The 144,179-nt window shown below is 42.2% G+C and overlaps 2 protein-coding genes across 11 annotated transcripts in view; both read left to right on the plus strand.

Moving 5' to 3' along the window:
* Positions 1-3,630, plus strand: part of HFM1 (helicase for meiosis 1) — a 52,932-nt gene extending 49,302 nt beyond the window's left edge. The window contains exons 35-38 of the mRNA XM_060277458.1: positions 169-259; positions 2,097-2,208; positions 2,633-2,772; positions 3,025-3,630. Coding sequence (XP_060133441.1) covers positions 169-259; positions 2,097-2,208; positions 2,633-2,772; positions 3,025-3,088 — 407 coding nt within the window. The 3' untranslated portion in view covers positions 3,089-3,630. The remainder of the gene's footprint in view (positions 1-168; positions 260-2,096; positions 2,209-2,632; positions 2,773-3,024) is intronic.
* Positions 3,631-46,507: 42,877 nt separating this feature from the next.
* Positions 46,508-110,966, plus strand: ZNF644 (zinc finger protein 644). Of its 10 annotated transcripts, none has more exons than XM_035121527.2 (9): positions 46,509-46,602; positions 47,733-47,788; positions 60,635-60,691; positions 74,865-75,010; positions 87,601-90,610; positions 90,810-91,412; positions 94,511-94,633; positions 105,132-105,234; positions 106,021-110,966. In XM_035121527.2, exons 5-9 carry the CDS (start codon positions 87,637-87,639, stop codon positions 106,211-106,213), a joined length of 3,996 nt encoding a protein of 1,331 aa, XP_034977418.2. In that variant the 5' UTR covers positions 46,509-46,602; positions 47,733-47,788; positions 60,635-60,691; positions 74,865-75,010; positions 87,601-87,636; the 3' UTR covers positions 106,214-110,966. The 10 variants fall into 10 exon arrangements, with proteins under 10 accessions (XP_034977414.2, XP_034977418.2, XP_034977416.2 ...); XM_035121524.2 differs by lacking the exon at positions 46,509-46,602 and adding an exon at positions 46,710-46,801 and having other exon boundaries at positions 47,733-47,792; XM_035121529.2 differs by lacking the exons at positions 46,509-46,602; positions 74,865-75,010 and adding an exon at positions 46,711-46,801 and having other exon boundaries at positions 47,733-47,792; positions 87,601-89,637; positions 90,064-90,610.
* The last annotated feature ends 33,213 nt before the right edge of the window (positions 110,967-144,179 follow it).

Genomic DNA, 144,179 nt, shown 5'->3' on the forward strand with positions numbered 1-144,179 from the left:
AAAATCCATGGGAAATTGGTCCCATTTTGTTTGCAAAATATAACTGGAGAAGCACCTTTGTATATCTGATTAATTTGCTTTTGTTTGGAGTAGTAAAACCTTAAGATCGTGCTTCAGTTATGTTTGCTTTCCACTTGAAAGTTGTTTTGGGATGTTTTTATGTTTTAGAATCTTCTCATCTGGGATCTATAAATACATGCTTCCAGAACACCCAGAACCAAACTGCACAAAGCAAATCTCCTGGTGCACTTTTAAAAAGGTATGTGTAACTTGGTGCCAATCGTGCATACACACAATCTAGTAGCAGCTGGTAGGGCAAAGTGGCATTGCTTACCTGGCTAAGGGAGGCAGGTTGGCGCCATGCAGGTGCAGTGGTGGAGCCAATCCTAATATATTTATCATTGCCTGCAAACTGTTACAAGAATTTTAGATTAAGGGCACTAAAATGGAAAATCCTGAATAATGAGGAAACACATTTTTATTGATGCTGTGCAATAGTTTCTTACGTAATGTAGATGGCTCTGTATAGTATGTTTCTTCTGTTTCTTCAAATACATAGGACTGCTCTATACGTTTGTTCTCCTTCTTGCTCCTAGTAAAAAGTCCTAACAGGGTAAAGCCTTTTAAGATTTGGAAAAGCCCAGATCCTAACAGGTGGGAGGTCTGCCTTGTTTAAACTCACCTGATTCTGGAGAGAAGGAAATGGACTCTGCAATCTGTGGAGTTCAATGATGGGAATGCTTTTAAATGGCAGTATATTATGCTGTTGAACCTAAGTATCTTCAATGAAAAGAACACCAGCAGTCTTCAAGTCCACTCCAAACACAGCCCAAAGGGGAACAATTTGCTGACCTCCCTGAGGACAAAGACATGTTTCTGGGCACTTGATCCTTAGATTGCAATTAAAATCAGCGATTCAGAGAGGAATCGGAATCGGAATCCTGTTCTGCATTGGTGTGCCAGCTGCTCAAGGCTTCTCGTTCACTTGCACGCCTTCATTTGAAATGGACACTACTGGAGGACACTTAACAGTGTGAGGCTTGCCCATAGTGGAACAATGATGTGCTGGGTAGGACTGGTCCTGGCTTTGGATGCTCTGCTTCTGTCTCTATTTGCACCCTTCTGTTCAGTTGCCTAACCAAAGATACCCCTCAGGCCAATCTTTTGCCAACTACACCTGATGTTCTGGACTGATCTTTCTTCAAGGCCTGGCTCAGGAAACTTGATTGCTCCCATCTGGGAGGGCTTTCTGTTCAAGCCCTTCGCCAGCAGCCTGGCATGTGAGTGAGAGCATTTAAAACACCTCAAGTAGGCCCAGTGAGCGCCAGTTCCCACAGTCACTTAAGGGGACTGGCGGTCATTGAGATTTGTTACCTAAGCCCGGAATTTAAATTCATATCTCTGTATGAATATGTGAGGAAAGCGCCTTTCAGAATCAAACATTCCCTAGAGCACGGACACCATTCTATATCAGGGGTGGTTAACCTGTGGCCTTCCAGATATTGCTGGGCTACAGCTCCCACCATCCCTGACCATTGGTCATGGTGGCTGGGCCTCTAGCAGCACCTGAAGGGGTGGCCACAGGTAAGCCACCCCTGTTGTAGAGGATAATTGCTATGGAAAAGGGTGTGTGGGTGTGGAACATTTCTGTACAGCTAGTTCGGTGCTTTAGAGAAAGATTCGGCATGCAAGTGTCTAGAGAGACATGAGAGGTACTTTTACAGGGCAACACATAGAACCTACCATGTAGGTTGCCCAGTCAACAGTGGTCTTACATTTATCTCTTTCGGCTGAGCTGAGGACCAGCACATGCTGTTGTAGTCTATGATAGCTGTATCTTCTCGGTGATCTGGGGCTCTTGTAAATAAGCTCTTTGCAGAAATGTCCTAAATATGGGTAAATATAAAAATAATGTCTATGTTTTCTACATCTGCCCAGAATATGCATATTTTCTATGCTCAAAATAAAAGTGCCCTAAAAGGATGGCATGACTCATTTTACCATTGTCTTGCCACACTTTAAAACTATATAAACTCTCGTTTTCTGGTTTCATTTCCAAACATTTAATTTTGCTTTGGGTTCTTTTTCTTTTTTAGTTTTTCAATATTTAAAGAGAAACCTGATATCTGCCTGCCAGAATCTACTTCTCCATCATTAACTCCACCATCAAGTGTGAAACCACTTGCTCAATATGGCAATAAAAAAATTGTAAGTGAAAGCATATATCTGATCATCTTGCTTTCTGATTATGTACTCATTGTATGTTGATATGCATATTTTGTGTGTGTCTGCTTAAAATGTTTTTCCTAGAGTAGCAAAACATCTCAGACCACCGTGGCTTTGACCCACATCTGTACAGAGCAATATTCCAGATCAGCTTATCATTCTTCCAACAGACTAATGATTGTTGCTTGGAATCACTTGTTTGCTAGCACAAACACATTGTGTTTTAAACCTAATCTTATATAGTCTTAAAAATTGTGCTTGTAAATTCTTTAACCTGGCATTCTGAATAATACCCACAATAGGACAATAAAATGTAGGTGATATTCCGTGTGTAAATTACACTTTCGGAATGATAGGGCCACTTGCTTTGAAATCCAGATTTCTTCTTGTGATTTTTGCATTACAGTTTTGCTTTCGAGAAGAATATAATCTCCCACAAAAACCAAAACCTGTACAGTTGACTACAACCTCAGGTTCTTGCCAAGTTACTGGAAAGGAGGGCTTTCTTATTAGTAAGAAGAAAATGACAGAAGAGGCTGACCACAGGTAATGAAAATGATTTGTGAAGGTACTGCCTGAGCTTGGTATGCAGCCTGCATAATTGTATCTAGATAGATATTTCAGAAAGGTCATAAGATTGCAAGTAACTTTCTTGAGCTTTTCTATGCAAATAATTGTATTCTAACAGAACAGTTTGGTTTAATAGCACTATATATTGTGCTGCAGATAAAATAATATGATCTTACAAAGTTTGGTATAGTAAACCGAAATGTTTCTTGGGTGCTTTCTTTTTCCTAGGCAACAGCTTTCTGATGATGATGCAATTAAGCTTTACCTTGGGATATTTGATGGCATTTTCTAAGACCAGTAAACCAAACGTACATGAAGCATAAGCACTCATTTTGAGGATGAGATCTTCAAATACCGAGTCTGGATTTTCTACTTTTGATGTATAGTATAGCAGTTCATTAATAGTCAGTTTTGCTACATACATTAATGACCAGAATACTATATGGTTTGCTTGCAGTATTTAATGTACAATGCATTTTAATAGTTATTTAAATAACTTTGTTTACATGAGGTTTCTGTTCAAAATATTGTAGAAGATAAAGCCCTTTGCAAGCCTTTTATTAAAGGGATTGTTTTTGAGCCAAGGTATTTGTTTTGTTTCAAATTATACCTAGTCTTATTCTTGGAAAAAAGATTATCCGTGTAATATGCATTTCCTAGGTAAATACATTTGTGAACAATGCCTGTGTTATCCCTGGAAAAAATATCTTCTTGGTAGGATTTCTTTTTATTGAGCAGTTATTCGCATTAAACTTTTTTTTTATAATGACTATACATTATGTGAAACAATGAGTTTTTAAAATAAAATGGAATAAAGTTAGTTTGCAACCTCTGTTTTCTTTTAAGTACTATAATCAGAATCTGTCCGTTCAGTGGATAGAAGGCATTTCAGTTCACAGAAAAAGTCTTCTAAGAACAAAAGGGATCTTTCAGTGAGCAAAGCTCTCCTTCTGCATGTGGAACAGAGCCTTTGGAGTCAACCAAATGTGTTTGCCTTCTGGGAGCTCTGCAGAAATTGGGTCCAGGTTTCCAAAAGAAATTTCACCACATACAACTGGGTTCAGTAAACTGACATAGCTAAGTATAGAATCATAGGATTGTTGAGTTGGAAGAGATCCTGATGCTCATCTAGTCCAATCCCCTGCAATGCAGGAATATCAACTCAAGCATCCATGGCAGATAGCCACCCAACATCTGCTTTGAAACCTCCAATGAATGAGACCCCACCACCTTTCAAGAGAGTCCATTCCACTATCCAACAGCTCTTACTGTCAGAAAGTTCATCCTGATGTTGAGTTGGAATCCCCTTTCTTGTAACTTCAGCCCATTGATTTGGGTCCTACACTTTGGAGCAGGAGAAAACAGACTTAGATGTAGACAGATCTTATGGGTGCACCTGGAGGTTTTTTCTGCTCCTCCTTCTGGTAGCATTTCCATGCATTCCCAAGATTGAGAGCTGCCTTGAGCAGCCCTCTGTGACAGCAAAAAGTTGGTATTGAGGGGCGAATCTGCTATAAACATAACAACACTTTTGGGTGCACATATGAGCCTCTCTAGACTCCAGCCATTAGATAGAAGCATCTCCTTATGTCACCATTGTTTATTTATAAAATTGGTACAATGCAGCATTACAGGAAACTACAGAAACTATTCTGTGGTAGTTTTATAAGTGGACCAAAGAAAAGTGGCTGAAGTCTTACATTATGTCACTGCTACCGGTACGATTGTGTTAATAAATATGTGATGGCCATTCCTTGAAACTTACAAATGTATTGCTGTAACATGTTCAGACATGTTTATATTTTCCAAGGTCGTAAAAAGTCCACTGTACATACCAAAGTGCCAAGGCAAATGATATATCCAAAGAAACAAGATAGACATTTTCACTTGGGACTGTCAATATATATAAATTTACCTTAAATTGCAAGTTAGACTTAAATGCATGTTTTTTCTCCCCAATTGTCCTAGGTAGGAATTGTAGCATATGGATTGTTTTCCTTTCCTTCTTTTGTGGAAACCATTGGCCCTGGTCCCAGGCTTATAAAATGGCTTGCAACATATCAGGTTTTGTCCCACCATTGCGGAAACTATTGGCCAATTCAAAATACATTTGAGCAGCCAAGTGACCCACTGGTCTGATTATTTGTATATTCCGAATTTTGTAACAACCATCACTGTCTGTCTGGGCCCAAGATAAAATTAAAGGACTACAGTATCCATATTCTACAAGAGTTTGAATTGGTTTCTTTTTATTATTACTGTATTTCTGATAACATCTTGGAGGGGGGAAAGTTATTATCCAAGTTACTTTCTCTTTCCTCTTAAATTAAATCTTGCCCAAGGAGAGGATTAGTAGTTATTAATTTTTTTATTTCACTCTTAAAAGTGATTAATTTTCAAAAGATAAATTCAAAGTTTCTTCTTATAACATTCTCTCCTTGTCTAATATTCCCTTCATTTTTCATATGCCGCTCATCAATAATCTGTCCTGCATACTTTGGGGAATAGCTTCAGTTCTTTTTACAATATATTTCCACTGTTCTTCTGATTTTAAGAGACTTTAATTTCCATTTTTAACCACAGACTAAGGGCACAATCCACCAGGAAGTTTATGCTCCCAGCTGGCGTCTGAATAGAAGAAATTTCTGATGAATTGTGTCCAAAGATGCCCAACACTTCAAAGAATCATTTTGAATTATTTTTGCCTTGCTCATAAGTTGCTCACAAATCCGCATCATATACCGTACTTATTTATTGTTGATATTTTCACACTTTCAAAAGATGAGTTTCATCAGGCAGAAGTTCTTTTAGTAGCACAGAATCTCTAGGACACCCCCCCCCACACACACAGTAAAAAGATAGGTTTTCCCTCCATTAGCTTACCTGATTTGTCATTTTTGTTTTGCATAATTTATTCATGGCAGTTTTATGTTTCTTTTAAAGTCTAATTTCCCTTTCATAAAATTGGTTTGAAAATTTTAATAGAAGCAAAAATATTCTGAAGTCTTTTTTCAAAGGAAGTTTTTATATTTACATCCACTGTGTCCTCCCCCCCCCCCAATTGCTTGCCTTTCTGGTTTTGAAGTAATTGTGATACCTGATCAAGATCAAAGGTGATAAAATACCCCATTAGCATGGCTTCCCTCAAAGTATTTAGTTTATACTGACATGCAGTGCATTCCACAGAAACTGCTCCCATAAAATACCCTTTGAAATTCATAAGGCCATTTCTGCACACTCAGTTTCCACAAGTCTGGCACTCGAAGACAACATTGCGGAAGAGATGTTATTTTTCAATAAAGCCATGTGGCACAGGTAGACCACCTCCTGGGACCAGGCAGACACTGAGACTGCTGTTGGTTTGTGTGTGCATGCCCTAACACAGAGTAGTACATAGATTGGTTCACACTGTAGTGCATGTCATAGCTGCAAATACTTGCTCTCTCATTGTGACCATGTGGGGAGCTGAAGTGTGCAGACAATCTTCTGTTGTACTGGCGCAAGGAGTGCACCTTTTTCTGTTCCAGGGGTCTGTTCTGTTATTCTCCAACCAAGTATATTCGGGTCAAGTGTGCATAAAAACATGCTTCTATTACTGAAAGCAATATTCCAAATTGCCTTATACCGTATTGGCCCAAATATAAGCCACACCCAAATATAAGCTGCACCTTTAAAATTGGAGGGGGGGATATCTGAATATAAGCCGCTCCCTTCCTCGCTGCTCCTGGGGGGGGGGGAGCTGCACTGTGTTGCTGGTAGCCTTTCCCCTTCCTTGCTCTCTCCCTTCCTAGCCTTGGAGGATAGGACTACGGGTAGGGTGGGCGCCGCTTTGCCGTGCTCCTGGCGCTGTTTGCCACACGTTCCTGGCTGCATACTGTAAGTTCGCAAATATAAGCCGCACTTTAACTTTTCACAGTTGGAATTTGGGGGAAAAGTGAAGCTTATATTCAGGCCAATGCGGTATTAAGCGAAAAAGTACTTTGCAATAAAGTGCATTTTACACAAAATTGCATACAAGAATATGGTCTGTTAGGAGAGATTCGCATGGAAATTTTGATGTATTTTCATGAGGATTTTTTTTTTTAAAAAAAACTGATATGGAAATGTAGAGACCAAACTTAAGATGGGAAAAATGAGAAGCTGAAATTGAAGACTCGCCTATCTTTATACAGTGGTACCTCGACATCCGAATGCCTCGACTTACGAAGGTTTCGACTTACGAAGTCAGGAAACCCGGAAGTCTTTTCGCCGCGTGTGTATTCTGCGCCTGCGCAGAAGCGGCACGCGTGGTTGCCGCATGCGCAGAAGTGCAAAATCACGCTTCACGCATGCGCAAAATGGATGCTTCGACAACCGAAGGATTCAACTTACGAAGAGCGGCGCGGAACGGATCGCCTTTGTAAGTCGAGGTACCACTGTATCCATGTATACGAAGTTGCATAAGTTCCCTTGGCTTTATAGGAAGTGCTATCCCTGAAATACAAAAGCTGCTCAGTTGCTTCTCTCAATTAGCAGACATCTTTCTTCTTCTTGTACTCACTATGTTACCAGCAGAACTTTTTTATGTGCCTTCATTGTTCTGATAACATTGGGCAACACCAATAACTTGCTCGCAGATGGCTCTAGAAATTGCAATGTGTGCATATCTTAAACTTACATTGTGATCAACCTATGCAGTGCTTTTTTCTGGGGGTACACAGGGGTACATTTTGTGAATCTAAGTTTGGCCTCATTGAGGGGCAGTATTTCAATATGAGTAGGAAAATGAGAGTACCCCTAAACATTTTTAAGGGGAAAAAAGCACTGAAGTCATGTTAAAACTGGCGTTTTAATTGTGTCCACCACATTGCAGAAAGCCAGTGTAGACTATGGCAACATCATGCCTCTCCCCAGTCAGGAGACAGACTATTGGATGTGATGTGCCACCAAAGCATGCGCCCCACAGCATCTCAGCTCCAACCATCCTGATCCGAAGCGAGTATGACTGAGCTTTTGAGGGTGTGTGTGGATAATGCAAGGTCTAAGGATATACATTCCCAGCTCATTTTAAAAAAGAGTTGGGGCTGGAAGGAGAGCGAAGGCAAACAAGAGGGAAATAGAGGCAGTTGTAGTCTTTTCAAGGAGGGTGTAATAGGACAAGTGGCAAGACATTCTCTCCTTGTCTGTTCATCAGAGGAAGTGTAGGTGACATAAGTGGTAGGAGATCCTGGCCTGAAGGAAATGGTTGATGGCTGGTCTGACTGCATGAGGGAGATACGTACAAATTAAGGGGACATCATTTAATACTGTTTGTCAGATGGACCTTCTCTGTCGCTTAGGGAACAGAGAAGCAACTGCTACCACGTGTGTGTTGCAGTTGTGGAGCCAAAGAGTCTTCACAGACAGTCCTACATAAAAAACATTGTTAGTCAACCCTTGAGATGATAAAGGTATAAATTATGGCTTGTAAGTATGAAATCAGGCCCTCACTGGGCCTTAAAAAGACCTAGGACTCAGCTATACGGCTGCAAATAAAACATTTCAAATGTGTTGTAAAGTGATATACAAATCTGACACTAGATGGCGACAGTGAGCTATGCCAAATTCAGTGTATTTTTCAAAACTCTTTTAAAAAGCATTTTCACAGTGGTTTTTTTTATGTGTGTAGATTCCACCCTAATTACATTCAGCAAACAGTTTTACTCTAATTCAATGACACACACACAAAAGACAAGGATCTGGCTCCAATGGAAATTACTACAAGGGAAGGTACTTAAATCATTGATATCATTTACTTCTTGAATTGAAATGTAACACTATGCGAGTGTTTTGTTTAGAAAGAAAGGGAATAGGGCAACCAATTCTCAGGTGATATAGTAGAATGCTACAGTCATTATTCAGCAGAAGATTCTATATAATTTGCATTATATCTATGCTTTCTCTCATAATGGAGTAGAGAAAGCAAAATTCAATATAGCAGGAGTCATATTTACCATCTTACTGGTCTGAGTCTCTATAATAAACTGCATGCTGATACCTGCTTTTAATTTTATTTCAGCTGCCTTACATGTTTCTTTGTCCTATCAGATATATTGATTTCAAACAAGAAAGTGAGGTTGATGAGATCTGCACCTGAACATGGGATTGCAGAGGCAGGCGCGGGGATATTTATTCTGCTCTTGAAAATCAAGATCCGAAAAGGCCTGCCATAAAAAAATATATGTTTGCTTTCAGTGCTTAGACATGCTTCCAGCAACACACTGGAGCATACAATATCACACATTGGATAAGCTCATGAATGCAGTGGAACACACAATTTTAACCAAACGACACAATTTTATTTTATTCTTATCTTCTGTAATGGTATTTCAAAAGCTTACAATATGAAGTTCAAAGTGGTAATCAAAGGAAATTAAGGAGCAAACTTAGTATTTCCAGTTACAGGTATTCTAAAGCAAATTAAAAAAAAACCAAAGGTAACTATATTTGCTGCAGGATATTCCTTTGCACTTTTGCAATTCCGCCCTGTGGATGTCTACTCAGAATTTCTTAGAATGAAAAGCTGGGAAACACGAACCAAGTTACTCGGTCATCCTCACACCAATGGAGAATGCTCTCTGCCTTGGGTTGATCTGTACTAGTCAAATATGGTCTTAGGGTGGGCCTGTCCCAAACTGAATCTGGTGCTGCAGGCTTTTGTCGCAATTAAAACATCATGGCCCTCGGTGTGGCAATATGTTATCCAGCATACATACAGACAGTGGCGGTTGGTTCATTAGGGCAAGTGGGGCACTGCCCCACCAAGCTCAGTCTGGCTTCAGCCACCCCACATGTACCAACCTCCAAGTCATAGCACAGGCATCCCCAAACTTCGGCCCTCCAGATGTTTTGGACTACAATTCCCATCTTCCCCAACCACTGGTCCTGTTAGCTAAGGGTCATGGGAGTTGTAGGCCAAAACATCTGGAGGGCCGCAGTTTGGGGATACCTGTCATAGCACAATAGACCTTTCCATTCTTTACTGTGGTTCAGCACATGGACTCTGCATGGTATCAGAGCCACTTGCCTGCTGTTTCAGAGTTGTCTCTGACCTTGCAGATGCCACTTTCAACTTTGCTAATAGAGCACCCTTCAAAGAAAAACACTTTAGAAGGTGTGCCTATTAAAAAACGATACGCCAAAAAAACTGTGCTTTTGATTGACTTGCCTAAGGTCCAGGACAAAGCGCCGCCTTTCAGAAATCCCCTCCCCACACCCCGGACCTTTGAAATCCCAGTAATGTCCGGGAAAATCCAGACATATGGCAGCCCCAGGCTATAACAGAAGGAAAAGAGCGCAAAGGCAGTGAGGACCAGAACAGGAAATTGCCAATGGAGAGATAATGGTAATTTTGTTCAACATATTAGCATTTGATGCATCTGAGAGTGTTTGAGGGGTAATGGCAAGGCAGAAAGAGAGAAACAGGAAGCCAGCAAGAGACAAGAAAGCGAACACAAAAGCTGGTACAATGATATAGAGGGTGTTTTGACAGGATGGTTGCAATACCACCCAGTGAATGATGTGTTGTTGAATGATAAGAAAATAGGTTTTGAAGATAAAATAAATAAATCTAAATTTCAAATTGAATTGTTGGAAAGCAGAAGTAAATTGTTATCTAAAATGTACAATTTTCTATTGGAGTGGTTTACAAAAGATGAATTGACGAAAGAAGTGATGATAAAATAGGCAATGGATTTTGGGTATAATATTGAATATGACGTGTGGCTGAAATCATGGAATGAAACATTGAAATTTACAGCATGTGTCACCTTGAAACAAAATGTAATGAAAATGATGTACAGATGGTACCTAACACCGGTGAAGGTAGCTAAAACAGTGTTTCTCAACCAGTGTGCCGCCAGATGTTTGGGGACTACAACTCCCATCATTCCTGACCACTGGTCTTGCTAGCTAGGGATGATGGGAGTTGTAGTCCCAAAACATCTGGAGGCACACTGGTTGGGAAACACTGAGCTAAAATGTATATGATGAGTAATAGATTATGTTGGAAGTACAGTATAAAGAAAAAGATGGTGAGTTTTTTCATAAGTGGTGGACATGCGAGAAGGTTAAATCGTTTTGGGAAATTATCTATAATGAACTGAAAAAGATGTTTAAATATACCTTTCCCAAAAAGCCAAAAGCAATTTTGCTAGGCTTGATGGGAGAGGAAATTTCGAAGGTAGATCAGAGACTATTTATGTATGCAACGACTGCGGCGAGGACTTTACTAGCCCCAAAGTGGAAATTACAAGAGATACCGATGATTGAGGAGTGGCAATCGAAGACAGTGGACTATACTGAACAGGCAAAGCTGACCAGCGGGATCTGAAATCAGGGGGAGACAAAGTTCCAGAGAGAATGGAGTAAATTTATTGACTATTTTAATAATAACTGTAGAAGTTTGAAGACACTTGCAGGATTGAAATAAATCCTACGGTGTGAACTTGATTTATAAGAGGGAACTGTGAGACTCAGATTGAGAAACAAAGCCAAATGGCGGGAGGGAGGGAAGTCACAAGCTTGGCAGAGCACATGGTAATGAGAAGGGTGAATATATGTTGGAATTTAATTTGTTTTGTTTGTTTGGAAAATATAATAAAAATTATTATTATTATTTTTAAAAAAGCTGATACAGGGAAATTTTGCCTTGTTTTTGAAAACAGAAGTAAAGAGCCACAAACTGGGGTTCCTGCAGTTCTATTTTGGCTGCTCCAGGCTTGCTAGTGTTCCTGCAAAGTGAAGTGCCTGGAACTGGTGTTGTAGGTAGAAGGTAGACAATGGCCAGAATCTTACATCGGAGGATTCTTTTTCACTCAGTGTGTAACAAACACAAACCAAAACTAAAACAATGGAGGCAAAACTGTTTCTGATCACAGTGGTTGAATGCAATGTATATAAAGAGGCAAAGAGAATGTAACTTAAGAACCTACAGCTTACGTGAGTGCTGTTTTCTTCTGCCTTTGAATGTACATTGCATTGTACCATGTGTTCAGAAGTGGGTTTTTCCTTACTGTTTATCCCCCCCTCTATCCCCCCCCCTTTTGATTTGTGATTTCCATCAGGGCTGGAGGAACTTAGGCCTGGGGGCAGGAATACTGTACATACCTTGCAACATTTCTCCGATGAAATAGGGACGTCCTATTTCATAATGATAATGATGGTGTTGTTATTTATACCCCACCCATCTGACTAGGTTGCCCCAGCCACTCTGGGTGGCTTCCAACATATATAAAAACATAATAAACATAATAAAGCATTAAACATTTTTTTAAAAATCCCTATATGGGGCTGCCTTCAGATGTCTTCTAAAGGTTGTACAGTATAGTTACCTATCTCCTTGGCTAGGGAGTTGCATGATGCCATTCCCTCCAACAGGGCCATTTTAACCATATCTGGCACCCGGGTGCCAAGATCCCTCTGGCACCCCCCGTGAGTGAGGCGGGCAGGAGGGGTGCGCGGGAAGCTGAGAGGCGTGGAGGAGGAGGCCCCAGGCTCCCGCTCCCTGCGTGAACCTCCGGAGGCACGTGGGGAGTGCGAGCCTAGGGCCGCTGCGCTGCGCCTCTCTACTGTTCAGGCAGCCCCAGGCCAGCGCTCGCTGCGCGCCTCTGGAGAGCGGCCTGAAGCCGCTCAACAGCTGAGACAGAGGCATGGCAGAGGCGGCCCCAGGCTCGCGCTCCCCGCACGCCTCCGGAGAGCTGTCTGAAGCCGCTCAACAGCAGAGGCGCATGGAGGCAGACATCAGCGTTCGGCGCCCCTTCCGCACCCCTGATGGCCAGGCGCCCTGGTGTCTTGCGCCACCCAGCCCGGGCCTAGGGATGGCCCTGCCCTCCAACATTTCTCCAATAAAAATAGGGGTGTCCTAAGGAAAATAGGGACATTCTGGGATCAAATCAGAAACCAGGACAGCTTCTGTAAATCCAGGACTGTCCCTGGAAAATAGGGTCTGCAGTACAGTATCTTCCACTGCACTTGGGGGCTAGCATAGCAGGCAGGCCACATGACACTCACAGCTCTGTCCCCTTCCCACCCAGGGGTCAAGTCAAACAGCTGTGTTAGCAGCACCAAAGCCTGGGCAGTGTGATTGGAGGTCCTGGGCTGCCCAGACAACAAGAAAGCAGAGCAATACATTTGGCACCATCTTGGCTGCAAGAGTTGCCAGAAGGAGGCATACAAGGTGTCATCCAACCATCTTAGGGACTCCACTCTGGATTTATGTAGGATTAACCTTTTCTTCTCCCCACAAGGCAGCGGAAGTTTAGGTTCTGAGTTTCCTTTCTCCCAGATGGGCTACATTCCCAGGTTGTCAAGCCCCATCTGCTCCTATTGGAAAGCTATTATGTGGTTGAATTGGGGAATAACCGCAGAACAACTAAGAAAGCAGAATAAATCCACCACTAATGCACTATTATGGAGTTAAGAACATGTGGCAGAACACATCTGCAAGAAACTTCCCATTCTGAAGCTCTGCAACAAGCAGTAAGTACAGGAAAAATCCACTCAGGTGGCTTATGCCTTGCCCTACAAAAAGAAGTTAAAAAGCCCTGAAGGTTACCTACCATCTATGCAGATTGGGAGAAATCCTTTTTGTGTCCCACAACAGGCCAGTTCTTCTTTGAAAAATGTGCAAAACATTACAACATTTATTCTTGTGTTTTTAGAAGAAGTCTCGCCACAGACGACGGCGAAAGGAACGGACGGAAGTATGCTTTTGTTTGGATAAATGAAATTGTGTTTCCCTTGTAACTGTGAAACTTTCTATTAAAAGATGCATATAAGTTTCAAAATACGAAAGAAGCTTGGAACGGCAAATAGATATGATAGATTTGCTACTCCCCCACCTGTTTAAAGGCAAAAGCTATTTATGAGGCTTTATTAAGTGCAAATAATTCCCAGAGCTTCAGCAGAGAAGAAACAGCTGCGGAATGTGGACTCATTTGCATATAAATGACATGATTTCAGCTCAGAGAGGAATATTGAAAAATATACATTTCTACAGTGAAAACCTGGAGAGTCAAACATATTAAGGTCAGATTGTGTGATTTCTCTCTCTCTCCCCCCCCCCAATCCGGCTCCTTCATGTCAGTGGTAGCGACTGATCACGCTTCCAAATGTGTGTAGGGGGTGTCAATTTTACCCTCTCAGATAATATGTATTTTAAAATGTGCACTAATTAAACTACCACTTTTAAGTGTGCGTGTACACACATCCCCACCCCCAAATAATAAATTAGGTCACCCATCTAAGCCATTTTTAAAATATAAAAAAATTAATGGTAGGAACAGACATGAAGGGTGTGCCCGACGGTGAATATTCCTTATCTCTAGTTCTGAGAGGTTGTGAAACATTATGATTTAGATGAGGCAAAAAGAAAGAAAGAGAAAGAAATTAACTAGCCTCTTCAATCTCCAGAATATACCTCTCGACACTCATATGTAAAACACAAAGGGATATTTATTTTAATGGCTCAAGAAAGGCGGTCATTATGTACCTGCACAGCACTGGATTTAGGGTGGTAAAGGTGGTTCTCCCCCCCCGGGGGGGGGGCACAAAGTGAAATATAATAATAACATTACCTATATTTATGCAGGTACATACTGACAAGATCCATTAAAAAAGCAACTGTACCAAAAGGAATTATTGTGAAAATAAGAAATATTTAACGTGTGGGGAGCGCCAAATTTTGTCTGGGAAAGGTGCAGGTAGAGGGAAGGAAGCCCGGTGTCGTGATGACCCGGTGGCGGAGCTTCATGCTCCACCACCGGGGGTGGAGAGCAGGCATGCTGCCCTCAGGGACGTGGCACGCGTTCTGGGGGCGGGGCGCGTGGCACGTTTTGGGGCGGGTGTGCCGTGCACAGGGGCGGGATGCGTGTTTTGGGGGGGCGATGGCGCCCCTGGGATCTTGCTGCTCGGGGCGGCCCGCCCCCACCGCCCCTATCTTCCTACGCCCCTGTGATGACCCCATTGTCTGACTCCCCTTCTTCCGGAGACGAGGCTGGGAGTTCAGAACCGGAGAGGCAATTGCCTTCAGGGTTGACCCCAGAAGCCCCTTCGCCTACTGGAAGCACTTCTGCAAGAAGAGCTGGTGGGGACCATGCTTGGAGGTGTCATGGTGCCTTCCTTGGATTCAGAGGACTATGTCAGGTGTCTCCCCTGTTCTGTTGAAGTAGACATCCGCTGGGGAACTCTGGGGCCCCCAGGAAAGGCAGAGCAAGCCACTGAGCCCCTCTTTTGGTGAGAGATGCTGAAGCAACATCTAAGCCCTGCTCTCATGAAGTCTTCAGCTCGGCATGGAACTGCCATCTCTCCGCTGGAACATCTGTTTCCTTTTGCGCTTCTCTCACCCTTTGGGAGCTCAGTGACGGAGACAAGATCCATGTCCCGAATCTTATATGCTCAAAAATGGAAACAAGACGAGGTTCCAACGAAGGAAGATGGGCTTATTCAAATGATGGCGCATGCTAACAGCAAAGATTAGCGACCGGAATTGCGAAACATTCTTTGAGGATTGGAAAGCTTTGGTGGAATATCTAAAGAACTATTATAACTGCATGAAAACGCGAGCGGGATTTGAAATATGAGCAACTGTGGAAAGACATTGAGGCTAATAATTTAGGGTGTATATATTGAGTGTTAAAAGGTAAAATACGCAGCGTTAAAGAATAAACATAGAACATCATGGAGAGGGGGAGGGGAAAGTCAATGGATAAATTAAATGTGTTGTTGAGGGTAAAGTATGCAAACTTTTGAAAACTAAATAAACATTTTCTAAAATAAAAAAATCCCATGTTCAAGGCCTGGCATCTGCAGTGAAAAGGATCAGATAACGGGATGGTGCAGATTTCTGATTTAGATGCTGGGCAGCCACAGTCCTTGGCTGGATGGACAAATATTGTATATTCCTGCATATAAGACTACTTTTTAACCCAGGAAAATCTTCTCAAAAGTCGGGGGTCGTCTTATACACCGGGTCGTATTTCTTATACGGCAAGTATATCCCAAACTCTATATTTTAACTGGAAAAGTTGGGGGTCATCTTATATGCCTAGTCGTCTTATACGCCGGAATATACAGTAATCAGAGGTGATCTAAGGCAGATTCCTATGTTCCCTCTGCAGCAGCATCTCTGTTCCTTTTGCAAACAACGGTGCTGTAGGAAGACTAGGTGGCAACAGAAGCAGACGTGATGGAAAAGAGTGAGCCATGAAACCGACATCCTTCAAACTTTGCCAGCCCGAAATGATGCATTCTTGAGTCAGGAGAGTTGGCGAGAGGCTGAAGCCATATAAAAGAAAGACAAGGCACCGGCGTACGAACGCTGCCTGCTCTCTCTGGGGCACAATTGTCTCCGACAACCCTGTCAAGAGAGGCTTGGACACATTCTCACTTCCTGGAACAGCTTTCCCGAAATGCCAGCATACATCGGGGTGGATGGTAATAAAATGGACATTGTGTCCTGCAAGAAGATAAAGTTGGCAGTTTAGATGGTTGAAAAACAGTTTGCGATAAGCTTGTGGTTCCATAGAAATTAATCCCAGCCCCTATATTTTATATCAGCCAATCAGAGTGTTCTTAAAGTTCAGGCAGTTAATAATATCTCACATCTTTGTAGCTTAAGGGATACAGTTTTCAAAATTATTGTAGTGGGGGAACAATAAATTCCTGCACCAGGAAGGCTGCATGCCATATAATTTATTTTAGATTTCCATCTAGGGTACATTATGACACTCTGCATGAAAGTCAAATTGTCCATGTAAAATGCTTTCCAGGTGATAAGTTTACCCCGAGGGTTCCTGTAAAATAATAGAGTCAGAGTTATATCTGACTCTCACAATCTATAAAGACTAGTTATCAGCTTTTTGAAGGATCTGATAAGCAGGAGCAAAAAAAAAAAGTAGCACTTGGAAGCTGACATTTTTCTCATTAATGGGAGTGATGTTAGAGCCACTTGCTCCTCCTGGATTCGACTGCAAACACTCCACTGATGTACATTTTGGGATGCTGCAGCTCAGAGTGAGGCAAAGTGCATTTGTCTAACCTTGTTCAGAAAAGTACTAGACTTCTGGCACTTGTAATATTTCTGACTTGTACAGCTTGCCCGAGCAGCTTTTTAAAGCACGGTCGCTCGCTGTATCTTTACCCGTTGCCGAATTCCAAACCATCACAAAGTTAATGATTAGATTTGATCTATACCATGTAGCATATGGATTTTATAAGAAGAGGATTGTTTGCCTATTATGCTTGGAAGGGGCGAGGGAAGGCCTCTAATAGGCAACGCCACACCGCTTTGTGTTCTTTTCTTAACATGCAGAGTCAAAACTAGTTCAACACAGTGGCGTAGCGTGGTTTGCTGGTGCCTGGGGCAGACGTGCACGAGTGCACTCCACCCACCCACCCACTGCAGCCAAGCGGGGCTGTGCCGCACTGCTTGTTCACATCACAAAGCGGGGAGCTTGGCTGGCCGACAAGGCCCTTGGGCGAATCCTTGCCAGCCTGTATGCCTACCTGCAAACTGCCCGTTGTGCAGGACGCTGCAGCCATGGAAAGCGAGACTGAGGCTAGGATCGAAGGGTGTGTGGCTTTTGTGTCCTTTTCCCACCGTGCTGCCAGCCCTGTGCTGCTTTGTGAGGCTGGGATTTGATCTGAATGATTCGCCGGGCGAATCACCCTGTCGAACTCTTACCCCGCTTGCTACTAAATGTAAGGAAGAACAAACTCTGCTATAACTTTCAGGAGTTAGAAGCCGGGTAGCCCCAAAGGTGTGGTGGAAACCCATCTCCTTCCTGCATTAAATTCTATTGCACTGACCTCTCAGGCTATGCAGCTGGGTGTCCACCGACCAAACGCCATGCTGTGGCTTTGGGGAAGCAACATGATCTGTTTTGGAGCCGCTCTGTGATCCTTCCAAAACAACTTGTTTTCCTGAATCGGAAATCTGTTTTTTACACCGTTAACAATATACACATGGTTATATAACCCTCCTGTTTCACAGACCTGGCTGACATTTGCAGGCCTTCGGCTTTCAGAGTGGGTTAAGCCAGGCAAATTCTTGTATTCTTTTAGAGCGTGGGTTCCTGGGGTGCTTCAGCTGCTATTTTTGGGAGGCAGGTAGGCGGGATAAGAAGAGGATTGTTTGCCTATTATGCGAGGGAAGGAGACCTCCAATACGCAACGCCACACCCTTCGTCTTCTTTTCTTAACATGCAGAGTCAAAACTAGTTCAACAAAGCAGCGTAGCATGGTTTGCTGGTGCCTGGGGCAGACCTGCGCAAGTGCACTCCCCCCACCCACCCACTGCAGCCAAGCGGGACAGTTGCTCCTGTCTGAAACTTGCCTTGCATGCCTGTATGCTTACCTGCAAACGGCCTGGTAAACAAACTGATATCGTGAAAGCTCCACAAACCCCAACAGTTGCTCTCTTCCAAAGAATAGTAACTCTGTAAAGCTGGCCTGACACTTCACATGTCTGGGAGAGGCAGGGAGGGTAAAACCATAAATTTCTCCTTACATCTGACATTATTTCTCACTTATGAAAAAATTGCACGCATTGTAAACCTTCTGATCAGCATTCTGCAAACAAAAACAAATGCACATTTGGGTCTAGTTATCCTGCAAGGTGCTGTGTTCCTAGCGCATTCAGAACGTTTATTAGGCAAATGCAGCAAAAGGGGGGGCAGACTTCTTAGGCCTCCTCTCATCTCCTCTTCCCTGCCCCTTCCCTCCTTTTTCCCCCAGCATCATCTTTATTTTCCCCTCCTCCGCCCAAAGGTTTTGAAAACAGATCATCGCTGCATTCATATTCCCAGTTGCGACACAAGTGGAATGAGAAATGAATCTTTGCCAGGAAACGGCATTGGTAATATTGTTTCATGTCCTGGCTAACATCTGTAAACATCTGGGCTTGCATACAGATTTCAGCAGGAGATTTCAGAACATATTTATTTAAAAGGTCAAGGAGGAATACAAACCCCATGATGCACTGCACACTAAGTGCTTTAATATGGCTTTCATACAGGTCTCATATTGGACATTTTCCCTTTCTAATTATGCTAACAACCTCCAGCCTGAGGCACGCTGAAAAATCCTCCATCTGCTTTAGGAAAAAAAACACATGCAGGAAACCCTCCCTCCCCCCTTTAAAGCAATCATTCCTTGTTTCTATTCCTAATACGAGCACTTAAAGAGGCACAGCCTGGTGTTTTTTTTTAATTAAAAAAAATGGGTTGTGTTCAGCGCTCCTCACTCTCTTTTGAAAGCAGAACATAGGGAGCTTCCTTCTGGAAGATGAGACTACCCCATCTAGTTTAGTATTTTTCACAAGCAACTCTGGAGGGGATATTCCCAGCTCAACCTAGAGATTCTGGGGACTGAATATGACACTTTCTGCTTGCAAAGCAGATCAGATACTGTACCTCTCAGCTGTGGCCTGTCCCCCAGAACACTCTGTGAATTTACAGTATAGCTGTGTGGTCCAGATGGCTGCAATCCTAACTATGCTTGTGGGCGTGTAAATACAGTACCTTTGAACCCAGAGGGAGTTATACCATACGCTCCAACTTTCCCCAGATGAAAATAGGGACATTTCTCACTCCCCCCTCAACTGGCCCTTCTTGACCCCGCCCCCCATTTTTGTCCTCTGCCCTTGCAGAGTATTTCCTATCAGAAGAAGGCTGAGTGCCGACATCAGTAAACTGATGGGACATGGCACACACACACCCCGTTGTCACGAGAAAAACTCTTAATCCTGATTTTATTTAATTCTTTGGTAGATTTACAAACACACACACACACACACACAGAGAGAGAGAGAGAGAGAGAGAGAGAGAGAGAGAGAGAGAGAGAGAGAGAGAGAGAGAGAGAGAGAGACCCAATAAATAAATTTTGGGAAAGGGGAAAAGGTTAGATGTGGATGCACAAAGCACTGGGTTGCCATACAGTGGTACCTCAGTTCCCGAACTTCTTACTTGTTGAACAAATCGGCTCCCAAACGCTGCAAACCCGGAATTGAGTGTTCTGGTTTGTGAACGTTTTGTGGAAGCCGAACGTCCAACACAGCTTCCGCGGCTTCTGACTGAGTGCAGGTAGCTCCTGCAGCCAATCAGAAGCCACGTCTTGGTTTTTGAAAGGTTTCGAGAGTCAAACAGACTCCCGGAACGGATTAAGTCCGAGAACCAAAGTACCACTGTATTTAAAAAAGTAAACACCAGGACTCCCCAAAAGGCTTTTTAAAGGAAACCACCGGGAAAGTCCAAACATATGGCAAGACTCCTTCCACTTCGCTCTCCTTTCTTCCCACCCTTTCATTTGCCTGCCCCTCAGAGCCAGCACACAGGGGCGTCGCAACAGGGGGGGGCGATGGGGGCGGTCCGCCCCTGGTTCCACTTGGGGGGGTGCCACTTGGGGCCCCCACCCCCACGACTCCCAAGCAGAGCCTCCAGCCTCCTGGTAAAAAGTTCGCTCGCCACGGTGCGTGTTACGACGCATGCACAGCGAGATGCTGCACATGCGTCGTTAAGTGGCGGGATATCGCCATCCCCCGCACCTCCAAAACCATGCCCCTCCAGCTCAAAACTCCAGGTAAAAAGCCCGCTTGGTGTGGCGGGCGCACTGCACCGAGCGGGCTTTCTACCTGGAGCTTGGCGCTGGAGGCATGCGGCTTTGGAGGCGCGAAGGGGCAGCGATACCCCGCCATGTAGCGCCCCCCCCAGGTGCATGGCGATTTGCCGCCCCAGGTGTCGTGGTGCCTCGCTACGCTGCTGCCAGCACATCATGAGGGGCTGGGACGCAGCAATGGCAGCCCCTCCTCCTCCTTGCTGCTACAAGCTGCCCATGGAAGGAGGCTGGCTGTGGCAGCCATGGAGAGGCCACGGAGAGGCCAGAAGATGCTCCTTCACGATCACCACCGCCTGGCCACCGTTGCTGCAGCTTCCCCATCTCTGTAGGAGTTATGGACAAAACTTAATGATTTTTCCGAACTGTATACCACTTGGCTCCTTGCCTTTCCTTGGGTTGCTTGCTCCTGTGTTTTGAAAACTTTGGAATGCTGGCTCCGAAGCCTCAATTCTCACATTCCTTTTGAAAATGCTTGAGGTCCCTGTGTCTTAAAGCATGAGAGCCAGGTCCAAGTTTATTATCACTGCACTCGCGCCAGGAAGGTTAGCCAACTCTTTCAACAAACAAACAATTAAAATGTACATAGGAGAGCCAAGGAGCAGTTCTCTCTGGCATTAGGAACAGAAACCATAGCAGTTCAGGGCCAAAATTATGTTCCAGGTGAAACACATCTGAAATATTGGTTCAGTGGGGGGAAAGACGTATCTGAAAAGGAGAATTCCTGGATGCCTGCATCCAGGTTTGGGGCAAGTACTCCTTGGTGAGAAGACCCCAGCACAGATTTAAAACCTCAAAACAAGCAGCAAAGTAAAGTATGGAAATAATACTGGCTGTTAGGCCTTTAAAATATGGTCTTCCGATTTCCTTCTGATGTTTCCCTCTTACCCTAGCACCATACATTTGGCGAGTTTAAAATGGTTTACTTACAAACTCTTCAAACATCAGGTCCATGTTCAGAAAGTTGCACAGGCAGTAAAACTTGGCTTAGTTGCAAAGTGGTGAAAGTTCTCAAATTATTGCTGTAGGAACTCAAGAGTGCCTTGTGGGAGCTATGTGGTTCAGCTGGACAAGCTCAGCCTCTTCACATGATTAGCTTCTCAGGTAGACTGGGAGGGGAACAATAGGCTTGATTACCCCCCCCCCCCGAGGTAAGGAAAGTCGACATAGCTAAGCCTGGCAGGACAGCTTAACTCTATGGTATTAACCCCTTCATGTATTAATTAGACTTAAGTATGTTGGTTATATGAGAGAAGTTATCCCACATGAAGAGCCCTCCCACATGAAGGGTATATTTAGCCTGGAGAAGAGAAGGTTAAGGGGTGATATGATAGCCATGTTCAAATATATAAAATGATGTCATATAGTGGAGGGAGAAAGGTTGTTTTCTGCTGCTCCAGAGAAGCGGACACTGAGCAATGGATTCAAACTACAAGAAAGAAGATTCCACCTAAACATTAGGAAGAACTTCCTGACAGTAAGAGCTGTTCGGCAGTGGAATTTGCTACCAAGGATTGTGGTGGAGTCTCCTTCTTTGGAGGTCTTTAAGCAGAGGCTTGACAGGCATATGTCAAGAATGCTTTGATGGTGTTTCCTGCTTGGCAGAGGGTTGGACTGGATGGCCCTTGTGGTCTCTTCCAACTCTACGATTCTATGATTCTATGATTCTCCTTCCCGCTTTATTCAACTTTTGACTATCTTAGGGCTTTTTAATTGTATTAGCTGCACATTCCATGTCTTGTGGTGCATGATTTATTCCTGTCCTGCAAGAAGATAGATTTGCAGTCATAGATTACAACAAGTCACATCGTTTGTTGAATGAGCACTGACTTGTAAATTTCCCTATGAATAAAAGCAAACAGTGGTCACACATAGGCTAGTGTTGTCAGCTTTGCAGGCTCAGATCAACAATTTGAACTCTTTCTGGTTTTGGCTGTTGAGTGGATAGTTTAGAAAGGTACCATCTGAACCTGGTGCCTCCCAGGTCTGGTACCATAAGCAGGCACTGGGTAACCTGCCTCTCAGTCTGGTCTTGGGTTTGGGTTTGGAGCTGAAACTGGTACCTGTGAGAACCTGATCCTTCTCTTTTGGTTCCTGCCCGGTCTAGGGTGGATTTGTCTACTTTAATTGTGTGTCTCAATATCTGAGCTAGGCCCACATGTCTGAAATAATGTTCCAAATGGCCCAAAATGAATCCTCACAAATATCTAAGGAGCCTACAGACATAATCTTTTGGACTCTTGCAAAGTAATGGCCATAAATAAAAGCATTACCTTCTATTTCTTAATCAGCTCTTATTTCCTCAAATATTCCAGTGTTTAATTTTGTACTAAGCCATCGTCGAAAGCCATGTTTAAATTCAAAATTTATAAGAATGCAGATTCTCTCTCTATTTTTCTTTAAATTAAATCCCCCATTGACTTTTAAGGTTCCTATTGTTGTTTTCATCTCAATAGGAATTTTTAAAAGCTCCTTAACAAGATCTCAAAGGGGTGATAAATCTAAGCAATTGTCCTTATTAGTAGCAGATTATCCACTTGGGTCTTTAACAGCCATAGAAATATTTAAAACCATTGGGATTAAAGTAGAAAGACCGCCCCCCCTCCATCCGCCTCAAATACTAAACAACTTGTGAATCGGTCGCCCACGTTCCCAAATTAAATTACGGTAAATGGTATTTTGTTGATTCTACACATTTTTTCAGCAATTAGATGTTTGCTGATAAATCTTAAGGGTTTAGCTCTTCAGGCAATTGCCTTTATCAAGGGAAATAAAATGCAGGATTTCCCCGGATTCTTTTGTTAACGACTTTAACGAGACTTGCTTCTCGTCGCTTTCTCCTATGCAATACATCGTGAGGAAAGTCATCACTGCGTGGCAAAGTTCCTATAGGTTCTGAATACTTACTCTCTTTTTAAAATGAAAGCTGGGAATTTGGGTATTATGTTTCATTGGAGTGTCCCGTCTCATCCCCCGCAATGGATACCCATGAGTGCAATTTATATATAGGCATGCATATGCAGTGCTTTTTTTTCTTTAAAAATGTTTAGGGGTACTCTCATTAAACGCTCACTTCCGCCTGAGACTCAGGAAACAGGAAATGAGCCGCCCTTGAGGGTAGCAGCGGAACTGACGATTCACTGTGCTAGAGAAGAAACTAAAAAATTTATTTTTATTTTTTTAGTTTCTTCTCCCGTTGGATTCACAAAATGTTTAGGGGTATGCATATCCCTGCGTACCCCCAGAAAAAAGGCACTGTGCCTATTTGGATTATGTATTGCCGTTCCCAAAATTCAAGTACAGGCTGTGTTAAGCTGAACAGAGATAAAGTTAAACAATAAAAGTTTCCACAGGGATATTTCCATGTCATTCCCTTTCTTTCCCCAAGTAAAACATTGCTTTCCACCCTCCTCCAGTACAGCTGCATTGCGAGCAAAGTTTGCATCCCAGTATACACAGAGGTGGTTAGCTTGGGAAAGCAACGAGAATACTAAATGATTACTAATAACACTTAATCAAATGCCAGTAAGCCTTTTCTATATTAATGCTCTCCTTTTGAGGATAGATTGAGTCGCATTTTATTAAAGAATGGAGAAAGTAACTCAGGAGTAACTCTTTAATCTTCAGCTGGAAAATGCAATTTTGAAAACCATTATCTTAGGAATGCAGTAATCAAACCAAGTAATCACAGATGTTAAGCCTACTTTGAATATTATTTAAAATACTTCCCGGATGAAAACAAAAATTGACAGGGCCATGTCAGCATCTGCTGGGTGGCTGCTTTGTTTAAGCAGTTGCACATATTAACAAGAAAGGTTTATTCAAATGTGTTTTTGTGCCAGTGTGATTCTTCCTGAAAGTATCAAAGACTCTAAAGTTATTACGTGATTCATAAATATTTTCATTTTCCATTTGTTCCCACAGAGGCTGTTAGGATTACACCACAATTATTATTATTCTTTTGTTTTTAATAAGCATGTTCTCCTAAGAAGAACAAAATCATTTTCACCAGCTGTATCCTGAGTCTCAGATGATGCAAACGGAAAGAACTGAAGGGGAATCTGACCCATATCTCTTCTAACATTATGCTATCATCTAATTTTCACCCTGCATTAGGTCTACCATACGTCTGGATTCTCCCGGACATTACTAGGATTTGAAAGGCGGAATTGACACCTGGAGAGAATTTCTGAAAGGTGGCACTTTTGTCCTGGTGTGCGTTTTTTTTGGGGGGGGAACCTCAACAATTTTTGGGGTTTCCTTAAGTAAAATCTTAAAAACAACTGGTTTCTGGACAGAAAAGTTATTAAGCTTTTTAAAAGTTTTGCCCACAAAGCTGTTAAGGAGCTGCTTTTATGGAAAACGGCACTGCTGACATGGGCTTCCATCATAGCTGCCAAGTACCCCGTTTTCCCCGGGAAACCCCCATTTTTACTTACCTTTTCCCGGTCGCCCCCCCCCATATCACTTCGTCTCCCGTTTTTCTCTGTTATTTTCTCCTGCTGGCGGCCATTTTTTTTCTTTCTGATTTGCCCTTCTATGGGCACAAAAAATGGCCGTCGCCAGCTTCAAAAGTCGCATCTATGCATGTCCGGAAGTGCATAGACACGACTTCCGGTGCCCATAAATGGGCAGAGCGACACCGGAAGTTGTGTCGATGCACTTACTGACATGCGTAGAAGCAACTTTCGAAGCTGACGGCAGCCATTTTTGGTGCCCATAGAAGGGCAAAATGACACCGGAAGTTACATCGACGCAACGTCCACTGTCACACAGCTGCCGGTCCCGGATTCTGCAGTCTGGGACTTGGAAGGTAAGGCTTCCATACGTCCGGAATTTCCAAGACATTTATTTTATCAATTTCCACTCAACCATTGCTATTGCATCCTTTCTTTTAGCAAGATAACCAGGTGATAGCAAAAACTGCAAAAAAATTAGCAGGGGCAATTGGAATAATATCGATTATTTGATTATTGATGTAAATTAGCTCCATAATGTATTTTGTCCAGTTAAGTTTTTGCCTCTATCTTCAGTACATTTTTTTTTATTTCTAAGGCTCGTGGCTGATGCAAATAAAGATTCTTCCGGCTCTTGTAGGCTTCACAGCTGAGTGAGGATTTGATCCCAGGTCTCTACACTGGCCAGCAGTGGCTCTCCAGGCTTTTTCACACGGGGGCATTCCCAGCCGATCACTTTGTGCTGTGAACATCCCTAAGCTTGGGAGCTATGCGCTTTCTACATTGGGATGGTCTCCCTTTAGAAATGTTGCTGAATAAGGAATAATCTGATCTGTGAGAGGACTGGAGAGATGACCATGAAGAAGAGATGGTTCAGCAAAGCTGCAGACTAGACAGCAGGCACCTCAAAGTTCTGGACAAACATCCAGGGGCACAATAGGCCCAGGGTCAAGGTGGGTGGGTTGCCAAGGAAACCATGCCCCACCCTCCTTTATGACATCTCTTGTTGATGGCCTATAAAACCACCACCACAGGTGTCCATTGTGGGTTAGGAAGCAGGAGACAGGGAAGTGTGGAGTATTAGTCGTGAGAGAAGCAGGCTCTGTTTGGGTTTGTTTTTGTTTTCTGACTTTGAGTCTTCTTATTTTGATTTTGTTACTTTAATATCTTGATTTTTATTATAATATTTTATTCTCTTTTTCTAATGTCTTTCTACATATTTTGTAAATAGAGAAACAATCAGGGTTATGCACAAGGTTAGGTGGGCATTTTAGGTAGATAGTTTTATTATTATTATTATTATTATTATTATTATTATTATTAATCTAATCTATTTATACCCCACCCATCTGGCTGGGCTTCCCCAGCCACTCTGGGCAGGTTCCAACAAAATATTAAAATACAGTAATCCATCAAACATTAAAAGCTTCCCTAAACAGAATATAGGGGATCTTCATGAAAGAAATGTCCAGCTTGTGTAAACGGTAAGTAGGATTTTTCTGCTTCTCTTTATTTCCTGGAGTGAGGGCCTGGGGTCCCCTGCGTGGTCAAAGCCTTGGCATCCCTTGGCTTCCGGTTCCGGCCTGCCTGAATGGAAGCAGCTTCCATGACAGCGGGAGACTGTTGGCGAAGGAAAAACAAGGACGATTGAGGGTAATTATCCATGCAAATTTCTACAGGACACCACACTCTGTCCTTCACAATATAGTGAACGCTCAGAGTGGATGTTGTTTTTCCAGAACCAACTCTTTCTCCCATTCTCTCTTAATACCTCAACCTGTCTCCTAACCTCTCCAACCTCAATTCCAACCCACCTTAACAAACTCTCACTCTCCAATAACCATCCTGGAACCATGGCCAATCAGAGGCTGCCGATCGTTAACCATTTGCTGGCAGGGAAAGAAAGAAAGAAAGAAAGAAAGAAAGAAAGAAAGAAAGAAAGAAAGAAAGAAAGAAAGAAAAGAGAAACACTTGTTGATCCAACCTGTCCAGGAAAACCAACTTTTTCGTCATACCTTCAAACTTCCATTAAGAAGCAAAGGTTCTCCTGTTAGAGTTTAACTGGACTAAAGTACAGGCGCGTGCTAGAAAATATGAGATTACAAACTGTGGAACATAAACAACTGCAAGGATTTTAAGGTTTGAATTTGAGATAAAACTTCATTCGCTGCAAAAGACGGTGTGGGCGGAGGAGAGCCTATGGTTTATTTATTTAAAGTTTTCTTCTCTACATTTATGATTTGGCAACCCTCCTCTGAATGTTTAGTTCAAATTATATTTGTACAAGCGAGGATGGAAGAAATCGGATTTTAGATATGGAATATAACATTAGACGGAACTGTTGTGTAAAGAAATGGAAAAGGGGAGAGAAGCTCTATTTTGCAAAAGGTTTATGATGGAAACTTAGAGCTGACTCTTCCCCATCCTTTATTATTCAGTTGTGAACTGAATAACGCTAAGAAGATTTGGAATTTAATTTAATTGGAAGTATAATTGCTAAGTTTTCTTCAGTTGGACGGAAGGATGAAAGGAGTCTGTGAACTTGCCTAGGAACTGATAAAGTTCAGTATTGAGTCATCTGCAGTTCGACAGACTACTTTTCTTCTCAGGTTGAGAGGGGAAATTGTGACAGAGTGATTTTTGCAGCTGTTGTTAATGTTGCAAAACAACAAAGCATAGGATGGAGCAATGGAGAAATTTCTGAAACAACAATGGGATATCAGCTTCGCCCAAGGCATGATGGACAACAGCAACAACCAAGGAAAAGAAAGACATAACATCTTACAAGGACAGGAAGAAACACCACGGACAGAATAATTGCCACACACAGGAAGAACAAGGATATAGTTTGAGTTCCTCACTTGTAATTTTATAAGTCACTAGCTGTTCCCAGCCTTGCGTTGCTGTGGCGCAGTCTGTTAAATGGAAACGAAATAGAGAGTGCTCCTGTCCCCCCCACCTTCAGACTCCCCCACCCATGCGTGTCCCCCACCCGTCACAACACCCCTCTCTCTGGTTCTCCTGCTGCATGACATCATCTTCCTCCCGCGTGATGGCATCCGTCACACAAACTCCCACCCTCACACCCCATGTGCTTCTTGGGGTGGGCCTGCTGCCCTGGCTAGGCTATGCTGAGCAATGCCATGCTGTTGTGATGTCACAAACAGCCTGTAGCCAATGGCTGCAGCTGAGACATCCTCAGCTGTGCTGCTTTGACATCCAGCAGATGTTATCCAGACGATGTTTTAAGTTAGAAATTGTGTTCTAACTTGTCACAGGTGAGACATCTATATAATCTAGGTATATAAAAACACTCATGCCAACGTTGTGTCCGAGTTTCAAAGAGATCGGTCAAGCGCTTTCGGAGTTTTTCAATTAGGGCCATGGTCATCTTTACATTTTTATTTATATAGATTTAATGTGTCAACACGAATAGAAGTTATTAATATTGCAGTTGTTGTATAAGGGATTATGTAATGAAAATTAATAAGACTTTGGAACGCAGAAATAAAGCAAATAATCAAGCCATCTATTCTAGCATGTGGGGGGCCCTACCTTATCTAAATTATATAATTCGGTATTTGAACTATTGGTATTAATAATTGTATTATAAATTGGTATTGTTATAATGAGGCTATTATTGGGTTGTAATTCAAAACTAATAAAAATTATTATCAAGGCCTTGGCCCCCCTCACTCCTCCACACTCTTTCCCTGCCAGCCTTACCATTCTCTCTCTCGTTTCATTATGTATATTTATTATTACATTCATAGGAGCTGAAGGTGGCACAAATGATTCTCCTCCACCCTAATTTAAACTCACAACCACCCTGAGATGTAGGCTAGGCTGAGACTCAGAGAGGCCAGCCCAAGGTCACCCAGTGAGCTTCATGGCTCAGTGGGGATTTGAACCCTGATCTCCCAGCTCCCTCGAGTTCAGCACTCTAACCACTACACCTCTCTCTCACACACCTCTTTTTCCATCTCTCCAACTGTCAACTACAACAGATGTTCTCCCCCTGCCTGCGGGTCACTCTGCCTCTCTAAGCAAGATTCCACCCCTTTCCTCTCTCTGCTGTCCAATGTTCTGCTCATCTTCTCCTAGGGACTTTCTCCATGTCCAGGCAGGGCAGAGTTGTCCCGAAATCATTAGGCCGAGGATGCCTTTGAATGCTGGAAACGCCTTCCTTTTCTTTTGGGGTGGCATGTTGGGATCCCTCCAGGGGATGTGTCACAGAAAACCAACAAACAACATCCCACTCCTGCTGCTTATCCTCTAGCAGGTGGCTTCAGTGGTAGGTTCTCCCTGAATCTGGAAGTTGTATATCTCTGTCATTTAAAAAAGGTAGATATAAAGGACCCCTAGATGGTTAAGTCCAGTCTAAGGCGACTGTGGGGTGCGGTGTGTGACGAAACTCCCTTTCTCTGTTACTAGCAGTGTGCAGAAGGAATTCAGTTATTGTTCAAACAACCCACTATTCCTTCTTTCTCCCAAATAAACTCCCTGTTTTTATATGGGTTTGCTAGTACATAGAGTACAGTTCCAGCTTTCCAAATAACGTGGGTCTGTATCCTTAAAAACTCCAGGAAAATGTTACAGGAACAATCTTGTGCCCTCAGTAAGGTTTCTCTCTCAACTCAGGTTCACCTCAGCAGCTGTTGCCTCAGCACTTTAGCCTCTGCAAGGCACTCTTTCCCCTCCACTTGCCTCCTCTGTGCGTGACTTTGGGATGCAAACTATCCACCTGCTCCTCAGGCTGAGTTTTATCTCCCCTCTTCAGTCACCACCCTTTTGAGTTTAGATACGTTGCTGGAATTAGGAGGAACATCCAATTTGACACAACTTAGATGAAAGCTTTATTTAACTGGAGAACATATATATTTCCTTATGGTTTCATTTGTTTAAACTCTTAGTTCATCATCTTCTTTTCATATAACACAGACTTGCTAATACAGCTCCTGTATCCCTCTCTAACACTCTACTCCCCACAACTGCTGACTCCCAACTGCCAACTGCCATTTAGAATCCCATCAAGCTCCGCCTCCCAAGGAACACCTGCCTATACTGGGAGTGATAGATTAACCCATGATGAACTGTAATCATCATCAGGCACTATTCCGCCACACGGTGCTCATCTCACTTTTCAGATCAAGGGAGCTGGCGTTTGTCCGCAGCACAGGGAATGCATGAAATGAAGGCTACTATCATTTTTGTTCCGGCTATTCTGCAATGATTCTTTTCCATAACCCCCCGGCCTCCGCTGCATGAAATAATGCTAAGGCAGGCTTTCTCAAACTTGGGTATCCATCTGTTTTTGGACTACAATTCCCATCATCCATGGCCATAACAGCTGGAGAGACCCAAGATTGAGAAACCCTTATCTAAGAGGAACCCAGCTCTTCATAAGGCCAATTGAAGCAATACACACTGCAAATTTTAAAAAGTGGAGAAGAGCATTAGAACATTAAGCATTAAGTCTAGAGATGCTCCTGCCATAAGAACAGTGAGTTCAGAGTCCAAAATTACAAAAAACCCACCACAATCAGGGAGGGGGTGATGGAAGATCCGGTGGTGTTGCAAATCAGAGTAGGTAATGCTCTCAATAGTCTCATCTTGTTTAAGGGAGGTATGCATGGCGAGATCCAGGATTTGTCTTTATTTTTCTCCTTGTGTGTGAACCAAGTATTTTATTTTTTAATTAATTACTGTGGATTTGGTCTTTCAGCAGTGTAACAAAGAACCCGGCTTAAAATAATAGTGAGCTGCCATCTGCTGGTACAAAAGTGTTATGTGGGTGATAAAACTGGATTTTGTTTATTGTTCTGGATGTTTATTTGAGAGGTGTATTACAGTGGTACCTCGGAAATCGAACGGAATCCATTCCGGAAGCCTGCTCGATTTCCAAAACGTTCGGAAACAAAGGTTCGGCTTTCGATTGGCTGCAGGAAGTTCCTGCATCAGACGTTTGCCAAAGAACGTTCGCAAACCGGAACACTCACTTCCAGGTTTGCAGCGTTCGGGAGCCAAAACATTAAACTCACAAGGCATTTGGGATCCAAGGTGCAACTTGTATTGTGCTTTTATAACTGTCAGGTTACACAGTGAATTAGAGGCAGCTTGCCAATGTAGCTCATAGAATGAGGCATCTCTGCTGGACAAGCAGTTTCCGTATCGTGAGGGACAGTATGTAAGGAAATAATGAGAAATCTAGCAAAAATTAAAGCATTATTTTGACTTCATTATTGTCCAGTTTGGCTGTAGTGCTCATGTGAAATCTCACTAGGGGTTGCAGTAGTGACCAAATACTTGTAGTGGCATTGCCTGTCCCCAGAGTTCCAGATGTGTCATCTTTATATACACATAAAAAGCTGTCTACTCTGAAGTTCCTTAACTGTTCATACCGTGAAGGGCTGTAGCTCAGTGGAGAGTATCTGATTTGCATGCAAGAGGCCCCAGGTCCAATCTGAAAATCCTAAACAGCTGCTGCCAGTTAGTGTGGACAATACTATCTGAGATGAGCCAATGGTCTGACTCAATATAAGGCCACTATCCCATGTCTCTGTTTCCTCCATCTTCTCCCTTATCGGTCGCCCTTTGCTGGAAAGCTAGCCCAGAGCTTTCCAAGCTGTGTGTTGCACACATTAGTGCGTCTGCTGCAGTGTGTCAGTTTGGGCTGCCATATGTCTGGATTTCCCCGGACGTTACCGGGATTTCAAAGGCGTAATTGACGTCTGGGGTGATTTTCCGAAATGTGGCGCTTTGCCCTGGGTCATAGGTGAATCAATTGGGAAAAAAACCTGCATTTTTGGAGCGTGTCCTGGTTCTTACTTTTTGAAATATGGCAACCCTAGTGTAGGTGTGCCGCATGAATGCTCCCCGCAATCCTCCTGGGGCTGGAAAGAGGTTGGTTCAACCTCTGGGTTGCTAGTAAAACTGAATTACTGTGTTGTGAAATGATGCTATAAAAAGTGTGTCGCCAACATGAAAAGTTTGGAAAGCTCTGGCCTAGCCCCCCCCCCCGAATTCACCTGCCTTTCATCTTGTCCCCTGTCCTTGTAAGAGCTGAGTTATTGGTGCCATTTCTATTGCACACTTCTTGAAAACCCTTTTGGCGATTGATCCAGTAATGGCCGCTCGCCCCTTTCTCAGGTGGGCTGCAGTTGCGGCCCCTCGCTCTCCAGCACCATCCCTGGCAGCCAGATCACATGTGTTTGCTGGCCATTTGGGAATCCCGCCGGCCGGCCAGATCACAAAACGGGACTTCCTGCCAGCAAGCTAGCTGCAAACAGGCCAGTCACGGCCATGCCCGGTCAGGCAGCAATGGTTAAAAGCCGTCTGTGTGTGCCTTCCTCAGTGCAGTCGGCAGGGGAGCAATATGCCGCTCTATTTTTCTAGAAAAAGAGGTGACGGAGCTCACCACAAACTCCTCCCTTGTTCTCTTATTTGCAATGGCGCCCACCTGAGAAGTGCCAGAACTGAGTTCCAGTGAGTTCCAGCTGGGGAGAAAAGGCCTGGCGATATGTGCGTTTTAAACCCATTTTTAAATTTAATAATATTTAAACCTGAAACACGGCATTCACTGCGTGGTTTATACGAGTGTATAAAGAACACTGTTGTGCCTTTAATACCTTCAGTTGCAGTATAGAACCGAGGTACTGAGGTGGCTGTTGAGGGAAATTGCTTCGTATTCCCACATTTCTTTGCCTTTTGATGCTTAATTTCTTCCCAGCAAGTGGTATTCAGAGGCATACAGCGTCCAATAGTGGAAGCAGAGCATAGCCATCATAGTTAGTAGCCACTGGTAGCCGTATCCTCCGTGAATTTGTCTAAATTCCATTTACAGCCATAAGAGTTGGTGATTATCACTACATTTGATGGGAGCAAATTCCACAGTTTAACTGTAGGACCCAGCAAAGAAAAAGTGTTTTAAATGCGTTACAACACTGTGACACCAGATGGTGCTGTGGAGTCCTGTCTCTCGCCAGTGTGATTTCCCAGTACAGTGGTACCTTGGTTGTCGAACAGCTTAGTTCTCGAACAACTTGGAACCCAAACGCTGCAAGCCTGGAAGTAAGTGTTCCAGTTTGCGAACTATTTTCGGAAGACGAATGTGCTGTCTGTGCTTCCAATTTGATTGTTACGCTTCCCTTTTGAGTGCCACACTTCCCTTCTGTGTGCTATGCTGAGGTCTTTCAGCTGGTGAGTCCCATGCAACATGGAGGTGATATTTGGAGCTTTTATTTGACGCTTTTGTTTTTGCTATTTATTTTGCGTTTTTGTTTGGGGGCCTTTTTCGGTTAATTTGTTTTTGTGATTGTGTGGAGCCCAGTTCAGTACATTGTTTATTGCTTTCATTTTTATGGATCAATGGCCTCATTAGATAGTAAAATTCATGTTAAATTGCTGTTTTAAGGGTTGTTTTTAAAAGTCTGGAACAGATTAATCCATTTTGCATTACTTTCTATCGGAAAGCGCGCCTTGGTTTTAGAACGCTTTGGAAGTCAAATGGACTCCTAGAACGGATTAAGTTTGAGAACCAAGGTACCACTGTATAATAATAATAATAATAATAATAATAATAATAATTTATTTATACCCCGCCCATCTGGCCGGGTTCCCCCAGCCACTCTGGGCGGCTTCCAACAAAATATTAAAATACAGAATTCCATCAAACATTAAAAGCCTCCCTAAACAGGGCTGCCTTAAGATGCCTGCTAAAGGTCTGGTAGTTGTTTTTCTCTTTGACATCTGGTGGGAGGGCGTTCCACAGGGCGGGTGCCACTACCGAGAAGGCCCTCTGCCTGGTTCCCTGTAACTTGGCTTCTCGTAGCGAGGGAACCGCCAGAAGGCCCTCGGCGCTGGACCTCAGTGTCTGGGTGGAATGATGGGGGTGGAGACGCTCCTTCAGGTATACTGGACCGAGGCCGTTTAAGCTTTACAATGTGTTTTCCTGAAAGTTTTTTTTTTAATATGTCTAGATCCAGCCTATGTGGTGTGTGAAGGAGTCTGTTGTTTTCTCTGTCATGCATCTTCCAACCTTGGGTTTCATTGGATGTCTGCAAGTTCTAATATTTATGAGAGATGGCATTATGACAGGTTGTCTTACTATTGAGCATCATCCAAAACAGCCCGACTGCTGAACAAAACTAATGGCTTTTCTTTTTAAACGCCTTCTTAAAAATGGCATAGCTACCCACTCCTATTTGTAGTTTATTATTATTATTATTATTATTATTATTATTATTATTATTAGTTCCTATTGTAGCGACATCAAAGCAGTTTCAAAGGAAAGGGGCAAGGGGGAAAAATAGGTCAGCCCTTCATCTGAAATTGGAGATGAGCAGGTATTTGTAATGTTTCTCGGGTTTGTTTCCTCAGAGCGAGGTTGGCAGGTATGAGAGGAAGTTAAAGATTTATTTTTGGTACTACTTACCAGATGTCACACTTGCTCTTCGGAGACAGTTGCTTTCATCTTTCGCAGTACCTGTTCTGGGAGCGACGAAAATGTGATTTTCATCCCATTTTAAGCAGTGTAGCACATACTCTTTGCATGCCATTGAAGGCAGGGGGGGTTGCTTGAGAAGGCTCCAGGCAGAGACTTTAGGTGTCATTTAAAAACTAAACACATCTATGCCAGCTGGAAGAATCATAAAGAAATCCTATATAGCAGGGGCTCCCAAACGCTCCCTCTGATGGACCACTTGAAACTATCCGAGGGTTTTGGCAGACCGCTTAATTCCTCCCCCTCCTTATTATACAATAACATTTTTTTTATTTACCGGTATACCCACCCATCTGGCTGGGTTTCCCCAGCCACTCTGGCTGGCTTCCAACAGAATATTAAAAACACGATAAAACATCAAACATTAAAAACTTCCCTAAACAGGGCTGCCTTCAAATGTCTGAAAAGTCAGATAGTTGTTTATTTCCTCGATATCTGAAGGGAGGGTGCCACTACCGAGAAGGCCCTCTGCCAGGTTCCCTGTAACCTCAGTTCTTGCAGTGAGGGAACTGCCAAAAGGCCCTTGGAGCTGGACCTCAGTGTCCAGGCTGAGACCCTCCTTCAGGTATACTGGGCCGAGGCCATTTAGCAGTTGTATTATAGCCTTGTCTTTGCCTCCCTGGTGAGAGCATTCCCCAAGCATGGGGCCACCACTGAAAAGGCCTGTTATTGTGCCATCACCCTCTGAATCTCTCCCATTGGAGTGGGAAACACAAAGATGGACCTCAGAGGATGATTGCATGTTCTGGATTTTGGGTCATGTGGGGAAAGGTGGTCTTTGAACTCCGAGGGTCCTAAGGTTTTATAGATCAAGATCTACACTTTGAACTGAGCCTGGAAACCAGTTGGTAGCCAGAACTGATGTTATGTGTGCAATATAATTCCCATGGTAAGGAGAGACAAAGGGAGCTGCTTTTGAGACTGACAGCAGTTTCGGAAACAAAGACATTCCCTTTGATATCCATACTTTGTCAGTATTCACGACAACATTAACTTACGGAGACCTTGGGTAGCGTGGGGAACGTTTAACAGAAAAAGGCCCAAACTCCAGGCATTTGTCAAAGTGAAACTTTGTGAATGACTAATATCCTAATCCACCAGGCAGCGCATGCAAAAAAGACGCTGAGCAACACTCTTCCTGCTGATAGGAATTTGGCCCATGAAGGTGCAAGATGATTAATCGGTGAGGGGTTCTCCTCCCCCCCCCACTCCAAACTATTAATGTTCTGTTTGGGAGCGGCGGCCCGCACCTCATTAAAGCGTAGAAAATTTGAATTCAAGTGTGAAGGACAGTACAAAACATATTCTCTGCGCATCCCCTGCTTGAGCCTTGGAGATTAGAAAAATGAAGTAGTGAAGGAAGCTTGTCCTGTGATAACACTGACCCAGTGTGGTTTTGTGTGTGTGTGTGTGTGTGTGTGTGTGTGTGTGTGTGTTTTTTTTTTTTTAAGTGTCAGGCCTGTCAGGGGTTATTTAGATGAATACGGGCAAAAAGGGATTGAATATAAAGCTGTCAGGAACGTGTAAGGATAGGGTGAAGGTAAGCAACTGCTAATCTAAAAGCGGATGCTTTACATTACATTCATGCTAGATGAGCATGTGCCTCTTTGAAAGGTACAGCTAAGTGCAATTTTAAATGGGCTTCGTTCCAGCTTAACTACAACAGCCTTTCCCAGAGGACCCCATTCTAGCTAGGGTGCCAGCAATACTCTAAGTCTCAGGCTATGGTCTCCCTCACACACATACCCAGGAATATAGAATGGAATAATAATAATAATAATAATAATAATAATAATAATAATAATAATAATTTTATTTATACCCCGCCCTTCCCAGTCAAGACCGGGCTCAGGGCGGCTAACAAGAATATCAAAGCAAGCATAAAAGAAACAATTCAATTAAAATGCAGATTAAATACAATGTTAAAATTCAATTTTAAAATTAGGAATCTACAAGTGCAGCCTCATTTAAATATCTGTAGGATAAAGCCTTAGGGGAGGGTAACACCGGGGTCAGACTGAGTCAGTCCAAAGGCCAAGCAGAACAGCTCCGTCTTGCAAGCCCTACGAAAAGATGACAACTCCCGCTGGGCCCTAGTCTCCTGAGAGAGAGCGTTCCACTAGGTCAGGGCTAGTACTGAGAAGGCCCTGGTCCTGGTCGAGGCCAGTCTAAAAACCTTGTGACTCGGGATCTCCAGTGTGTTATTGTTTGTGGACCTTAATGTCCTCTGCGGGGCATACCGGGAGAGGCGGTCCCGTAGGTACGAGGGTCCTAAGCCGCATAAGTATACAGTATTAGGAATGCCGTCAGACTGCTGCATTACCCTCCAACATTTCTCCGATGAAAAAAGGGACGTCCCATTCCATCATGATAATTTTACTATTTATACCCCACACATCTTACCGGGTTGCCCCAGTCTCTCTGGGCGGCTTCCAACATATATAAAAACATAACAAAACATTAAACATTAAAAAAACAAAACCCTTCCCTATACAGGATTGCCTTCAGACGGCTCGGGGGTGGGATAACTCCATAACTTCCCGTCTAACATTTCTCCAATGAAAATAGGGACATTCCGGGATCGAATTGGAAACCAGGGCAGCTTCTCTAAATCAGGGATATCCCTGGAAAATAGGGGCACTTGGAGGGTCTTCTGCAGCTCTCATAATCCCTGAGCATTGGCCATGCTGGCTGAGGCTGATGGAAGTTGGAGTCCAACAACATCTGGAGGGCAACAGGTTGCCCAAACCCTGATATATGTGAACAGGGTCGCCATCCGTGGGGGGGGGGAGTCCCCTCAAATTTTCAGGCAGGGGGCCAGGTCCTCTCATTATTCTGCGACCCATCAGGGCTACCCTATGGCTGCGACGGGCCCCACCGAGTGTTAGAAACTGAGATATGAAAGCTAGGAGCTAAATGGCACCTTAAACCAAGGTTATGAGCACAACAACGAAACGTCTAGTCACACTTTTTAATAAGAAGAATACAAAGCTGAAAATGAATGAACTGCAGCTAAAATACGGTGTTCATTTTTCACATGGTCAAATCCTTCCCCTGCCCATCCCCACCCCCCAATATTCTTAAGAGGGTCTCTTCTCCAGTCTTCGGAGAGTGGCTGGAAGTGGGGAGGCAGAAAAAAGTCCTCCTTTCCTTCCACTGCAGTTTTAATCTGAAATATTTGGCACAGTACGGCTCGCACTAATGAAATTCCCTGTTGCAAAATGCGCCTAGAACAATGGGTTTCGAACACTGGCCCCACCAGGTTTACCTGCAGCCATGATAAGTCTTGTGGGGCCTACCTGCACCTGGCCCCATAGATCCTCCTCCCGCCGCGTGATCTCACACACATGCTGCCCCCCAAATTGGGCAGAACCTAGCGTGTGTGAATTATTTATATTTACACCCCATCTTTCTTTGACGGAAATCAGTGCAGACACTGACCATGCTCAGACCTGCATAGCTTCAGCAAGGTATCTAGGTATGCCTCAGGTGCGCCAACTCTAGGGGGGGTGGAGGTGTTTGCCAGCCTCCTCCATATTCCTTAGTACCTCCTCCCAATGACGTGCCTCCTCTGGACGACACATGCCTGTCACAAGTGTGACATCACAGATGTACATTGGACGCAAGCTGCGCCACTCCCCCCCCCCATCGTCCGCCCAAGGCGGCCCCTCCAGTATGCCTCATGACCTATAATGGTGTAATCTATATGGTGTAATCAGGATTCAGCTACAATAGTCAAATGATAACGTTATAAATGTGTTATAACACGTTGACACCAGGTGGTGCTGTAGAGCTAAAATCGCAACTCAATTCTATTTTCCACTGAGAGCTTTAAAAGGGGTTTGTTTTTCCTCAGAGTTTTCAGAGCATTTTTTTTATAGCTGTGTAGATCTAGCCCCAAACTATATATATGCATTAAGTAAATGCTGGGAATAAGGGGAGACACGTCCAAGTGTCTCCAGCATGTTGTGTCCATGTGTTAAAGGATGCCTGAATTTACAGAATTCAAAGCATTTGTTCACAGAGGCAAATTCTTTGTCTTAGTGCAGTGTTGTTGTTTAGTCGTTTAGTCGTGTCCGACTCTTCGTGACCCCATGGACCATAGCACGCCAGGCACTCCTGTCTTCCACTGCCTCCCGCAGTTTGGTCAAACTCATGTTCGTAGCTTCGAGAACACTGTCCAACCATCTTGTCCTCTGTCGTCCCCTTCTCCTAGTGCCCTCAATCTTTCCCAACATCAGGGTCTTTTCTTAGTGCAGTAGACTTTTTTAAAAAATGTATCACATAATTAATTCTTGTTATCAATTGAATATGTTAATCAATGTTATTGTTGTTACGGTGTTTGGATTAATTTCCCTGGATCATTAAATCAACAAATTCCCACCCTACTTGCAATTCTTAATCCAGACTTTCACACTCTCCGATTTGCATTGAAAGTTAAGCTAATGCACTTGATATATTCCTATTACCGTTTGTTCAAACCACCTTTAAAAGCCACACACACTTCCAACTTTTTATATTTGATTTACTGTTTCAAATTCTACCATGCCAATTAAAGAGAATTTAGGTGCAATATATACTCTTCATCCGAGACTAATAAAACAATAAGACAGAAGCGATTGTTTTAAAATCCCTTTGTTTTTTCTTTTATATATGTTTTTATCTTTGATCAGTTGTAGATAAAATAGCTATCTAAATAATGTGGCACAGAGCCTTGTCATTTGGATTGATAAAATTATAAAGACATTCAAATAAGATATTAATTTCTTATCCTGATGCAGTCACGGGTTGCTTTGAGAAACTCAAAATGCACCTCTGAAACAGCAAAGAAAGCCTCCAGTTTTGACTGATCTGATTTGAAATTTTCCAGTCACCTAGCAAGATGAAATCCTCAAACTATTTACTTAGATGAATGGATATATCCCTTTCTGAAATAGTGGATATGCAAGATTTAGCCATTAAAGTGTTGGGGTAAAATTAAAATCCTCTCCAGTAGTAACTAAAGACAGAGAAAATCTTTCAGGAAAATTAAACACTTCATCAAAAAGAAGGAAGGGTTATTGTTGAGATTATAAAGATTATATAGGAGGGTTTTCTCTGATGATAGCCACCAGCTATAAATAGAAGACCCTTAGTAAATCTGCTCAGGGAATCTTCTTTTTCTTACAAAGCTATGCCCTTCTTTAACACAAATATACAACTACATTTCATTCTGTCAAAGTATAACATAGCTCTTTCTCTCCATCTATGGGAGGAAGGAATAAACCTTCTGGGAAATGTAAATTATTATATTCTAACAGGAAAGGTAGGTTTGATACAGGAGCTGGAAAACAAACAATTAGGACATGTTACCAATAACTTCATGTATGTGTGTACCTGTGACTTCTGATTTGTATGTCTACCTATTCTGAAATCTCATTTCTATAGGTGGGCTTACATTCTTTTATTTTTGATTGCCCATTGACACCATACTTTTGTGCTTTTAACTCTGAGTGGCTTTAAAAAGAAAAACAGGAATACAAATTAAAATGTATAAACCACATCACAGCCTCTTCAAGTGTCCCTATTTTCCAGGGACATCCCTGATTTAGAGAAGCCATCACAATTTTTTTATTTGATCCTGGAATGTCCCCCTTTTCCTTAGGATGTCCCTATTTTCACTTAAATTTTTTGGAGAGTATGGAATTATCGGACTCCCGAGCCATCTGAAGGCAACCCTGTATAAGGAAGTTTTTTTAAAAAAATGTTTAAATGTTTTATTATGTTTTTATATATGTTGGAAGCTGCCCAGAGTGGCTGGGGCAACCCAGTCAGATGTATGGGGTATAAATAGTAATATTATCATTATGAAATGGGACGCCCCTATTTTCATCAGAGAAATATCAGAGGGTATGACATCAACCCAAGCGGGCTTGTAAATGGATTTAAAAGGGCTTGGCAAGTGAGTGGCTTATTGGTGAAATGAATGATTTCTGATAATAGAACACAACATTGTAAGTGACCGGAATAAGTGCTGTCTTGACTTCTCCTGGTGACTTCACTAGTAATTCTTCACTAGCAATTCACTACAGTGGTACCTTGGTTCTCAAACTTAATCCGTTCCGGAAATCCATTCCAAAACCAAAGCGTTCCAAAACCAAGGCGCGCTTTCTCATAGAAAGTACAGTGGTACCCCGCAAGACGAATGCCTCATGCAACGAAAAACTCGCTAGACGACAGCGTTTTGCGTTTTGTGAGGCGTCTCGCAAAATGAAGTGTTATATGGCTGTGCTTCGCAGGACGAATAGGGATGCATTACAGTAAAGTCCCTTGCCCTTGCTGCCGTGCTGCGCTCACCCTCGGGGATCCGCTGCCGCCTGCTGCTGTTGCCGGCCCAGAATCGGCCCCCTCAGCGCCGCCGCTGTGTGCTTTCTCCTCACCCTCGGGCCGGCCCAGGATCGCCCCCTCAGCACAGCTGCCGTGCACTTTCTCCTCACCCTCAGGCCGGCCTGGGATCGCTCCATCTGCCCCCGTCCCGTCCCACTGGCTGCGCGGACTGCCGAAGTGCACGACTGGGCGTGAGCGGCCGTCTGGTTGGGCGCGAGCGGCTGCTGGGGAAGGAGGGAGGGAGCCTCTCCCTGGCCTTCCTCCTGCTTCCCCCTCCCCAGAGCCTTAAAAACATCCGGAGCGGCCATGGCGGGTGAGTCAGCGCCTTTTTTTGCACTCCCCCCCCATAGGAACGCATTGATTAAATTTCAGTGCATTCCTATGGGAAACCGCACCTCGCAAGACGAAATTATCGCAACACGAAACGACTCGTGGAATGAATTAATTTCGTCTTGCGAGGTACCACTGTAATGTAAAATGAATTAACCCATTCCAGACTTTTAAAAACAACCCCTAAAACAGCAGTTTAACGTGAATTCTACTAACGAGACCATTGCTCCATAAAATGGAAGCAATGTAGTTCAGTCACACAATCAATCAATCAGTAGCTGAACTGGGTTCCACGCAGTCACAAAAACAAAAAAAGCCACAAAAACAAAAACGCAAAATTAATAGCAAAAACAGAGAGACACTCAAAACCGAAGTGTGGCACTCAAATTGGAAGCGTAACACTCAAAACATGTTCAGCTACGGAAAAAAGTTCGCAAACTGGAACACTTCCGGATTTGCAGTATTTGGGTTCCAAGTTGTTTGAGTACCAAGGCGTTTGAGAACCAAGGTACCACTGTAGTATCATCTTTCACTAGCAATTGTGATGGGATGCTTTCCACTTCTTTGTCTATATGCTTTAAAAAAAGGTCTATTCTGGGTGCCAGAGCAGATGGAATTATTAATCTCTGACTCTGTTATAAAACGGGGATGGGCAACCTTTGGCCCCAGAGCCATTGGCTAAATTTCATGTTAATGAGGAGAATCTGGAGGTAGAGGAGGGGATTGGAGGAGAAAAATGAGAGAAGGGGAGAGTCAAAATGGATGGAGAAATTGAAGGAGGTGGTGGGGCCAGGGGGAGAAGGCACCTGCCTGTGAACAGGTTAGACCTCTGCAAAAAATAAAAAATAAATCTATGTACCAGGCAACGAGGAATGTTGAGTGGTGAGAGAGAAGGTGATAGTCTTGCTCAATCCTATGCACACTCACCTGAAAATAATCCCTAAGAGGAAATTGCTTCAAGGAAACATTTAAAAAATTTGGAGTCTATATGCATCTTTGAAAAATAAATAATGCAGGAACTTGGTTTGGACAGCGTTATGCTGGTTGGCTCACACAGATTTTTTTTAATTAAAAAAATTGGTCAGCCTAGAGGAAATGTGGAAGTGGTAAAGCGGTTAAACTTTTTAAGAAGTTTGATGCACAAAACTGGAGTTTGATCTCCATTGTGGAGTGTTTAGCTGACCACTTCTGCATTCAGTGCAGGCTGGGAAAAGTCACAATCGAAGAAACGTCACTCCGAAAAGTTATAGGTGCAAAAGCGAGTTTATTTGAGCTGCATGTTTTGTTGGTCATCATTATGTTCCAAAATGGTTGACACCTGGCTTGTGCTTAAAGGAGATGACAGTTTGACATAATAATAATATAAATAAATAAATAAATTTATTATTTATACCCCGCCCATCTGGCTTGGTTTCCCCAGCCACTCTGGGCTGCCTCCAACAAAATATTAAAAATACAATGAAACATCAGACTTGAGAAACTTCCCTAAACAGGGCTGCCTTCAGATGTCTTCTAAAAGTCAGATAGCTGTATATTTCCTTTACATTTGATAGTTCAGTTGGTTGGAGCCTGGTGCTGATAACACCAAGGTCACAGGTTTGATCCAGCTGCCTATTCCTGTATTGCCTGGGGTTGGACTAGATGATCCTCAGGGTCCCTTCCGGCTCTACAATTCTAAGATATACATATAAAGCATTTTAAAATTCCTATTTACAATAAACACACCTACATTATATTGTCGGTTTCCCAAGTTTCATCTTGCAACAGGGCCGTTATTTCTTCCCAGTAGTTACACTACAATTGCAAAGATTTTTTAAACAAAGACATAAAAAAGAATCTGCTCCTTTTGATATCTTTGTCCTTTGACAGCAAGAGTACTATCTGATAGACTGACAGTGGTACCATGGCACTATCTGAAAGAGCTGCGGCACGTGGACATATTAAGATGCAGCAGGAGAGTTTGGAGAGAAACCCATGCTGTGTCCAGTGTATTAGAGATGAGAGTATACTCTGATTATATTATATAACCAGATCATCTTTGAAATTTAGTGAATTTCAAAGCTACTTTCAGTACTGTTTGCTAAGCTAAGCTGATTACAGATCCCTAGCGCTTACTTGGGTTTCTGTTACAGTACTACACCCTCAAGAAGTGGTGGTTCAGAATGTAGTCTTTTGCTTTCACTAGGCCAGGGGCTTTCGTTCTTTCAAATTGCAATGTTATTGCAACCCTCAATGCCACAGATGAATGGTCAAATTAAAGTTGGCGTGAAAGCAGCACGAGACCCAGTGCGAGGCCTTTGGTTGTGATAGTTGTACCCCCATCCTGGCTTGCTTGTACAGGTTGTAGGGAGGCGAATGTGTGCAGCGAGTGGTGGTCAACGCATCCGTGCACGAAGGAGCCATCCTTTCCCTTCTGAAAGAGGTTATACAAAACTAGGTTCAAAAAATTGTTTTTCATTCAAATGAGAACTGACACTCCTCCTGGAAAAGCCCTTGCTGGACTCTGCGGCATTTGACAACTACTGCTTGGTCGCCAACAAGCCCCAAATTATTTTATTTATTTACTTCTTAACATTTATATACTGCTTGATTGTAAAAACAAAACAAAACTCAAAGCAGTTGACAAGAAAAGGAGAACAATAAAATTATCAGTAGAAACAGTTCAAAACTTCTATTTAAAACATTCAGATAATCAGTGCTTTTTTTCTGGGGGACACGCAGGTGTACGCACACCCCTAAACATTTTATGAATCTAAGTTTGGCCTCATTGAGGGGCAGTATTTCAATGTGAGTAGGAAAATGAGAGTACCCCTAAACATTTTTTTTTTAAAAAAAGCACTGGAAATAATAAATTAAAATCTGTAATAAGCTGAACAAAGATTAAAACACATGCAGGCATTCCACATATAAAGAATTGTCGAAACAAAAATGTTTTTAGCAGGCTCAGAAAATAGTAGAGTGAAGAAGTATGGGGGCTGCTCCACTGAAATATTGATTCCTTACAAATGATGTACTTGTAACAGTGCTAGGTGCACCAAGTGGACAGGCTGTATATAAGAATAATGCTAATATTGATGTGTGAGAGGCTGATCATTTGCCATCTGACCTCCTTTACCATATAGTTGTATGATGGAAGAGGCAATGATAATGTTCATAGGTATAATGGATTATAAGTGCGTTATCTGCGATTTACTCATATTAGCAGAATAACTCGAGTAATGCAAGTAGTGATTTGTACACATCGTGTAATGCAGCGCCATTGATGCCAGAACTATATGAGGTGTGGACAACTTTTACCATGCCCAAAGTCATTTCAGTATATGTGCTGGACTATATAGATTCACCCATATGCGTTGCACGCTGCACTGAAGTTCAAGGACATGTGGTGAGAATAAGAGTGTATGCAATGTTTTCTTTCTGGGATGGTTTGGCATTTCACTGCCAGGAAATATTTCCAGACATACTGGAGACAGAACATCTTCACTGATCATATGACAGCCAGTGTGGATGGTCGAAAGATTTACACATGGGCCCAATTCAGAGCTGGTTAATATTACCTTTAAATCCCTGAACGTCTTAGGACGAGGTTACCTAGAAGTCTCTCTCCTCCTTCCATATGAACTGTATTATGATCTGCCTTGCCTTGTGTCTGAACAACGGAGATTGGTTGATGGGAGAAACTCTAGAGCAGGGGTCAGCAAACTTTTTCAGCAGGGGGCCAGTCCACTGTCCCTCAAACCTTGTGGGGCGCCGGACTATACTTTTTTATATATATATTAAAAATATGAACGAATTCCTATGCCCCACAAATAACCCAGAGATGCATTTTAAATAAAATAACACATTCTACTCATGTGTAAAAGCACCAGGCAGGCCCCACAAATAACCCAGAGATGCATTTTAAATAAAAGGACACATTCTACTCATGTAAAAACATGCTGATTGCTGGACTGTCCGCGGGCTGGATTTAGAAGGCGATTGGGCCGCATCTGGCCCCTGGGCCTTAGTTTGAGGACCCCTGCTCTAGTGATTATGGAATACCCTTCCTAGGAAGACCCAGTTGGCTTCCTCCCTGATGGTTTTTACTCTCTCGAAAAGCCGTTTTTCTCAGCAGGTACCCAGACTTTGAAACTGTGGGTATTTTTGTGGTGTTCTTACATTCCCGTAAGTGGTGTGGAGCTTCATCTGCTGCTTGGTTTTTTTAAAATGTAAACTATTTTAATTATTTTATTGCCTTGATTGTTAGGTGGTGAAGAGTTTTCATCTGCTGTTGTGCCGGCAACGTTTTCTGGCGACACCCCAGGTGCCTCTTGACCCCATCGCCCCTGCTGCTGGAGATGTGAGGAGCACCGAGATCTTGTTAGAGTATCACAAGGAACCCAGAAGCCACCGCTGTCCCTGCTTCTCCAGTGCCATTGGACCCCTCCTGCCCTTCCCTTCAAAGTGTTGGTGCTGACCTTTAAAGCCCTAAATGGCTTTGTCCCAGTATACCTGAAGGAGCATCTTCACCCCCATCGCTCAGCCCAGACACTGAGGTCCACTTCTAAAGGTCTTCTTCTGGTTTCCTCACTGCGAGATGCTAAGTTACAGGGAACCAGGCAGAGGGCCTTCTCCGTAGTGGCACCCTCCCTTCAGATAGCAAGGAGATAAACAACTATCTGACTTTCAGAAGACATCTGAAGGCAGTCCTGTAAATGTCTGGCATTTTATCATGTTTTTACTATTCAGCTGGAAGGCGCTGTGGCAACAGCGAGATCTGTGGAACTCCCTGCCTCCGTGTGCCTCATAGGCATGCTCACACTGCAGCCCATAAAATTGCTTCCGGCTCCTTTAGGACCATGTTATCCAGCTGAGAGCGAACTTCAGGGGAATTCAGCCCTGAGCACCAAACCAGGCAATTGATCCTTGAGAAGTTATGGCGTGGGCCTGCCTGACATCCGCTTGAACGGGATGGGTTGCCATATTTTGAAAAGTGAAAACCAGAAAGCCCCGAAAGTTGTTTTTAAGCCTTTTTTAAGGAAACCACCAAAATTCGTTTTTTTAAAAAAACAAAAACACCAAATAACCCTTGATTTTTCGATTGAAGATTCAGGGCACCCCCCCCCCCCCGGTGTCAATCCCGGCTTTGAAATGCGACGTCCGGGAGCATGACAGCCCCAATGTAGGGCGAAAATTGGATGATGGCATAGTGTCAGAAGAAAGCTCTTTCCGTTTGCACATTGTGAGACCCAGGATACGGCTGCTGAAAATAATAGACCTTGTCCTCTCCCCGATGTCGATTCGGAATCCTAGCGGCGTCCAGCCAAACCCGGACTGGTGGTAGCCGGAGCCAGGCCGGAACCGAGCAGCCAAAGGAAGCAAGTTCGGGAAAGGAGGGCAAAGGCGGGCGAGGGGCGGGAAGAAGAAGACGCCTCCGCACATGCGCCTTAGGTGAGTCGGCGTGATGCCGTCACGGCGCCGCACGCAAGAGCCCCCACCTCCCCCCGCTCCCTCCCTCGGTGTGACGCACGCCCTGGCGAGCCCGTGAGTTTTCCGTTATGATTATTATTCATTACGGGAGGGGTGGGAGGGAAGAGGGGGGTCTGGGAACGGGCGGGGAGGGCGCGCGCGGAAAGGAGGGAGGGGGACGGAGCGGAGGGGGAGGGGTCTCGTCTCCCTCCTGTCGCATCAGGGAACATGGCGGCTGCCTCCGGTGCGGCAGAGGGACTGCGGCCAGGCCGGGGTGAGTGGCCGCCGGAGGAGAGGCGGGCTCGCAGGCGGGAAGATGGGCTCGTTCTTCTCCCCTCAGAGCGAAGCCTGGGACGGTGGGGAGGGGGCGGGGTATGCCGCTGCCGCCGCCGGCCTCCTCCTCCTCCGGCCTCCTCGTCCGACTGGGCCGAACACCAGAGAGCCGGGGCCTCCGCTGAAGAGGGTTTTTCGCTCGGAGGAGGCCGCGGGCGTGGGGAGAGAAAGCCGGGGCGACCCCACCAGCTCGCGAAGGCCGTGGAAATAGCGAGGTCACCCTGGCTGTGGGGGAGGGACGGCCAGCTGAAACCAGGGGCTCCTCGTCCATGGGGCGCCTTGACTACTTTTGTTTGCTTCCCCCTCCCCATTTCCAGGCCAGGTGAAAGTACCTGGGCCTCCCGGGTGCCACTTTCAAAGCCCCCCCCCGCTTGGTCTCCGTTGCAAACGGCACCAGCGCAAGGCCGTCGAGGCTCTAGCCCCACTGCGCCCTTGAGTTTCGCGATCCGACCGAGTTCCACGGCTTCTCGCCGGTGGAAGCGGAGTGCTTTCTCTCCTGAGCTCCCCTTTCAGCTCGCTGGGTCGGGAAGGCTCGCATCCTCCGGCGAGCTCGGCAACTTCCATAAACGTGCCAGGGAAGTTTTGGAACGGGAACGTTCAAAATCGCACAGGGACAATAGTAACCGGTGGTACTGATCGGCAGCGGACTTCCTGCACTATCCAGTTGCCTAGGGATGGATGGTGTCCTGAAATGTTTCCAAGCTCTTGTAGGCACACTTGTTGCTCTTCCCTTGGTCTGGCGCTCACATGACCGGCAAATCTTAACCAGGCACTTGAGATGTAACTGTTAGGCTACAGGAATGTGTGAGGATGTAAATCACCTGTGTTGTGTTTTGATGGGACAACTAACGTTCGGAATTCCTTGTCCCCAGGTTGAAGAATTTCAAGATGTGAAAGAACTTGGGCGGAAGAATTTTGCTGCTTTAGCGTAGGTAAGGCTTCAGGGGACTACGATCTATGCAGAATTAGAAACGGAGATATGAAGGCCAGGAGCTAAAGGGCACCTTAAACCAAGGTTGCAGGTGCAGCAATGGAATGTCTGGGTGCGCTTTTTTTATTATATGAAGCTGAAAATGAATGGTGGCTAAAATCTTACATTCATCTTTCACATGGTCTAGTCTTTCCCCTGCCCACCCCACTAATATTCTTAAGATGGTCTCTTCTCCAGTCTTTGGAGAGTAGCTGGTAATTGGGAGGCAGAAAAAGGTCCTCCTTTCTTTCCACACTGTGGTTTTAATTGGAAATCTTAGGTGCAGTACTGCTTCCGGAGCTCAGAAGCTGCTTGCACTAAAGAAATTCCCTGTCACAAAATGTGCCTAGAACAATGGGACTTTGGATCACTGATTCTACATATTTCCTGGTGTGAAAGCTGTACTGCAAGGACTTGAAAACACTTGACAAAACAAAATAAGCTAAAATGTAAATTAAAGAGTTGTCAATTCACCAAAACAATGCAGAGTACAAAGAAAAGGTCAATATGACAATCCCTTTACAACAGCAGAGATGGTACTAGTGGATCAGTAGTTTTTAACATCTGGTTCATACTGAGGTCACTTCATGGGCTTGGACACACTATTGGGGAAGTTACTGTTCTCTTTGCATGTTACTTTACTCTAAGTAATATAAGGTGTGAGTTAAGAAGTGGAAAAGTTAAAAAAAGGGGCTGAAAACATGAACCCGAAATACATCCATGTTATCAGGACTGATGCATGAAATTTGCCAGTCTTTCAAAAGTTAATTCAAGAAAGGAAAAACAGTCTTAATACGTAGTTTTTCAGTTATTCGTAAAATGAGAGTAGTGAATCTTTCTCATATTTACGTTTTGGGGATTAATTTAACAATGACTGCAAATAAAGCAATACTATTTAAAAGCAGTATGCAAAATTAAGGCTCAAAAGTGATTCGATATTGGGCCCATTTGTGGAACCTTATTCAGAAATACAGGACACAGTTTCAAATTAATGTATAAGTAGCACACCTTAAACCAATGACTTGGGAATATTGTCATGGTATATTTCAAAATACTGGTACTGCAAGGAAAACTACTTTTTCATACTTGATGATGCTTTTATTTCTTAATTGGTCTGGGCAGGTAAAAGAGATAACATTGTGCAGCATTAATGTATCAGAAAGGCTTTATTAAAAGTAAGAGGAGTTGTCCAGAAGTAGGGTAGATAGACTAGGAAGGTCTGGATTTGAGTTCCCACTTAGACACATAGAGAAGTGATTGGGAAAACATACATCTCAATTACACTTTTACTTACTAATTCATTATTCATTTTGAATGTGAACAGAGCCTGCTTTGCTCTTAAGAACATACGAATGTAAAAACAGCCTGCTGGATCAGGCCAGTGTGTGGCTCATCTAGTCCAGCATCCTGTTCTCAGAATGACCAGCTGGATGCCTGTGGGAAGCTTATAAGTGCAACATGAGCACACTCCCCGATTCCACCAACTGGCATTGCTGCCTCCAACAGTGGAGGTAGAGCATAGCTATCATAACTAGCAGCCATTGATAGCCCTCTCCTCCATGAATTTAATTCTCTCTTAAAGCCATCCAAGTTGGTGGCTATCACTGCCTTCCGGGGCATAGTTTGACTATGCACTGCATGGAGAAGTACTTTCTTTTATCTGTCCTGAATATTCCACGAAAGTGACAAATATATTTGAAACCTGCTATTCCAGGAAAAGTCGTCACTGACGAGGTTTGCTGCCACCTTGCTATCTCCGGCTAAGTCATGATTTGCCTTAGTGTTTTGCCTGCCTGCCTGCGCATGAACGGGCTCTCTGGTTGGGCGCGAGGGTCCGGCTGCTGGGGAAGGAGGGAGGGAGCCTCTCCCTGGCCCTCCTCCTGCTTCCCCCTCCCCAGAGCCTTTAAAACTTCCGGCCGTGGCGGGTGAGTTGGCGCCTTTTTTGCCAACTCCCCCCCCATAGGAACGCATTAATTAAATTTCAATGCATTCCTGTGGGAAACCGTGCTTCGCAAGACGAAATTTTCGCAATACGAAATGATTCGTGGAACGAATTCATTTTGTCTTGTGAGGTACCACTGTAAATGGGGCCAATAACTTTAGCATGTGTTGGGATTAGCAAAAACCAAACCACAGAACTAGTGGGCGCAATGGCCAGATTACCGTGTTTCCCCTTTTTTAATACGTAGTCAGAAAGTAAGCCATGGCAGCATTTTTTAGCATTAGTGAAATATAAGACACACCCTGAAAATATGACATACCTCCATGCCGTGTAGAGCGAGACCGCCGAGCGCCCTAGCCAGCCAGCGGGACCCAGCCAGCCAGAGGGGCGTGGAACCGGCTGCTGCTGCTGCAGCAGCGAGCGTGTGGCGCGCCCGAGCCAGCAGCCTGGCCTCTTTTTTTTATTTGCCTGCCTGAGGAGGCCTGCCGCCCCGCCACCGGAACCGGCGGCTCTCCGCAGCGCTGAGCACTCGGAGTGGCCTGGCCTCTTTTTTTTGGTTTGTTTGCCTGCCCGAGGAGGCCTGCCGCCCCGCCACCAAAACCGGCGGCTGCAGAGTGGAGCGCTCCGCAGCGCCGAGCGCTCGGAGCGCCCTGCAGCACTGGGCGGAGCACAGCGGCCTGGCCTCTTCCTCTTTTTTTTTTCCCCGGCTGAGGAGGCCTGCCGCCCCGCCGCTGGAACCGGAGGCTGCTGAGCGAAGCGCTCTGTAGCGGCAAGCGCTCTGAGCGCCCTGCAGCGCTGGGCGGAGTGCAGCGGCCTGGCCTCTTCTTTTTTTTTTTGCCTGGCCGAGGAGGCCTGCTGCCCCGCCGCCGGAACCAGAGGCTGCAGAGCGGAGCGCTCCGCAGCGCCGAGCGCTCGAAGTGCCCAGCAGCGCCGGGTGGAGCGCCTAGTCAGCGGCCTGCCGTCTCGGTGCCTGGAACCGGTGGCTGCTGCAGCGCCGCACAGAACGCCCAGCATCACCCCGAACCAGCGGCCTGGCCCCTCCGAGGAGGCCTTAAGGTACATCCCCTGAAAATAAGATACCGTGTGTTTTTTTGAGTAAAAAAAGGTAAAAGACGGTGTCTTAAAAAAAGGAAACACGGTACTAACAGTATTGATATTGCCTGAAAGTAGACTAAAAAAGCAGTTTAGGAGTCATTGTTTTTGTTAGTGTTTGTTATATCCCTCATTTCCTCATAAATTAATTATTGATTATTTATCCCTAGTGTTCAGAAGCATTGGAACATTCATTACATTTATGGGGCTGGGAGCCAATATGTCCATATCATTAAGTCAGGATTTGGTTAAAGTCATGTGATTTTTCTTTAAAAAAAGAGTCATGATTTTTTAAAAAAGAAGAGCATCAGAAGATCATTTCTTCAAATTTGCATGGCTTTTAACAGATAGGTGCTTATTTGAACATTTAGAATTCAAGCTAAAGTATCAATTGCTTCAAATTACAGGTAGGTAGCCGTGTTGGTCTGGGTCGAAGTAAAATAAAAAAAATCCTTCAGTAGCCCCTTAAAGACCAACTAAGTTTTTATTTTGGTATGAGCTTTCGTGTGCATGCATACTTTGGTATGAGCTTTCGTGTGCATACTTCAAATGACACTGATTCTATTATTTCAGTGAAGGATCTGAGAAAAATATTAAGACATGGTATATACTTTTGGACAACTTTGTATTGTGCTGGTGGACTTAAGTCTTGCTTAGTGAAATTAAGCCAATACTTTACAAGCTGACATATCTAGGAAACTAGGAAGTTACTGATCATTCACATTTAAAATTCTATCTAGAAATTGGTATCCCACATACTTAGTTTTGTTCAATATTTATTTGGCCATGTTGGGGCAAATTATGGGACCAGAGGACAAAATTATGTGGCGTGTAGCAAGAACCTATTCAGTTACCGGTAAGTGTTGCAGCACCTTGGCCCAATTCCATCCTGGCTAGCAGCCATCTGAACACCTTGCCATGCACTCTGCAGCTATGCTTTTCTTCTGTGTGTAGAGAGAGGAAATTTGCTGAGGAGCCAGTGCAGAAGAACTTGGGCAGTTGCTACGCCCAGGCAGCAATGGTGGCCCTCTTTGGCAGTGTCCATGCTCTCCAGATTAAGACTAGAAGGCATAGAGAGGTGGAAATGGTTGTAGAATGCAATGGTGGGCACCTGTCTCCTTACATCTTTATCAGGAAGAGGGAGGGGACAAGAGGTGCCAGCCAGAAACTACATGCCAAGACAGCTTCTAACCTCTATGTTGCCACTTTCTTTTCTACCTGAAACAGTTCCTCTGTTTATGAAACAGCCTTCTACTTTCTTAGCCTTTCACTTTTAGGCTTAGACTTGTAGTTTTAGGACTGGTAGGAAAAATGAATCACTATAAACCTGTAATAAAAGGGTTGTGTTTTGTAGGTAGGGCTCAGGACTTTCCCCCCCCTTGCAGGAAGGGAGAGAGCTTGGGATGTAGTCTTCTGGCATGCAAGCAAGGAACTCTTCAAGGTTCAGAGGAAGAATTGGGACACAGTAGTTGATTGCCTGGGGACAATTCTTTTTCGCCATTTACAAATGACTGCCACAGCTGTGGTAAGCCAGTGGCAGCCAGAATAACTGAAGCATCTATCTATGTCATCAAAGCAGGGCAACCAAGGAGAGAGGCATGGATCAAAAGTGCCATTCACAATCTCCTCTTATCTTTGGGGACTCATTGGTTCCCCCCCCCCCTCAACAGTAGCCTCTTGCACCTCCTGAAAAGAGCTTTTGAGACCCTCTGAAGGAGGGAAACAGGAAAACAGGCAAGCGGCCTCATGTATATGGAAGTGTTTTTCCTGTGTGCAGAGACTTGAATGCATGCATGTACCATGTTGGTTTTGCTGTACGCTCATCAGAAAGCTTAATGTTTATAAGATCGTTTTAAAAGCTTTGACTGTTATAAAAAGTACTAAATACATTGTCCAGGAACATCCCACTGTTAATAACAAACTGCTTTAAGTTGCAATGAAATATACTGTAAAGCTTTATACTCTTAGGCCAAAATATAAAGGCTGAAGAGCTAATCTCCAAACTTTCCATCACTTTATCTGCTGTTGTCAAAGTGTCAAGTTACCTCCTGCCTGGAGGCTGGAATGGAGCTTTTTATGGTTTTTTTTCCTGTCTCCCAGCTGCTGCTAAAAGATGGCAAATGTATTTTCAAAAATCACACAGTTTGCAGATGACTGGGTTGTGGAAAGGAGGAGAATGATTTTCTGTTGTACCACTTTCTGTCCTGTTCTGTGTAAATATCCGTTCACTGAATAGCTCTAGAGTTAGGCAGTGTTTCTGATAGTATTTGTAGTGATTGTCTTGATTCTTGAAAATTTCAAGCCATGGCTGTGTATTCAGAAATAGGTACAGTGTTAATTAGTCCTTGCATATACTGTAGGTAATATGACCGGATGTGGTGACTTGTGATACTTTATGTCTGAGGTTTTCAATCTTTTTGGGTCCACGGCTACCTTGACAAACTACATTCTTTCTGCGACGCCCCTGTGGGGCTCAGGAGCCCAGTTATGTCACCCTTTGCCTGCAGAGCTGGCAGCTTCTCACCCTTTTTCAAACACCCTCCCTTGTGGAGTGTTCCCTCAGCCTCCTTCCCTTTCCCTGGGAGTCCTCTGGGCAGCCCCTGGTATCTGAGCTGCTCTACCCCACCCCAAAGAGAGGTGCCTCCTCACACTGCCCCACAGGGGCCTGGGAAGCACCTCCTGGACAGCCCCAGAGGCACCATTCATCTGGGGAGCTTGTAGCCAGGGCTGCTGCAACAAACAGATGTGCAAGCCTTTGGGGAGACAGAGACGCGAGAGGGCATCAGAGGAAGGGAGGGAAAGAGGGACAGAGGCCAATGTTGCCCGTAGCACCCCTGACCATCATTCAAGGCACCCCATGGTGCCATAGCACACTGGTTGAAAACCACTGCTTTATGTTTATAAATCTACACTTGAAACTACATGATGACTAATGACTATCTCCTGTAGATCTGTGAGGGGGTGCCAAAAAGAGACAAGAGTTGAGCTGGGTTTGCCTCCTAGAATTGTAGAATTGGAAGGGACCCCGAGGGTCATCTAGTCCAACCCCCTGCAATGCAGGAATCTCATTTAATGTTTCCATGTCAGCTGTGGAAAATTATATTGGCATCTTTATTCACTTTAGAAATCAAGAATCCTTGTTGCTTGCTTCTTTAATGAAGATAAAGCTTCAGGAACCCCCATCCTTTTACCTGTATATATTTCTGGGAAGAGGTCTCCCTTTCAGTGGTAGTAAATATAGATGATAGTGGTTGGAGATGGCACTTGCCTACCAGTCATCTCACCCTGCAAACACTTGAGCTTTCGTCATTGCACACTTAGTTTTCACCTAGCCTTTTGCAGCAGCTATTTGTTGGGTGTGTGGCAGAGCTGTGGTAGCTGTCTTACGCAGGACAGCAAGATGGATGAGTGCTGAAAGCGAATTCCAACTGCTAGCATTTGTACAGGTGTTGATGGAAGGCAGTTTGCTTACTTCTTCTAGAGGTCAGGCCTTGGTTACATTGTGAGTTAATTCTGCATAAGCTGTAATTGCAGGTTAGTCTTCTACCATAAACAAATCTTGGTAATTTTTCCAATTTAAGGATGGTATAAAAATCTGATAAATGTCAGTAACTAATTGCCCAGTAAACTAGCAGTGTGGATAAATAAGAATTCTTCCTTAGCCCATTCATTTTCTGTTGATCATTAGCAGCCAGAGGTGAATTGACATTTACAAATACTATTGATTTCAAGATTCAGATTTTGACTGCAGAATTTCATCTTTGAAATGGATAAGATTTAAATGTACCTGACTTAGGAAAAGGTGAAACCAGGCCTTTGCTGGGAAGCCTCAGGAGACATTTATAGTACCGTATTTGGCTTCATGGTGCATTCATTATGATACATGGACTACTATATGGAGGCCTGGTTTGGTTGCCAGAGCAGAGAAACCTGCTTGTGTGGCCTGCCCACTTTTGGCAGCCTGGTACACAATTCATCATGATATTCTTGCTTCATACTATATTGGTGTGTTTTTATAGCTAAGTAGGACTGAACTCTGAAATCTATGTTTAAGTTAATCATATAGTTATTGAAATCTTCTGGGCATTAAAATGTCAGGAATTGTACAAGGATAGAAATGAAAAATAAATTAGGATGATTTTGGAAATGAAAAAGAACATTTTTGTAGTAGTTTTTCAGCAGTCCAAGTTGGTAATTCAGTTGAGAGAAGCTGAATTTTAATATTTACAACAAAATGAAGTCATGAAATGTTTTCTTCTACTACAGATAAAACATTAGTTAAATTTTGCTTTGTCTTCTGTTGATTTTGTAATGAATTACTTACAAACTTTACTAACTCTTGTCTCCAACTTCCTACAGTTTTTACATCAGCTGCATGTTGTCTTTAGTGTTTTCTGGTTGCCTCATAATTTTCCACTTTGTTCTCTTGCTTGGTTTTCATTTTTATATTTTTATTCTACCTTCTGATCCAACTTATAAAGCATTTTTCTCATCTCTTCACCACCTTGTCCATCACTTTCCCTTCACTCTGCTGACACCCTTCTACTTATCAAGCCCAATATTTCTTCATTCTTGCCACCCTTTTCACTGTTTCTTTCCACCAGAATGCCCTGCTTCCTGACGTAACAGAGATCTCCCTTGGTCTCTATATTTTAAAGAGCTGCTAAGGATCTATATCTTTGCTCAAAGTTTTCCTACTCTCTTCTCCTCCATCATTCTCCCTTTATCTGATTTCTGTTACTCTTGGGTAGTGAGTTTGTAGGCAAAACATAGCAGTTTTGTTTGTATACAAATGCATAGTTTCCCCCCAAGTGCTGTACAGTTAATGCATATGATTAATAATCTTATTACAGCACATTGGAGTGTTCAAAGCACTCAAGATACATTACCTTGTAATTTGGATAGAACTGTATCTTGTGTTAGTTAGCTGGTAATAACTAAAAGTTGAGTTTTTGTGTTGTTCCTGGGTGTTTATTGGAGTAGTTACTTTGAATGTAGGGCAGTGAATGTGGTAACAAATATGGCATAGACTTGCATAAAATGCTGCTTGTCGGTCCCCTCTCCCCAATTGTGCTGGGCTTGGGCATGCTACAAGCATTTCCAAAGGGATGAGACATTCTCTTCAACTCAGAGGGAAGGGGTTGGGCCTCAACCTTGCAAATATGCTGGGACTTGTAGGCATCCTGAAGACATTGGCTGATGTTAGAACGTGTCAGAACAATCTGCAGAAAGCTCATACCGGTTAAAGATTGATGGGTCTATTTATGGCTAGTGGGAAGATGACTGGAGAAGCATAGGAAACTTCTATGGATTTTTGCAAGCTTCCAGTTGTAAGTCAGATTTTGAGTGGTAATTGTAGCCTACAATATAGGGTAAATGAATAGTTATCTTCAAATTTCCTATTTTACCAGAAGGAAGGAAAGTGGGTTCATTTTAAAATTGGAGTAGTTCTGTTCTGCAGTAGTGCGTAGTTGAAATGCAGATGAAAGTTGCGTTAGATGGCAATATTCTTTGGTGTAAGCTTATAGAAAAATAGAAAAGAGCACAAGTTAATTATTGCCACCTTCAGGTTTAAAGGGAGAGTGCAGTAAGAAATGCAGAATCGTCAGTGTTTGATACAAAAAGAAAATGGCTACCAGAAATGAGTGCTGGTGCAGCAACATGGCTTGCTGTAGTTTTTTATGTGCTGCTTCTCCATCTTCCTGATGGTTTTGTTGTAAATTCTGATATAATTTGAAAAGAATTACATATATGTTATTTTGAATTTTGTAATAAAAAATGACTGATTCTCCTGTAGAAAATATCTGATTCAGATTCATTAATTTACATAAAGCACAAGGAATTAAATCTCATCCCTGAAAGATGCTGGATATCCATTTTTAATCCATTGCTCTGACACAAAGCTAGACGCTGATCTTTTGGACACATTTAAGCATCTTAGGAACATAAAGTTTCTGTGGCACTGTACCTAGTTTATTTCAAATATATAGTTAAGCTTAGAAAATGTAAATGGTGAAAATGAAGTTTCTGTACATTTCTATAATCAATGAAATATCATCTTCCTTACTTGCAAGTGCCTTCCCTCCACCTCATTCTTGAGGAATTTTTTTCTGGAATATTTTTCATTGATTCATTTCCCCCCTGAAATATGCCCATTTCTAAAAATAAATGAAATCCATCTATAACCATGAATGGATTCCAATACAATATTGTCAAGCTTGGCAGCTTTCAAATTAATAATTCCCAAGCAGTTATTCCTAGGAATTGTGTGAGAAAGTGTGTGTGTGTGTTTTGTAGATTTCTAAGCAGGGATGAGATACACAGAATAATCCGAACCAAGTACAGTACAGTAATGAACTCTCAGGACTGGCTGTGCAGATAAAATGAGAACCAAGCTGAAACTTGTTATTTCATTTCCTAACTACAAGTGAAAGCAAAACTGAAACTAAAATGGTGATTGCTATTGCTTTCACTTTCCGCAACACCATGAAAAGAAATTGACATTCCCAGTGTCTCTCTTCAGGGCCTGTCCCCAGACTTCCCTTTAATGTATTTGCTGCCACCACCTAAAGACTTTGGGAGCTCCAGGACTTTCACTCTGTAATATTACCCATATACCTTTTCAACTATTGACATAAGTCGAGACATATTTTGGTTTAGAATCCACCCAGACTACAGCACAGATCAGGAAACAAACATTAATTCAATTAGTGCATGCAACAAGCAGTCATTAAATGCAGCATTCTTATAGCTCTAGTTTTCTGATTTAACTGACTAAACATGCTAGCAGCTGTTCTCATATATTTTATTTCTCTCCCAGTTACCCCTACTCTCCCTTAATTAGCCCTTGTGCTAGCCAGCACTAATTAACTGTCAATTCCTGCCTTCCACTCCCTGCCAGTCATTCCCTTTAGCTCTGCTTAATATTTCATTCCTCCACTGTTAAGTCAGCCTTCCACTTAGATGTCTGGTACAGAAACTACTATGTGGCCATGCACATAATTCTGCAGGTAGCGACTGTGAAACTGGAGGTGTCCAAGTTGGATGAACTCTGAAGTAGAATTGTGGACAACCATGATACATCATACACAATTCTTTTGTAAAATTGTTGTGTTAGTAGTTTTCACTGCCTTCATCCCTCCACCTCTTAAACAATGTAAGGGAAGTGCAAACTATCTATAAATTTTTGCAAGTTATTATTTCCTTGTAAGGTTTTGAGTTTCTTTAACATTTAAACCACTTTTAAGTATAATAATGTGCCTGATAAAATATGTTGATTCAAAAACTTTTAAGAACTACCTCATGCTAATTTTATAAGTCACATGATGAACATGTTAGAATTATGAATTTTCCAATTCAAACTCCCTACCACTTTAAAAATCAATTCTATTTTAAATTCAACTATGCAAGAAACTGGCTACCTCTCTATTTGCAAATTAAGTTTTTCATTATTGATGCAAAATAACCATGTTTTAAGAAGGGAGATGCCAAGAAAAAATGCCACTTTTAAGAGTTTTAACCACAAACATATAGATGTATCTGCTTAGGTAAGCTGACTTTGTGAAGAAATTAGTTGTCTCCTGGGCTCTGGCATTCTCATCCCACTTAGCCAAGAGTTTGTAAGCTTTTGCCACACTACGTACTGTATATGGTTAGTTTTAGAAGAGACAATTGCAGCATGGTTTAGGTAACTTGCTATAGACCAGGCATCCCCAAACTTCGGCTCTCCTGATAGAGGATCGAAACTGAAGCTACAGATCAGGGACAGCTACTGTGGTATACTGATATGTTTTGAACTACAACTCCCATCAACCCCTCTAGCAAGTCCCATGATCAGAGATTCTGTGTCAAAGCAGGATTATTGCTGATTCACTGAATAAAGCTTTGAAAGGATTTTAATTCTGTTGTTGCCACTGGTATCTTGATTCCTTTGTTACATTCTGGAACATTTTTTTTTCATCCTAGCATTTGATTAACTACAGTGGTACCTCGGTTTACGAACACCTCGGTTTACGAACTTTCGGTTTACGAACTATCCTAACCCGGAAGTTAGTAAACCGAGGTGCCGGAGGTCTACTGAGCGTCCGATGCCTTCGGGGAGGCCGGGCCTTCGCTCCGATGCCTCCTGGAGGCCCGCAGCGAAGGCCCGGCCTCCCCGAAGGCATCGGAGCGAAGGCCAAACCTCCCCAAAGGCATCGGAGCGTCGGATACCTTCGGGGAGGCTGGGCTTCGCTCTGATGCCTTTGCGGAGGCCGGGGAGCGTTTCCGCGACTGGGCTGCAGCCGCGAAAGCGGTCCCCGGCCTCCGCAAAGGCATCAGAGCAAAGCCCCAGCCTCCGGAAGGCATCGGAGCCGGGACTTCGCTCCGATGCCTTTGCGGAGGCCGGGGACCGCTTTCGCGGCTCCCCAGCCTCCGCAAAGGCATCGGAGCGAAGTCCCGGCTCCGATGCCTTCCGGAGGCCGGGGAGCGTTTCCGCGACTGGGCTGTGCAGCCGCGAAAGCAGTCCCCGGCTACCGGAAGCCGGGGACCGCTTTCGCGGCTGCACAGCCCAGTCACGGAAACGCTCCCCGGCCTCCGCAAAGGCATCGGAGCGGCTTCCGGAAGCCGGGGACCGCTTTCGCAGCTGCACAGCCCAGTCGCGAAAGTGCTCCCCGGCCTCCGCAAAGGCATCGGAGCGACTTCGCTCCGATGTCTTTGCGGAGGCCGGGGAGCACTTTCGCGACGCTCCCCAGCCTCCGGAAGGCATCGGAGCCGGGACTTCGCTCCGATGCCTTCCAGAGGCCGGGGAGCGTTTCCGCGACTGGGCTGTGCAGCCGCGAAAGCGGTCCCCGGCTTCCGGTAGCCGGGGACTGCTTTCGCGGCTGCACAGCCCAGTCGCGGAAACGCTCCCCGGCCTCCGGAAGGCATCGGAGCCGGGACTTCGCTCAGATGCCTTTGCGGAGGCCGGGGACCGCCTCCGCAAAGGCATCGGAGCGAAGTCCCAGCTCCGATGCCTTCCGGAGGCTGGGGCTTTGCTCCGATATCTTTGCGGAGGCCGGGGACCGCTTTCGCGGCTGCAGCCCAGTCGCGGAAACGCTCCCCAGCCTCCGCAAAGGCATCGGAGCAAAGCGGTTAATCCGTTCTAGGGGGTGTTTTTCCTCGTCTAGAACGGATTAATCAACTTCCCATTACTTTCAATGGGAAAGTTCACTTCGGTTTACGAACACTTCGGTTTATGAACAGACTTCTGGAACCAATTGTGTTCGTAAACCGAGGTTCCACTGTACTGTCTAGTAACAGGTTTCAATTTCAGAAAAAAACTCTGAAAAGAAGTACTGTTTGTAAAGAAACCTGTATATACTTCAGCAGGGCTGAAGACTGATGGGTACTCAGGATATTTGAGCATTATCTTAATCACCACATTCTTCTATAAAATGTAGTCATTGGAGAGTTGGAGGAAAAACGTGTATATAGAGGTTTCAATAATGGGATAAATAAATGTTTAGGTATAAATGTAAATGTTCTCAAAGCTATCAACATGAGTCTGACCAAACTGCGGGAGGCAGTGGAAGACAGAAGTGCCAGGCCTGCTCTGGTCCATGGGGTCATGAAGAGTTGGACATGACTAAATGACTAAACAACAACAACAATTAAGAAAGTAACTTATGTGGTGTTTACTTGTTGGTGAGATTGAATGAATACATATCCATTTGTACAGCCTGGCTGCCTATCGGGTATAATAAATTTGCTATCAGACAACTTTATCATAGTTTTTTATTTACTGCTTGTAGGTTTGTCTTGGTATTGGATCCAAACTTGCAGCTTGAAGAGGGAGAAGGCAAACATAGGTAAGCAGTAAAAGCTTCTACAGGTTTGTATCTCAGTTGGAATAATAACTAACGATTATTCAGAATCATAACTGTAATTTCTTTTCTCTCATATGATGTTATACTGTAGTTTTACAGCTTTCCACTTTTTCATAAATAAACCATAATAAAGAAATCAAAATGCATGAAGTTTTCATTAAAGCAAATGTCCTTGCATATGATCATCTCTGCAAGAAAGCCATTAGTTTTCATTATGTGATTATTTATTTGTTTACTGCCCTTTATGAAGATACGGGGCAACCCAAGCAGTTTCTGTGCCAAAATGGTGCCTAAACCTTGATTGAAAAGGATCTAAAAAATCAGTTTCCTCCCAAGAGTGCCTGGGTATGGTCTGCAACCACCTGCTCAAGAACCTTGCCCAAGAAAGGGAAATTGGCCACTGGCCACTAGTTTCTTAGATTTTCCAAATCCACTGAGTGTTTCTTGAGCAGTAGTTTTACCACTGCCTCTTTCAAGCAGGCAGGTACCACCCCCTCTTGCAGGGAGTCATTAATCACCTCTCTGGCCCAGCCAGCTGTTAGATCTTATCAGTCAGGAGGGGCAGGGATTCAGAGCGCAAGCTGTCACCCTGACTGATTTAAGCACCTTGTCCACATCCTTGGGCCTTGCTAACTAAAACTCGAAACAACTCAACACGACTATCTAGTGTTCTGGATACCCCTTGAGATTAATCTGCTGTCACAGCAGAGTTACAGTCTCAGTGGATGCAAATGATTTAATTCTCACAGTGCCTTGCAAACAAGTCACAATGCTAACTTCGATTCTGCCACCTCCTTCAGACCAGACTTTAAGCGGCCTGCACTACCTGGAAAAGCTGTGCCAGAAGGAACAAAGAGGATGCTTTGGAGGCAGCACAGTATGCCTTCCAAAGTGGACTCTATGATGAGCCCTCTCCTGTGTTCAGTTACATTTGACTGGAGTTTACCTCCACTTGTGTTTAAGCTGTCTCCCAGCTTGTTTCCTTGCCCTAAGCTCTGGACTATTACCAGGAAGCCAGGCGGGCTCCGTGAAGTGGGAAAGGGCGCTCAAGGGCCATTGTGTCAGTGTCCCGAGCAATTTGGATGTTCCAGAGGTTGGCCAGGGCTTTGACAGGAGTGCCAGTCATATCAGCAGGTAAACCCTACAGAGATGTCTAGAAACCCATTGGCTCCATCAGCCTCTGAGAGTGGAATCTCTTAATTGGCTCGTTGCAGAGGGGTAAAGGTGCTGAAAGCCTAAATCTTGCAATAAGTGATCTGACCATGCTGATGGACTGATGTCAATATCCCCCAATTTTAGATCACCCCCTTCCTTCCCAGTTGAGCAAACGTCCCAAGTGTGGCCTGTCATGCTTTGGGCCGGTGACATGTTGAGATAGCCCCATGGTCGTCATGGCAGCCATGGAGCCACCCCAGAGCCAGTTGCCTCAGCATTAATGTTGAAGTCCCCCAAAACCAGCAGTCTGGGAGTCCTTAGCACTACCTCTGAGACTAGCCTTGGTTCTGTATACCTGAATGAGCGTCTCCATCCCCACCGTTAAGCCCGGACACTGAGATCCAGTGCTGAGGGCCTTCTGGCGGTTCCCTCATTGCGAGAAGCAGCTGCCACTTTCTTTCCGTGCAGGGAGGGTGCGTTGGAAGTTTGGGATATACTCGTTACGGCGAGTATATCCCAAACTCTATATTTTGACTGAAAAAGTAGGGGGTCGTCTTATACGCCCAGTCACCTTATACGCCAGCATATACGGTATTAGCTGCTGCTTGATCATGAGTTTAGAATTGTTTGTGGAGACCATTTGGATGCATGAGTCCATATCACCATTAGTTTTATTGTAATAAAGAAGTAGGCAATTCTGATTTATTTATTTCATAAAATTTATACACCACTTGCTTGTAAAAAAGAACACCTATCAAAGTGGTTTAGAGAAAAGTTGTTCTGAGATTGCTTGTATACACTACCCTTCATTTATTTGTTATATTGCTTCAAAGGGTCAAATATTTTTGAACATCAAAAATGTAGTTGGCACTGTAGGATTTGAGGGCAAGGAACTTTGGGGAGATTTCTGTTTTTTTGATGTGCCAAGCTGAGTTTGGTTTTTCTTAAGTTAAGCCTCTGGCATGCTGGTGATGTTATCAGTTGCTATACTGTATTCTATTCAGAAAATGATAAATCTGCTGTTAGTTTCCTAGCCTGTGTATGGCCTGGTTTTTGAGCTCATGGGGCACTTTTCTTCACCACATTTATGTCTGTAAACCAGTTATGTTCAAGATACAATCACAACACATGTGGGTTTGGATGGTATGTTCAAATGGAACAAATCTGTTCATAAACGGTAACTCATTGCGCAGTGCATTGTGGGAGAGTGCACAGCTTATGCACACAGGCAAACTTGTCTCCTGCATTGGCAGTTCGACATTGACGATTCAAATAAAATTTGAGGACTTTGTCTATTGTTTCCTTTGAAGGATGCCAGTGACATTTGGCCCAGAAGTGCTGAGGTCAACCCTCAACAACGCATTTTGCAATGATCTTTCTGTGTGTGGAACAGAAAGATCCTTTTTTAGAAGTTGCCATTATGTCTGGCTTTCAGTTAAGGTGAATGTGCTGGTTGCCCAAAAACATATTTGCAGGTACAGTTACATTCTTAAGGATTCTAAAACCTGGATCAGCACGTTTTGCACAAAATGAAAGCCATGATGAAATAAACCCCAGTATTGCCGGGTCAGAAGGAAGGTTTGAAATGGGTTTTATAAACCCATGAGGTATAGATTACTAGTAAATAAAAACTTTAAATACATTTCACAGCATCACTTTGACCCAGCACCTGAGGTGCATGGTGTACATAGGGGTAAAATTGACATCAAAAATCACAAAAGTAAAAGCTTCAATATTTCCCTGAAGTATGGAGACTCCCCCCCCCCCCGAAACACCATGTGGTAATTCCCAGGTTGATGTAGTTGAGGACTACGGAGTTTTGGAGAACAGACACAAAAGTTTTATGAAATTTCCAGTGCTATTGGAATGTCTATAGCCCTGTCTCTTGGCCAAGGGGTAAAGCCCTGTAAGCTAATGGTTATCTCCACATTAGTCCTTTTCACACATTATTAATGTGTTGGGCTCTCACAGTTTTAAGGTGGAGTGCAGCTACTCATTTTGCCTTGCCAGCTCTGTCCTCTGTGTTGCACATGGCTGTCTGCAAGGAAACCCCCTACGCTTCAGCAGCTTCTCACACATAGGAAATCCGTGGGATTGGGAATCCTGGTGTCCGGAATGCATCAGGCCTTTGTGAGATGCTGCTTGTGCGTAGAGATTCCACTGCATACAACCATTCTTAACGTGGTCATTGAGGGCATGGCATAGTTAGAGTGGAGCTTGAAACCATGATTTTCCTATTCGCCAGTAATATGCGAATAGGGCTATTGTGGTGGGCAATTCTGTATGTTAAGTAAATAAATATAGTAATTAAAAGTAATCAAGTAATTCTTGCTTTCATGGCAACTATTTCATAGGATGATATTCTAAGGGATGTGTTCGTGGAGAAGGATACATTCCTTTCTTTTCCTTCCACTGTATGTAACACACTCCTTGTTCCTCTTTCCCCATTCCAAACAAAGCATTGTTTTTCATATAGAATGTGCTTTGTTGCTTTCCATTCTACATGGCAACATTTATGTGTTTATATATTTACCACCCTTTCTTCCTTTAAACCTTTGCATAAGGTCTAAGAACAAGTTGCAAGTTGAGAAGGCCTGCCTTAGGTTACACATTTCCTCTTTTTTTAGTTTAGAATGCTTTGTTTTATCAAATTCACACTGCTGCTCTTTTTCAGAAACAATTTTAGGTGGGTGTTAAAATCATTAACTCACTTTCTAGAGTGTTTATTTCTGAAATGTTGCTAGTTTAATTTGTAAGAAATTTGTCTCAAGAAGCATCATAAAATGTTAGCAGTCAGAACAAAGATCCATCCAGTTCATTATCCTGTTAACACCAAACATCTCTGGAATTTTTTGAGGGCATTTATAACAGTATATTACTACTGCTGTAACTGCTACTATTTTGTTGCTGACATTAACTAAAGTGCAACGTCCCCTGGGTCCTCGTTGAGCTCATTGGGGAAGCCGGAGTATCTAGTTGTATAGTTGCCCAGCCTCACCATAAACATAGCCATGGTAAACCACTGCAATCACTTGCAGAACTACACAGCAACAGGACTCTCCATAAATATGTTTGCCTTTCTAGAAATGTAGGGGGAAACCCTTTTACCAGTAATTTTCAAATCAACTTTTAAAGATTTTGCAGCAAAACTGTGTTTTACACACCAGATCCAAATTTGAAAGCTAAATTAATTCAAATCATAACAAGAGCCTCTCAGATACACATTTTGATGGGAATGAAATGCAGAGATGATGAAATATTTAAAATGAAATGAAATAGAAATGCATTCAAGAAAAGCTATGAACATATGTATTTTCCAAAAGAGTGTAGTTTTCAGTTTTATTTAAATTTAAGAGAGTTGTTATAACATGATCTACCAACGGTATCTTACATGTTGGAAAAATAAAAATATACATAGACAGAAGGTAAATGTTGATCTTGCTCCAAAAGCAAGGGGAACTTTATTCAGTTGTGGATATGTGAAAAAAGAGTTGATTTTGGGAAATCTTATAGATATTGTTTAATATTTGAAACAGTTTAATATTTAAAACTAAACTAATCAGTCAACTGATTGTCATCCAGCAACTTCCTTTGGTGCTGAAAGCATGTCTTCAGTCGGGATTGGTGCTGGAAGTATGCCTTTGAAGAGGCTAAATCTCTCTTTAACTGATGTGCAGTTGATTGTTGATTGGTGGGGAGCTCCTTTGAAGCATCTGTAGTGGGGAAAATAGTATTTCCCCCAGCAATTATGACATTTAAGCTTAAAAAGCAGTTTCACTTTACAGATAGGAAAAAATGTAAAATGCAGTGGCCACAAGCAAAAGCTTGAGTTTGATGAAAGCCCTACATATAAATATTATTGAATTGAAATCAGAATTAATTTGAAATTGCCCAAACTTCCACTGCAAAAGGAAATTAATTCACCTGGAAATTATAGGAACTACTTTCAGGTGTAAATATTAGATTTTTGAATTCAGTGAATTAGTTAATCTAAATTAGTTCATCGCAAGCCCTGCTCATATCTGAGAACTGAAAAGCCAGTTAATGTATATGGTGCTTAACAAACAGTATACTTTATTGGCAAGCGCTGAAGTTAACCATTTCAGTGTAGTTAATGCAGGAACTACACATGTATGAAATATAGGGTAATTTCAAGATAATATCTTGTTCTGTCAGCTGACTTCCAGCTTCTGAACACATTGACTGGGATCCGAAGATCCACACAATTAGTTCTGCATGTCTCAGCAAACTTGGGGGTTATGTTTGCTCAAAGATCAGCCACCCTTTTCATGGCACTGGGTAAATTACATGAAGCTGAAGGGACTCTCAAAAGCTGTTTGATATGGCTGAGGAGTCTGCTACTAAAAAGAGGTCAGATATCATTCTGGACATGCCCAAGCTGTTTGACCTGCTTAAAGTAGTTATTTGGAAAGAATAATAGAATTGTAGAGTTGGAAGGGATCCCAAGGGTCATCTAGTCCAACCCCTAAAATGCAGGAATCTAAGCTAAAGCATCTATGACAGATGGCCATCCAACCTCTGCTTAAAAACCTCCAAGGAAGGAGAGTCCACCACCTTCCGAGGTAGACTGTTCAATTGTCAAACAGTTCTTAATGTCAGAAAGTTCCCTTATGTTTAGCTGTAATCTCCTTTCCTGCAACTTGAAGCCTTTGGTTTGAGTCCTACCTTCCAGAGAGGGGGAAAGCAAGCTTGCTTCATCATCCATGTGACTGTCCTTCCAATATTTGAAGATGTTTGAAGTTGGATCTCAACTTATGTGCTCAGATTTAGGTTTACTATACACTTAGTACGAAATCAGCCTATTAGACAGTGCTATAGTTGAATGGTGATAGTACAAAACATGTCATAATGCAGTGTGTGTCAAAATTTGGTCCCCAGCAGTTGTTGGACTACAACTTCTATCATCCGTAGCTAGCAGGACCAGTGGTCAGGGATGATGGGAGTTGTAGTCCAACAACAGCTGGAGACCCAAGTTTGAGAAATAGTGCCATAATGTTCCCTTTCTGTTTTTTCCTGAACCAAGTTGTCAAAGATTCTAAGTAATTAGCAGTGTAGTAAAGGGACAGGATTTACGTGTATGTAAACGGAAAATATAGCTCATGCTAAGGATGAGGTACGTCATCTTTTTCACTTTGGATGTTTAAGGAAACTGATCTAATTTGCATTCCTCAAACATGGATTGGAATGCAGTTTTCCTTCTGAATTTTGAAGTACAGCTACACTCAGCTAAAACAAGTTCAAAACTGCATAAAGCAACTATTTTGGAGTAAGATATGTCTAGAAATTGATATATTAAGATAAGATAGATATTTAAATATGAATGCAGCTAAATGCAGAAAAGGTACTGAACAGATTTACGATTGAGCATATGCAAAATTGACAGAGACTGGAAATAGGCTGATCCAGTCATCCATACTTGCCCCTTGAGCTAGAGGAGGTGAACAGAGTTGGCAGTTATAGAATATGTTGGATGAGGGAAACAGATACTAGAAGTAAGATTGTCTGTTAGGTTAAGAGTAGAAAATACAGTCGTACCTTGGTTTTCAAACAGCTTAGTTCTCGAACGTTTTGGCTCCCGCCAAATGCCGCAAACCTGGAAGTGACTGTTCCGGTTTGTGAACTATTTTTGGAAGCTGAACGTCTGACGGGGCTTCGACAGCTTCCAATTGGCTTTGGTTTACGAATGTTTAGGAAGTCAAATGGACTTCCGGAATGGATTCCGTTCGACTTCTGAGGTATGACTGTACATTCATCTGATTATACTGTGTTCAAGTGGAAATTTTTGTTGACTAGTAAAACTTGCATCATTTAGCTACTGAATGTGATACGGAACAGGAATTTAAATTTTCAGCAATGAGATCCTATCAAAAGTGACTGAAATATAAACCTACCCAAATTTTGGTATACTGTACCTTTTTGTATGCTAAAAGACTAATACCCTGCTTCTTGTTTTAGGTACAGTTAACATCTATTCCAAAGGGACCCAGGTGGTGCTGTGGGTTAAACCACAGAGTCTACTCTAGGGCTTGCTGATCAGAAGGTCCGCGGTTCGAGTCCCTGCAACGGGGTGAGCTCCCGTTGCTCGTTCCCAGCTCCTGCCCACCTAGCAGTTCGAAAGCACATCAAAGTGCAAGTAGATAAATAGGGACTGCTCCGGCAGGAAGGTAAACGTTGCCAGAAGCAGCGTTGTCATGCTGGCCACATGACCCAGAAACTGTCTGCGGACAAACGCCGGCTCCCTCGGCCTATAGAGCGAGATGAGCGCCGCAACCCCAGAGTCGGACACGACTGGACCTGATGGTCAGGGGCCCCTTTACCTTTACCTAACATCTATTCCAATGAATTACTGACACATGTAGAGATCAGTCATGTTATGAACGTTTTAGTTGGGCCTTCTAGCGTTCATTGATACCTTCTTATGAAAAATCTCTAAAAGCTATTTAACAATCAGAAAATAACAATAGAGAAGAGTATTAGTCACAATAATATGTAAATTAATGTTGGCATTTTAAAAATAATTTTGGAGTGAATGAGCCTGATGAGATTTTTTTTTTTGGTAACAGCTGAACAGCTACTATTTGCATCTATTTAACTATTGGCTTTCCGCTTAGATGCCTTCTAAATGAATGTTTTAACTTAGTGTGTCTATCTGACATGTACGGCTGTTTGATGTCAGATTGTTAAGGCTGGTGATGAAACATTTTCAGACTTTCATAATTTGCAGAAGGTGAATTCCACTTTGTGAGGTGGATTGAACTGAATGTTGGATACAGAATGTGGCTACCACTTGGTGGCAGTGCCTTGCTTCAAGACACAAGTCTTCATTAACATTTTAATTCTGGAACTGAGTAGTGATTTGCGCAACGGGGAGTTAGATGTAGGTTAACATAAAACCAATATATATGTTAAAAGTGCAGAATTCTGTGAATTCAGAGATGGACTTGAACACGCAGTGTCATGGCCGCACACATACACAAACCCCAGTTCTAGGTATAATGGAAGTTGTGGCTTTCCTGACTTGGTAGTCCATCTCAGTATGGTTTCTAGGTGTGGTATCTGCCTAAATTGAACTATCTGAAGAAACAGCACCCCCCGCTGCCCAGAATTGCCATGATAAGGAACTGGTTCATCTTTCACAAGGCCTTAATAATCATTTCTGCTCGTGCTTTACTATCATTAGATGGACAAGTTTTTGTAAATTGCTTAGAGGTGTGTGTTTTTTAAAATATAACTTTTTTAAAATAAATGAATTAAATAAAATTGGGAAGCAAGTGGTCACTTGTCTAGTTTTGTCTGGCAAATGGAGCTCAAAAGTAACCTACCAGAACATTCATACTTCTCACAAGTCTTTTTTCTGATTTTCCATTTCTGGTTAAACGTTTAGAGAGAAATCATTCTTTGCATATGCAGGAAGTTTGGGGTGTTTGCATATGCAGGAAGGGCTGCTTTCCTAGTGGTAACAGACAAAATCACATCAGCAGGAAGTTTTCAGCATCCCTCCCTCCTTTGGAAGCCAGTTTGTGATCATTATTGTAGTACAGCACTAACTAAAAGCAGTTCTCATGTTCTTTTTCCCCGATTCTTTGCAGTCGCTGTTTCACAAGAAACATTTAATTTGGGCATGGCGGTAGTAGAACAGATAAGTCTATAAAAGTTATAAGCATTCCCTACCACTACCAAAATAACCCCCACCTACTTGTCCGCTGAGGGATCACAAAGATACTTAACATTTTTCCCTTGCCTGCTGCTGATTGGCACCAACATTTAGCATCTTTGGGCAGCTGTCAGGGTTGCAGCACGCCGGCAGGGTTTTATATTGCTGCATGCTCTGCCCTCTGACTGAGAAGAACTCGGTAGCTGGGTCAAGCTACTAGTAAAATTTCTCACAGTGCCTCTATGTAGCATCAGTCTGGGACTATGTGGAAATCTAAAATGGCAGCCTAACCAATCAACTCTGCTACTGCCTGTCACTGCTGCCGGTTTGCCATATGTCCTCCTTTTCTAGGACATGTCTTCTTCATTGGTAGAGGCGTCATAGTGGTCCATAGTTAAAAGTAGAAGTCGGAAAATGTGTCCTCTTTTTTGCACTTAAAAATATGGCAGCCCTAAGTTAGGATCCACTGACAGGAGGAAGAGGTTGAAAAACTGGGCATCTTCTAGAATAAGTAGCACTTCATCAATAATTACAGTTTGTCAATATCCAGACATTTTAATATGGAGAGAACAAATGTTTTTAGATTTTTGGATATGTCCAATAAAAACAGAATGTATACGCACCCAAGAATGAGCCTGAAGCTCAGTTGAGTTTACTTCCAAAAACAGAAGGTTGAATTTTAAGTCTATCAATAGATAAAAATGGGATTTCATTTTAGTAGTCTGTTTTTTGTGTGCCATTTTCAAAACTAGAGCTCTCCACTGAATCAGAAATTTTGTGTGTGGAGCAGTGTCTATTCTGCTGTTTTCTACTATGTAGACTCAGAAGTTGGCTTTGTTTACAGAAATTCACTATCAGGAATTTCAGTTTTCATGTGAAACAAGTATCTGGCAAAGATAAGGTTAAAATGTAAGGATATTTTTTGATTGAAAAAATAATTAATTTGAATCTCAGCAGTGCCATTCATACATTTCTTTATAAATCTTTATCTGTAAATATTTGAATATACAATTTCAAGGGGAGTATCAGTGCTAGTCTGTTGCAGCAAAAGCAACAAAGAGATGTGTGTTACCTCTAAAGGCTAACACATTTTATTATGACGAGCTTTTGTGTACTGGAATATCAGTCACAATATGATTAAGTGGACTCCAGTCCACAGAAACTTTTTTCAGAATTAATTTTGTCTTGAGTATAGAGTGCCTTTTTCTCTTGACCCACTAGTAAATAGTAATATATACATTCCTGGATTGAAATAATTTAAACAAAGACTTCTGGAAGATAGAGGTCAGGATGCATATTTGAACAGCAGAGGTCATCAACATGCACAGTTGCTTGGTTTGTCTGTGTATTCTTCCTCTCCCCCTTTACTAATCTACTTTACTGTATTTATAGGCTTCTCTCTTACAAAGTTCTCAGGGGACCTTACAGTAAAAATCAAATCAAATTAAGAATCGAACAGCAATAAAAAAAATTGGCAAAAGGATAAATACAGCACAAAATTATTCAGAGAGCATAAACGGCTTAAAACCAGCAGATTAATAAAGCCCGAGAAAATAAAAAGACCTTTTCCTGCTGCTGAAATGATATCCAGGAAGTAGCATCTGACAGACTTATCATGGGAGAGCATTCTATCATGAGCCACCACTGAAAAGGCCTCTGTCTTACACAGTGTTAGAAACTAGGATAGAAAAGCTAGGAGCCAAATGGCTCTTGTGACCTGGGTTGTGGTGCCAAAACAGAATCTGTAGTCACCATGTGTGGGAGTGGGGGGTTGGCAACACTTTTTATTATTTTGATAAGCATGAACTAATATGCAATTCACATAAGTGACACATTGTTAACATCACATTTTAAGCAGAAATTGTTTACAAATGTTTAAATTGGTGTTTACAAAAAAATATTGGTAGCATACTTCAGTTTTCAAAATACTCTACTATTTATTGTTAAACTCCTTAACATATTGTCTACTCTTGGTGTATACTTCAAGGCTTCTTCTCACCCCTCCCCTTTTTTCTTACAAACTTTATTAGTGATCTTGCAAGGCATTACACAAATACAACACATCTCTCAAAGCAAATAAAAATTACAGCCATTTACACAAAGAATACTAATAATACAAAGAAGTTAAAAAAACTAGAAACCTGTGTTTGTCCTTTCTTGCATACATAGTTATAAACCAGGCATCCCCAAACTTCGGCCCTTCAGATGTTTTGGACTACAATTCCCATCTTCCCCAACCACTGGTCCTGTGAGCTAGGGATCATGGGAGTTGTAGGCCAAAACATCTGGAGGGCCGCAGTTTGGGGGTGCCTGTTATAAACTAAGACTTCACCTGTGTTCCTGCTACTTCTTATTCAACCATTAACAAAAAATTATATTATAAAAAATTATTAAGAAAAGTTATCATACAGACTTCCTGTCAGTTCCCATTGTATAGATTGATTCTTACATTGAATGTACCTAACCTCATTTCTCGATTCTCTATACTTTCTCTAAAACAAACTTATAACAATTTATCCCCTTGATCTTATTTTCCCTATCTTTCTTAATCCAAGATCAGTCAACTGATCTTGAATACTTCAAGGCTTCAAGCCACATACATTTAATTGTTGAGTGTCAGCCAGTTGCAAAAAATGGCATCCATACTTTTGGAGGTGCTCGCAAATGAAGAATCTTTAGGTGCAAAATGTGCCTGGCGCCCTGCTAATTTCGAACCCTGCTCTTATAACCTTTTGCCACCTCTTAGTTGGTGGAGGCATTCAGGGAAGAGCCTCCAGAGAAGATCTCATGGTCTGGATAAGGGACCATGGTGAAAAACCTGAAGATCCTTGCTCAATTGCACTTCTACTGAGCTGAAAAAAAATAGCTTGTTTCTGTGGATGCTTTGCTACACAAATAGTTTTAGGTTGCTTTTGGTAGCTCATCAGGTAGTAAACATTTTATATTGTTACATCAAAACTGTTGTTTTTATACTTCTTAGAAGTCAGAATAAAGCTTACAATGTATAAAGTGTTGTTGTTTTTTTAAAAAACATTTTTCAAGAATGAAATCTCATTCAACTTTTTATTTATTCTATAACCATTGTGAAATGTGGAGGGAGGGAAGTTACCTTGTAGAAGCATACATCTCTACACTGACAGGAATCTTTTAGCATTGCATTGGATACGAACCTAAAACTTCTATTTTCAATCAGCTTTCTTTTTTAGCAGATCAGATTACTTTCACATTTGGCTGGTCTAATAAAGGTATCACCCTACTGGAGTTTTTGGAACATGACTACATTTGGGTTTTTTTAATCACTGATCATTTTTGTTTTTTCGTTCATTTTTTGTGAACTAGTACTATATAGGCACTATATAAGTATCTCTTGTTTTGATCTTAACAGCGGCTGATACTGAAAATGCCGCTTCCGTTTTGGATGTTTTAAAATTAACATAAAGAATGGATGTTACAGAAACATCTAGGGATGTGGCCTTAAATTATTGAAATTTATACTAAACGGATCTCTCAGCAATAGTAAGTGCAACAAAAATTGAGTATGTAATAAGCAAAAACTTGTTAGCAGCTTTAATGAGTGTTGAATCGCAGCTAGAGGAAACTGCTGGTTATTTGCCACTGAAAAGATATTCATTTTAAATATAGTCATGTGACAAAGGTGCATACTAAGTAAGTTCTTAGTTCAGAAAACAATTTTTTTAGTTCTTGACATTTCACTACTCTAAATGGAAAACTCTATAGTGTTAATTTAGCTTGAGGCACTTTTACCTTTTACAAATAGGTTGGTTTTGTTAATGGAACATACATAATGCATGTTACTTAAGTTCAAAGAGAAGAACCCATCTTTTTATAGTTAAACTTTAAAGGCTCTGGTAATGTTGAGTTTTAAAGTACTTGTACCTGTTATTAAGAAGTGCTTAACTTTGTTTTATTCTTAATGCTACAACATCAAATGAAGTTTTCCGGGTAACATCTCTGGCAATTGGAAGTATGTAGTCTCATTTTTGGAGGTCATGGAAATACTTCATGTATGCTCAAAGGAGAAAAAATAATTTGACAAATGCTCTAGGGATTCTTAAGTGAACTATATATTTCTCATGCCAAACTACTTCCGAAAACGAATACTACTTTATGCTCAAAATCTTTCTTGCATATTAATTACTGACTTGGAACTCTGCCCTCCTTATGTTAGCTGCTCCTGATTCAAGTTTGCAGTAGAAACTGGCATGTTTTCAAAGATTTGAGACCTTTTTGACTTGTAGTTGCATGAACACCATTACACCATGGGAAGTATTCACATATAAACAAGACATTACAACGTTTTAATCCTTTGTGCCCTGATAACTTGAAATTGAACTTTTAATCCAATTGTTAGTGAGCACCAAATCACTAACAGTTTTAAACCTAGTGGCCTTAGTCTATTATCGATAATGTGCTTGAGTGCTGTGAGCCATCACATATTTAGTGGGGTAGGAAAGCTGAAAATATTGTCAATGTATTTCACATCTGGCAACCAATGCATCCCTTTGATTTCAGATAAGTACACGGGTAGATGAGTCTGAAAAGCTTGGGAAACAAATTTTTGCGGCCCTCTAGCTTTTATGGTTGGTTCATTTACCAGAAGTAATAATAAATAATCATAATAAATTTTATTTATACCCCAGCCAAGACTGGGCTCAGGGCGGCTAACACCGAATACAAAACAATTAATTAAAATACAGCTTAAAAACAAGATTAAATAAAACATTAAAATTAAAATGCAGCCTCATCAGAAAAAGGGGGAGGAGATCAAGTTGATTCCAGGCCAAAGGCCAAGCGGAACAACTCTGTTTTACAGGCCGTGCGGAAAGAAATCAAATCCCGCAGTAATGTATTTAGTGTTAATTCTGGAAGTGTATACTCGATTTTGACCAAACGAAGCTTCTTCTGCCCATGTACTTATTGAAATTAAAGGGTGCATTGGTTACCAGTTGTGATTTTTTTCTAGCTCTCCTACCATACTAATTGAACCTTTCCTAGAAGCAGCCTTTGAGGATTCTTCTATTGACACTCTCTTTCTTCTGACTGCAGTCTGCATAGTCAGTCATCAAAGCTACTATCAACCTCAAATTCCCCCCACCCACCCCACCCACACCATAATTTAGAGCTCAAATTTCTTATAGATTATTGTGCTTTTATTAGTGAATTACCCACTTGAGTAGTGAATTACCTGTAACAACAACAGCTGCAACATTTTTTGCATACCAACTGTACAGTATTAAGCAACATGCGCAATCACCATATGCATGAGTTGGTCAGACAAAATTGTGATTCTTGTGTCATTGACAGAGATGACACCTGCCCCTTTCCATGATGACAGGCCCTATCATTTCTGAAGTGTCTTCTCTCAACTTGTCCAAGACCAGTTGGCTGTGTTTCTAGACTCCAGTTAGGATTTGATGAACTCAAGTCCCAGGTCTGCGAGGAAGAGTGAGGTATTTGGTGGTTTCAATTTCCAAGCAATTTCAAACAATGTAGGCATTTGAGCAGGCAACGTCTAATAGATTGGAGAAACAAACTTTGGTTGCTGTTTGATTATATATTTGGAAGCGTATCGTTACAGGTATTCACACCACCTTTAGTTTAAGTATAATAAAGGATGATCTCAGGCTTAGGTTTGTGGTCTGAGATTGCGGCTTCTTCATTTATTTTGTATAATTGTATACCCCAACCTTCTGGTACCTGTGCACCACTTAAAACATTGAACAACAATTAAAATCAGCCATAAAATACTGTTTTGAAGAAAGTGTCTGATTTTACAAAGCTGCTTAACCAAGTCATGCTGTTGAGCTGTTTAGGTTGGCATTGTCTACACAGATTCATAGTAGCTGTCCAGGGTTTCAGACAGGTATCTTCCCCAGTCCTACTTGAAAATGCCATGGTCTCAACATGGCGTGCTGTTGAGACTTCAGGATTTACAAGGAATGTCTTAGGCCTTCCTTCCTTCCTTCCTTCCTTCCTTCCTTCCTTCCTTCCTTCCTTCCTTCCTTCCTTTTTGATGTGCCAACCATAGTCTGGTTTCTCTTAGCTAATCCCATGGACAATTAAAATGTTAGCATGTTGTTACTTTCCATCCAGAACCCTGTACATTTGGTGTTGGTATCTCAACCATTGTCCTGAGTTTTTCAACCACTGTCCATTCTTAAGTTTTATTATTTACTTATTTAAAACATTTAGGTCAATCTGAGGGTGGGGCACATAATAATTAAAACAATTTCAGAAGGGATAACCCCTCTCCCACAAATATACATCAGTAATTTTAAAACAGCAGAGTGGTTGTACTATACTGTTCAGCATCACAATCAACAAGTCACAATGACCTAAGAGACCGACCAGGTGTTGATCTGGTGCTGAAAAGAAAAGAAAATTAGCGACAGACATGCCTCGGGTTTAGAGTTGTTGGGCTGCTTGATTATAAAGATGACAGATGCAACTCTCAACTGCATATTTTGGAAAACTTCCTGTAAACAGAGGGAAGGGGTCAACTAAAGGTTCTTGATTGAGAGCTGCCATTAAGCCTGGCCACCTGCTGAAGTGAGGACACAAGCATTTGCAGATGCAGTTGGGGTGAAAATGACCCCCAAAGCAAATCAGTAAGTATTGCTCAACAGACACTCAGCAAATCACAAAGATGAATTGGGGAGGGGGTGGGTGCACATAAGTTAGCTTTTATGTGATGGGAAAAACAATAAAATGAATGTTTGTAAAGGGGTGTTGTAAACCTGTTGGTTCAACTAATTCCTGACACCATGTGATCTAAAGCAGGAATGTCCAACAGGTCCATTGCGATCTACTGGTAGATCCCTGGGAGGTTTTGGTAGATCTCGGTCAATCGCTGGGTCCCTTTCCTTAGTGTTGGTAAAATGGAATCTGGCCCCGCCCTCCATTGTTGCATGATCTTCAGAACAGAATACGGAGTTTACTCAGTGAGGCTGTTAGTCTCCTCAGCGATCTGTTGGTGAGTGTCTGTTCCCCTTTCTCCCTAAAATTGGCCAAGAGTTTAGCCTTGAACTCTCAAAAAATTCTCCTCCCTAAAAAAAGCTCAACAACTTTGCCCCGAACCACCTAAAAACGAGGGTAGATCACCGCCAGTTTTTAATTCTATGAGTAGATCGCAGTCTCTTGGGAGTTAGCCACCCCTGATCTAAAGGATAGTGAGTAATTTGTCTATTATATTATGAAAATGAAAATACAGTTTTTTCCACTCTATGCACTTTCATAACAAATCAACTTCTTGCACCATGCTTCTTAAACCAATCATATTGAATAAGATCAATGGCATTTTGCCCATGTTTGGACAACCTATAGTTAATTTAAGATGGAAGTGAAAGCTTTAAAGTTCTTCCTTGTGGCTGTTTGTGGGCCCAAGTTTGGTTCTCGTAACACTAAGGCACAGATTACTGTTGTGTCTGAATAGGACTGATAGTATCATACTTCTGGGCATTCACGAGCTACTTATATTAGAGCATTGTATGAGAAAAGTAAAACTAAACCACTGAAGCTCGTTCTTGTGATAGCAAATCATGGGTTAGTGTTGAATTTGAATTGGGCCCATGGTAGCATTAGCATAACATTCAGGTCTGGGTACTGCTGGGTAGTTCCCTTGTGGTCTATTTATACATTGTTTTGAACTTTTTTAAATGTAGGCATGAATTCAGAGGGGTTCTTACAGAGGCAGAAGGTGCGTTATGTTCATGGAGGGGCTTTTGTACTCCTCATGTTAGAGCATTGCATGAGGACAACAACAGAAGCATGAGGACAATAACAGAACCTGCCTGTTATAGCACTGTATCAACATTTTTGCTAGCGCTTGCACAAGCATTTACATAGCTGCGCTAGTGGCTATTTTCATTCTGCTCATGGTTCTTTGGATCCAACCCATGGTGCTTTCTAATTGAATATGACAAACCTTTAACTGTAACTGCTAGTGGGCAACTAGCATAACATTTAATTTGGTTATGTGGCTAAATGAGCTAGCTTTTGAATGAGGACACTGTTATCATTTGTGTAACCATATTACACGGAAAAGGTTGCCATTATGAAATAGGTATTCAGTGAATATTAACCTACTTGTAATAAATACAATTAATAATGTACATAAAAGAATAAAATTAAGTGCATTTTGTTACAAAGAATTCTTAATGAACAGAAAGTGGGCAGCATAGATATGACAGGAAGGTTGAATCTAATCTGAATTATGAAGTGACCTAGGAAGTTTGCTCAGAGGGGATTACAGAATAATTATGTTAATATGCAATTATCACCTCATTTCTTCTGTAGTAACCTCAAGATGTAGTGTAGTAAGGGTGTTATAGCAAGTGCTGATAGTTTGCAAAAATACTGATGTTTGAGATTTCCGAGACAATGAGACTAGCCTGAGGCGGTTAAGTGATGATCTGTCATCTTGAAGACAGATCTGACCTTTGTGCTTCATTTCTTAAAGCTTACATTATATGGCTACAGGCAGCTATAGCTGCAGAACTCATTAAGGTTTTTTTTCTCTTAAAATTGAAATGTTTATGCAAAAAACCAGGATATTTTAGAGAAGTTTGTTTTTAGGTTTTGAAAAGGAGAAAATAGAGAAATGGTTATTAATTCAAGCATTGCAACACTGAGTAGTGTTACATTTATATAGAAAACTGAAGTAAATCTAGGTTTGTAGTTGGAGCTACCTTCTCTTTAGGATTTTGAATAGAAAGGTAGCACATATTCAGCACATCTCAGGCGTTACAGTTACTCTTTAATGTGTCGTCCTATTGATGTTCAAAGTGCAAAAGAACCCCAGTTGTGTCCCTCTGTTGATGGAAGGCTCTCAGATCCAACTTGGATTTTTTTGCTGCTCCTCCCTTTCCTTTGCAGTGCCCCCCATATGCTCCAGATCATTGAGGGGACCCTTTGAACGACATGGGAGGTGATGGAAGAGGCTGCAGGAGGGAAGGGGGAATTGGCGAGCCTTCCTTCTGTTGGATTAGAGAACCTTTTGCCAATGAAGGTGGACACAGCTGAAGAGTGTAGGCCAGGGGTCAGCAACCTTTTCCAGCCGTGGGCCGGTCCACCATTCCTCAGACCTTGTGGGGGGGGGGCGGACTATATTTTGGGGGAAAATATGAACACATTCATATGCCCCACAAATAACCCAGAGATGCATTTTAATTAAAAGGACACATTCTACTCATGTAAAAACACTCTGATTCCCGGACTGTCTGCGGGCCGGATTGAGAAGGCGATTGGGCTGCATCCGGCCCATGGGCCTTAGGTTGCCCACCCCTGGTGTAGGCTGAAAGCATGCTTTACTCAAAGAAGTCTTTACTAGATGTATTTCCCTCCAGGCTGAAAATAATATTGAAACGTATTGACGTGACAATTTGAGGCGTTTGCTGATGACCTGGATGGGTTGGGTATTATCCCTCGTCACTTGACGAAGGCAGAAGAGCAAAAACTCTGGGAGGCAGGCCCTCAATTTTCTCTCTCTTGACTGATGGATCAGATCTGTCCCCCCCCCTTCTCTGGCTGACCTTTCTTTAAGTTTAAGTTCTTGTACTTTCAAATACAGTGGTACCTCTACCTACGAATTTAATGCGTTCCGAACGCATATTTGTAAGTCGAAAAAATTTGTAAGTCGAATCCCATAGGAATGCATTGGGAGAAAAAAAACGTAAGTCGGAGCAACCCTATCTAAAAATTCGTAAGTCGAAAAAATCCTATCTAAACCACATCCAAGATGGCGGACAGAACTCCGTTCGTAAGTAGAAACATTTGTAAGTACAGTGGTGCCTTGCTAGACGAATGCCCTGTTAGACGAATTTTCCGCTATACAAATAGGTTTTGCAATCGGAGGTCGTCTTGCGAAGCGTGGCCATAAATACCTCCGATCACAAAACCTACATGGCATTCCTCTAGCGAAAGGGGAACGAGCTGCAGCGCAGGAAGAAGGCAAAAGAAGATCAGCTGAGAGGCGCTGACAGCTGTCACCGCTTCTCAGCTGATCTTCCTTTGCCTTCTCCCTGCGCTGCAGCTCGTTCCCCTTTGTGTTCTGCTGGTCTCTGCCGGTGAGGGGCAACTGGCAGAGACCAGCGGAACACAAAGGCTGTAGCTCGGGAAGAAGGGGGGGAGAAGTGGCGGGGGCTTTTCGGATTCTCCGCTTCCCCCCCCCCCACCGCCCGACAAGGCGGGGATGGGACGAGGCGTCTCCAGCCTCGTCAGATTCCCCAGGCAGTGTGGGTGGGTGAAAGCGGAGGATCCTCCGCTCCCCCCCACCGCCCGACACTGCGGGGATGGGACGAGGCTTCTGCAGCCTCGTTCGATCCCGGGCAGTGTGTGGTGGGGGAAAGCGGAGGATTCTCCGCTCCCCCCACCACCACCCGACACTGCGGGGATGGGACCTCTTAACGGAAAGCCCGTTCACGGCTAGATGCGGTTTCCTCGACTTAAAAGTTTTTAGATGCTGTTTCTTCGACTTACGAATTTTTCCGTTTCCAATGCATTCCTATGGGAAACTTGCCCCTTCATGGATCAATGCCTTGTCGTGGCGAAGGGGCTTGAATAACTCAGAGAAGCTATGAGCTATGCCATGCAGGGCCACCCAAGATGGACAGGTCATAGTGGAGAGTTTTGACTAAACGTGATCCACCTGGAGAAGGAACTGGCAAGCCACTCCAGTAACCCTGCCAAGAAAACTCCATGGACAAAGACAACAGGCATATAAAAGTTATGACGCTGGAAGATGAGCCCCTCAGGTCGGAAGGCGTCCAACATGCTACTGAGGAAGAGCGGAGGACAAGTACAAGTAGATTCAGAGCTGATGAAGCGGCTGGGCCAAAGCCGAAAGGACGCTCAGTTGCGGATATGCCTGGAAGCGAAAGGAAAGTCCGATGCTGTAAAGAAAAATATTGCATAGGAACCTGGAATGTAAGAACCATGAATGGAGGTAAGCTGGATGTGGTCAAAAATGAGATGACAAGAATAAATATCAACATCCTGGGCATCAGTGAACTAAAATGGAAGGGAATGGGCGAATTCAGTTCGGATGACTATCATATCTACTACTGTGGGCAAGAATCCCGTAGTAGAAATGGAGTGGCCCTCATAGTCAACAAAAGAGTGGCAAAAGCTCTAATGGGATGCAATCTCAAAAATGACAGAATGATCTCGATACGAATCCAAGGCAGACCTTTTAACATCACAGTAATCCAAGTTTATGCACCAACTACCGGTGCTGAAGAAAGTGAAATTGACCAATTCTATGAAGACCTACAACACCTTCTAGAAATGACACCAAAGAAGGATGTTCTTCTCATTACAGGGGATTGGAATGCTAAAGTAGGGAATCAAGAGATAAAAGGAACAACTGGCAAGTTTGGCCTGGGAGTTCAAAATGAAGCAGGGCAAAGGCTAATAGAGTTCTGTCAAGAGAACAAGCTGGTCATCACAAACACTCTCTTCCAACAACACAAGAGACGACTCTACACATGGATATCACCAAATGGGCAGCATCGAAATCAGATTGATTATATTCTCTGCAGCCAAAGATGGAGAAGCTCTATACAGTCAGCAAAAACAAGACCTGGAGCTGACTGTAACTCAGATCATCAGCTTCTTATAGCAAAATTCCAGCTTAAACTGAAGAAAGTAGGAAAAACCACTGGGCCAGTAAGATACAATCTGAATCAAATCCCTTATGAATACACAGTGGAAGTGGGGAACAGGTTTAAGGATTTAGATTTGGTGGACAGAATGCCTGAAGAACTATGGATGGAGGCTCGTAACATTATACAGGAGGCAGCAACGAAAACCATCCCAAGGAAAAGGAAATGCAAGAAAGCAAAATGGCTGTCCAACGAGGCCTTACAAATAGCGGAGGAGAGGAGGCAAGCAAAATGCAAGGGAGATAGGGAAAGATACAGGAAACTGAATGCAGATTTCCAAAAAACAGCAAGGAGAGACAAGAGGGTCTTCTTAAATGAGCAATGCAAAGAAATAGAGGAAAACAATAGAATGGGGAAAACCAGAGATCTGTTCAAGAAAATTGGAGATATGAAAGGAACATTTCGTACAAAGATTACCATAATCAAGGACAAAAGTGGTAAGGACCTAACAGAAGCAGAAGACATCAAGAAGAGGTGGCAAGAATACACAGAGGAATTATACCAGAAAGATATGGAGGTCTCGTACACCCCAGGTAGTGTGGTTGCTGACCTTGAGCCAGACATCTTGGAGAGTGAAGTCAAATGGGCCTTAGAAAGCACTGCTAATAACAAGGCCAGTGGAAGTGATGATATTCCAGCTGAACTATTTAAAATTTTAAAAGATGATGCTGTTAAGGTGCTACACCCAATATGCCAGCAAGTTTGGAAAACTCAGCAATGGCCAGAGGATTGGAGAAGATCAGTCTACATCCCAATTCCAAAGAAGGGCAGTGCCAAAGAATGCTCCAACTACCGCACAATTGCGCTCATTTCACACGCTAGCAAGGTTATGCTTAAAATTCTACAAGGCAGGCTTAGGCAGTATGTGGACCGAGAACTCCCAGAAGTGCAAGCTGGATTTCGAAAGGGCAGAGGAACCAGAGACCAAATAGCAAACATGCGCTGGATTATGGAGAAAGCTAGAGAGTTCCAGAAAAACGTCTACTTCTGCTTCATTGACTATGCAAAAGCCTTTGACTGTGTCGACCACAGCAAACTATGGCAAGTTCTTAAAGAAATGGGAGTGCCTGATCACCTCATCTGTCTCCTGAGAAATCTCTATGTGGGACAAGAAGCTACAGTTAGAACTGGATATGGAACAACTGATTGGTTCAAAATTGGGAAAGGAGTACGACAAGGTTGTATATTGTCTCCCTGCTTATTTAACTTATATGCAGAATTCATCATGCGAAAGGCTGGACTAGATGAATCCCAAGCCGGAATTAAGATTGCCGGAAGAAATATCAACAACCTCAGATATGCAGATGACACAACCTTGATGGCAGAAAGCGAGGAGGAATTAAAGAACCTTTTAATGAGGGTGAAAGAGGAGAGCGCAAAATATGGTCTGAAGCTCAACATCAAAAAAACCAAGATCATGGCCACTGGTCCCATCACCTCCTGGCAAATAGAAGGGGAAGAAATGAAGGCAGTGAGAGATTTTACTTTCTTGGGCTCCTTGATCACTGCAGATGGTGACAGCAGTCACGAAATTAAAAGACGCCTGCTTCTTGGGAGAAAAGCAATGACAAACCTAGACAGCATCTTAAAAAGCAGAGACATCACCTTGCCGACAAAGGTCCGTATAGTTAAAGCTATGGTTTTCCCAGTAGTGATGTATGGAAGTGAGAGCTGGACCATAAAGAAGGCTGATCGCCGAAGAATTGATGCTTTTGAATTATGGTGCTGGAGGAGACTCTTGAGAGTCCCATGGACTGCAAGAAGATCAAACCTATCCATTCTTAAGGAAATCAGCCCTGAGTGCTCCCTGGAAGGACAGATCGTGAAGCTCAGGCTCCAATACTTTGGCCACCTCATGAGAAGAGAAGAATCCTTGGAAAAGACCCTGATGTTGGGAAAGATTGAGGGCACTAGGAGAAGGGGACGACAGAGGACAAGATGGTTGGACAGTGTTCTCGAAGCTACGAACATGAGTTTGACCAAATTGCGGGAGGCAGTGCAAGACAGGAGTGCCTGGCGTGCTATGGTCCATGGGGTCACGAAGAGTCGGACATGACTAAACGACTAAACAACAACAACAACATGGGAAACTTGACTTACAAAGTCGAGTGTGCATTGGAATGGATTAAATTCGTAAGTAGAGGTCCCACTGTATTTTATTTCTGACTTTACTTGTGTTTTCCTTTCCTCCACTGAGATAAACAAAAAACATTTTAATGTGTTGCTTTTTCATATAAGATTTTAGCCAAAGTGTATTATAAATTTCTAATGGATTCAGTTGTTGTTGTTTTTTAAGATAAAATGTTTGCTAAAGAAAGATAAGCATTTGTCAGTTCTACTATTTTGAAAAACAAGCAAGTTGTACCTTTATAAAAGGAGTTTGGTGGGTTGTTGTTTTTTTAATGCAATCTTACCAACACGAAGCCCCATTGCACACAGCAGGACTTCCTTCGATACATAGGGTTCAATGGCATACTACCTCATTCCTGGCTTTCGTGAAATGTCTGCATAACTTCACTTCTTTATTTCTTCATCTATGTAGTAACAGAATCTTGTTTCCGCTGGCATCTCATTATTTCTTATTTTCTCAAACATTAGTGTTTTTCCACGCAAATATTCTTTATTAATCTTAATTTAATGTTCATATTGAACAACAGCTTGCAATAATACAGAGTGCACATTTAAAAGTGAATCCATCAATCTATATTTCATTATTCTCTTGCTCTACAAGTTGTCAGATAATAATACTGTTTAGAATTGGGGTTTTTTAAGAGTTAAAATAGAATTAAACTAAAGGCACCCTGGGCAAAAAAGCCAAATTCATAATTTGTGTGGATTTAAAAGGGCAGTTTGTAACTTTTACAATCACAATTTAAATTTCTTACAAAAGCCCATACTGCAGACCATTTGACATCAGAAGTGCCCTGAAAAAGTCATAAACATCATGAAGTCCAACAATTCAATTCCACAATCTATGCTTGCCCTCTCAACCATTTAGGTTGAGTGACTATGAACTGAACTATCATGATCTATACGGACTGCAGATTGGATGTGCAGTAAGTCTGCAACTTAAATGGGGGTTACGTTCTGGGGATCCTGTCTAAAGCCAAAATCCCGTATCATCAAAACACATTGGGTTCAATGGCGGCTGGGATTGTCAAAATGTTTTAGCCTGGACACCCACCTCATTCCGCCCCCTTTTATTTTTATAGAATTTTTTTTTGCCAAGCTCGTAAAGCTGAATGCGCACAAGTTAAACCCATGTCAATTGTGGGCTTACTGTACTGCATCTGATCCAGCACTGATTTGGTTTTAGCACACGGGAAAGCATCTCTCTTATTTTAAAAAAAACCTTCTGGCTTCTTTTGACAGATAAAATCTGTTTTGATATTAAAATCTTTCTGTGCCTACAAGTTCGTTTCAATTAAAAAGGCCTCATAGCTTGTGAACAAAATTCTATGTGGTTTAGACAAAAGGGTTATGTTTAGTTATTAACCTCAGACAATATTGTCTATAATAGTCATACTTTTTACATGTATAGGGAGAAACAACATTTCATGCAGACTTGCTTCAGGTTCTCTTGAAACCTTTCTGATAATGATAATTGCAGTCTCCAAGCAAATATGATATTCTTAGTTTACCACCCTGCTGTTCAGGGGGTACCAACAAAGTTGCTTTAAATGGGAAGCGTCTGTTCTTTCTCTGAACCCCTAACACCAGAACAGATGGATAGAACATGAAACGTGAAAGGTTTTACCTCAGAGGTGGCAACAGTGAAGCCACTCATTAACACTGAATTTACCACTTCGTTAGCAACGTTGCTTCCTGTTGAGAAAAGCTAATATAGACTCTCAAATTGACTGAGCATACATTTGTCTACTTCTGTGAGTGTAATAAGTTGGAGAAAATACAAATCTTTCTGCTGCATAAACATCACCAAACATCTAAAACTTAATTCCTGTACTTAAGTTTTCAAGAAGTACCTTGGACTTTTGCTTTCATTTCTCGTAACATTTTGTACTTCGTTTTAATACTTCTTTCATGCCTATTTTTAACCTTTGTCTATGTGATGTTGTAGCTCCTACTGGGTGCTGCATTATCACCATTTTAGGGTGATAACATTTAGTTCAATTTATTAGAGGAGTCTACTTTTATTCATTTGTAAACCTGTTAATATACAAATGCAATGAATATTAAAATATTAAAATCAAAGTTATTAAAACTTATGTATAGCTTTATAAAGCTGAATGAAGACTAGATTGTAGATAAATTTCAAGATATTTCAATGCAAGATCCCTAAATATTTGACTTTGTTTTCAGCCTCTCATCAGTATGGAAATACCGATTATTCAATACTTAAATAAATTTAAAGTATTGGCCTGAATTTAATCAAATGCAAGAATGCTAAGTGCTTTAACAGTATTGTAATAACCTTTAAATGTTTTGTGTTTGGAAAATGAGTTAAGATGATTTTGCCAACCATAAATGATTTGTCTGTTAAGGTAGCGCTAACCTTAGTAGCGCTAAAGTATTGCTTTATTATGCGATAATAGTTGTGCCAATTTCATTGGTTAGAAAGCAGGTTAGGAGCAAAACCATTTATTATTTAGACTCCTTGCTGACACGTCTCACTTAAAATATATTGAGAGATCTGAACCTATTATCTTGGAAGATTTTATCTAAAAATGTCTAAGAATTAAGTCACAATTTTGTGGGTTGAGAACCAGAGAGCCATTTCAGGCAAGGATGACACTTGCATGTATCAGGGTGAAGTGATGTTCCTTATGCAGCACCATGAGGAAAGGATAGATGCAGGAATTGGTGTCTAAATGATGCAGCAAGACTTTCAAGAAACTGTAGGCCATAGTGGAGAATATGGAATAAGGTGGAGTGATATTAAGTGGACTAGGAGCTGAGAAACAAGTGTTAAAATCAGCCATGAAACTCACTGTATGACCATGTGCCAGTCACTGTCACTCATTCTGATCTGCCTCACAGGGTTGTTGTGAGGATAATTTGCAGAAAAGGAGACTAATGAATGTCACATTGAGCTCCTTGGAAGAAGGTGGAATGGATACTGATAAATAAGGAACAGCCAAATTAATAGTTCAGCCAGCTTGTCTCTAGTTTTCAGTTGGGAGCAGGTTTGGAATCATGAAAAAGCCTAACTTAAAAATCAAAGAACACTTGAATTAGGGACAGAATCAGAATATTCACCCCCCACTCCCAAACACTGGACTTCACTTGTAGGTCCTCAGCAAATCAAGTATGTGCCTGTAGGTGCTGTATGTGTACTGAAACACTAAACCATACACATAAAGATTTCAACTATATACAGTGGTCCCTCGACTTACGAATTTAATCCGTTCCGAATGCACATTCGTAGGTAGAAAAGTTTGTAAGTCAAAAAAGCGGTTTCCCATTGGAATGCATTGGAAACGGAAAAATTCGTAAGTTGAGTAAACCACATCTAAAATTCATAAGTCGAGAGAACCCCATCTAAACCGCAACGGTTTTCCTTTTGGGTGTCGAAAAAAACGTAACGTGCAGCCATTTTATTTCATTTATAACTCGAAATTTCGTAAGTCGAGTACTTCGTAAGTCGAATTTAATGCGTTCCAAACGCACATTTGTAAGTAGAAAATTTTTGTAAGTCGAATCCCATAGGAATGCATTGGGAGAAATAATTCGTAAGTAGAAAAAATCCTATCTAAAAATTCGTAATCCTATCTAAACCGCATCCAAGATGGTGGACGGAGCTCCATTTGTAAGTAGAAACATTCGTAAGTAGAGTTATTCATAAGTAGAGGTACCACTGTACTTAAAACATGATAGAGAAATTGGTTTATATCAGGCTAAAAACAAAAAAGTTGAAATTCTTATTTCTTTGATCTGTCTCTGATTTAGTGGCGGGAATAAAAAATTAGGCTTAGAGTAGACCCATTGAAATCAATGGGGCCAAAATACAAGTTTGTAATAAAGAGTTTTGTGGCATGCTAAAAAGATTGTTATGGCATAAGTCACAATGTAGTTTGGCAAGTCTGCTGTATGTCTGGATCTTCTGCTTTCCTTTAGGAGACTTGTAAAAAATGTTGTTTTTTCAGTATTCATTAGAAGTATCATTTATAACTTTTCCATGACTCTTGAGATTGAGTTTTTAAATTTGGCATAATTTCGCCTGAAATTAGCTTCTTTAATTAATAGTGTGTGTGTTATATATTAGTGATCTTACAGTGAATGGTCAGCTTAGTAATGAAAATGCTTTTTAACTGATCCAGATTTGAGCATAAAAATGTTTTAATATACAGTATTATAAAAACTGGCCTATCTCAGATACATAGAGAAAAGTTCTAATAAGAATTTCTTTGCTTTTATTCTAGCATAAATGTGCTTAATGGGCAGAGCAGACCAGCAGTATGGATGAAACAGAGATCAATACTCAGATCATTGGTGCTAAAGGACTGCTAGATGACAGCAGCTTCATTTCTGAGAAGCAGAGCAGCATTCTCAAATCACAAGAGAGTGAAACATCATTTCAGAAAAACACGTTAACTCTGCCTGAAGAGCTATCAAGGGACAAGTCTGAAAACGCCTTAAGCGGAGGCCAAACGTCTCTATTTATACACTCTAGTGCTCCTACTGTTTCAAGTGAAAACTTTCTTCTGCCTACAGGAACTGCTGTTAATGGACCAGTTTCACACTCCACTCCCATTATGAAGAAAGGCAGCATTTCATTAACCACTGCACAAACTGTGGGCCATCAAGCAGATTCTTGCTCAGCTGGGACGGTGGCACATGATCACCAACTTCCCACAAAGACTTCAACCCAAAATTCAAGTCCACACCAACATTTGTTTTTGTTACCTGAAGCAGCTCATGCTAAGAACCTGACACATTCCATAAAAAATCTACCTCCCTCTGCTTCAGTCGCTTGTGACACACAACCATCTATAAGAAAAAGCATAAAACCAGATAGCACTTTAGTAAGCCAAGTAGACATGGGTGAGGATAGCAAAAGTTTGCTAGAAAAAGATGGCGGTAGCAAATCACTAACAGCCACATCCTCAGGTACAGGTGACTTCAGAACTGAAAGTGATGCAAAGTGGGACCCACAGAAAGAGTTCATAGAATTTCTCATGACAAATGAAGAACCTGTAGAGAAGTCACCAGTCCAGCCTAAAGTGGGCGTACCAAAAAGGAGGAAAAGAAAGATGGATGTTAGCAAAATCACACGTTACACTGAGGACTGTTTTAATGAATCAAATTATACTCATGACAATTCAGAATTGCTAGATACTGAGTTTTTGGAGCAGAGTGAGACTCTACAAGTGATAGAATCTCATAAATTTTCTTTAGCAAAAGTGAAACCTGAATCAACAGATGAGGAATTGGAAGTTGTGGATGCCATCCAACAATTGATTTATAACCCAAGTAATAAATGTGCAGGTGATACTTCTCCTATTCACACTAGCACTTTTCTTTCTAATGCTCTGTTAAACAAATGTGAACAAGATGAATTGGAACCACCAACTAATTTCAGTACTGATGAGCCTTCATTTTATCCCTGTACAAAGTGCAATGTGAATTTTAGGGAAAAGAAGCACCTGCACAGGCACATGATGTATCACTTGGATGGCAATAGCCACTTTCGCCATTTAAATGTTCCAAGGCCTTATGCATGTAGGGAATGTGGTCGGACCTTTCGAGACCGCAATTCCCTTCTTAAACATATGATAATTCACCAGGAAAGAAGACAGAAACTGATGGAGGAAATTCGTGAATTGAAAGAGCTTCAGGACGAGGGTAGGAGTGCACGGTTACAGTGTCCACAATGTGTGTTTGGTACCAATTGTCCCAAAACCTTTGTGCAGCATGCTAAAACCCATGAGAAGGACAAAAGGTACTACTGCTGTGAAGAATGTAACTTTATGGCAGTGACAGAGAGTGAACTTGAATGCCATCGAGGGATTGCTCATGGGGCAGTGGTGAAGTGTTCAATGATCACTGCAGATATAGCCCAGAGAAAAGCACAGAAAAAGGCATTAGCGAAAGATTCCTTCATGGAATCATCCAAAAAATCAGCTGACTATATGTGCAAAATGTGTCCATTCACTACATCAGCCAGAAGCATTTTAAAAAAACACATGGAATACTTGCATCCAACATCATGCATAGACCCTTTCGGTAGCCGACTTAGACTAGAAAAAAGAAAAAGTCATATTATAGAAGACCCTTTAGATTTTGGTAGCAGGACTAAACATTTCATCAAACAATCATCTGCCTTTCCAAAGAACTCTGTTTTAAAACAAGATATAAAAAGACCATTTGGCTCTGCATTCCAGTCCAGTAACTTTGCAAAACTTCACAAGAGGCCCCCCAGGATACAGAAGGCTCGGAAAAGCGTTGCACAGTCAGCTGTAAGTGTGTATGGTCATAGCTCTACAGACAAGCCTATTTTGAATAGAAATAGCACTGGCCAAAAACCTAAATATTTGCATCATTCAGGAAAGCAAAAGACTAGCGTCAGAGCTAGCAATAATTATTTATATAGATACAAACATGAAAACCATAGGATTAAAAAATCTAGCAGCCCTTATCTTTTACACTTAAAAAGGGAAGCTGCAAGATCTGTCAGGTCCTTACCTTTATTATCTTCAAATAATTCTCATAGATTTATTGTGGATTCTCTTAACTATGATGCAAAAAGACCAGGAGTCTATAAAGATAAGCATGTAACTGTAAAAAGGTTGGTTAAAAGATCCAAAAGTGAAGGCTCTGTAAAAGGAGATGATTTGGACAGTTATCCAGACTTTCTACATAAAATGACTGTTGTTGTTTTGCAGAAACTTGCTGGGAAAAAAGACAGCTATGAAACGGAGGATGAAAGTTCATGGGATAATGTTGAACTGTGTGATTACACTACACGGTCTGTGGAGGATGACTCTTACAGTGATATTAATCAGGAGCATGTAAACCTCTTCCCTTTATTTAAAGGTAAAATGGAAGAAGAAACTGGTGGTAAATCCTCTCTTAGATATGAGCAAAATGACGGATTTTATTTTGAGTATTATGAAGATGGCGAAGGTAGCAATTACCTGCATGATTTTCAAGATCCTCATAATTTAGAAAACATAGGCACAGCATTGCCAAAGCATAACTCAGTTTTCCATTGGACTGACTTATCGCTTGAGAAAAAAAACTGTCCATATTGTCCAGCAACTTTTGAAACAGGTGTTGGATTGTCTAATCATGTCCGTGGGCATCTTCACAGAGCTGGGTTAAGTTATGAAGCCCGTCATGTTGTCTCACCTGAGCAGATAGCAACAAGCGACAAAATGCAGCATTTCAAAAGAACTGTAACAGGAACACCTGTTAAACGCGTTAGAAAAGGTAAGATTTTTCTTTCCTTATCCTATGCAGGGGGAGTGGGGTGTATAATAATGTGGGTGCAGGTCTGGCTATGCTACATCCTGCCTCTCGTAATAGCTTTTATTTCCATTCATGGCAGAAACTTTTAATGTCTACGGTTTAAGCAAGCTGGGTCCTTAGCATCTGACAAATTGATAAATGAATGTTTTTTTCTTTTTAGCTATTGAGAAATCAGAAAGTTCTTCAGAACACACATGCCAACTCTGTGGAGGTTGGTTTGACACTAAAATAGGATTATCTAATCATGTTCGAGGACACCTGAAAAGGCTTGGTAAAACCAAATGGGATGCACACAAATCTCCAATCTGTGTTCTGAATGAGATGATGCAAAATGAAGAAAAATATGAAAAAATCCTGAAGGCATTGAACAGTCGGCGTATTATTCCCAGACCATTTGTCGCTCAGAAACTTTCATCAAATGAGTTTTTATCTCAAAATGTTATACCTCTTGAAGCATACCGCAATGGCCTAAAGACTGAAGATATATCTGTATCTGCATCAGAGGAAGAAGGGCTGAGTTTCCTCAATGAATGTGATGAAGCAAAATCAGTACTACGTGATGAAAAAAAACCCCAGTCAGTCACACTGATAGAACTTTTGAAAAATAAGAGGTTAGGAGAAGAAAGAAACCCTGATACCTCTCCTCAAAAGATCCATAATCAAACTGCAAGAAAGAGGTTTGTTCAAAAATGTGTTCTTCCATTAGATGAAGACAGTCCTTTGATGTATCAGCCACAAAAAATGGACTTGACTATGCAGTCAGGTAAGAGGCTTGTTACAATTTTAATAACTTGAAAATACATTACAAGATAAATTCCTACCCCCCCTCCCCCGGCCACCCCAATATTCTAAAAGTAATTATTTTCTTTGAGGCTGTTTTCCCCCTTCACAAGGTTCTAGACAGAGAAATATTAATGAAATTAGTTTTAACGTTAAAATTGCCTTCGTTTTCTGCATACAAATTGAGTTCTGAAAAGAGAGTAGCTTTTGCTCTGTAATGGCTCTTGAAGATGCATATAAAGAGGAAATGAGAACGTCTACTTAGCAAAATATGGTATCACTTAAATAGCAGACACATTTGGGAGAGCCCCTTGATCTTTCATAGACTGTAAGTGTTGCAGATATATAATCTGTTCATATTGTTAGGATTGTTCTTTTATCTGGTGTAAGTGAATGCATGACTTACTGGTTAACCGGGTGATGTGTTGTCTGATCTATGGCTAGATTTTATCCCCCGTCAGAGTAACTGTAATGGCCGTACTCCTGAACACAGCTATTGCCGTCAACACAAAATCCTTAAAAGTTTTTAGATACGTCTCTTAAGAATTGTGCCAACAATTTTATTCCTTTAGACTACTCCATAGCTGCCAAGTATCCCGTTTCCGCCGGGAAAACCCATTTTTTCTTACCGTTTCCCGGCGGTCTCCTGTTTAGTGAAAAATCCCGGTATTGTCCCTTAAATCGGCTTCTGCCCGGCGGCCATTTTTCTGGTGCCGCTTTGCCCTTCTATGGGCACCAGAAAATGGCGCCGCCGGCGCCGGAAGTCGCTTCCGCGCATGACCGGAAGTTGCGTGACGCGACTTCCGGTCGCAATTTGCCCTTCTATGGGCATCAGAAAATGCCGGCGCCGGCGGCGGAAGTCGCTTTTACGTGTTTCCGGTCATGCGCGGGAGCGACTTCCGGCGCTGGCGCCGCCATTTTCTGGTGCCCATAGAAGGGCGAAGCGCCACCGGAAGTTGCATCACGCAACTTCTGGTCATGCTCGCGCTGCCGATCCCGGATCTTTACGTCCCGAACTTGGCAGGTATGGACTACTCCCCCCCCCCCATTCTAGCATAGTTTTAGAATGCTCTTCTGAAAGGTGTCTTTCAGTCTTGGCTGTCATGGCTCCGGAAAGCTCTGCTCGTCTCCTCTCACAACACGTCTGCACAGATCTTACTGCAGCTATCTTTTCTCAATCTAGTTTGAGTGAACGATTTATGTAAACTGCTCTGCGGTGAAAGTGCTTGATGTCTTATAGCCTTTTTATCGTTTTGCTGGTACTTTAAATTATTACAGTGTGATTGATAAAAGTCTTGTACACTGAGCATTACTTGATTTGCAGACCCATGTGATCGACCTGTTGCTGTGTAGTACCGCTATGGATTGTAGGTGAAGGACTGAATGTTAATATTGCCATATAAAAACCCTGGAAAAGTGAGGGTTTTTTTCATGGGGAAGCATTCATACATTTGAATCTGTATCTGCAGTCTGAAGTTCCTTAATATGGCAACAGGTACAGCACATGAGGCCACTAATTGTATTCTGTCTTCTACTTTTGTCTGGTTAGGCACCCTGTCTTCACACCAAATTTTGCCTTAGGTGACTGTGGTCATAGATCATAGGTACTGAAAATATCAATTAACATATATATATATATATATACTTTCCTTTAAGATCGGAGCTTCCCCAATAAAGCTTATTTCTTGGACAAGCTTCACATAAACTTGGAAGATGATGTTCAACCACAGCTTGTTAAATTTGGAAGTAATGTGCTACTTAATGTTAGGTAGCCTACCTTCTAGGTTTCACTAAAAAAAGCTGCTTGCATATTACTAATAGTTACACAAATAGAGCCCTTAAGCCAATGATGGCCAAACTTGGCCCTCCAGTTGTTTTGGGACTACAACTCCCATCATCTCTAGCTAACTGGACCAGTTGTCAGGGATGATGGGAATTGTTGTCCCAAAACAACTGGAGGGCCAAGTTTGGCCATCACTGGCTTAAGCTAATTGTGATTAGCATAGCATTTGACAATTAACTCACTCCTACTTCAGTTATTAAAACTTTCATAATTTTAATTCTCGTTATTTGTATATATTTTCTCAAGTATATGAAACCCAGTTTTAGTGTCTAGTTCTTCAATAAAAGAAGATATATTGCCATAATTCTAATATTTTGTTTTTTCATGTGTTGGAAGCAACCCAGCCAGATGCGTGGCATATAAATATTATTATTATTATTATTATTATTATTATTATTATTATTATTATTATTATCTGACAAGATTCTTGTTTTTGAGAAAAAAAGCTTTCAAATAAATGAAAAACCTTTTCCCAATTTGTTGAATGTGTTGTCTAAGACAATATATTTCTGAGGACAGTGAAAATGGTTGTGACTATGAAAGTAAAGTTGAGAAGAAACCATTTTTATTGGTTTCTTTGTCTGAAACAGTGTAGTATGGTTTGTGTGTTCTTTCCTGTGATGTTTGTTGATCATTTATTTAGCACAAAGATTTTAGCAAAAACTACAAATCATTAACTTTCATTATTGATTACGCATTCAGAGTAATGAAGATAAAATGCACCAAATAAAATGTTTTGTCTAACAGCTGTGCAGTGGTGTGTTTTTACCACCTTTTCCTCCCAGCCTTCATCAGCAACCTAATTTAGTATTGAGCCTTTTACAGTCTTGTGGGTAAAACACTTTAATTACCACTTTGTTAACTAGACTTTATAATTCTCTTTATTGGGAACATTAGAAGCCTTGAAACTTCTTAACAGAACTGTGCTATTCAAATTGCAGAATTGTATTTTGGGTTTAGGAAATATGTGAAGATAAGCAGGAAAGTGATAATTCAAAGAAGCTTAGGAATTCAAATCATGCCTTCCATTTTTTTGTACAAAATAGCATGTTTCATGCTAAACGCCACATGCAGAAGTAATCACCATGAGCTTGGCTCTTTCTAGTATATGAAATATTTACGTTGATGATGTAGTGAACCTGCGTAAAAACAACTTTTAATACAGAATTTTCCAAAACGCTTTTGAGAGTTTCACTTTTAAAGAGAGAACTGGATTATAGTTTTCTTTTGAATGATAGGTATGCCTGTGAAGCTTAGAACGTGTGCGCATTGCAATACGGCGTTTACAAGTGCTGTTAGCCTGTCCAACCATTTGCGCGCTTATGCACGAAAGAAGAGTGCTGGACTTTTGACTGGGACAGGTATGTTTGTTACAGATGTAAAATCAAGTCTGTCTGTATACATTTTCCTCATCAGACTTGACAGATTCATATGCTAATTCAGTTGACATTTAAAATTTTCTGAAACAGAAGTTGAATTTTAGAAACAGAACTTTTAGCAACTTATAAACTTATGTTGCTAATGTCCATTTTTTTCCATGCCTGGTTTTTATTTTCATTGGTTCATTTTAGATCCAGCATTATTTTCATGTGTACAAACAGTTGAGAGCTGAATGCCTTTTTGTTTTCTGGCTAAATGCAAAAGGAGCTGCTTTTATAAATGAGGGAGATTTTCGCCAATTATTTGATAGGTGAATTGAGAACAAGCTTGGATAAACATAGACAATTATTTGTGGTACAATTTTCAGCACATCATGTTCAACAAAAGCTACTCTTTATTTTCTCCCATAAATTTATTATCAGTTACTTTTTTTTTTAACTTTGGTCTTCCACAAAATGAAATAGTAACAACAAAGGCTGCTGTGTTTTGTGTATCCATTTGGTGCTTTATACTGTACTTGGATTTTGACAGTCCTGGGACTTTTATATAAATCAGACCCACCCAACTGCAGTAGTCTAAGCCAGTGGTCTTCAACTGATGGGCCCTGATCCACTATTGAGTCACAGTCTGATCGAAGGTGGATCGCAGCCACAATGCAAATACTTAAGAAATGGGTCCCACAAATACATGTGGGTTCTCAAATTGAAAATACTGAAGACCATTGGTCCAAACAAAAGGAGATGTGGGGGTAGTAAAGCTCTCAGTGTATATAAACACTCCCTTCCCTTCAAGTGCAGGTGCCCAAGGCCAGTACAATTTAGGAAAAATCAGATTCCTCAGTGGGGGTCGAATGGCTTACATGGAAGCATGATATTTAAGGAAACCACTATTTCTAAGTCAAAGCCTTAAAATACCAGTTAGTCCTCAAAGTAGCTTGATAGCTACTATTTCCATTCAACAGCCAACCGAACTAGGGCTCTAATCTGTCTCCTAGCTTTCAAGCCTTCTCTCTGAATTGTCATAGCTATAAAGTTGTGATCCTTAAGTATGATAAAAGAAGCTTGCTCTCCTTTCCTAATCCATAACCGAGCTATGTTGGGACTGCCATTATCTGTGGTTAGCACAAACCAGGGCTCATTTTATACCAGAATTTGAAATCAGGTTTGAAGCTGGCTTTCAATTCCTGGACAAAAGCAAACCCTAGATCGTGCTCATCACGACCAATGTCTGCACCAATATAACTTCCTTCCATTAAGGTTGCTATAGTGAAATGGAGTGCTTAAGAGTTGGGGCTGGGCATTCTCAGTCCATGATCTGTTCCTGCTCCCTTCATGGGGTGGTAACATTACATTGGCTTAGGCTCTGAGGTGGCTTATAAAAACACTGTAAATGATCAAGCACTTAATCATAAACTGTCTAGTCCTTAGAAGTATGATAGGTTCTTAATATCAGGCTTGTGTTATTGTAAATGTCATACTTTGCCATAACACTTGCAAATGGATACACATTCAAAATGAATTGGAATACTTTTAATTTATTGCTTAGTTTCATAGGTTTAATTGTGTAATTACCCTCTGACAACACTGAAGGGGTGGAATGTTAATACATAAATAGCCTGAAACATTTCCATACAGATGTTTAATTTATCTGCAAACTTGGAGACTGCAATGGATATTGTCACAATTTTTTATGCTTTGCAAATCATAAACGGCTGTCTCTTAACTCTTATGTGTGTGATCTGGAAATAAATCCCTTTCAGTTGTAGACTGTGCCTGGCTATTTAGTATTGTCAATTCAAGTGAAGAATTCTACTACCAATTTTCCTATGAGAATTTGAGAGCAAAATCCTGGTGTTTGTCTTCAGTCTGACACCACTTCTTTAAATTTCATTGTTTCCTATTATTTCTGTTAGCAGTTTCCCTAGATGAGAGAAAGATGCATTTTAGGGAAAGAAAATATATTAAATGGTTACTCTTCTGTGACAAAAATGTAATGCCCCTGTGTTCAAAGGTCATGTTAATTGCTGTACTATGTAATTATTTTTATTCATTTCAGCTTAATTTTAATACCTAGGACTAGTGTTTTTCGTAGTGTTACATATTTTTGAAGGAAATGCCATGGCCATAAATTCCTTTGAGCATTTTTCAGTTTTGTGCCCTAGTTGCATAATTGTATGCATAAATGACCTTTATTTTTATATGTGACAATTGCTATGGGACCTTTTGTATTTTACTTTTGAATAGGAGAAAAACTATCAACTATCAAACTCACTGAAGCTGAAAGGAGTGTTTTTCCCAGGGCTACATGAGCTTCTGGTCAAGACATTGGCATTTTTCACTACTCTGCCTTTGTTTATTTAATGGCTTGTGGAGAACATGAGCATGCCCTTTCCTCTAATGGTCAATTGAGCCCAGTGATTAGATACAGATGCTACCATGAAAAGGGTAAGATTTAGGATAGTGATGGTCATTGTCAGCCTGGAACATTGCATTCTCCCTGACCAAACTGCTTAGGGATTAGTTCCAGGACATCCCTGGTATCATTAGATCGCTCTACCCTTAACTGTCAGTTGCAACTTGAGTCTGGTCTGGGACACCCTAGTTTTTATTTATTTAACGAAATTTATATGCTGCTTGATGGTGAATAAGCAGTTTACAATGAAGAGTGAATACTCTTTATCTTCTTAATAATCACTGTTGTGTTTAGTCTGAATTTCAAGGTGTATAAAAACTGATGGTTTTAAAAGTAAAAATAAATTTATTTATTTTTAAATCGGGTATAGTAAGTTTCAATTATAACAAGGTGCACTTTTAAAGTGAAGTCTTAATTTCATGCAAATATATGTCTTAAAACTGAATTTATATAATTTGAGAGGCTAGTCATCACATGATTTAGTACTACTGTTTACATAATGCTTATATTATATCTTGATATTTGATGTCAGAGACTAGAAGGTCATCATAGGCGCTAGAATCCAGGTAATGCTATTCTGTTTCGCACCAGGATTATCCACTGAGCACACATAATCTACTTCTATCTAATGCTTTAGCTCCCTAAACTCTGCAATATTTTCAATTCCAATAGACAGCCTTTAATTCATGAGCCTAGCAGTTAAATGAAATGCACGTTCTTACTGCTTTCCATCTCATAGAGAAATTCTGTTTTCATTCTATTATTATTATTAAAATTTATATACCACCCTTTATCCAAGGATCACAGGGAGGTTTGCAATATAAAAACGTAAAAATGCATAACCTAGTAACAAACAAAAACAGTACCCGCCTCCAGTTATAGATTATTTAATTAGCCAAAGACCTAGAAGAAGAGGAATGTGTTTTCCTAGTGCCTAAGGATATGTAATGAAGGGGGAAGGCGAGCCTCCCTGGGGAGAGCATTCCACAAAGAGGGAGCCACCACAGAAAAGGCCCATTGTTGTGTTGACACTCTCTGGACCTCTTGCGGAGAAGGCATATGAAGAAAGGCCTCCTATGATGATCACAGGGTCCGGGTCGATTCATATGCGGAGAGCTGCTCCTTGAGGTTGAACCATATTGTGGTCCTAAGCCACAAACGGGGACCCACTGCAGAAAAGGCCTGTCCTCGTGTTGCCACCCTCTGGACCTCTCATGGAGGAGGCACACTAAGAAGGGCCTCGGATGATGATCATAGGGTCCTCCGGGTAGGCTCATATGGACAGAGACGATCCTTGAGGTATTGTGCTCCTATGCCATTTAAGGCTTCATAGATCAAAACCAGCACTTTGAATAGGGCCCCAAAACTCACTGGCAGGGCAGTTGGGTCAGGATTGGCATTATATGCTCAAACTGTCTTGCCCCGATGAGCAACCTGACCACTGAATTCTGCTCCAGCTGATGTTTCCAAACTGTCTTTAGATTCTATAGCACAAAAGACATGTGGATTGTATGGCCTAAGAGAAGATAAAATAGTAAGGTTGAAATGTTATGCTTATTTAAAGTTCTGATCAGGACTATCCTAAGCTGAAGTGGGTCACCTCAGATGGTAACACCAATTGTCAATAGTTTTATATTTTTGAAGGGATTTGGATTCCCTGCCCCATCACCAAAATGTATTGGGTTATTTCTAGTCCTAACTGCATTTGCAAGGCATTATGAATCCCAAATAATTTTGGTTGGCTGTACCTTTTTTTACTTTCTTTTATGCGTGTTGAAGTGGGGTGATCAGATCTGTGGTATATTATTACAGCACTAGTGTATTTCAGCCCGTTTAATAACGGGCGCTAGAACATCCTGGGGTTCGGAGAAGCGCTTGTGTAGCGCTTCTCCGAACCCTGGGACCTGTCCCTGCTGTCGGCGGCAGGGGGACAGGAACGGAGGAGGAGAAAGCGCTGCGTTCTCCTCCTCCGTTCCTCTCCCCCAGCCGCCGACAGGAAGGACGCGCGCACTCTCCCCCCCTGCCTCCTCCAACCACCGCTCCTCTCGGGCCAGGGAGGGTTGTGAGGAGGCCTTCGCCGGCCTCCACCCTCGCTTCCCTGACGTGCCCTGCAGTGAGGCGGTGTCCGGCGGGAGCGGCGGTTGGAGGAGGCAGAGGGGGGGAGAGTGCGCGCGCGCAGTCTCTGCTGTCCAATCCCTGTGTGCCTGGGGGACATGCGCAGTACCCCAGGGACACACGGGACAACTGGACGCAGGGACAACTTGGACATTATTATATAGGATACTTTGTGGTTGGATTTTTAAATATTTTCCCTAAAATTTTCATTTCAGTTTTGTTGGTGATAATGTATTGCACTGATATTTTGAGAATTATTTTCTGAAGTCATTAGAAATAATTTACCGGTAGAATCAAAATGTGTGTAAGGTTGTTGTTGTTGTTTTTGTAATCTTTCATTTTTTTCCAGTTAGTGTAAGATGTGTAATCTGGTTGTGTGCCGAAACTAGAAGAATAAACTGAAGCTCTTGCGTAGGGCTTCCGCTGATTAAGCTGGTTAGAGGAATCCTACCCTAAATGGGCATGTATTCTCTTCTTTGAGTTTATTAGCATTAAAAAAAATGTGGATGTTAGCTGAAGTTTTTGTTTCACATACAACAGTTCTTACGACCACCATGACACCACAATGCGCAACTTACGTAGCATAAATATGTTGTCAGGTGTGTCATTTAAACTTGTCTCAGCGCTGTCACAATTCCTTCCCTACAACTTCAGTGATTATTTATTTGAACTATACCATCAGCAGAGCTTTACAAAAAGAGACAGTTTCCTGGCCTCCTGAAGCTTACAGTTTGAATACAAGTCATAGAATTGTAGAGTTGGAAGGGTCAAGGAGGGTCATCTAGTCCAACCCCCTGTAGTGCAGGAATCTTTTGCCCAACATGGGGCTCGAACCCATGACCCTGAGATTAAAGAGTCTCATGCTGTACTGATTGAGTGTCAGGCAAGGGGAGACATTATTGCTTTTAGGGAGTGGGTGGAGTTGTGGTCTAAGGTCCTAAACCACTGAGCCTCTTGGGCTTGCCGATTGGAAGGTCGGCAGTTTGAATCTGCGTGATGGGGTGAGCTCCCATTCCTCTGTCCCAGCTCTTGCCAACCTAGCAGTTCAAAAGCACACCAGTGCAAGTAGATAAATAAGTACCGCTGTGGTGGGAAGGTAAACAGTGTTTCCGTGCGCTCTGGCACTCTTTTTGGTATCCTGTTGCATCGGAAGCGGTTTAGTCATGCTGGTCACATGACCCAGAAAGCTGTCTGTGGACAAACGCCAGCTCCCTCGGCCTGAAAAGCAAGATGAGCGCTGCACCCCATAGTTGCCTTTGACTGGACTTAACCGTCCAGGGGTCCTTTACCTTTTATTGCTTCTCAAAGAAAGATAATAGAATTACACATTAATAGGTTTAGCAGATAGATAGCTTTTAATGGTTATTTATCAGTAACTTCAACTTGGGTGTGACTTAGAAAAGTGTAGAAACATATTTTTCTACTTGACCCCCACTCCACTTTATTGAAGCATGTAGAAGCTTCTACCTGCTTCCACTCAGGTATATCAGGCCATTCCTGGTTGGCTCCTGCTAGCTAGGCTGATGCCACCATGGGAAATGTTATTCCAAAAAAAAAAAAATGCAGAAGCAGGAAGAGTTACCAAAGTACTGGTGTCATTTGGGAACTTCATTATTTTTGCATTTGAGAGAGGGCAGTTGAAAAGAAAATTTGTCGGCCAAGTGATGGGCAATATGATCTTTGAATATGACAACTTCTCTTCCCTGACATTTTTCTTCCCTGAAGATAATGATAAATGTTCACTTGAAAAGAAACAAATCATTAGGGTGTTGCTACAACCAAGTGTTAATTCCTGCGGGTTTTGCAACATCCCACATGGACTTGACCTGCAATTTGAATGGACAGACAAGTGTCATGTGCAGGATCTTGCTGTGGAGTAATTTATTTGTATGTGTCTGTCAGTAAATTGCCACATGCTATGTTGGTCACAGATCATTTGTTAGAAAACTTCCTTTCCACAGTTTCCAATATATATTACCATAAGTTTGATATTTGCCCGTGAAACATTAGCTGTTTATGTATATGGCTGCAGATGGAGAATAAATTTACAGATAACTTATTGAGGTTGCAGAACTGTGTTGGACACACATGTTAAAGTACAGTAAAAATACAGCATTTAAACTTTCTGTGGCATACTTCTTGGTTATTTTTGTAGGGAAGATCATTCCTGTTAACAAATAGTTTAATGTTAATCCGAGTTCAAGTATTATTATCTTACAGATTTTATGTTGCTCAGTATTGTACTATCCATTTATGTTTGATAACTGGCTTCCATAAAACTTTGTTGCGAAACAAGCAGCTTTTATCATTCTTGTAAGAATTTATATGGCTCACTGTCAGTGGTGACCTGGTAACATGCTATATTCTTTTACCATTGGAATTAGCTTTCTCTTCTACAAGTTTTGTAGAAAGTGTATAAATGGTGATTCCTTGGCAAGCTATCATCCTGGCATATTCAGGAATGGCAAGGAGACTTCTCTTGTTTCTCAGAGATATTTCCCCTGTTGTACTTGCTGTGTTTCTTGGAGATTCTTCTCCCTTAGTCCAGCATTTACCTTCTATTGCAACTCTGGTGCCTTCCAGGCTCCTTTCTTTTATTTGACTCTGCTTCCTTATATAATGCTCTAAAAATGAGAGTTGGAAGGTACATCTGGTTCAATTTCCTGCCAGTGCTGGAAACTCTCTATAGCAGGGGAAGTAGACCTGGTAGACCAGGCCTAGTAGACCAGGACCTCATCTGGCCCCATCCCCATTGAGTAATTTTGGCTGGCGGTGCTTTGTTCAGATCTTAGGCAAGTCAATTGAAAAATAATGTTTTATTTTCCAGGGTGTTCGTAACCAAGACAACACACCTGTCGAAGTCACAACACAGCACTTCCCAAGCAAGCTGGTTATTGGGAACTTGGGAACTTCAGTGCATGGGACTTGGCCATTGAAAATGAATGTCTTGGATAATTTTACTGATCAGAGGCTTTAGAAGGGACTAACCTGATTGGGTTTTTTTGACCGCCACTGTAAAATAACTCATATTGGTCCTTGGGTAAAGACCAATAGAAGGGGGCACTATTGACTGGCCAGCAAAATATACAAGGCCAGAGGCAGAGAAGGCTAAAGAAGAGAAGTCAGAGATGCCAAAAGGTTAGCAGAGTTGAGATGTGCCAAGTGGTCATGAGATGAAGACTCATAGTTTAAGGTAATCCTAGAAGAGGAAGGACCAGAAGAAAGCAGCTAGAGGTAGACCCTTCTGGAAGACATGTGCTTAAGGAAGCAGATAGGCTTCAGCAAACAGGCAGCTTGGAATCTTTAAGATGGTGGTTCTGACTCAAGTGAGAACTTTTTCCTCAGAAAAGCATATTTGCTGTGACTGAACATTTATCAGGACAGTGAGAAGCAAAGTCAGAGTTGGAACTGAGAGAAGATATCATTGTAGACCCTAGTCTTGCTTTGTGACTGCTGGCTGGTATAGGGGGGATGGGGAATTGAAGTCCTGAATTTAAATAGAAGGTTAAATAGGGAAAGGAGATTCTATATTCCATTTCACATTCCATGGCAATTATGCCAAGTTTAAATAAGTCATAACATTTGAAGTTGTAACGTTTTATCTTTAATAATATATTGACCTGCAGTTGTTAAATTAATCTAATTTCTGCATATATTAATGCCTGTAATATATTATTTTGGTTCTTGTTTAAGCTCTTAGTTGATCAAATCTTATGCCCACGCTTTGTTAACCAGACTGCTATAAAAAGGTGAAATCCAGGGAGTGGTTATTGTGGTTGTAATGGGTGTATATCAGCAGGGCTAAGTTAAAGATACATATATTTTTTCCACACTATCCATGGTTGCATTTCTTCTACAGCCTATGTAAGCTTTTCAGTCATTTGGTATGGTTAGTGTGCTGTAACATCTAGAGTTTTTGCCTCCAGGAGGACATTCTAAATCAAAGTCCCAGAACTATTTTAGCTTTCAGTAATCTGTGCAAGAGAAGAGCTAGCTTTAGAGCAAATAGCTGGTGTAATCTCAGACCCCTAGAGCATTTGCTGATGGCAGGTCTAATAATTTGAGAATTGGGAAGAGAGGTAGATTTTATTTCCCCCCCTGAAAACTGGTTATCTTGGGAAATCAAATCTAAGAAAATGTGAGGAACTAAGCAATAGTGAGCTTTTTGCTGTTCTTGGTCCTGCTGTCCATATAGTGGCCTTTAATAATTCTTTAGCCTAATTTTGCCATTTGTATATCCAAGACAGACATGCGGAGATAGGTGTTATTTGGAATTGTGCGTTCTTCCTCTTTTTTTGCCAATGTCTGTCCTTTAAATAGTGGCCAGAAAATGCTGTTATGGATGGTATGGCATCTCCAATAGCAATACAATTATCATAGTTTCATTCCGAAGAGAGAATTTCCTTGGTGATGCTCAGTGGTTTTTCAGTGCAAGCAACCCAATACATTTTCCATTTCTGTATTTATTATTATTATTATTATTATTATTATTATTATTATTATTATTATTATTATTATCTAGGTGATAGTAGGAAACACCTCATCCTATAGTTTGTGGGTTTTTGTTTGAAAATGTTATGTTACCGTGTTTCTCATATTATAAGACATGTCTTATATTTATTTTTTCCTCAAAAAAACACACTATGGCTTATTTTCAAGGGATGTCTTATTTTTTTCCTCCTCCTTCTGCCGTGGCCGGCATTGCTGCTACGCCTATCACTATGTCTTATTTTCGGGGTATGGCTTATATTCCTTGAATGCTTAAAAATCCTGCTATGGCTTATTTTATGGGTATGTCTTAAAATATGAGAAACAGGGTACTTGATTTGAGGTATGGACAAAAGCTTGCTGTTCAGTTCTTTAAAATTTACCTTAACTCACTGGGTTCCAGCATATATTCTGATTGTTAGGTTGTAGTAGCTGTCAGATGGAAACTGCCTTTTATCTTCTTCATGCCATAAGTAGCTTAAATGAGGAATTTGGAGGTTATATTATATTGAGAGCATTTTACTTTACACAGTTTCTGACATTATCCTTCTCTGTAGAAGAGGTTTACATTAATCACAAACTTAAGTAGGTATTTGCAAGTAGAATTCTTGCTTTGTTTCCTGCTCTTTTGTATTGCTGGGACATGTGCTTGGATAAAGGGGCATGCATTTATTTTCCAAAATATCCTAAGTGTTTTCATGTTCAATTACATGAACATTCTTGTCAGTTGCATTCTTGTCAGACTAGGCTTTTCCTTTTGAATTCCCTACATTGCTTTATTTCCTTTTGTACCTCAAAAGAATTCACATCACCCTGACACAAATCAGTAATAATTCTGTAGCACATCTGATTCCTACACCTTATTAAAGGGACAATCAGTTATGGTTGGAGATCCTGATGCTCTTCAGCCTTAAGAACCTAAAACCAAAACAAAACCCATTATCATAAGACTCCTTTAGCATACAGAACAGAAAACGTTTCAGTGTAATATATACAAAAGTTCCAGCTATGAAGTTTGTCAAAACATACTTTATATTTAATCATTGGTCCTTTTGAGTTATGGTTGTTGGTTGCATGATGAAAACAAATGATAATGACACTTCAAATGATATTGAAGGCTTCTAAATTGATATAATTTGCAAGCAAAGCATGATGCTTGGGTTACCAGTTAGGTAGAATGACTTAGTAGTCTGAAATGTGGTTTGGTCATCAAATATACATGTTTTAAAATTAAATTTAAACTGTAGGTGTCAAGCATGTAAGCTCATTTGTGCATGAAAATGGTGTGCACACTTCAACTTTATGATGAATTGGAAAGTACATATTTTCAAGTTACATAATTTAATAGGGTATAGAAAATAAGTGAGAATAGAAGTATCCTTTAACATATTTCAGGGGGAGGGAATTATCCAGTAAAGTGCTCAAAACTTATATACATCTACATGTTTTTTTTTCTCTTCATAGCCATAGATTGTAAGCAAAAAAAATCAAGATCAAGATCTGGGAGCAAGAAAAAAATTCTGCCATTACCTCATGGTGCTGATGAAGTTTACATACTCCGGTGCAGGTATGTGTGGGTCTGCGTTGGGTCATTTGGAGTAGCTATAGCTTGTTTCCGATTTGTAGAAATGCATCTTGATTGAATTTGAGTGTCATGTATGTACAAAAAATATAGTTATCTGGTGACCTGTGGACCTAATGATACCCACCATGCATGAGCATAGCCGGTAGCTGCCCCCCCAATCAAGTAAATAAATGAAAATACTTAACTAACTGACCAATTGTGTTGTTGATAATTCGGGAAGTCCTTTGGGAAATCCTTTGGGGGAAATGGGAAGTCATTTGGGGGGAAACTGGGAAAGCCTTATTTTCCTTGATTCCTCTCCCCCCCCCCCAAGATCTCATTACTTCCCTGCATCCCAGCAAATAACTCACTGCTAATGAAAGGGAATTTTAAGGAAGGGTAACCTAATTTGCAGGTGGCGCTGTGGTCTAAACCACTGAGCGTAAAGCTTGCTGATTGGAAGGTCGGTAGTAAAAAACACAACACAGATTGAAGAAAGATGGGGAGGGAAGAAGAAAACTAGACACCAGTTTTTAATTTACAGTTGTAATTTTAGAATTATAGGTATAATTTGTGATGTAAAGTTGTATGCTGCTGTTTTTTGTATCTAGAGTTACTTGTATCTGTGATAAACGATAGCTGAATTAATACCCAGGATTTTTTTTAAATCTGTCAGCAATAACTCAGGCTATGTTTTTCTGTCATTATTTTGTGAATCTACTGCACCTAACACAAAGTTCAATTACAGTGCTAATGTGCTTTATTTGGATGATTTTAAAAACTGTGCAGGTTTTGTGGTCTGGTGTTTCGGGGGCCCTTGTCTGTTCAAGAAGACTGGATAAAACACCTTCAGCGCCACATTGTCAACGTAAATCTTCCTCGGACTGGGGCTGGCATGGTGGAAGTAACGTCACTGCTTAAAAAACCTGCCTCAATTTCTGAAACTTCATTTTCTTTCCTGATGGCGGAAGCAGCTTCATAGAACGTTGGAAACACTTCATATTGCATTGAATGAACATTTTAAATATATTTGTTAGTTTTTTTAAGGTTAAAATAAATTATCTGTTTATAAAATCTGAAGCCGGAAAATGGGGAGAAGAGTGACAGTTAACATCCAAACAATTGAGTACTTAAAACAGTTACCGTAAGTAGTCTTTATATTTTATATAGGGTGGAAGATGTGTTTTTAAAGTTTACTATGTTTTTTGTCAATTACTGTGTTCACTATTGATACAAGCCCATTACACGTAAGCAGCCGTTTTTAAAATGTTGCACATGGGTACTTAAGATAGGTTTTATGAAATGAAAACATTCTTTACAGTGTTACCAGAATCAATGCTCTGTTTATTAAACAAACAAAAACCCTTGCTTAGTAAAATATTATATTTTGTTTGTATGTATGTAGTGTTTTGTACAATACCAAGAAATGCTAATGCAATTAACTCAATTTAGGGCATTAAATATCATGTACTTCATAGTTCAAGAGACTGTTCCATTCAAATAGGGCAATTAGTACTACTCTTATCTAGCTGTGTAAGTGTTTTTTTTAATCACACGAGACTCTTTTGTACTAAAAGTAGAGGGAAACTTGTTAAACAAATTTCTAAAAATAATGTACATAGTACTGGAAACTATTTGTGGTAAGGAAATAATATTCTTTACTTCACTTGCATTTCTCACTGACAATAAAATGGTGCATCCATGCTACCTCCAACTTTGTCAGCAGTAATGGTATTTCCCCTTTCCATTTGTTGCATCAAGCACTCACAGTTTTCTTTTCTTTTTAATCACAATTTTGTCAAGTCTTTCTTTATTATGCCTAGCTTAAGTATGAGTTGCTTACAGGACATTTTTGACATTTTTTGCCACCTCTTTTATTTAATACTGTAGAAATGTACTAAGAAGCATTGCTCACTACATGGCTTAGCCTAGACTTTTCATTTTACAATTGTTTAAAGAAATCATAACACCCTTGGACAAAAAAAAAATAAGTTTCTACATATGAAGAGAATGTTTACAATTTGAATTTTAAAACTTGTTTTGGATGTAATTATATGTATGAAAACTGTAACACTATGCTCATGCTAAGGACCTATTTACAGAATTATTGAAATAAATGTGCTGTGAGGATGGAAAAAATATGGTGCAGGTGTCTTGGTCAAAATAAGTATTGGCTGTTCACAAAAATGAAATGTCACGTTTCAACAAATAAGCAAATTCCTCTTTTGAAAACTGGTTCTGTAATGCAAGTAATGTTTCATTTTATTCATGTAGGGTGACTAATACTGTAGTTAAGCCAAGGAAAAGCATTGATAATTGTTTTGCGTGTAAATAAAGTTATAAAAGCAGTTGAGATGTGAGGAGTACTTTGGTGGAGAATATACATACCTCACAGCCAGTGAAATTGCTTTCCTCATGGTATATCTCCTTACCAAGAATATATCTCTCTAAATAAAAAGGTTAAAAGAAAACATTAAAATGTCTGTAACGTGAACTATTATTTTACATTATGTGTGGCATACAAAGTTGATTTTTCTCTTTTGATCTTTTGAAGGATCTCAAGCAAAGTACCTGTGATGGAAATGTAATATTAGTTCCCAGGTAAAATGCATCTGACTTCTATAATTTGGTAATGGTTTCAAGAGCAGGCAAGGAAAACCAATGGAAAATATAGTGCAGGCAAGTCTTGTGTGTGTATGTATAGAGACGGAAGAGATTCATAGCAGGATCTCCTTTACTGTACATGGTTGGTATAACTTAACAAAAAAAAAAGTCTTATGCTTAAGCAAATGGAAACCACAACTGCACTCAGGGAGGGAAATGTTTTTTCCCTCCTCAAAACTGAGTTTCCTAATGCAGCCAATCGAGTTGATCATCAAAGCTGTACTACAAAGCCTGGTCAATCAGCTGATGGTTGGTTGTGCAGGGCTCTCTTCAAGCAGTGACAATCAGCTGGTCATCAGCTGATAGCCAGGGCTTCAATAGCGCAGAGGGCTTTGCAGATATGTCGATCAACTGATGGGCGGTTTCACTAAAACGCCTTTGGACTCAGCCATGACTCTTAACTATAAGGCAGGTGAGTGTGGCTTGGCCAAAATGGCCTCATAGATCCAATGGGGAGGCCTGGTGGGTTTAATTAGATCCATGGGCTGGGAGGTCCCTCACCCCTGTTCTCGATGGCAAAGCTTCATCAAAACTGTATAACATTTGGTGTTTCTTATAGAAATGGGAGAAGTAAAGTTAAAGTGTTCTACCTGCTTATTCGATAGCTTAAAAATCCATAATTCATACTCAATCCTGCAGTGATTCTTGCACTTGAAAGCTTGAGGAATGTCAGACTAAGGTTCAGTCTCTACTTTTCAACCATCTGTGGCCCAAAGAAAGAACTGCAGGGAGACTTGCTTTTTGCAGGTCTGAGCAATTAGGAAACCTGCTCTCGCTGACTGCAGACCACCTTTGCTGTACTCTCCTCAACCATCTCTGTCACATACAGACAAAATATTCATTCTGTTTAGCTGAGAGACTATGACTTGCCGAGTTGTCAAACCAGGATTCTTAACCCAAGACTTCCTAGCCAAAGCCCAGCATACTACACAACTGTACACTTTTTCTTTCTAAGTAGATGGGAAATGTGTGACCCTCCAGATGTTGCTGGACCACAACTCCCATCATCCCTTGCCATGGACCTTGATGGTTGAGACTGATTGACGTTGGAGTCCAACAACAGCTGGAGACCCATAGCCCCCCCCCTCAGCCTTTCTGCTTTTTTTCTGCAGCTTTGCCACTCTCAATTTACCCATGGTTATTCCCCAACCTCAGTCCTATTCCTATGGACTGACAGCAGACTCAGCCTTCGTTTGTTCATTGGAATAAATGTTTTTTAGAACAGTGACTTAACAGATAATGAGATCTCCCCCCCCCCAGCCCAATCCTTTTATGAGGGGAAAAAACATTGCATGGGCTACACAACAAGGAGTGTCCATATTTGAAATTTTATATAACTACAGTTGTTCTCTACTTATGAAATGGCTACTTGATATTATTCAAATATTTGAATAAACATACTCAGTGAGTTGAGATGATATGCTGGTAGAGTGATGGATTTATTTCTTTAAGATGCTACATCCTATGGACAAGTCTTCCAACAATCATTGCCTTTCTGATCAGTGTCAAACCTAGAGTAATTGTTCCTATTGTAACATCTCTCTTGTCCTGTGGATTTAAAAAGAAGCAAAGAACCAGAGTTCTACAGAACATCACAACATAAAGCATGCATCATAGAGCAGGTATGCATCACTTTAGATACACTATTTCCAGCACCTGAATTATTGATTCCTCAACACTCCAAAGCTTTAAGATGTACAAAAGGGCCAACTAATGTTCAATTATATCTTTCACATTTGCAAAATGCTGTGCTGAAGAAAATTGGAATAAATGGAAACATTTTATGCTTCTCTTACTGTACTGGAATCATATTGCCAGTGTGATTGTTCTTTGGCTATTTAAGGTAGCTGCATTTATTAGTATTCCTACTGTATCTCTTAAAACAGGTACAGACACAAATCATGTGTCTATATGTCTGTGAAACGCAACCCAGTGCAACTTGTTTATACCTTAAGTCTGTACCGCAGTACCAAATGCTACAATCTGGTTTTCTCTCATTTCATTCTGACTGGAGTGTAAAAAGAATGACTGACAAAGTAGAGTGTGAGTTAACAAGATTAAACTGTATTTTACCTGAGTGAGGATCTGCATGTCAACATAGTATATATACCACTCACTCGAAATGCCTTTCATCTGCCTCTTTCACAAAGAAGCCAATTATATCATGTAAAAATAATGTATAAAATAGCATATCTACTTTCTAGGATGTAGAAACTGCAGGGAACACAGCTCAAAACTGTATAAGAAATGAGAATGGCATCAGAAAATAAGGTTCCGTGTGCATTTCTATTACCTCGGAGCCTCTTCAATTTGTCATCATTCTTTGCTGAATAGAGTTCACAATCTTCTTGTTAATGTTCTTGAATGTGAATGCTGAAAGTTGCCGGAAGATGTTGGCTACCAATAGAGTTGACAAAGAAAAGTGTAAAATTGTAGCAATAACTCTTAATAGCGGATAAGCAGAATTTGTTGTTTACGCATTTATTTTTGAGTAAGCCTTTGAGTGGGCATTCTCTCTCTTCTGCGTGTAGCTTCAAATATGTTGGTTGACATGATTTAACTGAAGAAGAACCAGGGCAATAAAGCATTGGAGCATCTGCCTTGCCCTGGACAAAGCATCAGGCTTGAGTGTTTCTCCTTAAGTTCACAGCTAGTTAGGTTTGCACAACTAAGGTAAGATGCTTTTCTTCTTCTTTTTTACAACTCCTGTACAAACTTGCTGAAGACCAAAAGCAGGGAGTTCTGGTTAATAATGAATGCAGTAGATGTCACAGAACTTTCCATACAAAATTAAAAGGCAGTTTCTGATTTTAACTGGAACTGTGCCAGATAAGCTCAAACTACGACCACTAGAAGCAAACAAATTAAGCAACCTGCAAGCTGACATGATTTCACAGTATGGAGCAGATGGCAAATGATTTAATTAGGGGTGAAAAAAGTGCTGGCTTTACATTTCAGTTTGCTTTTAAGGTGTAGTTCTATGGAGCAGACTATGGATGGTGTGATGTCAAGCTAATGCATTTTAGACCTTGGTGTTGAGTAAAAATGGGAAGTCATGTCTCAAAAAAAAATGCCCAAAGGAGCAATTATGTAGTTTAGTCTAGACAACTTGCCACCTTAGTAAGTTTTATAGAAGTTAGTTGACACCATGGTTTATAAGCCATCTGGATTTACAAGGATCTGCTGCTTCCACAGTTCTGTAAGAGTTCTTGGAGCAAAATTTTCAAAGCTATTACACGTAAAATCTAATCTAATTACAGTGGTACCTCTGTTTAAGTACACAATTGGTTCCGGAAGTTTGTACTTAACCTGAAGCGAACTTTCCCATTGAAAGTAATGGAAAGTGGATTAATCTGTTCCAGATGGGTCCGCGGAGTACTTAAACTGAAAGTACTCAGACCGAAGCGTACTTTAACTGAGGTATGACTGTATTAAAAAGAGCAAACCAAAGGTTTATCTTGCAAAGTTACACATACTGAAGCACTATGTTTCTACAGAGCGTATTGAAAATTCTCTAATCCCAGACCTTCAGCCGTAGTGGCTGGGGCTGATCTAAGTTGGAGTCAAACTGCATCCGGAGGGCCATAGGTCCTCTGCCGTGTTCTAAAACCGTTGCTGACTTGTATTGTGGTCCCCTCTAACAGTGCTGACTATCTGTTGCAGGGTGCTGAATGCAGTGTTGCTATGGTACTACTCAGCATAAAAAACACACACCATCCCTACAAATCCAGTGTTACTATTTTATTCAGTGCAATCCAGAGAACCATGAAGATTGTCTTAGGCAGCTGGAGATTTTTGTCTTAACACTGGAGAGTCACAGGTTTAGACAATGTGCAATATATACAAGTCAGCAAGGGTCTCTGTGTGCACTGGATGTAGGCTGTTTTACATTGCACAGCTCCATTTGTGCACGAGAGAGTAGATCATATATTTCATTAGCAACTTGCTATAATGCTCTTTATCTATAGAACCAGTACCATTATAGAACCAGTACCATTATCTTCTGGTAATATAAAGTATGATAGTTTGATCCAGTTCAGGGGTGATTCCTAGTTATTGAGCAGAAAGATAAGTTACATATAGTCCCAAAGAAAATCAGGTAGCTCTGTATCTTATGCTTTGAGGGGGTCACCAGACTTAGAAACTGCCACAATGTTCTCTATACTACATTTCCAGGTGCAAGTTTGTTTTGTTTTTGCCTCTTTCTGAGTTATGATTAAATTTGCACCCACTATAACAGAATTAACCATCAGTTTTGGATAGAGATCATTGGCATGATCAGGGAATGCAGATAGCAAACATAAAATGGGATCATGGGAAATATTTGTAATATTTGCATCCATAGAGAGCAAATCTAACATGATGAACCATATGTTGTTGATGAAATACCAAAGTAGGTAGTTTCTGATGCAGTTTATCGTGTGTGTGTGTGTGTGTGAGAGAGAGAGAGAGAGAGAGAGAGAGGGGGAGATACCTGATGAAAGAGTTGCTGAAAGGCTGCAACCACACAACCTTGCCTGTTAATGCTCGAGTTCAAGCCCCTGAGAGTTTGTTGTTGAATGTGGTGAATGAGAAGCTGTACCTGTAGATTTATCCATCTGTTTCAAACAGAAAGGAGCCACAGTGCAATTATAGAGCACATGCATTGAATGCAGGTCACAGGTTCGAACCCTGACGTATCTGGGTTGCCATAGGACTCGTTTATCAAACTACAAAGAGGTGCTGCTCAGTGTAGACCGCAAGTGGGGAACCTGTGGCTCTCCGGATGTTGATAGACTCCAGCTCCCATCAGCACCTGCCAGCTTAGCCAATGGCCAGGGATGATGGGGGCGTTTCAGTGATTGGCTCATCCCGCTCAGTATTGCCTACTGTAAGAGATTTTTCAGTAAATAGATAGTTGGGTTCTTCCAAGAACAAAAAAGAAGGAAGCTGGTAAAAGCACACCACTGCCCTGAAACTAGCAGTGAGCATGTAGTCAGACAAAAATCACAAGGGGGAGGCAGCATATAAATTTTAAAGGGCTTAAATGTGATTTAAATACCATGATGAAGTTGCATTCAGCAACAGTCTGGTCACCAAGTACAGCGTAAAATTATTCTCCATGGAGACGCAGTCCTACAAACCACTTTACCATCAGCCATCTGGCCCAGATTTAATAAGCGCAGTTCAGTGAGTGATATGTAACCCAAGGGGGTGTACTAAATTTGCCTAAACATAAGCATATAATCAGCTCATAATAAAAACCTGGACACATCTCCAATTTTATATTGCGTTGGGAGTGTTCTTCAAAACCTAAAAAACCATTGCTTGCTTGTCAGTAAAAACCACTGTTTTCTCATTCTTCTGTTGAAGTAAGACACCTTCTGACACAGAAAGGGAACCTCTAACCTTCCTTGCTGTTGGCTAGAAGAAATTTCTGGCCTTGCAAGCAAAAGGAATATGAAACGCAAGTCTCTGGCCTTGCATGGGTTTCAGTTCTGGAAGTTGATAGATGGGGAACATCTTTCAGCCTGCGGGTCGGAGATGTACCCACAGAGATGGGAGGGCCAGAGGCAAAGTGGGTGGGTTAAAATTTTAAATCCTCACCTTTGATACAAATAATGGACATGATTGTTTTGTGTTGTTTTATTTCCCCCTATCCTCCCGTGTGGTGATTGCACCCTCTTTTCCTTTGTGAGCCTTGCCAAGCGTGACTGTGGATGTTGACGTCACTCTTGCTGCCTTTCTGTTGTCATCTGTCACAAAGATGGTCCTTGGCCTGCGTCAGCTTTGGAAACGATGCTTCGCAGCAGTAGGTTGTCCGAAAGAGAGATGCTATTCTTAGTGCATATCTCCCTAGCGCAGGAAATTCCTCCTGAGAGATGCACAGTATGCAGAATTCCAGCATAGCCATGCTGTTGTTGCATTTGGCCTGCATTTCCTTGTTGCTTGCAGTTTTAACAGCTTGAATTGAAATCCTTGAAGGGCATCATTTGCTGACATTTTTCTCAAAAGTGATCTAGTTGTTCCTGCGCTTTGGAGTCTTTGAAACACCCATGAAACTTCTCCAGAGAATTCACACAGTAGGAATAGCACTGTCTGCTGTTGATTCTGATTTCTGCTTAGCAAGAGGATGCAAGTATTATGCACCCCACCCCCCAACCTGTACAGTTGTGTTTGAAAGTGCTTTAACTCTGACTCCAACACACTCAGAAGCAGCTGGCTTTTCCCTTGCACTTTTAGAGTGAGGTCTGAAAGATGGCCAGTGATACTAACCACGTAAGCAACGTTACAGGGCCAATTGTGATCGCTAAGTTGAGCTGCAGACCAGGTCTTTTCTGTGGTCTCTAGCTACCTACTTGGGAATTGGCAGGCAGATAGGACCAGCAAGGCAGCAGAAGTTGAAAAATGTCTGCCACTGATAGTATGGTCTAATTGATGGAGGCTCATTGATTTGCTGCCCTTCATCAGTAATGGTTCCAGAGAGACTTACAATAGCTGCACAAAAGGTGGACTACAGCTTCCCTCATCCCTGACCATTGACCATGTTAACTCAGGCTTCGGGGAGTTCAGAGTCCCAACAACATCTTGAAGGTCACAGGTTCCCCATCCCCATATTTGAAACTACTTGGGAGTTTTGTTTCTTTGCCCTAGAAGTAAGTTTAACACTTTCTGTAACTTAAAAACTGCATTTTGGGAATTAGTTAAGGGGAGAGCATGCTTTTCAAGACATGAAGATACCACCTCAAGTGGATCATATTCCAGTAAGCAATGCCAAACACGACAAATATTTCCTAGTTTTATCAAATCACCATAAATACATGCCTTTTTAACATTGCTTTGGATTTTTCCCTCTTAAATAATCTGATGTGTTACTACAAAGTTAACACAATGTTCAAAATAAACTGCAGCTCTTGTTAGGCATCTGTTGACATTTTAAAAATAATTTAGGATAAATAAGAAGAGGTGATGGAGGATTTAAAATTCCCTTTGTTTCAGTCCCATGGAAATGAAATCAAATAGCTTGATAACAGACTTGGGCTGAATAAGCTGTTGTGTATTAAGTTACTCAAGGACTGGGAGCAACAGCTGACCAACTGCAGTTCATTTACTGTTTGCTGTGATGAGCCTTACTGGAAATTTATGGAGCAGATGGTCAAGCAATATTCATGGCCTTATGTGCCTGAGTTGTTTTAAAACCCAGATAGGAGGCTAAGGGAGGTATTCAACGGCATGCTAATTTAAAGTCGCTTAGTGGTGTTCTGATTGCAGCTAGCAGAATGGCTTGTGCAAGAGGAGATGCAGAAAACCGCCATGGTTCTTGTCGCTGGTTGTGCAACAGGTTGCTGCTGTGGTCCTGAAGCTTCCACCAGTGTTTTTGTCATGCGGCATTTCGTATTGCGCAACCTTTTATTTTTGTGCTTACACTAGTGCAACAGCCTTTGCCCTGGAGGCTGGAGAACGTTGAATCTGGGCCTGAGTCTCCTTCCCATCTTTTGATATCTCTGTCTCAGGTAGTGGTGAATCATACATTAAATCTAAGCCATGGTGTTCCTGGATTAATGTATATATTTCAATTTGATCACATTAAAACACTTCTCTAGTGTTTAAAGTTATCTATTTGACTGAACTAAATAAATAAATTGGAGGAACTGGTTGCTTTCGATATGCCAACAATCAAATAATATTTTGTAATAAACAAGGTTAAAAAGAAAAAAATAACGAGCTGTTTTCTTTCCTTCTCTGCCTTCTCCGACTGCTGCTGGGAGCTCTGCTTAAGAAGGCTGAAGCCAGCTTGTTCTCATCAGTGCCTTCTCCTCGGAGTCTTTGAAGCTGCAGGAGAAGTCACTCCCCCTTCTCCCCCTTAAGGCTGCTGTTCAGCAGGTGAAGCTGATTCCTGTCCCATGACACTATTCCCCACTCCAAGGTGCCCCTCCACCTGCCAGATGGGTGCCAGCTTTCAGGGAACACGAGGGTGGAAGTGTTGGACCAACCGGGGGGAGGGGAGACATGGACATGTGAGACACCTTCCCAAGAGCGTTTAATGAAGTCTATGTCCGTGAAATTGGCCGTAGACCCCAAATCTCTCATGTTCTTTGGAAATCACTCGTAGCCAAGTAAGATTGTCTTCCATGAACACGGTCTTAACAGTGAGTCCATAAGTGACTGGAGGCCAATTCTGGATCCACACGTCCTTCCACAGTGGGGACATAGGTTTCTGTGTGGGAGTTGATCACGGTGAGGGTTTGCCAAACATGCTTTCTTCTTGGCTCGTTTCTCCCTTTCATCCTGAGTTCGAGCGTCTTCAAAGTCCATGGCACTTTTGGTAAAGGCTGTTCTCCAACTGAAACACTTGCAGGCCAGTTGTCGGGAGTTTATACTAAATTTTTTAGATTTGCCTTGAAGAGAGTCTTTAAGCCTCTCTTGTTGACCACCAGCATTACGCTTTCCATTTTTAAGTTGCTTTGGAAGACGATAATCAGGCATAGCCCAGGTCTGTGAACTGCTTTCCAGGTGCTTGGAGGGGGTGGTGCAAGGCATCCGGGCATTAGCAATGCTAGCCAAGCCCTGGCTCCATGGCCCACCTAAACCGAGGGAATTATGTTTCCTGCACAGCTGGCAGAGCCCCTCTTCACTGGGCATGGGACTGCCACATTTACAAAAGTACGTGCATTGTCTCTTTTTTTCAAGTTGTGTTTGGTGTGTGATAGCCCATTCACATGTTCAGGGATTCTTCCCTCGAAGCAGCCCATAGCATAGAGTTCTGCCATGCTTCAAGGATACCTTCTTCCTTCCTGGATCTCCATTGTGCACCGCTGTGGCTCCTGCAGAAGCGCTCTGTGTAAAAAGAACAGGTAATTGATGATGATGATGATGGGCGGGGTACAAATAATAAATGTCGTTCTACAAGTGACACCAATGTCAACACACCCTCCAATGATGTCATGTGGAACAACAATAACAAGGAGAGTTAGGTTGGCTCCCAGGTCCTTTCCTTCAGCAAGACCCAGAACACGCATGTAAATAAATAACCCATGTTCATGCCCTTTCTACCTACCTAAAAAAAAAAAAGGTAAAGGACCCCTGACAGTTAAGTCCAGTCGCCAACGACTCGGGTTGCAGTGCTCATCTGCATTACAGGCCGGGGAGCTGGCGTTTGTCCGCAGACAGTTTTTCCGGGTCGTGGCCATCATGACTAAGCTGCTGCTGGCGCAACGGAGCACCGAAACCAGAGCAGCGCACAGAAATGCCGTTTACGTTTGAGCCAGAGCGGTACCCATTTACTTGCACTTTGGGGCGTGCTTTCAAACTGCTAGGTTGGCAGGAGCTGGGACTGAGCAACAGGAGCTCACTCCGTCGCAGGGATTCGAACCGCCAACCTTCTGATTGGCAAGCCCAAGAGGCTCAGCGGTTTAGACCACGGTGCCACCCGCGTCCAGCCTTCTACCTACCTACAGCTACCCATAAAGTCTTGCCTCTGAAAAAGTTTATGGGTAGCTGTTCTACCTACCTACAGCTACCCATAAACTTTTTCAGGTGTAAATTTTCATTATTGTTAGAATTTATTACCTGCACCTCACCCTAATGTCCCAGAGTGGGTTACAACTATTTTTTTTTAAAAAAAATCAGTAATAGTTAAGCGATATATGTAAAAACCCTTCCACTCCAAATATGCTGGGCCAATGCCTTGAGATGGTAGAGGACTGGATGTGGGCCAACAAACTGAAGCTGAATGCAGGCAAGACAGAGGTGCTGTGTGTTTGGAGTTCTTGGATCTGGGAAATGGGGGGCTAGTTGCACTGCCTGAAGGGGCCAGTGTATAGTTTGGGGGTACTCTGCAATTCAGCTCTGCTACTTGAGGCCTGGGTGGCCTCCATGGTTAGGGTTAGCGTTTTGCCAGCTATGGGCCTTTTTGGACAGAGAAAGCATGGCTACAATTATTCAAGCACTGGAAATCTCCCACTTGGGCTATTATAATGCTCTGCTCATCACACTGCCCTTGAAGACTGGACACTACAACTATTGCCAAGCAGGATACCAACTAGTGCCACAGGTGGAGTGCATATTACATCTGTTTTTAAAAACCTGCACCCTCAGCCAGTTTGTTTACAGACCCAATTCAATGAGATTTTTCTGATATACAAAGCCCTAAATGACTTGTGCCCCAAATATATCTGGAGGAGTGCCTTCTGCCACATTAGCCTGCCCAAATGTTGAGATCTGAGGGCAGGGACTGCTCATGGTGCCGCTGCTTAACAAAAATTGAGTGGTGGGAGCACAAGGGAAGGTCGTCATGGTAGTAGTCCCTAGAGATGAACCTTGTATGTTGTTTTGTCAGGTCAAGGCATACCTCTTTTACCTGGGCCTTTGGAGAGGGAACGGGACAAGATTGGTGCTACCGTACCTCCTTTCCCTTATATGTTTTGGGATTAGTGTGTAACACTTTCGCAGTGTTATTGTGGTGTTATTCAGTGTGTTTTACCTTACTGATTTTGATGTACCCTGCCCTGGGACAGTAGGTGAAGGCTGAATAATAAACACAGACAAATCCAGCTCTCTCTCTTTCCTTGAAATATGTAACACATGTTAAAATTTTAAGTAGATAACACTCCTAAATTTTGTTGCTTTAATTTGACTGATTCCTTAGCATGCACTGATGCGACACAAATCTTACAACAATGAATAAGTTTTCTATTTCTTGCATGTAGTTTATTAGTGATGGATAGCATATGAGATAAAGGTTATTGTACTTTCTGTAATTTTGGATTCCTAAGCTAATTTCCTTCTCAAGGAGGTCTGAGTGAAAACAAACAAAACCAGAGTTGCCAATTGTTTCGGGGACGACGACACCCTCTTTGTTTGTTCTATCCTGTTTGTTAATTTCTATGGGGTAATCTATGCAAAGAAGCATTCTGTCCTAGATTCTCATCCTCTGCTGGACACCAGCTGTCGAGCGTACTAAAGATGAACTTGAATCCCTGCAATTGAAGGCTCAGAGGCTAGAGTAAGTAGTTTAAGACAGCATTATGCAGTCCACGACCACGTGGTGGAATGTTGTTAGAATTTGATCCCTTTACCAATCCTCGGAGCCAAGAGAAGAGAGGACTGGTATTTTCCACAAGTAAGAGAAAAGTGACTACTAACTGAGAGTCTGCCTGCTCAAGGAATTGCTGCCTCCTTTTGTAAATAAGAGTTGAGATTGTGCAGCCGTGTGCGGGCATTGTTTTCCATTAAACATCTAATCCCCCAAGAAACCATTCTTTATCAACTTGCAGTCAATGTATAGCTCACACAGGTGTATGGCAATAGGTTTCACGTTGATCCTTAATGCCAAACATTGAAAGTCTTCACTAACCTGCATATGATGGGGGGGATTTCTGAGCCAGCAGTTAACTTCTTGTGCCCTGAGCTTGACTGAGTACTGGGGCAGAGATTTTAGGGGGCAACAAGTCACCTCTTCACAGGAACAAAGCAGCCTTGCAGAGCAAGGCTTGGCTCCATGGTGAAAATGAGGCGAGATACAGTGTTGCACCAGCAAATGTCAGCAACCATAGGAATCGGACCTTAGGAAGTTGATGTGGCTCTTTTTCCAGCTAGGGTAGTGTAGAGTGTAGTGTAGGGGGGGAGGTGATGTGATAGCAGTGCATGGTGTGAAGAAAGTGGAGGCAAAAGGAAGGACTTCTTTGATGAAGAGTAGGGCTGCCATGTGTCAGGCAAGTCAATAGGAAAATCAGCTTTTTTGGCATTTGTCTAAGAAGAGCGCAACAATGTTGTGGTCTTCCTAAGAAAAGCTCAACAACTTCTGGGGTTTCCTTTTGAAATATGGAGTTAATGTAAGGAATTTGCTCCCGCAAGATGTAGTGGGGGTGGGGTGGGGGTGGGCTGCCAACTTGGATGACTTTAAAAAGGGGTTAGACAAATTAATGGAGGATAAGAAAGGCTTGCTGGTCATGATGGCTATGCATTCCCTTCAGGATCAAAGGTATCATGCCCCTGAATAGAACTTGCTAAAGAACAACAGAGGAGGGCTATTGGGCACATGCCTTGTGGACTTTCCAGGGGCATCTGATGGGCAACTCTGGAAACAGGACGGTGGACTGCCTAGGCCTTGGGATCCATATGCTCTTATTTTGTTGTTGTTTAGTCGTATCCGTCTCTTCGTGACCCCATGGACCATAGCACGCCAGGCACCCCTGTCTTGCATTGCCTCCCGCAGTTTGGTCAAACTCATGTTCGTAGCTTTGAGAACACTGTCCAACCATCTCATCCTCTGTCGTCCCCTTCTCCTTGTGCCCTCAATCTTTCCCAGCATCAGGGTCTTTTCCAGGGAGTCTTCTCTTCTCGTGAGGTGGCCAAAGTATTGGAGCCTCAGCCTCAGGATCTGTCCTTCCAGTGAGCACTCAGGGCTGATTTCCTTCAGAATGGATAGGTTTGATCTTCTTGCAGTCCATGGGTCAATGCCTCGTCGTGGCGAAGGGGCTTGAATAACTCAGAGAAGCTATGAGCTATGCCGTGCAGGGCCACCCAAGATGGGCAGGTCATAGTGGAGAGTTTTGACTAAATGTGATCCACCTGGAGAAGGAACTGGCAAGCCACTCCAGTATCCCTGCCAAGAAAACTCCAAAGACAGCAGGCTCTTATTTTATGCTCTTCCAAAGACCCCTCTTTGTGCTTGCTGCAGTAAGCGATCGTGTCTCTACTTGCCAAAGGTAACATGGGAAAAACCTCAGCTATTGGATTGCTTATCCTATTGCAAAAAGTAGCGTGTGACTTCAGCCCTTATTGTTTAACTGGGGGCTGATTGCTCGTGGTTTACGACTGGGACAAGCTGATAAAGTCTAGTTTGTGTTTTTCACCAGCAAACTGTCAGGCCGGGCAGAAGATCTTTGGTACTTTTGTCTATCAGACTCCAAGGCAATTGATGACATTACATCAGTTGTTCGTTTCAGATCTGCTGAGCCCCATGAAAATCAATAGTTTTCCATTATCAGGTCTGGCTGGGTCACTGGTCTGTCAATGAGCTGTTACAATTGGCGTACAAGGGTGAACCTGACCAGTCAATTGCTGCTGACAAGAGGAAAACATGCTGACAGCCAATAGAACAAGTCAGAACACAGATTTGCACTTCATCGAAAGAGGCTCAGAGCAAGGCCATTGTCGAGATGTAGGGCACACAGAGTTTCTGCTCTAGGAGAGACTATGGTGTAACCTTTCTAGGGAATAAAATCCTGGTCTGATGCAAGCTACGGTATGAGCTAAGATTCAAAGAGAGACATTTGCTAGCAAGTGAACCCACAGGCCATAGGCCCATGAGGTCTGACATCTCAATTTTTGCCCAACTCTGTTTAACACGCTTTTCCAGGCTTCTCAGCTACCATTTTTTAAAAAAAATGTTGAGAGATCATCCCAATATTAGGATACTAATTATTTTCAGCCTTTTATTAGCTCCTTTCGAGTATTAAATCCCAGGCTTTTCACATTATTTATGCCTTTGGTTCTGTTTGATTCTTCCAGAATTCAACGTTCACTTGTGTTCTCTCATGAAACAGGAAAAGGAGGGGAGGGGGAAACCACATAAAACTCCCTAGTCATCACTGGAAGTCAAATTAGCTGGGGTGGAGGCCGGACTCCCCGAAAAAGAAATCTTGTGGATTTTTATTTTTTCCCCTGTGGTAAAGAGGGAAAAGCAGAGCTGAGTAAAGCCGCCTTGCTTGGGAATAAGAACAAGAATAAGATGAAAAGTTGCTGTTTGACTTGCAGCATTTGGTAGCTCGAAACCCCTATCAGATCCCTCGTAGCATTAATTAAAAAGAACTTATTTTTTTAAAAAATAAAATGATGCATGGTTTAGATGCCCCCCCCACCGTCCCCATATCTACCCTCCGCCTCCTCTTCTCCCATGTGAGTCTGTGGGCTGAAGGGAATTCAGGTTAATATGTTGACACACTTAACAATGTAGGGTCATGTTGCACCGCATGCTTCACTGGTTTGCTTGAGCGCCGCCTCTGACAGGTTCCTAATCAGCCACTGCCCTAAAGGCAGAGGCAAAAGAGAGGGATTTTAATTACTGCTCCAGCCCAGGCTTTGCCAGCATTAAATTGAGACATAATTAGGCCTCCGAATTTTAATAATTGTCCTAGCTAATTGGGCAGACAAGTGCGTTTCAGCTGCATAGCGTGATTAGATAATTAGTATTTCCAAATGACAAAATTGGGCTCTTGATTACAAAGTTGAGAGAAATGAGTTAGGGGCGGGTAGCTGGGAAGGAGTGGAGGGATGGAGAGAGAGAGAGAGAGAGAGAGGACAAGGTAGCTCAGGAAAGTGACTCTTTACGAGTCTATTAGGAGGTAATTTTGTAGCCATTCAGAGATGTCAGAGAGCTCACTTGAGAGAGATGCGAGCATTTCGGCCGCAGAGGGCAGCAGGCCGAGGAAAGCCGAGGAAAGCCGGCTTCAAATCTCTCTGCAATGATCTCATCATTTGGGGCCTTCGTGTGTTCGCTGATGGTGGTTCACTAGGCCCTTTCCTGCAGGTGGTGTGTGAACCTCAGAAGAAGCATCTCATGGGCCTCTTTCTCCAGCAGTCTTAATTCACCAAGCTTCATATGCAGCCTGCTGTGGCATGGAGGAGGGCGACGAGAGGTCCTGCAGAGCAATGGCCTGGCAAGGTACCACAGCTGCCTTGGGATATTGAAAGGTCAAGGATCTCATGATACCTTCAGCAGAGAGCACCTCACAGCAGCTGCAAGTAGTTCACAAGTGAAGCCTGCTGCAAAACCTTACAGTCTGGAGTGATCCCAGACCCTCCAAGTGTTTAGGGATGTTCCTGATTTAGAGAAGCCGTCCCTGTTTCTGATTTGATCCCGGCATAGCCCACTGTTCCTTAGGATGTCCCTATTTTCACTGGAGAAACGTTGGAGGGTATGTGATCATAGAATCATAGAGTTGGAAGAGACCACAAGTGCCATCCAGTCCAACTCCCTATCAAGCAGGAAACACCATCAAAGCATTCCTGACAGATGGCTGTCAAGCTTCCGCTTAAAGACCTCCAAAGAAGGAGACTCCACCACACTCCTTGGCAGCAAATTCCACTGTTGAACAGCTCTTACTGTCAGGAAGTTCTTCCTAATGTTTAGGTGGAATCTTCTTTCTTATAGTTTGAATCCATTGCTCCGTGTCTGCTTCTCTGGAGCAGCAGAAAACAACCTTTCTCCCTCCTCTATATGACATCATTTATATATTTGAACATGGCTATCATATCACCCCTTAACCTTCTCTTCTCCAGGCTAAACATACCCAGCTCCCTAAGCCGTTCCTCATAAGGCATCGTTTCCAGGCCTTTGACCATTTTGGTTGCCCTCCTCTGGACACGTTCCAGCTTGTCACTATCCTCCTTGAACTGTGGTGCCCAGAACTGGACACAGTACTCCAGGTGAGGTCTGACCAGAGCAGATTACAGTGGTACTATTACTTCCCTTGGTCTAGTTGGTACTATTAATTTCCTTGATCTTCCCGTGATCCTGTGCAGGATTTCAGCTTTTCCAGAATTCTCAATTCCATCCCTCTTTATGGTAATCTCTCCCAGCACCTCACTAGTCAGTATTCTATGGACACTGAGCTTTCCTGGTTTCCACTCTGGATATTCCTCTAAATATTTTTTCAACCTGCAAACCTTGGGGTCCCCTCAAGGCCTGCTTTTAGCACATTCCTATAATTCCTCACTTATAGTCCACCCTTTCATCCAAGTCTTAACGTGACAGAGTTCTCCGTCGCCTCACGTTGTCTCACAACAACCCTGTGAGGCTGAGAGACAGTGTGTAGCCTAAGTTTGCTAAGTGAGTCTCATGGCTGAGTGGGGATTTGAATCCTGGTCTCCTCTACGTCCTAGTCTGGCACTTTAACCGTGACACTGGTTAAATAACATTTAATAACATTTCTGCTGGACCTCTGCAAACTGTGGTTGAAGACATATTCATTAGAAAGCCATAGGTATCTTCTGACATAGCTAATGATATGGATCTGCTAACCCTCCCTCCCTCAGTAAAAAAAAAAAAGTGTAGAAAATATCAGTAGACTGTGAAACAAAAAACACATATCTCCCTCTCTTCCGGCCCCAACGTAGCACATGATGACAATGATTGTACACTCCAAGGGTTATCACAACATACAGTGGTACCTCTACTTACAAATGTTTCTACTTACGAATGGAGCTCCGTCCGCCATCTTTGATGCAGTTTAGATAGGATTTTTTCTAATTACGAATTTTTAGATAGGGTTGCTTCTACTTACGAATTTTTTCTCCCAATGCATTCCTATGGGATTCGACTTACATTTTTTTTCAACTTACAAATGTGCGTTCAGAACGCATTAAATTTGTAAGTAGAGGTACCACTGTACTTGTAGTACAATTGTAAGTAGCACATTGCTACTATTTAACCTCCATGTGCTATGCATGTGTGGGCAAAGCAAGATCTTCCCACCACCAGGGGGCATAACAGCGCACAGAATAACTAACCAGCAATTCTGAGCCTTCTGCATTGTAGCTGGACAGCTTGCTGCCTCTTCTCCTTTGCTTAGTTTTCCTTCCGGGTCAATGGGCAACAAGATGGCAAATGTGTCACAACGTAATTAAGTGTTACAAATTGTTTTTATGCAGTACATATTGTCACTTGGGTGCTGCTAACACAGTGGTTTGGACACACACCCCCCCCCCCCGCCGGGCACCCTTCGTCATCTCTTGAGACAGACGGATGCCAACAACAATATATTGTTGCACACCACTCCAATCTCTGAGCAGTGTGAGATTGTAGGGGTCCAGGTGCTTACCCAGGGTTTGTGTATCCTTTTTGGAAATGAGGCACAGCGGAGACTGTGGTGCCTTTATGATATTTGGTTTTATTTACACACATCTGAGCCTACAATGAAGAGTTTCCCAGCATGACACTCCAAGAGGGTCTCTTGCTCTGTGGGGATAGGAAATAGTTTGATGAAATTATGTATACCATGGAGAATGTGGAATAATACTAGTACTTGAGATCATCCAAGAGGGTCTCTTGCTTCTCCCAGTAAAATCAAATGCCTGTGTTTTTAGGAGAGGCAAAAGGAAGTCCTTCATATATAAAGATATGGTGGTAGCCACTGATTTAGATGGTGTTAAGAGAGGATTAGACAAATTCATTGAGGATTGGTGTGTCAATAGTTAATAGCCATGTTCAGAGGCAGGGTGCAGTTGAATGCCAGTCACCGGGGAACAGCAGTAGGAGGGGGGCTCTTGCTGTCAAGCCTTACTTGAGTGCATCCTTGAGAGATCTGGTTGGTGACTTTGTGAAAGAAGATGCTGGACTAGATTCCCACTGGTCTGGTCCACAAGGACCCTTCTTGTGCTGCATGCCACTTCTTGCAGAAAGGAGTTGGCTAATAATAATAATAATAATAATAATAATAATAATAATAATAATAATATATTATTTATACCCTACCAAAATATTAAAATACAGTAATCCATCAAACATTAAAAGCTTCCCTAAACAGGGCTGCCTTCAGATGTCTTCTAAAAGTCTGGTAGTTGTTGTTCTCTTTGACATCTGGTGGGAGGGTGTTCCACAGGGCGGGTGCCACTACCAAGAAGGCCCTCTGCCTGGTTCCCTGTAACTTGGCTTCTCGCAGTGAGGGAACCACCAGAAGGCCCTCGGCACCGGACCTCAGTTTCCGGGTAGAACGATTAAGGCTATTCCTTAAGTTACCTGTGAGATCAGAGGTGAAGGTAGAGTTGGGCATTTGCCCACACCACTTGTTGAATGAGAACAATGCAAGTCTAGCAAGAATGGAGGACGTGAATTGTGTGCTCAGGAGTACTTCACATTTATCCATCTTAAGTTACTGTTCTCTAGTTTCCTTGTTCTCTTCTAGGACCATTTCACCCACACCTGTGGTTACATCATCTGAAACATGAACACTGATTCATCTAAATGAACACGTTCCTTTGAAGAGTGAGTTGAGATTATATGGACCAACCATTGCTGTTCTGCTTTAAGTTGGAAGTGGAATAGCAACTTTGCTTCCAGATTTCTAGAATCCAAATAACATTCTGTAACCAGTTGGACACTCGCCCTTTATCCATACCCAAATTTTGTGTGTGTGTAATTTTCATTAGGATGGAGAGGGTTCAAAATTCCCTCTCACTCTCCCCCTGCACTGCAATTTAGGGAAGAGGAATAGAAACCGATATGGCAATGCTACTTAGAAAGGAAAAGGTTAAGGAGATGGAGTTGATTCCTAGAGAGGAGGAATGACCCATAGAGGAAGAAATGATCAATTATCAATACTCTATCAATTCTATAATGGTCATAACCAGCAAGGAAAGCTGAATAGCTGCACAATGGATCAGCTATACCTGAGGAAATTATGCAATGGTTCCATTGTGCTAAAAAAGCCCACGTTTTCTTACCTGTGGGGTCGGGAGGGTAGCTGAACAGAGAAAGCATAGGTGCATGTTTTGAACCTGATGTCATGCAGATGCCTCATAAAAAGGTAAGTGAACAAAGCATGGCTATTCTACAGTAAATGCCCAGGGTAGAAGCAGCCATAGGTCTACCTGTCATGTTTGGCCTGTGGTGGACTCATTACCCAGGTAAGTTGCTGATCTCAAATTATGCATATGCAGTAGTGGCAGGGAGTGGCAGGGCAGAAGGGAGGCCAAAATAGTAGGTGGAGCGAGAGCCAGGGGTGAACTTTGGTAATGTGGTGTCCTGAATGAGGACAAAATTTGGCGCCACCCCCAACTTTTAGTAGGTACCCCCTTGGCAGCCTGTGAGGAGGAAGTGTTCACAGCACCCTGAATCTGGCACCGCCAGAGCCAATGAGAGCCAACTAATTCTAGCTTTATTTCCATCCTCCTCCCTGCTTGGTTCTATTGGGGCATCATGGCAACAAAGGCACTTGAGACTGGAAGCCAGTGCCACAGCCACAGGCTGCAAGTAAGATACCTTATTACAGACTATTTTTTGACAAGTTATTTCCATGTGTTTTTTTTAAAAAAAATTGTTTCCACGTGGTACCAAAGGGGAGTGTGCTTGCTTTTTGAGAAACACAATCCATCTTGAGTGTGCAGAGCTAGTTGTGTAGTTGTTGTTTATCCCGTTTTGTATTTTTCTGTTGTGAACTGCCCTGGGATCTTCAGATAAAAGGCAGTATACGAATTGTGTAACTGATAATAACAACCATATCCCAGTCCATGTGCTTTAACCATCAAGCATATTGATATTTTTTTTATTCTGATTTTTAATGGAAAGAAGGGGCTTGTGTATGATTTGGCCTGGTGTTCTGTGATGCTTATGGGAGCAACGCGATTCCAGAATCACCCTGAAAACAGTTGTTTTTGTTGTTGGCATAATTCTGCGTTTTGTTAACCGTTCTGATGAATAAATATGTAAAATAATATCTGAACCAATGTTTGACCGCTTAATCAAGTTTGTCCCCCCCCTTTTTAAAAAAAGACCAAATAGATGCCAAAGTTGCTGGGTCCAGGGCAGGAGAGGAAGAGAATGGGGAGTAAGTCACTCAAGAGAGGCTTTTCCGAAGGCATGGGTACATTGAACCTCTTCCAAAAGCCACAACTTTTCCTGCTGCATTGGCTCGAAAAGTCTGGCAATATATTTGTAGGGCTGCCATACATCTGGTTTTTCCCAGACATTACAGGCATTTCAATTGACGTCTTGGGGGGGGGGGGATCACCGAAATGTGTCAATCGAAAAATCACATTTTGGGGTTTGTCTTAAAAATAAATAAATGCTGAACAACTTTGGGGTTGTTCACAATTTACAATTTGGATTTGTTTCCTTAATAAAGCTCAACAACTTTGGGGGAGTGTCTTGGTCTTCACTTTTTGAAATAAATATGGCAACACTATCTGTTTGGCAGTAGCTGGGCTCCCATTTTGAGTTCGCTTTTTGCCTTCCACAGATAAAAATCTAACACCCACCGAAGGAAGGTGTAATATCAGACTGTCACAAAGATTTCGCCTGCCTGTACACAATGTGAGGGTTTCTCTCCCCTCCCTGCCCGCTTTTTGAAGAATTTCTTTTATGACTGATCACTCAACACCTTGTTGGCTCTGATTGCAGAAAACGCACCTTATAAATATATGATAACCACCCTGTAATAGGGAGTGTGACAATTTACTTCACAGTGTGTTTCAGGCTGCTAATTGATCGTTTCAGTCCAGGGACTATGCAGAATAAATTACAGCCATCAAAAGGATATCACAGTTCATTTTTGTAGAATGGTGCCTGCGTCGCTTCTTGTTCATCTTTTGTTGAATAAGCCACATTAACCCGATGCGCTTGTTATTAATCTGACTATTCAGACGGATCTGTGCGCAGCCACAAGGGGGCGCTCGATTTGCATCCTTTGGCAAGCCATGCCTGTTTAAACCTACCTTGATCAGATTCCGGTTCTTTTGTAGAAGGGCTGGATTATGCAAGACAGTGTGACTACTGGCTGTGTGCTCCACTATTTTATAAATTAGCAGGAGGGGGAAAAATACATAGAAAAATGTTTTTTTTATGAGATTTTTTTTCCTTCTTCAATTTTTAATTCCTCATTGAGCGATCAAAGAGCTGGCAAGTGGGTAAGAGATTAATCCTGAGATGGTAAGCCCTTTAAATAGAAACTGGTTTGTTTTTTTCCTTCCAGTCCTCTTTAATTTCTTTATAAATGGTAACAACAACAACAACAACACCATCAAGATATGACCTGGTTCAAACCAACAGCCTATGTTTTGAGAAAATGTCTGAATCTGATCAAAGGTTCAAATAAAATGTGATGAGATGTATTCCACTTCTAGGTAATTCATCAAACACTCTTTTTTATTATGTTTAAATAATAATAAAATAATAACAGTATTATTAGTACAGAAGAACTAATTTCTTTAAAGAAAGTAAAAGGACTGAGTTACTTCTTTCCAAAGGCTTTAGAAGAAATCGTTCCTTTCTAAAGGCTGCAATCCTATACACACTTTCCTGGGAGCAGGTAAGGTTTACTTCTGAGTAGAGAAGCCTAGGATTTCATTAAAAATCACTAAATGAATGCATATATTGTTTCAAATGAAGCATACATTTATCAGATATACGTGTGTGTTTTACATTTAGTCTATCTCCCGTTTTACTAGTTGAAGAATATATTGGAATTGGAAGAACTATTTTGTTGGCTAAAGGATGAAGTGGAGGGTTTTTGGTCTGCTTGAGATGATGGAAGTTGACCAATGAATATTTCAGGCATTTGTTTTAGACAGCTTGTTAAAGACAGTTCTTCCATTTGAAAAATAATAATAATTGGTGCCCACCTTCAGTAGGCCCCCAAGAGGACTTTTTCTTATAGCTTTCCCTAAACAAATCAGATGCTAAAGCAAAAGTTTTTTCTCTGCCAGTGCAGCCACCTGCTTGCACTGCTCATACTCCCTTCCAGAATTACATCTAGGAAAATCCATTAAGATCATGGTGCCTAATCCTGCACACTTTGGGGTGAAAAGCAGTGCCTGAATTATGGGGATTGTGTGTGTGTGTGTTGATCCCTCAACTCTCTTGGATAACACAAAGGGTACTCTTTGCAGCAGAAATAGGAGTGGGGCACACACGTACTTGAATGTATGTGCTGAGTATCGGGATAGGCTCTCCCATATTATGCATTTGAACCGATACCCAGAAAAAAGGCCGTCTGAGCTGGTAGGGATAATCCATAGTGTATCGCTAGTTGTTCTTCTTCTTTTCACTCAGGTGACATGCTCTTTGACTTAGTGTTGACGTGTACTTCAGTCAAAAGGCTGCTGCTATTGGTATGTATTGTCAAAGTACATAATTCCATCTCTGATCATTCGTGCTGTGCTAATGAGAAATTATTCTCTCCAGAATGCAGTAACTCCAGTGCGGAGCAGTGGTTTCAGGGTTTTACGCCTGTGAAATACCCGGAAGATGAAAGGACATATATGCATATAATTTTGCAGCCATCAAATCTGCATTTACAAAATCCAAACATTTTTACATGGTGTGTGTGTGTGTGTGTGTGTGTGTGTGTGTAAGCATAATGAGACTTGTTTGGAGAAGAGGGAAATTTAGAAATCGAATTGGTGGCAGTAGATTCTCCCCAATCAGAGACAGGAGGCACTTTTGAGGCATTGTCATTGAAACCATGTAGCCCTGTATATTTCAGAGATAGATTGAAAGTGATAGTAACACATTTCTATCTTTCTAATATTGGCACAGTGTGTGTGTATATATATATATCTAGCTATATCTGTATCTATAGGATAGGAATGAGTTCATATTTTTTTGTTGGATAAAACCTTGCAAATACTATTATTATTATTATTATTTACTATATATTTGCAGATCAAGACTTATGGTACACTCCTAAGTGTGTCTGCTCAGGAGTAAGCCCAATAATAATGGCTATTGTTGTTGTTATTATTTACTATAGATTTGCAGATCAAGACTTATGGTACACTCCTATGTGTAAGTAAGCCCTGTTGAGTTGAATGGGACTTACTCATATGTAAGCGTGCATAGGTTTGCAGCCTTAGACATTTGTAATCACACCTTTTAAGAGTTGATATGCATATGAGCATGAATGGAAAAGGAAGGAGATGCTCTCATTTCTCTTCATTGCATTATAACTGTAGCTACAGTATAAACTGAGTGAAAATGGCCTTCTGAAATTCTCTGTTCTGTTTGCAGGAGGCAAGGTTGGGGTATTTCTCTGAATATTCTCCATTGGGAGAAGAAAACCTCCAATAGGTTTTGTTTTTTTACAGTAGGACCACCTATTGTGCATCACAGCATCACAGCTTCTCTCTTATTTCCCAAGATACTATTTTTTCTGCTGCTACAAGCCTCAACTCTATTGGTAACTTGGCCACCATTTTGCATCTTCCAAATTGTCCCAGGCATAACATTGTTCTGGGGCGTTATGTGTGTGTAGGGATGGAGAACAAAATTGATTCTGCTCTTATTCAAAGGCAAATATACCCAATTCACACTACCTAATCACACGTTTATGAAACAAACATGTTAAGTGAAACACAGGCATCCTTCGAAATTTGCATTTTGTAGGAGCTAGTAGGGGTTCCTATGATGAGCACAAAATTTATTGCAACACCACCAATAGGAAGTAGATTTCCGCCCTGCCTTCTATACCTCTCTCTTGCTTCTTTATTTTTTTAACCAGCTAGTTAATACATACAGTTATCGATGACATGGAGAACATCTGAAATTTAGAAAAATAATGCTAAAACATTGAAATAACCAGAAATAAATAGGTGTGCAATTTCCCCAAAAGGCGTTGTATAGCGCAGGTATCCCCAACCTGCAGCCCTCCAGATGTTTTGGCCTACAACTCCCATGATCCCTAGCTAACAGGACCAGTGGTCAGGGGTGATGGGAATTGTAGTCCAAAATATCTGGAGGGCCGAAGGTTGGGGATGCCTGGTATAATGGCTATAATGTCTACTGTACTACTATTGTAGATATAGTTTGGCTGATATGCTGGGCATCTTTTAACAAAGAATTGTTGCAAAACTACAGCTCATTGTTTCTTTGTGGGAAGCCACAACAGTGAAATCTGTTTTCAACCCTCTTTAAATTGGTAGAGAATATTCCGTTCTGCCAGAGATTTGCAGAAGCCCAAATCTCCCTTGATACTCCAGAGACTGTAGAAGACCTTGCAAAAACAATCTGGCTGGACATGTGCACAGATTTTATTTTAAAAAATTATTGCGTCAATCAACATTCAGAAATCCCTACCTTCTATGAGAAGCATTAAAAGTCTAATTACATTAAACTTTTAATTAATTTCAATTTTTAAACAAAGGCAAGTTGCCATGTGCCCTTGGAGATGCATAGCCATGTTATATCAATGTTGCATATGTAATAAAACGACACTAGGTTGATTGAGGAGTAGTGGTTTTCTCACCTGGTCAATACGTGGGTTGACAGTTTGTCCATAATGTTAATGGACAATATTAATATTAAGTCCCAAAGTTTTGAGATCCAGATCTCAAGCTGGTCTGCATGGAGAGTCTTGCAATACCGTAGTAAGCTGTGCTACAGTCATCAGATGAGTGGGAAAGTTGTTGAAGAGTTTCTGAATAGTACATTAGGAGTGGTATTTTAGGATCCAAAGAGATACTTTGTTTTGTGACTTGGTCTGCTTCTTGAAGTACTTTTTTCCAAAACAAAAAGACTTTGGGGCATTGCCACCGCATGTGAACCAATGGGCTAGTAACATTACATTTTCTCTAATGCATAGCTGATACATTTTTAGTTGGCTTTCTTGATAATACTGGGTACAGTGGAACCTCGGTTTATGAACACCTCGGTTTACGAATTTTCGGTTTACGAACGCCGCAGACCCATCTGGAACGGATTAATTCACTTTCCATTACTTTCAATGGGAAAGTTCGCTTCAGTTTATGAACGCTTCAGTTTATGAACAGACTTCCGGAACCAATTGTGTTCATAAACCGAGGTACCACTGTATATATACCATCAAGATTTTTACTAAAACGGATTTACAGGGAACTTTTAGCCAGATTCTGTTGCAGAATGTATCAGCTAATGGCTCACTCATCTCTTTTTTCCCATCGTGCCTTTAGAGATGTGAGAGACGGCAGCATTAGAAAGTTTAATGCTTGGTAGATTTGCGAGTCAAGGCCTTTACCTAGTGGATTGTAAATGGACACTATCTTTTCAAAAGGAATTTGGATTGTTAGTTGCCTTAGAAAATGCAGGACCTGGTACACTGCGAACAAATTACTTGGCACTCTAGCCAATGTAACTCAAGTCCTGTAAGAAGTCATTGACTTGTAAGAAAACATTGGGCCAAAAGAGTCTCACTCTCCCATTGTAGTAGTCCATTATCAAGTTCATTAATTTACATATTTTTTTTCCTCTTTAGGTTCTTTGGGCCATTAAGTGTAAACATTTTTTTAAAAAAATATATTCTTTATTGGTTTAAAATACATACATGTGAAAAAGTATACAAAATTGTTTCAGCAATAATGACAAAAAATGAAAAAGGTAAAGTAAGAGAAATCCGAAGAAGAAGAAAAGGGGAAAAAATGGAAAGAAAAGAAAAAGAGAAGAAATTATGTACAAAACAGAAGTTGGGGGGGGGGGAGGAAAAAAAGACAACAACAACATCTTCTTGAGCAACACTTAAATAAAAATTCTTGGATCTCTCTCTTGCAAAATATTCTCTGCCTGAGGGTGAGCTGGCCTGAGTGGTGCAGAGGCCTTGGAAAGGTGGGATAGATTTCATATACTGTATATATGAAATCTCTTGCTGCGCCCCTAACCCCTGGCCAGAGAGAGACCCTGACTGTCTAGAAAGCCCCCAAGAACGTATAACTTGAGAGCCAGACCCCAGCTTTTCTGCCAGGCTGCCTGTCTTTTCATCCTACAAAACAGCACCCCTGGCGCCCCCTGTTGTTCACTGCAGGGTGTATCATGCTAGCAAACTGTTTTCCAGGCGTTTCCTAATGGATGGGAGCAGAGACGGCCGATGGGAGCTAATTGCTTTAATTGGCCGGTGCGCCATTAAAATTTCTTTTTGTAATTATAGGATTTTTTAAAATGTGATTATTATTTTACGCCGGGTGAAAGCTATTCCACACACCCCTCCCCTCTGGGGCAAAGACTGGGAGATGTTTCAGGCACTTTGAAATGAATTATTCAGGCCTCTGTCTCATCCCCACCCCAACCTCTGATCTCTTCCCTCCAGACCCCTCATTCAGGAACGGTGAGTCCCCAGGCTGTGTTCCCCCTCCTCTCCTAAGGCAGATTGCAGTCCCAGGTGGTGGGGTAGAAAAGTGAGCTAACAGGGAGTATGTTGCTGCCAGCTTCACCGCTACCTTAATGCCACAGCGTCATGTATTGTACGAAAACTCCCTCTAACAGAGAAGCTCACAGACCTACTTTACATCTGCAGGCGGGGCAGAGGATGCGCTGGAATGTTGTCTTGCCTCGGCAATGGGCTGGATGAGAGCCAACAAACTGAAGCTCCATTCTGATAAGACTGAAGCACTGTTAGTGGGTGGTTCCCAAGACCGGGGCGGCGGGGATGGGAGTTTGCTTGCTCTTGATGGGGTTACAACTCCCTCTAAAAGAGTGGGTACTCAGCTTGGGGGTTACTTCTGGGTCCTTGGCTGTCGCTTGAGGTTCAAGTGGCCTCAGTGGCACAAAGTGCCTTCCATCAGCTTTGGCCGGTGGCCCGCTTGTGCCCCTTTTGGACAAGGAGAGCCTAACGTCCATTGTCTATGTTCTGGTAACCTCTAGGTCAGATTGCTGCAATGCGTTATAAGTTGCGCTGCCTCTGAAGATGGTGCAGAAACTCCAGCTGGTGCAGAATTCGGCAGCCAGGTTACTCACCAGGGCCAGAGGTTTGAGCATAGTACACTGATCCTGGCCCGACCACTGGCTGCCAGTTAGTTTGGGGTCCCTATTCAAAGTGCTGGTTTTGATCTATGAATGGCTCAGGAGCACAATACCTCAAGGATCACCTCTGTCCATACGAGCCTACCCAGACCCTGTGATCATCATCTGAGGCCCTTCTTTGTGTGCCTCCTCCATGAGAGATCTGGAGGGTGGCAACACGAGAAAAGGCCTTTTCTGTGGTGGCTCCCCGTTTGCGGAATGCTCCCCCTAGGGAGGCTCGCCTGGTACCTTCATTATACACCTACTCTACTCTACTCTAGCAGACCCTCTGCTCTGTACTTTTCGAGCCGCTATCTTAGCTGCTGATGCTCTGCTGCCAAACAAAATTGTCTCTCTATTATAGAGTCGTGGGTGTGGGTGTGTGCTTCAGGGCTGCCCACCCACCCATTGAACTGCCTTCTCCATGCCAACCTTGTGAGAGAAGGCATCTGGCTCAAGGCATTTCCTACCTTAGTTAGAACTCAGATTTTTTCCTATCAAGCACATATTTCTTGCAATAAACGTAGCTGCCTCATTCCCCCAAACTCGGGAGTATTAGATTATATCCCAGGTAAAGTGTGCTTCTCCAGTGGATAGTCAGTGCACAGTTCAGCTTCACCTCCAAATGTCAACCTGAGCAAGGATAGAGCTGTACAGAGAGGTGTTAGCAGGGCAGGCCTCACTATCGCCCTCCCAAACCCAACCAGGTAAGCTGCAGTGATGCCAAGGTCGGACCACTACTGATATGTCAGTTTAAAGTAGTTGCAGTAGATTGCAGATAAACGGCTCAGGATCGCAATGCTTCAAGGACCGCCTCTTTCCATATGAACCTATCTGGACCCTGAGATCATCTTCTGAGGCCCTCCTTCGTTTGCCTCCTCCTTGAGAGGTCCGGAGGATGGCAACATGAGAACGGGCCTCCTCTGTGGTGGCTCCCCATCTGTAGAAAGCTCTTCCCAGGGAAATTCTCCTGGCGCCTTCATTATACACCTTTTGGCGCCAGGCAAAAAATGTTCCTTTTAAACCAGGCCTTTGGGTGATCTGATTGACATCCTGTGCCCTTTTAAAATGTGTGGTTTTTTGTGGGGGTGGGGGGCTATTGGGTTGTTGTTTGTATTTTTATTATGTAGTTTGTAGTTTTATATCTTGATTTTATTCTGAGACCCCTGGGTACAGGGCGCTATATAAATTCAATAAATGATGATGATGATGATGATGATGATGATGATAGATTGAATGCATCTCACCATCAAGGGGAAGGCTGTGACCAGGTGACCTGGCTGCAATGCTATTTTCCTAGAAAAATAGATGCCTCATTCTCTTATAATGGCAATAGTGCCCACCTGAGAGGGGCCGGAACTGAGTTCTGGTGAGTTCTGGCTGAAAAAAAGCCCTCCCTGTGTGTCTGCTCAGCTAAGTAATAACAGTTGATGGGGAACTTCAAGGCACCTCCCTCTCTCCCTCCCTCCCTCCCTCCTTATGGTCTTCATCTTTAAACCAAACTTGGATCTGATGGACAGCCCTTGAAGTAGAGGACTATTTCAGGCAGAGGACCGTCCATTGTAAAGTAGCGCACACAGCCAACCTAGTTTGTGGGGCTCTCGTACTGGAGTGCTGGTTTCCGCACCGGATTCCATCTGGGTAGCAATATTTATACGAAACTCTTTAACGATGAGCCGCACTCCAGGCACCCAATTCTGGATGTGCGTAGCCCAGCGTGCGGCTTTGCATATGCTGCTTGCCTTAAAGCTTCTTCCACCCCGATTCAAAACAAACACTAAATAAAATCCAGCGCCATACATGAATCCTGACATCCCTGTGCCCAGCCTCTGACTGTGCGGATTCTGATTCTGAGAAAACGCTGTTTCCTTATTTCAAAAAGAAAAAAAGGGGGGGGAAGGAGTAAGGATGAGCAGCTGGAAGACCCCAAAAAATTATTACTTTGGAAGCTCTGCGACTCATTTTTTATTTGTAAAGATTTATGAACAGAAGAAGAAGGTAAAGTTTAATACTTTACAGAAGAGGATGGTGGCAGAAGGGACGCTGACAAAAGAAGGTAGTGGAATAGCAAATACGCTTTATGCGAAGGGAATTATTCTTTACACATTAAAAAACCAGAGATGTGGCAATCACCCGTCCAACTCGGCGGCTTTCTGATTGGGACGCAAGGGTGAGATCTTGCTAACAATGCGCAGATCTGTATATTTAATTGCGACCCGCTTGTATGTTCCTGTTGAGGGAGGATGCAGATGACAAGCGCATTTTATATATATATGTGTATCTGAAGTTGACAAAACCAGGAAGGAAATAACTGACAGATGAAAAGACAGCCAATGCTGAGCTAACAGGCAAATACATCAGTACAAAGTCACCTGCTTTCTGTGGGGAGCAGGAGTTTGTTTTATTCTGCATCTCCAGAGTTTTATCTTCTGTCTGTGTGATGGGCAAGAGAGAGAGAGAGAGAGGGAGGGAAGGAGGGAGGGGGAGGGGGGAAGAGAAAAGCTAATGTGCCCAGTTTAGGATATAAACATGCAGATGAGATGAGAGATCTGACATCATGTTTCACTCAGGACTTTAAACAGAGGAATAATACAGGCTTTCTCCTGCTGTGGAAAGTGGGGGGGGGAGAAAGTGGGGGGGGAAGAGATTTTGATCATTAAAAAAGAGAGAGCAACCTAGCAGCTGGTTCTAGGTGTGTTTACACAAAGAACCCATTCAGTTCAGTGAAACTTACTGCCAAGGAAGTGTGCATAGGATTGCAGCCTTAAAGCCATTGGCACCTAAAACGTGTCTGCCTGCAGGGACGGCCCTACCATTAGGCAGAGGGAGCAGTAGGCAGAGAGTGGTGGTGAGATATTTGGAAGACGAGGGCTGTGTGTTCCCCATGGCCTGCTGCCTATATCTGCAGTTGAGTATGTTATTCTGTCAGCAGGACTGCAGTAAGATTCAATTGCCGTCTCCGTGCAGTTGGGAGGGGGCATCTTCTCCTTTGCCTCAGGCGGCAAAATGTCCTGGGCTGGCTCTGTTATCGACATACATCTACATACAACTGCTAGAAAAATGCTGTAAGTATACCCTATGGCACAAATACGTTGGGTATGCCAAGCATGGATACCCATTTAGAATTGCTTCTTTCCATATGTGCCTTCATAGCCATACATTAATGCAGTAGATGGAAACCTGCGGCCTTCCATGTGATGCTGGGACTACGACTTCCATCATGCCTGACCATTAGCCATGCTGGCTGGGGACCATGGGAGTTGGAGTCCAGCAATATCTAGATAGTCACCATCTCTGCATTAAGCTCTTCTGCTTTGGGGTGGAATAGACAGCTATCAGAGGGACAACCTCAGTCATGGTGCCCCAACCATGGAATTTTCTCTGCAGAGAGGTCTGCCAGCAGAAATATCTTGCTGTCCTTTTTACAGCAGGCAAATACCTCTTTATTTTCTCAGGCCTTTTAGCCTTAATTTACAACCCAATGATGATCTTTCTTTACCTATAATGCCATGTTGCATTTTAGTCTTTGTGTTTTATAATTACTTTTTATTTCTATTATTCACATATTTAAATGGGTTGTTTTTCCTGGTAGTCTGCGGTTTTGTTTTGCTTATTTTAAAAAAACAGCAACCTGACATAGAAATTCTTATTGCAGGGCATTATAGATATTTCTGTATTAAGTAAATAACAAACATTAGACAAAGTGAGCTGAGTTTTATAGCATTTCCTTTATTCAATAGTGTGGTCTGTCATCAAGGCATGAGGCAGGTCCCAATAGACTAAGTGGTAAAATGTTGCATTAAAATCCGGCGAAGCTCATTTATAATCTAAAAAACTCTGTAATGTTAAATATTATGAGCATGATATTTAAACCACCACTTACTGTGTTAATCAATAGTTTCCCCAAAAGCTAGCCCATTGCTTTCAAAAGGCCATTAACTCCCAAAATACACTCACTTCACTTCACAGACATATGTAATATGTATTCTCTCTCTCTGTTGTATGTGCAAAGGAGGTGGGTGGCGCTGTGGTCTAAACCACTGAGTCTCTTGGGATTGCTGATCAGAAGGTCAGTGGTTCAAATCTGTGTTGCTTTATCCCAGCTTCTGCCAACCAAGCTACTTGCACACCAGTGGAAGTAGATATAATAATAATAATAATAATAATAATAATAATAATAATAATAATAATAATACATTTATACCCCGCCCATCTGACTAGGTTTCCCCAGCCACACTGGACGGCTCTCAGCAGAATACTAAAAACACGATAAAAGATCAAACATTAAAAACTTCCCTAAAGAGAGCTGCCTTCAGATGTTTTCTAAAAGTCAGAGAGTTGTTTATTTCCTTAACATCTCATGGGAGGGTATTCTACAGGGCAGGCGCCACTACCGAGAAGGCCCTCTGCCTCGTTCCCTGTAAATAGGTACTGCTGTGGCAGAAAGGTAAATGGCGTTTCCATGCGCTCTGGTTTCCGTCATGGTGTCCTGTTGCTCCAGAAGCGGTCTAGACATGCTGGCCACATGACCCGGAAAGCTGTCTGCAGACAAATGCTGGCTCCCTCAGCCTGAAAGTGAGATGAGTTCCGCAACCCCATAGTCGCCTTTGACTGGACTTAACCGCCCGGGGTCCTTTACCTTTATCCACATGCAAAGGCAGTTGGAGTAAACCTGTACAAAGGTGAGAGGGCTTATAGGTGTGCGCATTTGACTTTGCAGCATTGATCTGCAGTGGTTCGGGGCCTGGAAGCACATTTGGAAATCTAAGAAACTGCTGTGGATGCCACATACTGTAATACCCACTTCACAGGAGATAAAAACCAATTGGTGGTACTCAGACCAGCCACCAAACTTGGCAAAACATCCTAAAACACAGACAAAAAAAGCACACAATAGCCCTGCAAACCAAACCCTGCCCCCCATCCCAATCTCATTCTAATAATAATAATAATAATAATAATAATAATAATAATAATAATAATAGGAGGGAGAGAGGGCATTGCCACGGTACTCGTGGGTGTTACATTGGGGACCCCAGCTGTTCAGTGCACACTCAGCCTCTGAATAAGCCATATAAAGATATTATTAATATTATTATTTGCAGACCACCCTCTACCCACAGGTCTCAGGGCAGTTCACAACATAAAATCACTAGATAAAAACACAAAATACATAATAAAAACAAAAACAACTCAATAACCCCTCCTCCCCAAAAAAACATTTTAAAAGGGCATTGAGTATCTATCAGCTCAAAGGCCTGGTTAAAGGAACAATTTTGCCTGGCTCCTAATGGTGTAGAATGAAGGTGCCTGAATTGTGTAATCAGAACCCAACCAATTGGCCTTGCATATTTATTTCTAGCAGCATTGTATATAGCGTTGCTCGGGACTTCTAAGAAACCCCCGAAGCCAGCTCAGTTTTGAAATGGGCGGTTAAAATCCGCACGGCTTTGAAAGGTTCCACCCGCCATTTTGATTCAAAATGGCCTCCAGTTGTATCCAAACATAGACAAAAGCCTGCTTGCTTGACCTCCGGAACCACCCTGCCAAACATGCTTATGATACCTTACGAGGTGTCCAAACGCGTGGCAAGCAGGCAAATGACTTTCCGCAATATATAGAGCCGTTGCGTGTCTCTGTATAGCCAAGGTGATCAGAGCTCACCTGCCCTGGAGAAAGCCTTTGTTCTCTCTGCCTCGACTTTGTCTGCTCCTTTTGAACCCAGACAAGGTTCTGGTGGGGGAGGCCTTTTAAGCTTTCAGCTTGGAGATGTGGGGGGTGAGGCCTTACCCCTGCTCCCGGCTCAATGGTGGTGGTGGGGGGAGAAAAGAAACCACACTGGCCTCTTTGCTTGGCGACGAGTGGAATTAGGAGGCGTTTAACTTTTTGCCAGGCACTTTCATCGCAGCTTTGCCGCTTGTCCCTTCTGCTTTTAAGGGAACTAATAACTTTCGCAGCGAGGGGCAAATCCTGTTAATGAACAAATTAAAGTTCAACCTGTTATTCAAGTTCACAGCGACGGGCCCCACTCACTGCTCTTTTAATAATAAGAGTTATACATGTTACTTTCTTTTTCTCTCCCCTGCCCCCCCCCCCAACCTCACGTTGATTAACTTGGTCAGGCTTTTCAGATCTGTCCCCCTGGCTAGTAGAGCGATGGCTTCTGGATGGAATCTGACCTTAATCCGAGCTTAATTTGGCAACTTTTGTAAAACACATAAAAGCCCGTGTGCAACTTTTGTGTGCTCAAATGATTCCATCAGAGACAGGCGGACCCACAGGAAGGGGCTCTCTTGCCCCCACCGCCCCAAGCAAGATCTCGTTGCAGTCTAGCTGGCTAATTTTTCTTTGGGTTTCAAAGGAGAGGGTCCGGTTTACATTATATCGATTTCTTTGAATGATGGGTGTGAGAAAGAAGGAATTTCCTCATCTCCAAGAGAGGGCTGTACTGCAAAGGAATTCAGAGGCAAAGAGGGAAGGAATATTGCTCTCTGCGTGAGCTTATCTCCCCGGCCACCACCTCCAACCCCTTTTCTCTAGCCTCCTCCATTCAGATTTGGTTTTTGAGGCCTGTTGTTGTAAGCAGTCCTCACCAGACCCTGATATGTTGACACTCGCCAAACACAGTGGTCTCGAAGATATAACGCCAGGATCCAGAGATTTGCAGTGTGCTGCAGGGGTGGCTGGAGAAATTTGGTTCGGTTCACATGTAATACCAAAATCGAATCTGCACTTTCTGAAACCACGTGAGGGGCAAAATGAAGCTGCAACGACACTCCGATGCTGTCAATAAATTATGAGACGAAGGGGTCCAGGGGGTGGAGCAATCCCCCACTCAACTCCTTTAGCCTTAAAATAAACCCCTCACTACTTCTGGGCTTCTTAGTAATGAGAGTCTAATTCCAGCTTTCGTGGCCTGATCTTATAAAAACTCAGGGCTACTTAAATGAACAACCTCTTGCCTACAGTAAAGCCCCCCCCCCTCAGCTAGGATCCCCCCTGTATCAGTTTGCCTTTTCACCTTGGCAAATTTGTGGCACTCTAGGTTTTCACCCTATTGCCCCTTTTGTGTGACTCTAGGACACAAACTATCCCCCTTTTCCCTGAGGTAAGTTTTGCCCTCTTCTGAGTCTCCACCTCTGTGAGTTTTGATACACTGAGACGATTCTCCTTGGCACAACAAAGATGAATTTTATTTTCTTGAGAACATAGTTTTCTTTTCTTAACGATTCATAGGGTTACAAACTTAGTTACAGTTGTACACTAACTCCAAGTTAACCTAAGCCTAACCTAAACCACCACTAACCTCACTTCACACCCTTCTCCTTCCCTCCTTTGTCCCCACGCTCCCCTCTCCCTCTCCAAACGGCTATCCCTTCCTCTTTTGAACCGGGAACCATCCCGCCTCCAAAAGATGTGCTGTACCGTTAAGTTAGAGATGGATTAACTCTTTCTAATCCAGGGTGTAATAAATCTTCCATACAAGGGCTAATCCGTTACCGAAGCCATCCTTCAAAATTTGCACTTGTCTGAATTTTGCAATGCAGTTCTCTAACCAAACAAATGCATATATTAGGGGGAAGTGTGTGTGTGTAAAAATGCATGTCTCGGTGAAAAGACGTACAAAAATTCATTTTATTAGAAGTTGCTTGCAAAGATGTGGACACTGACCAAAGGTGCTTACAAAAACGGGTTTTAAACCACTGAGCCTAGGGCTTGCTGATCAGAAGGTCGGCGGTTCGAATCCCTGCAATGGGGTGAGCTCCCGTTGCTCGGTCCCAGCTCCTGCCCACCTAGCAGTCTGAAAGCACATCAAAGTGCAAGTAGATAAATAGGGACCGCTCCGGCGGGAAGGTAAACGGCGTTTCTGTGCGCTGCTCTGGTTCGCCAGAAGCAGCTTTGTCATATGCTGGCCACATGACCCGGAAGTTGTCTGCGGACAAACGCCGGCTCCCTCGGCCTATAGAGCGAGATGAGCGCCGCAACCCCAGAGTCAGACACGACTGGACCTGATGGTCAGGGGCCCCTTTACCTTTACTTAAAAATCACTAAGTCGGGATAACTGCTTACCAAAATGCACGCAAAATTGCACACAAAAGCGTATATAAAAAGAAATGCACATTAAAATGCTGGTGGTTTTCATATATGTTGCAAACTGCTGCAGAAATGTGATGAATGGGACTTAAGAAACCAAAACTCAGAGATTTTCCATGCTTCGTTCCCTCTCTCATTCTCTCACTCCCATTCGAGAATCATTGGCTTTTAGCTGAGTGGGAAGGAAAATGCATTTCTAGCGCTTCTGATCAGAAAAGAACACACAGGACATCTAGGCAAACATGAGACATCTGGTGGAGAGATCACTTGCTCTTTTCCAAACACATCCCAAACACATCAGTCTTGAAAACCACATGTCAGAAATGTCGGTGAACTGGCATACTGGTTTGAATAGCAAGCCAGTTTGACCTCGGTTGAATTCTTATCCATGCCACCTAATCCCCCAAAATAACAAATGCTCCTTAAAATTGGATGCTATTTGAGAATTTAATCTTGATATGGGTATGTGTATGAACTGGCTGTTTTGAGATCCCCTCTCCAATAAAACATCAATTCTATATAATATACAATGCTATATGACAGTCTTTCTTAAACTTGGGTCCCCAGATATTGTTGGACTGCAACTCCCATCATCCCTGACCACTGGTCCCGGTAGCTAGGGATGGTGGGATTTGTCGTCCAACAACATCTGGGGACCCAAGTTTGGGAAAAGCTGCTGCTATATGATATAATAGCTCTGAAGATGCAGTTTTCCAGCCTCCGCTGCAGTCTTCAGCAATTGGGGGTGTAAAAAGAGGCGTTGGGGCTGAGAACTCACTGCTAGAGTCATTGCAATCAGCACTCCCTCCTCAATCGTGGGTTAGGACCATGAATTAGGAATAGGCAAATCAGGCAATTCTGATTTCTCTCAGTTTCTTATTCTTCCAGTCTTCAGGTCAGTTCTCCACATTTCCACACCAGTATGCTGCTGATTTATTTATTTTAAAACACCCTGAAAATTCACCATTTCACTGCAAAATTATCCTAATACGTGCATCGATTTGTGCGTAGCTTTGCCTAATGCTAAATGGTATCTTAACTTCACAAATATATGCTGTTTTATGAACACTTTATGAACATGCACATTTATGTACACATGACTTGGCCGGAGAAGTGCGATGCAAAATTCAGTGAAGCACAGGTTTCAAGGGGACGCCGTTTCTCGGCCGGCTTGTCGGTTCAGGCGAATGAGGCAGGATCGCCTTCCAGTGCGAAGTGGAGCGACTTCCTCTTTGCATCCAGACCGTGACGTCATAGGGTGAGCGCTGGTTCTCGTCAGCTTTCTAAAACCAGCGGCTTCCTGCGGCCAGCATTAGATAACCCCCAGAAACACAAGAAGCACCCTAAAGGAACTTGGCTAGAGGGGTGGGCTGGCAACTGATACCCTCCTTGGGGCAACATGGTGGTCTTGGGGGAGTATCAGGAGCTATTGTGGTGATTAGAGAGTCCCGCCTCCCCCCCCAGCTGATCTCGAGGGATTGGCCAGATGGGCTGCCCTTGTGCTTCGCTTCCCTTAAAAAAAAAAAAAAAGACCTCTGGGCTGCAGAGAAGCTTGATATAATCACCATGACAACTTGCCATCTATGAGCATACAAATCATGGAGATGAAATAGACAAAAGATTAGGCCTGCCCTGAAAAGTACAATAAGTTTCTTATTTAGCATTTAGATAACTGCCTTGCCTTTCGGAGCAAGCTTCAAAGTTGAAGCCAGTTTAGACCAAGAGGATTAATTCTTTCTCCCGCATG

The sequence above is a fragment of the Zootoca vivipara genome, chromosome 7 (assembly GCF_963506605.1).
Source record: "Zootoca vivipara chromosome 7, rZooViv1.1, whole genome shotgun sequence".
Lineage (NCBI taxonomy): Eukaryota > Metazoa > Chordata > Lepidosauria > Squamata > Lacertidae > Zootoca > Zootoca vivipara.

Bases quoted from the DNA above. Each gene is read 5' to 3' on its own strand.
- ZNF644 (XM_035121523.2), top strand. From the start codon at position 87,637: ATGGATGAAACAGAGATCAATACTCAGATCATTGGTGCTAAAGGACTG. The intron at 94,634-105,131 runs GTATGTTTGTTA...TTCTCTTCATAG, and splicing joins TGGACTTTTGACTGGGACAG to CCATAGATTGTAAGCAAAAA. The intron at 105,235-106,020 runs GTATGTGTGGGT...AAAACTGTGCAG, and splicing joins GTTTACATACTCCGGTGCAG to GTTTTGTGGTCTGGTGTTTC.